The 121227-nt window shown below is 37.3% G+C and overlaps 5 protein-coding genes and 3 non-coding genes across 8 annotated transcripts; 5 read left to right on the plus strand and 3 right to left on the minus strand.

The window, feature by feature from the left end:
• Positions 1–703: 703 nt before the first annotated feature.
• LOC134755877 (uncharacterized) lies at positions 704–9245 on the plus strand. The gene is made up of 6 exons (XM_063692515.1): positions 704–891; positions 976–1145; positions 5905–5975; positions 6867–7006; positions 8612–8761; positions 9034–9245. Exons 1-6 carry the CDS (start codon positions 825–827, stop codon positions 9183–9185), a joined length of 750 nt encoding a protein of 249 aa, XP_063548585.1. The 5' UTR covers positions 704–824; the 3' UTR covers positions 9186–9245.
• Positions 9246–16445: 7200 nt separating this feature from the next.
• On the plus strand, positions 16446–20764 carry LOC134755878 (phosphatidylinositol glycan anchor biosynthesis class U protein). The gene is made up of 3 exons (XM_063692516.1): positions 16446–17399; positions 18267–18538; positions 19023–20764. Exons 1-3 carry the CDS (start codon positions 16636–16638, stop codon positions 19274–19276), a joined length of 1290 nt encoding a protein of 429 aa, XP_063548586.1. The 5' UTR covers positions 16446–16635; the 3' UTR covers positions 19277–20764.
• Positions 20765–21395: 631 nt separating this feature from the next.
• On the plus strand, positions 21396–29751 carry LOC134755879 (uncharacterized). The gene is made up of 12 exons (XM_063692517.1): positions 21396–21621; positions 22031–22208; positions 22907–23188; positions 23693–23967; positions 24344–24529; positions 24834–25124; positions 25332–25449; positions 25673–25812; positions 26045–26328; positions 27077–27292; positions 28658–28847; positions 29564–29751. Exons 1-12 carry the CDS (start codon positions 21579–21581, stop codon positions 29716–29718), a joined length of 2358 nt encoding a protein of 785 aa, XP_063548587.1. The 5' UTR covers positions 21396–21578; the 3' UTR covers positions 29719–29751.
• Trnat-agu (transfer RNA threonine (anticodon AGU)) lies at positions 28919–28992 on the minus strand. The gene has a single exon. It is a non-coding gene; the product is annotated as a tRNA-Thr (tRNA).
• Positions 29752–30678: 927 nt separating the features above from the next.
• Trnar-ccu (transfer RNA arginine (anticodon CCU)) lies at positions 30679–30751 on the minus strand. The gene has a single exon. It is a non-coding gene; the product is annotated as a tRNA-Arg (tRNA).
• Positions 30752–32802: 2051 nt separating this feature from the next.
• On the plus strand, positions 32803–32874 carry Trnaw-cca (transfer RNA tryptophan (anticodon CCA)). The gene has a single exon. It is a non-coding gene; the product is annotated as a tRNA-Trp (tRNA).
• A 26171-nt stretch (positions 32875–59045) lies between these two features.
• Positions 59046–109169, minus strand: LOC134755926 (RING-box protein 2). The gene is made up of 2 exons (XM_063692613.1): positions 108923–109169; positions 59046–59882 (listed from the first exon to the last, which is right to left on the minus strand). The coding sequence occupies exons 1-2, from the start codon at positions 109083–109085 to the stop codon at positions 59701–59703; spliced, it is 345 nt and encodes a 114-aa protein (XP_063548683.1). The 5' UTR covers positions 109086–109169; the 3' UTR covers positions 59046–59700.
• Positions 93584–104317, plus strand: LOC134755880 (facilitated trehalose transporter Tret1-like). Its single transcript, XM_063692518.1, has 4 exons — positions 93584–94129; positions 101014–101478; positions 102294–102407; positions 102683–104317. Exons 1-4 carry the CDS (start codon positions 94055–94057, stop codon positions 103940–103942), a joined length of 1914 nt encoding a protein of 637 aa, XP_063548588.1. The 5' UTR covers positions 93584–94054; the 3' UTR covers positions 103943–104317.
• Positions 109170–121227: the final 12058 nt, after the last annotated feature.

A 121227-nucleotide genomic window follows, 5' to 3' on the forward strand; every position in this document is an offset into this window, starting at 1 on the left:
ATCAGCATTGCGATACAGCGAGGAAATGCCGCCAGCATCCTTGGTAGAATGCCTCAAGGGCCTATTTTAGATCTAAGCTAGTTATTAATTTCGTTTACGTAGTACCACTGTATATATCTTGTATGTAAATAAAGAGTTAATAAAAAATATAAGTTAAAATAGAATATCTAAAGAGTAATAAAAAATATGCCGGAACATTTGGTAGACGCAATCTCGGACCATTTAGCAGTTAGCGGCGTCTCAATGCTGACTTTTGATCCAGTAAGCACGTTTTCCATTCATCACATTCAATTATAAGAAAAACGCTTTTTACAGTACATATGGTACGGTAATGGTAGGTATGGTACGTATGGTACTTTCTCGCAATTGGGCGTAAAAGAGTACTTTTCGTGCATATGTTGAAATTTTAAAGGGCCATATGTATTGTAAAACGTTGTACGATACACGTGCGAATAGGTAATTCGCAACTTGTGTCGATTTAAAACACTCCCTGCGGTCGTGTTTTAATTTATCGCCACGCGTTTCGAATCGCCTCTTTTCCGCACTTGTATCGTAAATAACTATTTTTGACTGGTTTTCGTTAATAAGAAGGTGGGGAAAATAACCGCAGTTTAGTGATGTAATGGTTAAGTATTCCGAACACCTAGTAAATGACATTGAAGGCAGGGTTTACGCAATTAAAGCGCACAAGCAGGCCGGCGCAGCACCAGAATAGGTAGCGAACTTGATCATTGTGGTTCACTGCACAACTCTCATAAGAATATTAAATAAGTAAATGTAGTAAACAAATATTAAGTTGCTCATACGGGTGGTTAATTGAAGAGATGTCTTTCAAATGTGGTTTGTTTTTGCTGACTGTGTTACGTGTTGGTTACGGTTCAGTTGATCTAGGTACGAATATTATATTTGTAGTGCAATACTGCTCTTTTTAAGTAGGTATAAGAGCTATACAATAATATTATATCTTTATAACAGGAAAATTCTTGAAGATATGCGATAGAAATGCTGTGGATGTGAACGATTGCCTAGTGGAAGCCATCCAGAAGGGTATTGTAGCGATGGCTGGAGGTCTTAAAGAGCTCGACGTGCCTCCTTTGGACCCTAATCACGAGAAAGAAATTCGAATAATGTATCAAAGGAATCAGGTAAGTGTACACTACTTTAGCGGAAAGTACTTACTCATTTCATTTCATTTCATTTATTCAGCCGTAATTTACATTGTGGGTATATGAATATAAACTATAATTAAAATTAAAAATAAAACTTAAATAATATTAGTAGTAGTAGTAGTAAACTCTTTATTGTACAAATATACATATTAAAAATTACATGGTACAAATAATAAGATGTACAAAGGCGAATTTATCCCTATGCAACAATACAACTATTTTACACGACTTAATAATATTTACAAATATGGTATGTCAGAATAATTATTAAAATGTCAGATGGCAACCAGAAAATATCAGAGAAAGTCATATACAAACGAAATATTATAGGTTCACACCCACTCCATATATTTAAATTTCGGTATTCCGCGCGTTTTCTCAATTATGTGAATTATTGTCCTAAATGACCTAGTATATAAATAGGGATGAAGCAAAGGAAAAGGAGAAGACCTAAATAATACATATGTCATATAAGATATAAGCTAGAGTCAGAATTAAATATATATAGAAGCTAGTCCGTCATACATATAATATCGATGGCTCAGAGGGCGAAGCAGAAAATTATTGCCGTTATAGTGAAGACTACAGTGATGATGTGTTTACAAATCGTAGAAAGCTGGCATTGTAAAATCATAAATTACAAGCTATGATGTAAGTTATATAACGTTATACTGCCTGTATGGGAGCACCGTTTGTAGGTAAATGATAATTTTTGGAACTATAAATTGACTCTACGTATTCACAGTACTACATTATAAAATAAATAAGTTAAATAACATATATTTATAGTTAGTTTCCGCTATACAAAGGAACTTTTACAACTAACGATTAGTGTAACGATGGACCAACTTGTGTGTATGCTTAACTATACACGGTATTTCCTGTAACAGGAGCAATAAATTAAACTGGAGACTGTACGCCTCAAACTGACCAACATTTGTTCAGCAACTTTTTAAAATGATGAAATTTTAGATTATACCTTTTTCATACTAATTAAATATTGACAACGTCACGACACAACATCGTAACAATGAGTGGATCGTAAGTAATTGTTACTATATTTATCATATATTTATTTTATTTATTAAATATTACTTTCAATGTACGCTGCCATATGTGTGTTTGACGTTGCTTGTCACCCTTTAAACATAACAAATTTTGCAATACATTGCGTCTTAGAATAAACTTTAAAGTGTAATGAAAATCAAAACACAAGTTATTTTTAAAAGTTGCTGAACAAATGTTGGTCAGTTTGAGGAGTACAGCCTCCAGTTTAATTTAATGCTCCTGTTACAGGAAACACCCGTTATATTATGTGTTTGTTTTTTACTTTAAGTAGGCACCTATTTAACATGGTGATTAAATAATTAGCACCTGTGATACGTTTCCGCAATAGCCAAGTTTTAATAACAATGTGAAATGATTGTTGAAGCTGAAACATTTACTCATCTAACTGGCAGTGTAATGACAGTAATGATATGTTTTACTTGCAGGCTGTAGTGACACTGCAGTTATCTTGCCACAAACGTCTCATCAGCTCACTGTTAAGTTTTTAATTTCATGCCTAGGTACATGTTTTTCTTTATAATAATTTCTGCTATTTTCAGGACTTACGTCCATTTTAATTACAGTTAAATGGATCATTAATTAGTAGTATATTTATTAATTAATTATAACGGTTTTAATGTCAATCATGTAAACACGTAACTAAAGATTACGGTGATTTTCCGAACTATCTATTAGACATTCGAAAAAATAAAAACAAAAATATCAAATTTATTTTAATTAGAAATTAGAAAGAAAGAAAATACATTTACCCACAAAACAGATATGGACAATGCCAATCATTTCCGCCATCAAATAGTAAAATGCACGTGCACGTGTGTCACTCATATTGCACTAACGCTTCAACCTGTGCTTGTAATAAGTGTGAACGACATTTGGATTTGACGGATTGGTGGAGGCAGGTGATTCCAACACTTCGTGGCAGCGTACCGAAAACTGCCACAAAAGGCCGCTGAATGGTGAGGAGCGCAAACAAGTTGCAGATACCTGGATGATCTGAGTTATGAGCCCAGGTTAGCTTATTGCACGCTTATTGTAAAGGTACGAAGGCATCTGGTAGTGCACAATTCCAAACATAAGCGACGCTAAATGGACCTTTCGACGCGTAGACATTTTCATAATGTGGTTTTTATTCAAGTAGGGTGTCACATGCGAGCGTGGAGGGATATCAAAACAAAAATGCGCACAGGCATTTTGGACTCTCTGTGTTAACCTAATTATGAGTACCCATGTCGAATAGTTACATTAATTGGTGTCGAATAATTATTTAAGGCGGTTCCCTGAGCCAGAAGGCGAAAAATCTCCTTATATGATCATATTTTTCTAAGAGACGTTGATATTCGTAGACGTGGAAAAAATATATGTAGTTCTTAATTATATTATCTTTAATTTATAAGCTTCCGATACACGAATTATGACACTTCGCTCGATACAATTAATTCCCAAAGTAGCATCTAACTAGGACTTTTAATCCTATTACTTTACTCGGTTATTTATTATGTGACACTATAAACAAAAAAAGAAGAAAAAACAATCTTAAATTAAAAGTAATTTGACCGCTTTCGAATTTAGATATTGTAAGGCAACGTTTTTAAAATAAATAAAAATCGACAAAATTCGATCAAAATTGACACTATGGTCTTTCCCGTTTTTTCTTTTTGCGAAATTTTACAGTGATAGCTCCAAACCCATGGAACGGCCTTAAGTAAATAATGCGGAAGTTTGTTTATTGACCGAGCAAACACGAAGGACTTTGTTTCAGTTTGGGCAAAAATGTTTTATTTTATTTCGGGCTGTTCTCCCCTAGCGGTCACATTTCTCTACCGATTCTCCTGAAACTTTGTGAGCGGGTTCGATAACTACCTACTCGTACATATAATTTTTTGGCGGGTCGTTTTTTGGAAAATATTAAATACTTGGGTATGGATAAAATTGGTACAAAGGACTTAACAACGCCTTTTCAGACCAAGGGGTTCACGAAACGAAAAAAGTTTTACAAAACTGACCTAAACCATACCTAGGTACAGAAATTAGCTAAGATCATTCTAGTCACAGGCTCACAAGTGTTTACAATTCTTATAAAAATATGCTTACGTTATTTTGTTATGATTGGATAACGATGATATAATTGACTTGCAATATTATAACAGCTTCCAAAATAGCATTCATGACATAAAGGTCAGGGCCTTCCATAAGTTGCTGTCACTTCACTATGCACCAAAACTGGAACTTCTACTTTAGGTGGATATTAGTCATTTAAAGACGTTAGTAATTATTACATAATAATATAAACATTGCAATAAGTCGCTTGTTGAATTTAACGACTTGTCTGGCCAGTCGGTAGTGACTCAAGTAAAATTTAATTTAATCTTGTGATTTCAGTAAAGCACTAATAATACTCGTAGGTATTAATTAAATATCAGTGGTTCTTTCATGCACATTAGTTATACCTGACGGCTAGGTAACTCGTATCGGTATCTAAAGGCAATGAGCATGATGTAGCAGGTTGTTCAAGTCTCGTTTGTATACCTAACCTACGTGGGTTGAATTATCAAGTAAAGCATTGACCTTCATGTACAGGTTAAAGGTACAAATTAAGATGTAACATTATGTACCCTTGATATAGAATATCCATGTGCGTCAGACGAATAATGAATTCCACCAAAAACATATCATGTAAAATGTTGCCAAGATGAAACCATAAGGCTCGCACTGTCAAAAAGTTATCAGATCTCTTGTAGAGCCAAGTTTCTAACTACAAGCCCTAACTTCACAAACTCTACACTTTAGTCAAATTATGTGGCTGGGCCGTTTCGCTACCGTCACATGGGCGTAAGGTGAAAAACTGATTCACTATTCATTATTTTTTATTATACAATAGTTCTTGTAGTAACGAAATCGGGGTTTTTTACATATGAATAAAATCTAAAGTATAAGAGCCATGTAATTGAAATTTTCTATGTTTAATAAGTCCACTATTGACATCATATCCCGAGAATTTTGATTATCGGGTATAATCGAAACCCAAGTTATGAGGGTTCAAAAAAACGACGAAGCGCTTAAGGAAAAGGTAGGTAGTGCCCTGGCGCTTGGCTTTGCTCGTCTTGGCGGGGGCACTACCGTGCCCCCAGATGCAGCAAAAGTGCCGTGTAACATCCTTGCTATCCTTGGCTCTAATAACGTTAATGCATTTATAATATCAGGCATATGATATAGTTATATATCTCTTATACCTTTAAACGAGCAATTCTTGTATATATATACATATATATATATATATATTTCGGGGATCTCGAAAACGGCTCTAACTTTCGGGGACGAATAATCGATCTAGCTAGGTTTTATCTCTGGGATAACGCGCATTTTTGAGTTTTTATATGTTTTATATGTCTCCCAGATATTTATGTAGAAATTGAGGTAAGTATAACATTATCTCGTGGCTCGGCCTAGGGCATTAGATTAGCTTATGTATACTCTAATGACTGTGCGAATTCGTATATAAAGAGTTTGCTGCCTGGTAGGACTGCACTTTTAGACGTGACAGCGGTGCCGAGACGGAGGGACTGTCGGATTAGATAATCTATTGTATAAATAATTTCAATATTTAAATTAGTTATTGCCGCTAATGTGTTATGTCAATCACGAATTAAGATTTTTCCCTTTTTTACAGATTTTCGCCAAGATGAGCATGAAGGATATTTATGTAGAAGGGATGAAAACAAGTACTGTCCACGATGCTAGGTTGGTTGGTACCAAATTCTTTATTTTATACTGTTGAATGTCACATAACGCGAATTAGACTTGCAACGGTCAAGAAATTTAATTTCAGTAATTACCATTTCGTACCGTGTCTCAGTGACAATAGTGAGGCCCTTATGGCTCCTCTACATGATGGCCCGGCGTTGGACCAGCGAGATGGCCATGCGATGGTTGAGAGCACGCACTATGGAATGGGACACGTGTAGATACGTACGCACCATCGTTGGCCCACTACCTTTTTGTGCGAACTAAAAACCGACACCGTGGCCTTCCTACCGCCATTCCGCCGCGCCATAAGCCAACCGACACCACTACCCTCTTTACACGCTGGCCCATCTTAGTGGGCCACTGTGACGGCCCATCGTGTAAAGGAGCCATTAGCGACTTTAAGGGCCGTCCACACCCATGCCCGAATCACGGCACGAAGGCGCGAACGCGAGTGTGGAGGGCCCTTTAAGGATATACTTAAAATCAATATTGATTGTCACTGTGCTAAGGTACAAAATGCTACGGAAATTTAATTCTTTGACTGTAGGTATATCAGGTATATACCGATTGCCGTCCTGTCCCATATGCCTATATGGGATAAACTACTACTAAACATGGCGGTTTTACTCGTAATATCTTCAATTCGTGTTGCATCTCTTTCCATGTTAAATATCAAACGTATTTGCGCAACTACAAAGCCAAATGTTTTGCGGGTTAAGATAAATATTTCTTCATGATTTCGTCGTGACATATATTTGACTTAAGGAAGTGATAGAGGTACCGTGGGTCAAATATACTTTCGAATTGTAATTCGTTATTACTTGATTTATGGTTGAAGAAGTATTATTAAAAATGAGTTTTAAATAGGGTTATTGCTGCTTGCAGATTACGCGCAGATGAAGATCGATTCCACCTAGAAGTAGATATGACTACGCCGCGAGTTTTCGTCCAAGGAAACTATTTTGGCGAAGGGCGATTCAACTCTCTTACATTCAACGCAACTGGAATGTTCAACACTACTATGAGTAAGTAAATTGTTAAAGACTTAAGTTGGTACAGTCGCCATCAGATATATCGGAACGGCCAAGGTGGTCACAATATCTGAACACGCACTCTAGCTCCTTGACAATAGAGGCGTGTTCAGATATTTTAGAGCGCCTCGGCCGCTCCGATATGGCGACTGTACCTTAAGAAAATAGGTATACTTACTTAAAATTGTTGAAGTAGAAATGGGTAAAATATACCTACGGTTTTCAGAAAACACGCGTTCGGTCAACTGTCAAATTTCGGGATTTTAATAATCGGGTTTGTTAAATCTTCGGAGATGAGATAGGTAACCGTAGCAATGGGCTGGTTCTATTGGCCGTAGAACGGATAACTGTTCGGGTTGAAAAGAAATCGAGTGAAGACCAGGACCCTGTTTCACCACGCTGATACTTTGATTGACACCTGATACTGAAACTGATATTTCTCGTTAGACCAAGCCCCTGTTTCATCATCATCACCCTGATAATTGTCGCCTGAGTCAGGCGGCCTGACATTGAAAATTCACCGATTGCTGGCACAACAAATAAACACTGACACACACATATGTGCCGTCGTTAGGTACTTACCGATCAAGGAATGTAGGAACACGAAATGATCAGTATCAGATGTCAATTGTCAAGTTGGTAAAATAGGCGTCTGTCAGTTAGTCAAGTCAGGTGAGTTATTATTGTCATTTGACCATCAGTTCACAATTGTCGCGGCAGACGTAAGGTGCCGTGCCTATTAGTTGTACGGTGGTTTTAGGATGAATTGAGGTGGAATTGAGTGACGGTCTAAGCAAGGTGGCCAAATAGTGCATGAAATGAACCATCAAGGATCGTAAGGTCGCGCTCACATCGCGCACAATAGCGTAAATGGGGTGGCCTATATTTAGCCAAACAGAAGTCTGAGGGCTACCGTGAACACCGGATTTCGCTAATTGCGGGCATCTTTCTCTTTTACTACAATCCAGGCGTAATTAGAGTGACTGAGAAAAATGCCCGCAATTTACGAACTTCGGTGTTCGTGGTAGGCCCTCTGGAACCAACTGACTATGGTGATAGGAACGTATTCTTACAATTAAAGTAGGTATCACCAGTAAGAGTTACCATTTTTGTTCTGGGTAGGTAGGTTTCTATCACAAAAAAAAAACATTAATAAGATTATTAGATATTTACTCATCCCAAGGTTCCTAACACACACACAGAAAAAAAATCTGAATAGCCAATTATTATACTTATTTATTGTTTATCAAACAATCAAACAATAAAACTTTATTTTAATACAAACAAATAAACTTAATACCATAGGTAAGTTGTTTGACGTGGCGAACGAACCAGAATCGACGCAGTATAATTGTGTTATAAAGGTGCGTTACCTACACCTATTTTTTTAATCAAGCAAATACGTCTGCGAGCGATACTATAAATTTTATACTTAATAAAGGAAAAATAGAAAATTTTACTCTTGAATTTGAACCCGCGACCTCTGCAATCCGTGCATCGCTGGCTACTGAGCGGGGGTGTGTTACGACTTTTTGCAATTGTGCCAACTTATTTTACTAGGTCAATACTGAATCGTAATAATCGTATACTTTATTGCAGCTGATCTGGTGTACACCTGGAAGTTGGACGGGGTCCCGGAGAAACGAGACAACGAGACCTACATCAGGATCAAGTCATTCTACATGCGGCCTGATTTAGGGAGCTTGGAGTCCTACGTGTCCAATGATATTCCCGAGAGTCAGGCTATAAGTGAGTATACTCTTGTTCTGTTTAATCTTTCTCGTATCACAATTTGCAAAATTTAATAAATTCCTATATAGGGAGCGGGCATGTAGCCCACAGCCGATGTAGCCCACAAGAGGGCAAAACCTACTATGCACAAGAAAACGTACGAGAACGGTAGATTGCAGCACTTGCTTTGGCAATGTACATGTTTATGTTTCCGATATGGGCCACAAGATGGCAGACCCTCCAACGCGCACGGTTCCTATACTTACTAACTTTTAAATTTTATCTTCCAGTCCAGCTAGCGAACAATTTCGCGAACGCGAACTGGCGGCCGCTGTACCGCGAGCTGCTGCCGTACGCGCAAGCCAACTGGAACAAGATAGGCATCAGGATCGCGAACAAACTTTTCCTCCAAGTGCCCTACGATAAGATGTTCCCGGCTTAGGTTATTTTTTATATTTTCGGGTAAGGTTATTTGTATAAATATAGTTTAATTTTATAGATATTGAATTGTTTTTTTTCCTGTAATATTAGTTTATAAAAGCACATGTCAAGATACTATGAGTTAGTACCTAACTAATACCTAACTATTACCTAATATGCCCTCCCCGCTCCGGGTCGTTCCTTTTGCAAAGGTTGTCCATCGCTGTTCAACGTGGCAACGCGGCGAGCGTGATGGGCTCCTTTGCATCTGGAGGGGTGCAGGCGCATTTTGTGAATAGTTTTTGTGTTTGTTAGGTTCTAGTTTAGCTTAAGATTTTTGTAATGTTTTATTTTGTATGACATGTATGTATCCTTGAAGTAAACAATATTAATTAATGTAACATTAATAGTTATAACTATTACCTATTAGTATTTTTGTAATAGACGGTCTTTTTGACTAGATACAATGTTAAGTTCTGTTTCAAAATGTCCAATACACAAGTAGCTTTGAAATAAAATAAGTAGGTATCTACTATAAGTATTTTAAAGTCAATAAAATGAAAAAGTATTAAAATAGACACGAGCGCGACTTGAACCTGCAAATTTAGGTTCACCGGAGCTAATACCCTTAATTAATACATGAACATCATCATCATTCATCATTAACTAATACATCATCACATCATCATCTTCCTAGAGTTGTCACGGCATTTTGCTACGACTCACTTAGGGAGCCTGGGGCAGCTGAGTAACCTAATCCCAAGAATTGGCACAGGGACTAAGTTTTTACGAAACTTCTTACGAAAAGTCTTCTCATGTTTAGTCACCTGCAATAATTTACGGGCTGAATATATAGGTCATACTGAGCCACTTTAACTATGGGACCAACCGCGAATTGCGAAAAAAAATTTACTCTTCTACAGAAAATGGCAAGAAGTTTATGAAACAGCCAATTTTTTTTCGCTATTTCGGGGTTGGTCCCATAGTCAAAGTTGATCAGTATGACGTATTCACCCCTTAAATTATTGCAGGTGACTAAATAAACACCCTGTATTTCATTGTAAGTTTCAAGAAACTTATTACAGTCATTACTAAAATAAAGTTTTTTTTTTTTTTTTTTTTTTCTTCTTGTTATGGCTTTTGTTAGGTTAGCCAATGTCAGGTTGTGGAGGAATTAAAAGTTAGGGAAACTAGGAATTAGGAAATACGGATAAGACGAAAATTTGGAAAGGAAAGGATTGGATTTAGTGTAATATATATAATTATATTCTATACTATATTTTTATATCATTCTTTTCTAAAAATACTGATATAATTTTATAAATATCATAGGAGTTACTAAATAACAAGCAAATTATGGATGTAGGAAATGGGATGCGTAATGATTCAAGGCTGGAAAGGAAATCAGACCGATCATAAAGAGGGCATGCAAAGAAAATATGGTTCAGATCCCCATAGTCTCCACAAGAACAATGAGGATCCGGCTTTTTATTTATTACGTGTAAATGCTCCGGGGAACAAACATGCCCCAGGCGCATTCTACACAAAATAGAAGTTACAGTTTTCGAAAAAGATATTTTGCTAAACCATGGTTTCCTTGGAATTGACGGCTGAATACGCCTATAATGTTCACCTTTTGAGGTTTCCTTATTCCAAATCCCATTCCAATCCTCATACAAATAAACTTTTGACAAATTTATTAAGTCAAGACAATAATTCTGGTATGGCACAATGTCTCCCACGTGAATAGCCTCATTCGCCAATTGGTCAGCTCTTTCATTCCCAGGAATGCCCACGTGGCTTGGTACCCAAGCCAGCACGACAGCACAACTCTTCTGTGAACATTTATACAAAAGATTCCTAATATTAAAGATAACTGGAGACTGTTTATGAGACTTAAATGGGAACCTCGTTATGGCTTCTAAAGCACTGCGAGAGTCTGAAAAAACTATGGTTTTGGGTATCTTCAACATAAGTATATATTCTATAGCTTTAAGTAAACCATAACATTCACCAGTGTAGACGGAAGTTTCAGGTGGCAGTTTGATAAGTTGTAATCCTTTGTATTGTGAATGGAAAATACCAACACCAACGCAACTCCTATCGCCATGTTTGGAGGCATCTGTGTATAAACAGTGCCAATTAGCCCATTCAATATTAAGAAGGTTAATAAATTCCAATTTTGGATTAATATCGTTTTTAGATAACCCTATGTTAAATTTAATATCTGGCTCTGTAATGAGACTGTTGTAGTCGTGTTGATATAAAGGAAGAATCGCACTTCTGTAAGTGGGTGCTTCTAAACTTTGATATTTTTTATAACTTTTAACAAGACAAGGGGAATCCTTATGAGCCCAATAATTACAGGATCCGACCAGTTCAGCCAATTGCTTTACTTTTGAAATCAGTGGATGAGAATCTAGTTGCAGGGTACGGAAAAAGAATTTATCACAGAGAAACTGTCTTCTAAACGCAAGGGGTGGATCACAGCATTCTACTTGTAAGCAACTTATTGGACTCGATTTCATTGCACCTGTAACCAATCTTAAAGCCTTGGACTGAATAGAATCAATTTTTTTGATCGCTTTAACATTTCCAGGGTGTAAGAGGAAAGTACCATAATCTAAAACACTTCTAATCAAAGCGTTGTATAGCAATCTCATAGTAAAAGGGTGAGCCCCCCACCAGACTCCTGTCAGACATCTTAAAATGTTCAGATTCCGTTCACATCTTAATTCAATATTTTCAAAATGAGGAAGTCCAGTAAGTTTACGGTCCAATATAACTCCCAAAAATTTTACATTATCTTTAATTACTAATGGACTACCATTATAATTTATGTTAACAGGTGGAATATTTTGCTTTCGTGAAAAAACTACAACCGAACTTTTAGACGGCGAAAGATCTAATCCATTATTATTCAACCAATTATTTAAGGCACTCAAAGATGATGATAATACATTACTAATGTTTTCTAAAGATCGCCCAGAAACATATAAGAGCAAATCATCGGCATATTGAAGAACATTTACCTGCCCTTTAACAGAAAGTTCCAAATCATAAGTATAAATGTTATATAGTAAAGGACTCAAGACAGATCCTTGTGGCAGGCCCTTCCAAACTGTTCTTTGAATGACTTCATTTCCAGACTGGTCTAGTGGATACTTTATGTACCTTTCATGCAACATATTTATTATAAAATTAATCAAAAAGTTAGGAACATCTAGTTGAATTAATTTATTTTTTAAGATTGAAATGTTGACGTTGTCGTACGCAGCATTTATATCTAGAAAAGCAGCAACTAAGAAGTCATTTCTAGAGAAACTTATTCGGATATCTGTGGTAAAAATGCTTAAACTGTCAAGAGTACATTTACCTTTCCTAAAACCAAATTGATTACAAGATAACAGTTTATTATGTTCTATAAACCATTCCAATCGGATTTTTACTAAGTGTTCGGCAATTTTAGACAGTACAGTTGATAAAGCTATCGGTCTATACGATGTGGGATCTGAATTGGGTTTATTCGGCTTCTGTATTAAAATTAATGTTTGAGTCCTCCATTCTTTAGGAACAGAGCCTGTTATCATAACATTGTTAATCAATGAAAGGAAGTAACAAAGACTGTTATCGTCAAGTTTTGACAAGAAAGAGTAAGGAATCCCGTCTTCACCGGGTGCAGAGTCTTTAGTTGACGAAAGTACTCCTTTTAGTTCAAAAAGTGAAAAGGGGGAATTTAAAACATCTTCAGCATTATTATTAGATAACATGAGTGGTCTGAGAATCATAGGATGCTCTGGGACGTAAGGTGGACCCAAACGATCCATGACTTGTTCTGCTAAAAGTGGAGGTATTTTACTCTGTGTGTCTTTAAATGCCGATCTAAACCGTCTAATGTTTTGCCAAACTATAGATGGTGAAACATTAGGACTTAATGATTTACAAAACCTATGCCACCCTTCAAACTTTTTTTTTCTAAGTAATTCTTTAGTGGATTTAGCAACTTCTAAGTAGTTATCAAAGTTATTATCAGTCATTTCTTGACAATACCTTTTCTCTGCCTCCTTTCTTTGTTTAACTGCAAGAGTGCAATCTGAATCCCACCAAGGTGGAGATGGAATGAATTCTGGACTACTACTTTTCAAAGGAAAGGTTTCATTTGCAGCGTCAAGCAAAGCTGTGGCAAATGCTTGTGAACTGTCTAATATATTCAAAAGACTTATTTCTGGCAAATTATTGATTTTTTGTTCTACAGCCTCTCTGTACTGATGCCATCTATCATCAATCAGCTTGTGTTTTATACGGGGCATTCTGACATGCCTTTGAGGTTTCTTAAACAAAGGAAAGGCAATGAGAATAGGAAAATGGTCGCTACCATAAGTGGAAACTGCAGTTGACCAAGATAGAGATGAAGCAAGATCTGGAGTACAAATGGACAGGTCTATTGCACTTGGATTTCGAGCAAGTCTAGTTGGAGATCCAGTATTTAATATGCATAAATTACGTGAGCTAATTAGTTCCAACAACTTTTCTCCATAATATAAAGTTTGAGCAGAGCCCCAGAACTCATGGTGAGCGTTAAAATCCCCTAAGCATACAAATGGTTTAGGCAGGACCTTAAAAAGTCGTTCAATTTCTTTAAAAATATTATTATTAGGTTTATTATAATATAATGATACAAAACAAATACTATTTACAACCACTGCTATAACAGATAATTCGTCACTATGTACAGGTAGAGTGATAAAATCATATGTTAATGAGTTTTTGACAAGTATGGCCACTCCACCATACCCATCAGGTCTGTCTTCTCTCAGACAGACATATCCTGGTATTTTAAACACTGAATCCCTTCTCAACCATGTCTCTTGAAGACAGATTAAAAAGGGATCATGTTTATTAATAATATGTATTAAATCTTGTTTTCTATTGATTAGACTGCGAACGTTCCACTGAACCACTAAGGCTCTCTGATCCATTATTGTTGTTATTTAGTTGGTATAAAGCATTAATAACTGCTGCAACGTTGGACGGTGATACTGCGTTAGATTGGGACATTAAATTCATAAGAGCTTTTACTATAGCATCAATACTAGGTGTTTCTTCTTGGTTACTATTAAAAACAGGTTTTTCCCTATGAATAACTGGTTGTCTTACTATTTCTGAATGAGCATTCCTATCATACCCTTTGCCTAACTTTACAGGAGCCCTAGGTTTAAGGAAAACAGTTTTTTTATAAGATTGGTTTTTCAACACTGGTATTATATCCTGATTACTTTGTGAATCATGCTGTGTTTGTGAGGAAGATGACAATGGTGTTGCAAGCAAGGCCTCCGCATATGAGACCCTAGACACAGGCGGGTGAATTTTGGAAGCTTCCATGTAAGAGATGCAACTTTTGCTCATAGTTTCTTTAATAGCTCTTTGTCGGTTAAATTCTAAACATTTTTTGCTAGTGGCTTGATGTGAACCTTTACACAAGCAACACTGATAGTCATCCTCCTCTACATCACAAGATTCACCAGAGTGACCTTGTCCACACTTGAAACACCTTGGTGTTGAGCGGCACTGATTTTTTACATGTCCATAACGGCAACATAGGAAACACTGAACCGTTGGATATATATATAGTTCTACTGGCAAGGCCATGTAGCACATGTACACCCGGGTTGGTAATACTTGCCCATCAAAAGTTAGTATAACAGTACCAGTATTCACAAATTGATTAGTGTTATTGACAACAATTTTCCTTTTAATTCTTCTTATTTTTATAATTGGCCCACAGCCAATTGGCAAGTTAATAGAAGTCTGTACTTCATCATCAGTCAAGTCAAGTGGTACACCTTTAATCACTCCCATGCGTGTGACATTGAATGTTGGGATGAAAGCATTGTATTTGTTTTTTCCTAAGCTGTCATTACTTAAAAAATTGTTAGCATCAGTGAATGTAGCAAATGCAATGCTGACTCTATTTCTGCCTATTCTCTTTAGACTGCCGTTCACAACACCTTGGATGTTATTTTGTCGCATAAAACGACCAAACGTTATGGGATGGAGAGTTGTGCCATCACTGCTGGCTTCTCTTTGAACATGTACAACAAAAGGTGCAATGTCAGACTGTTGGTAGCGGTCACGACCAACGGGCACATAAGTAGGTGGGGTCGAGATATTATGAGTAATTGTATTTTCATAATTCGAGTTTACAATGGGATTTGGTTTTTCTGTTAGCTGTGGTTGAATGGAATTCTCTTTTAATTTTGCTTCAGCAACGCAAACACAATCGGTATTTTTATTCTTGCTTAACCCAGATTTGCGTTTTCTTTTATTACAGTTGGTACACATTCGTGAAAGAATTTTTCTTTTTAAAGTTACGTCCGCAGAATTTGATACTGACGCATCAGTATCCATCGAAGATTCTATCGCAGAAATGAGAATATCCATTGATGTTTTTGACCCTGAGGGAATCGTTCCCCCAGGGTCAGGGGGCTGACCATCCCCCATAAAAATTTACATATAACTAGCACTTACCGATCAATATATACACCTAACTACTAAATAATATTAAAAACTAAAACTAAATCTACAAATATATACACTAAATACAGACTCCAACCCTTTTGAAATACAATCTCAAAAGTTTAATTACAAAAACCGCGTCCGCCGCGCCCGAAGTTTCCCGCCCTTTTTCCTAAAATAAAGTTAATCCATTGATTACAAATTGCTACCCTTTTGAGTGAGCCGCCGGAACGGATAAATCAAAGAGTAAAGTAAGTATAATTTTAGTCTTTGTATCTATCTATAGTTGGTCAAACAAAATTGGCAGTAAATAAGAACAAAAAAAACTATACTCATCCTTTTCTTTTGGGTGCTAGTACTAGTGTAAGACAAAGATAGTATGATTCTCTCTGTCTTGTTTGAAATGAGACAGTCCTTTGACAAACTATAGTTAGTATAAAATATGCGATTATTATAGTGTCTAGAACAATATCTGTCACAATGGGAACAATCTACTGTAACTGAAGTATAGTTTATTTTATTTTTTACCACATTGTATTTATTTATTTATTGTGTACCTGACCTGACCACTTTTTTTTTGTTATTCCAAATTCCGAATTTCCTTTATTCCTTTCCGCGTTATTTCCTACCCTTTTACATGACGTTGGCTACGGGCAACACCGCCCTCAAGTCCACCAAGAAGAAAAAAAAAAAACTGTAACTGACAACAGTGACAACTAAACGTCAGAATCAGAAAATAGAATATGTCAAAATAAATTGTCAAACTGACCAAACTGTAGGTGCGAATCGCACCGTGCGATTGGGTGCGATAGCTGTCTTTTTACAAAAGAGTGGTGTTTCTTGTGTAAATTAAATGATACTTAACTATTAATTCATTGACAAAAGTCCAAACTTAGTGGCGGTGCGGGGTTCTGTTTTCAAATGTAATCGCAGTACATGTACATACCGAAGAAACTATGGCTTCCTTTTTGAAATACCTTTTTGCCGGTTTGGTCCGGTATTGGCTGATGCACATAGATTACTGGCAAACAATATCGAACAGAGTGGAAATAGCTACGCCTCTGAACTCTTGGAAGAGATTAGTTGAAGGCGTATACCTGTACGATCATAATGTGAACCCTTACGAAGGAGATGCCTTCCACGAATCACCCATAATGCTCATAATCTTCTACTACATCATGAAGAAGGCTCCATTCATATTGCCGCTTCTGTTTACGTTACTTGATCTACTGACGGCGTATTTGCTGTACAGAATGTCGAAGGCTTTTGTTAGAATTTTAAAGGACTCTCAAGAGAAAATTAAGGATGAGATAGCTGAGGATTCTAAGTCTATGCTCCTGAGTAACTCGCAGCTGGAAGAAGCATCCGAGTATGTTCTGTCCGTGTATTTGTTCAATCCTTACTCCATATTGAACTGTGCCGGTATGACAACTACAGTTATTCAGAATTTGTTAGTGGCATCGGCATTATGGAGTGCATCTGGTGGCCGTAGGGTGCCAGCTTGTGGGTTTGTGGCACTTGCTACACACCAGGCTCTCTACCCAGTGCTGCTCATTGTGCCAGTGGCAATATTGCTGGCGGATGTCAATAAGGGATGCAACAAGTGCTCCTATATCAGGACTTTGCTGGTATTTGTCCTGTGCTGGGGATTCCTTATTTATGTCTCTGCATTTATTATGAATGGTTCCTACCAGTATGTGTACAACACTTATGGGTTCATGTGAGTATTATTCCTTTCAATAACATTTTTGTCAATTTTAATAACAAAACTTCTGTGAGACACAGACATATTAAATGTATTAATAACGGGACGGGGTGGGTGGGTGAAACATGTTGAGCGTTTTCGACTTAAAATATGTGAGTGACCCGTTATTAATATATTTAATAATATATTTGTCAATTTGTGGCATTGTAAAGATATAAAAGCTAGACAATATGAACTTGTCATAGATTAGCTGCTAAGAGTTTTCCTATTATTAACTTTTTATATGATTTTTCCTGTTTGTAATGGTACAATTTGCCCTGATCCATCTACTTCTCTCGTTTTATAAAATTATGCTAATTCACTTTGTGACATTTAAAGTTATAATAATGTTATGCATATTTCAATTATGCGGATTTATTATTATGCCCAATAAGTGTTATGCTTTTGTTCTCTGTTATAAGCAATTCTCTCTTCTCTCTTTAGCCTTTTTCTACCCTTTGGGTGTAGGCCACCTTCATTTTGCGCCATTCGTCGCGGTTCTGTGCGACTTGGAGCCACTGTTTCCCCACAGTCTTCTTAATGTCGTCGTCCCAACGCATCTGGGGTCTACTTTGAGGACGCTCTTCCCCCCCATGGTCGCCACTCGAGTAGTCGTTTGCTCCACGAATCGGTCTTCCGTGCTATATGACCAATTATAAGCAATTATGTTATGCCAAATCTGATGCAATCATTTTATGACAATTAATGGTAGGCGTATTAAGGGGCACCCGCAATTTTAGAAAGCTGCATATCCCATAGTAAAAATGAGCAAATTTTAACTAATCACTGATTTCAATGTGAATTAAAAGTCAAAACTAATACTGAGATGTTTTTTTTTTTCAGATTGACTGTACCAGACTTGAAACCAAACATTGGTCTGTTCTGGTATTTCTTTACAGAGATGTTTGAGCACTTCAGACTGCTGTTTGTGTGTGCATTCCAAATCAACGCCCTGGCTCTGTATGTGATCCCCCTCACATTGCGCTTCAAAACTGAGCCTATTCTGCTTGCTACAGTTCTGATTGCTATCTCAGCCATATTCAGATCTTACCCTTGTGTGGGAGATGTTGGATTTTACTTGGCTCTTTTACCTATGTGGAAACATCTATTTACCTGTAAGTATATTTAATAGTTACTAGGTTAGGCCAAGCAACAAGAAGGTATAGAGGGAATATCTCTAAATAAAACTTGTAACAAATTTAATCTACTCTCATTTTGTATAAGTGCCCATATCGCTAAGACACACAGTTTCCGAGATATAATCGAAAAACCCAAAAATGGGACCTTCAAACCCCCCCTCACCCCTAGCTCAAGGGCTACGGCCGGGGACTTTTGATATGTTCGCCCCCTAACTAGTCCAAATAAAGTTATGAAGTCTAAATTTGTATTCCAAGCATTTCCCTCTAGTTATAACTTTTTTTGAGCATTTATTGCCTGACCTATTTGACTATGTAATCATAAACTAGATGGACTAAAATGTGAATTTGTAAAGCATTTTGAACTTCCCTTTTATTATAACATCACTTTGTATGTATAGATATTAGCAGCCTTTAATAATTTCTCATTTCTCTATTAAGCTATATATTTTTTCCATTTCAGTTATGCAACAGAAGTTCATAGTTGGCTGTGCATTCATCATTACTTCAGCACTTGGACCAACAGTTTGGCATCTCTGGATATACTCTGGGTCAGCAAATGCCAATTTTTTCTTTGGTGTTACACTCTCTTTTGCAACAGCACAAATATTTTTAATAACGGACTTGCTTTTTGCATTTATCAAGAGGGAATTTACCCTTAAACATGGCTCATCACGAGAGGTAGACGGAAAACCTGCCAAGTTAGTGTTGCGATAATACCAAAGTTGTGTCATTCCAGTGATAAATATGTGATTTCCTAAGACAAAATGTACAACTTTGTTGGTTGTTAATAAGGATAATTTGTAATTGTATGCCAAGCCAGTAAAATAATGTTGACAACCAACAACGGGATACCTTTTACCAGAAAACAACATTTTACAATTAACATTTACTCACTATATTATTTTCTTATTAAGTTTGTATTACATGAATGCTCGATAATCTCGAGCAGAAGTTTAGTATATTATGGGCGATTTATTGTATTATTGCAATGACGAGTTTTTTACCTAATGCTAAATATTCTAGTTTAATGGGGTTGGCCGGTCGAAGTATTCAGCAGACGGCGCCAGCATAGGTTGCCCTGTCAATCCCTAGAATTGTGTCAATTTTTTTTAAATGGAATTTTATCGCCTGGATGCCTGCCCTTTTAACAAAATCTCATAGAAAAAGGGGCAAGCTATGATGGCGCCATCTATTCAAACCTTTGACAGTTGCCATTCAATTACTTAATATTTACATAATGATATACACTTGCACATTAAGTTATTAAAGCCATAAGGACATCTCGTCTAGTAAAGTATTAATATTTCTAAACGAACAAACTGTGTACACGTACAGTAAGCTGCAGAGTTAAGTGAAACAAATTTCTCTGCAGCTTACTGTACATCTACAATTAAAACAAGTAAAAAGTTATGAGAATATGTTCTTGAATTTTAAGTTAACATTTAATTTTAATTTAATATCATGGTCAGGTATTGGACTACTAACTTATTTATGTAGTGAATTACTACCAGGTACTCCGGTGGCTGGTGAGAGATTGATTAACTGCTGTGGTTATTTTTATCAGTGTGCGACTGCTTTGTATTAAAACTAAATACTTAAACTAGATTTAGACAAACAGATATTTTACTAGAATATTTACTACTAACTTACCAGCTGGGTTAAATGGTAGGGTTGTATTGTATATACTGCTATAAATATATGCAAAAATGACAGTAGGAAAAAACTTTATTTCTTGTAAAATTACCTGTTTCCATTTATTTTTGCGGATTAAGTATTAATATACCTACGTTCAAATTTAAAAGTGAGTGAACATCTTAAACATGTTTGGGTTGGTTGCACCAAACTGTTTGTCATCGTTAAAGAGTTCGCTAAATTTTATTGTATGGAAAGTTTCATAGTAAACCGCCGCGGCGCGCCGGGTGACGTTAATCAGTCTGTCAAGTGCGGATGGTGCAAGTGGTGCAACTGACGCTTAGTATCAAGTCTTAGTTCTATGTGTACTTATAGTATATTTATAAGTGTGACAAGATACTAAGTAATACATGCAAATAGCGAATTTACTGGCTGCAATTGAAAAGAAGGATTTTTTTGTTTTGTGATGAATGTTGAGTTAAATGGGCTGTCTTATTTATCACAACTTAGAACTTAGTTAGTATCTATGATTGTACTGAAGTCAATAAAAACCAAAATATTTTTTTAAAATGTATTTTTTTTATATAACGTTGAGGCTCCAGTGCCCGACACAGCTCCAAAAATCGACATTTTCAATGATAATGTCATAGCAATAAAGTTGACAGCAAGGTGTCGAATATTGGGTCTTAACATGTCGATTATTGGGGTGTTTACGATAGCTCATATCCCAGAGTTACAGTAGATGAATGTATGTAGTTGTTGTGTAGGCACAAGCACATAATAGCGGCTCACTGCGGCATATTGCATTAGGTACGCGCTTTAAAAAAAAAACGCCTGATCCTGCCACAGCGGCTTTCTGATCTTTATGGCACACGTATGTTTAAGCCGTTTGTGCCGCATTTTATGAGAATTGTGTTTTAAGTTTTCGCAAAATTAGTTTATTGCGATTGATATACTTTCTTTTTATAATGGGTGCCAGAAAATGAACTGATTTCACGAAACAAGAACTTCATCACCACAAAACAAAGTATGAATATTCTTTAATTCAGACCTTGTCCATATACAATTAAATTACATGTAAAATTAATATTAAATTATATAATAAATTTCATTTGTTAGTAGCAGTATTAAGCCTTACAACTAAGGTTAGTATATATACACAATAATAGTCTTTAAATTTAATAAAAGTGGTGTTTTCAACGTCACGAAATATATATTGAATGAATAATACGTAAAGCATGGCTTAATATGACGGCTATCTGCTCACCCATTCTGGGTACCTATTATCTTATCTATCAGATACACCTACACTAAGCACCGACCACGGCACTCCCGCCTATAAACATACTTAGGTTAAAACAAATGAACAAAATATACAGTGAACATGAGTCAATCGATAGTGCTTGTAGTTATTACTTTAATTTGTGGTAAGTACAAACTTTATTAAATAATTTTGATTTATATATCTATTGATGGAATTAAGATAAGTAGTTTAGGGTTCATCTAGAGTTTGTTAGATTTTTATTGGTTTTTGCTGGTAGTATACGGTGGAGTGAGACCGATCTACATCGATCTCTTTCTTACGAGAATCGCTGTTTTCAAACAGCTCATGCAGTACATGCATGGAAACAGAGACCAGTGAATTTTAAAAACAGCCAATCTCCACACACGGGTTAAGTAAATAGCGAAATTATAAGCGTGGTTCAGTGTCGTACATTACGTTTTTTAATTAGATCGTTTCTAAGGGCCGTATGTTTGTTGTGAGATTATGTGGTTGTTGTCGTATGTATTGCAGATACTAAATCCGCAAATATGTTATTTTGCTGATGTTTTCAGCCGTGAGTGAAGGCGTGGTCTTCTCCAGCTTGCCGGAGTACCTTCTACCATGTTACCGGGGCGGCGGGCCAGCCCTCGGGGCACCTCGGCGGCTGGACGTCTTTCTGTCCCTGTTGAAGAAGGTTGAGGCCAACCAGGCACTGGATATGAGACTGTTCAGTACTTCTTTGCTTAGAAGGTTAGAAATCATCAATAAATGGATTATTGAAAGGCCAGTATGAGTAGGTAGTAATCGAATAAAGCAGACCTTAGCAGTCTTTATTAGATACTAATTTCTAGGGCTCAGTCTCATGTACAGTGTAGGTACGGTACAGTTTATGTACAGCGAACTGAAAAATTGCATGCACACATTATTAATGGAATTTATTCATAAATGGCCATGCACTTTTGCAGCTGGATGTATGTACAGTGAGCTGCGAAATTGCATGGAGAAATTATGAATGAATTCATTAATAAAGTCGCCATGCACTTTTACGGCTGATGGTACCTAATTACTGTATTTTTTGTGCCATTTAAATATCAACTTTGTATGGATAATAGCACTTGTTTTTGAAAATTATAATATATAATGTTTACTCTTTTATTTAATATATGTTATCAAAGTTATGTATGTTCAGTATGTTTCATTATCAGTGTTTAAGAAATGCAACTTACGATTAGAAATAGCTTTGTCTCGTAGGTATTATCTGCTTTAGCCATTAACAATAGCACGTAACGCCTTGACCACCTAAATAATTCAGCCTGTATTTTGTTCATTGAAAGATCAGGGTGTTCATTTGTACGAATCTAGTTAGTTGTAACTTCAGTTACATTACATTTATGGACACCCTGTAAGTGCAACTACATGGCCACTTACACCAATTTTTCTACTTCCAGTTTTCGCCTAGATGGCATAGAAGAAGCTGCGAACGCTGTGGAAACCGAATTCGTCACCCCTTACCGAGCCTCCGGATTCCAATTCAACAAGTACAAACTCCTAATGGACTTGTTTCTGCCGACTCAGAACCTCTTGGACCCGGAGGTCCTGTCGGTTGAAGAGAAATGTCTACTGCACGTAATGTTGAGTGGGTCAGTGCGCCATTGGGAGAGAGGGGACGAGGACAGAGTTTGTCCTTTAGCGAGTGAGCAGATGCAGCATTTTGCGCAAAATGAGAGTAGGTTAGTAAAGAGACACATTTTTAAAGTAATTAAGGATATATCGGAGCGAAAGAAGTGTAATGGCTACCATTTCTTCACGGCTCTATTTTCAAGGCGGTCGAACCATTAATATACAGGATGGAAAAAATGTATGAGCCCTGGAGGGAAAGTGCCTTAAAACGTTAAGTTAGAGCTCATTTTACTTAAAGGAAACGTTCTTTAATTTTAAAAAGAAACAAAACTGCATTCATAGTTTTTTTTGCTTGTCTACTGAGCCTCCTTCCAGTTTAGTAAGATCATGCAAACTGAACTGGTCACCGTCAAATTTACTACGGCGGCGCCATCTAGTGAAGCAGTGAACACCAGGCCTACTAAACTGTATTTTCTAACCGCACCTTTCGCATTTATGGCAATGAGAAATCTGTGATTTGCGTATTTAGTCAGACTTCTGGCCATTGCACAGAGTTCGGCTGTGGGTCTATTATTGGCAAAAACTATTTTTACATTACCTCTAAAACTTTTCAGAGTCATCAGCAGATGCCCAATAGAAGTGGGCGTCATAAAGACTGATTGGGGCTCAATATCCGCGGGTACTCTAGTGGCAGCCGTGGCCGCAGCCCTGGAGCCCCAGCGGGTGGCGGTCGCGGACATCCTCAACGCGGACGTGTACAAGGCCGACGTGGCCGAGCCGCTCATGGTCGAGGCCAAGGAGGAGTGGTACTCGGACATAGAGACGCTTAATGTTGATGAGAAGCGGGATGTGGCTGATATTAGTAATTTGTATGTTGCTACTTTAGCAGGTATGATTACCAAACATATTTTACAGAAGCCTTAACTTAACAAATATTGGGGACAATTTTACACAGATCAAACCCCAAACAAAGCAAAACTTGTACTATGGGTGTTAGGCGACGATATACATACTTATATGGATAAATAAGTACATACTTAGATATATAGAAAACATCCATAACTCAGGAATAGATGTTCGTGATTTCGTACAAATAGATGTCCTTACCGGAATTCAAACCCGTGCCAGCTTCGTGGGCCGTTACATACGATCTGTGGCTTCTTATAGATGTTGTTCAAAATATTGCTGTACTCTGGCGGCAGAACATTGCAGAAATACTCCCTAATCGAAATTGCTCAATAAATTTTGCATAATAATGATTCCAGGGGATTTAGCAGAAGTAGTAGTGAACCAAGGCCCCCGCGTGGGCTCCGCGTCGCAGCGCCTGGTGGTCGGCAGCAACAACCGCTGGAACGACACGATGCTGCCAAGGAACTACTTCATGTATCCGCAGAACAGCTCTATCGTGGATTGGCAAATTACCGATGCTGAAATATTGGCTGGCATCGATGGTATTTATTATCTCTTTAGTCCTTATTTGACTGCTGATTCTGCTATCTTGTTGTTTATGGATTCCCATTATGCGATTCTGCTATAGACAGATCACTAGAGACTTTATAACTGTTTATTTTGCCGAATAATAACATCGACGGAGACATACTAGCAACATAACAGCAAACGCAGAAACATCTTACCAATAGCAACAAACAAAGCTACGTAGTATGTATATTATTTTAAAGTCTTGTCTTTACATTTGTCTACTATAAGCCCTAAAGGCAGATACCAGGTACCAAAATATGAAATATTGACTTTCAGGATTAATATTAGCAAGCTACGTACCCACATGGATTTCTCAAAGGAACTCCCTTCGGCTCTCCCAAGTCCTTGACATGTATTACTCCGACGCAGGCGTGTCGTTCGAGCCACGAGTGAAGGCGTGCAACCGTCAGTCGCTGTTCAAAACCATCGTGGATAGCGTCACCATAGCTACGGAAACTTCTCGATTTGCACATGTTTTGTATCTCACTCAGGGCGGAGTGTACATTCCTGTAGAAAAAATGAATAGGATCAGTGATGCTGCTGTTTCTGCTTTTACTGAATATCTTAGTAAGTTCTAAATGCTTCAAGGGAGTAGATGGATGGCTGCTTTATTTTATTTATTAAACGATAGTCGCATATTTAAAGGATTAATTGATATTATGATACAAACTTCTTTCACACAAATGACAGGGACAGAGCTGTGATGTAATGAAATAGCAACATTGAATGTTTTAATGTTCCATGCTTGTTATCACAGCTTGATGTTGGTTTCAGCTACACTTTTTAGCCAATATCACAGAGAATGTAAAGGCTCGAGCAGTGTTCCTCAGATGAATCTCGTGATTGCGACGGATGCTGCGTGGAAACAATACGATGTGGAACAATTTGTCTCGTAAGTTCATACTTGAATGATCTTTTCAATTATTTTTAAAAAGGGCAGTAAGAGTTTTCTTTCCAAATAAAGAATATTCTTCTTTTGACTTATAACGTAAAACAAGGGTGTTTTATTCCATCTTATTTGCTTATTCTTATTAAATCAGACATTTGAGCTCATAATTCTAGTCCCGTTTGCCTCTATGCTGTTCTTAGTTTTGAAGTTATTGTAATTTATGCAGATGGGTGGGAGGTGCACTGGAGTTAGATTTAGAACGGAGCACGTTGGGGTTGCTGCACGGGAACACCGGCCGATGGATCGCTCCTCCGGCCCACAACCTGACCACTGTGTTCAAACACATTAGCAACTTCACTGACGATTGTAAGTTATATCAGAATGCGAAGATGCACTCTAGCCTCCAGACTACACATACACAGCATTAGGACGCTGGACGACATCAGTAGCGCAGCCATAAGCAAAGTGGTCCGTATAATATACCATCCGTCTGCCAACTAGACCAAACGAGGCAGGGAACTGATGAATTCTTTGAACCTTCCTTCTTATTAAAAATAAAGTCTTATTTCAGTATTACATACCTATCGTTTTTCAACAGGGCCAAATCGCATGAACATTCCCAACGTGGTTTCAACTGTCATTCAGCATGCTCAAAACATGTCGATCCTTGAGCAGAACAGCAGCGCTGCCATAAGCACAGTGGTCCTCATAATCAGTCCAAGCGATCGTCCGTCTGCCAACGATGTCGAACGCGCCAGGGAACTGATGAACTCTTTGAGGACTTCCTTCTTCGATATATACTTCGCTTACGTTGCGCTGGACCTGGTCCCGTTTCAGAATATCAATAACGAGTATATGGATTATTCTGAGATATTTTTACAGGTAAACGTTTTTTACAAATTTTAGTCACATAATGTATCGCCCTATTTAATTAGAGCTAAGAACCTCAGATAATATATCTAGTATATCTACGCATGTCCAAATACTTTCATTTGTACAGATGTAATGCATAATTGTTTTCCATCGTATTTTCTCGGAAACGTTCGTATTTGTCATGCTAGTGCTACTTCAGTCAACCTCAGTACTTTTTGTACTGACTGAAATAGCAAGACACATTCGTACGTTTCCGTGAAAATACGAAGGAAAATAATTATGCATTAATTATTTTTATATGATTTTGACCCATGTTCTTTCACTGGTATGCGTTAAAATTATAAATAACAAACGAAACAGTCAACACCCTCTATACGAGAGTAGGCCAAAACTAGTGGCGCCATCTGATCGAGAATCAAATTTTCGTGATTTTCGAGGCACGTTTTTTTCTTAGACTGTATCCATCTATTACGGAGTTATATCTATCTTTGGTGCTAGTGAAAAAGGACACACATAATTAATAGCGCCATCTACAACAATAATGCATGAGGCACGCGGCGCTGTATGGAAATGATACATTGTCCGTATCTACTTTCTTGCTTCTGGTAGTAGTGACAGTAGAGTTAATCATAACAGCGCACGTACAAAATATGAAACTGTGACAGACTGGCATTATCAAGCTACGCAATTTACTCTATATTTGTATACCCTTAGGTCAAGGTACAAAATCATAAATATTACTTATACAATTTCACAGACAGAATCGCCAACCGTCATGGATGTAGTAAATGCTGTTGACCTTTACTTGAAGGAAAATGACCTTCCGACTAGAATTATCGCCGCCCAATGCCCGTTCAACGACACCGTGTTTGACTTGGTCCCGTACGAGGATTTCGTGTTGGCGCCAGGCGTAAAACGATCGTATCGCATACATCCGTTCTATTTGAGGGATCAATCGTTGATCAATGTACAGGTAATACTTTATTTTTACAAGTTCCATCTAGCAGCAAAATGATGATGAATGATAATAACTATCCTGTGCTATGTCCATACCAGGGACCGGACAACCCTTTCCGCGATAAAACCCTTTCAATGGGCGACACTTAAACACGGCTAACACATTGAAAGACTTTCCCTTTTGAACTGCAAGCCCATTCATACCCTTACCTTTGACTAACCCTTACCGAAAAGCTAACCAAAAATAAGGCTAGCTCTTAATAAGGGTTTCCCTTATCTTTAAGCGCTTTTTATAAAGGTTTCCCTTTGCGTGAAAGAGACAGGATTAGTATATATCTACGGTAGTGTATGAAAAGGAAAGAAAGACGTGCCTAGTCAAAGAACGCCGCCGTCGCCGCCGACGATCGCTCGGATTCGAAGTAATGTGTGCTTTATGAACAAGGTAGACGACTTAAATTAGCACGCTTATATGCTAAAAGGGAAGCCCTTTATAAGGCTAACCTTTATAAGCAATATGCAAGGTGTTGGTGAGCGGATGATAAGGGTTTTGTAAGGGTATTTGGGCTACCGATTACTCAAATGTGGTAGCTTTATACATATAAGGGTTTTTAAAAGCAAAACAAAGGGTTTCGTCTGGCAAAGGGTACGGTGAGTTAAGCCTTATGCAATACCCTTATAAAACCCCGATAAGGGATAGCGGGCCGGTCCCTGGTCCATACCCGAGCCTCAAACTACATATCTCCAAACATCTACATATACCAAAATTCATTTATATCAGTTCAGCGGTTTATGCATGCAGAGGTAACAGACAACAAACAGAATTAGTATCCATATATCCATAATAATTTTTGCGTCCATCCGGACGCACACTTTTTTTAGAACGCCATATGACTTTAACCCATGCTCTTTCACTAATTTTAAAAATATTAAATAACAAACGGTGCCGTCAACGCCATTTAGCCGAGTATAGGCCAAAGGTGTAGGCGCCATCTATCCGAGAATATTTTTTTCTTGATTTCCGAGGCACGTTTTGTCCTTAGACTTTATTTATCTTAGGCCGAGTTACATAGGTCTTTGATACTATATATTCTCTTTTTTAGAGGTAAACCAAAGACCTATACAACTTTAGAGGTAAACGAGTGCTCTTTTACATGTGGCGGGAACATTGGTACTACTGTAACGCCATCTAGTGAAGCTTATATGTAAACCCATACGTTTTAACTCGTGTTAAACGATGGCAGCACATAAATATTAATTACAACGCCATCTGTCTTCGTATCTAGGAACCAACAAAAAACAAACTGATAACCCGCTCTTCTAAGTATTAAAATTAAGCGATAGGTGGATATGAGTAGTGAAAATTTCATATTTATGTTTTCAGTTTCGTAATCAAGGTCACGGAGAACTTTTGGTTTGTAGTTGGCGTGGTGCAGAAGCATCACGTAGCTGCCAAACTATTCCTCAAAGAAATCTGCACACTTTCAATGTCACTACACCTTGTCCATCGATAGACTTCTGCATTCCAGCAAATTTTGAAGTAAGCGCCACGGCTACAGAAAATTTTTGCGCAAGTAAGTATGGTGAACTTAAAAAAAAAGAAAAATAAAACATATTTTTTCAGCTCCCCATATTAGGGAAACCTAGGCCCCGGGGGGATTCGAACCCCCGATCTCCTGTTTACTAGACAGGCGCTTTAACCAACTAAGCCACGGCGCCGTTGGACGGTGGGTCGAAAATAACAACTACTTGGTTATAATGTAAAATTGTTCCTAGGAGGGATGAGTTTTATTTTATTTATAAACCTTTTCACTTCTCATGCTCGTAAAATTCGACTTTAAGTCGTGCGTAGACGACATAAAGTTGCTTAGTTCTAGCTAGAGCATATAGTAAAATCATCTATTACGACCCTTATTGACTTAGCAATAAAGTCCAAAATCTGCCATACAAACTGCCAGCCGCCCTTGCCGGCGGGCCCCCGACCGGCGCGCTCCCGACCGGCGTACCACGCGCCCCCGACACAACCGAGTACAATTTTCTTTAGTCTTCTTGAATAAATACGGTAAAATAACCTACAATATTGGATATTTTCGTATATTTTACTCACAATCGAAGTGAAATTGCCTCGGATAAAAATGGATCGCTTTATGCCCTTGTTGTACAATCTACTATTTTTATTTTAGTAACTTTCTGACATGACATATGCAATTAGTCCACGCATTTGTTAGTATAATGAGTACTAATGAGATTTTTATTCTTATGAAATGAAATAATATTATATCGTCAACAGATAACGATTGCCGCTTTCCAAACCAAGTGGGTTATTATATACAGCATTCAGGCTTGCGGTGTCTGCCTCTACGTGGATCCGCGTCAACAATTTCTCTTCATCGGAAACACCAATTACTTATTTATTTTATAATTGTATGTGTTTATGGACTGTAAGGACTCTGTTAAGGCTGTGTAAATAAAATATTTTAGATCTGTTTGTTTTCATGCTTCTTTTCGTGAAAAAACAAGTGCCAGTTTTCGTCAACGTATCCATAAACATGTTCGATCTTAGAAGATATAATCAAACGGAGACGCCTTGTCTGTAATTTTATGTACAACAAAAAAACAACAAAAACAAAAAAGTGTGCCGATTTTTGCGGGGGAGGGGAACGTCAAATGTATACGTAACGTAAAAATAGCCTTGTCAGATAAACGTCAGTCCATACATTGTGTATGACCATTGGTATTTTCGACAGAGGGGAACGCTTGTTAATAGCTACTCCGTTTGGTTATAGGGAGCGTGCATAAACTATAGGGGGCAGCACAGGAGACGTCAGATTTTTGGCGCGAGGCGTAAATGTGTAGTTTATGCTTCCAAAGTAGCCCACAAGATAGCAGCACTTGCTTTGGCGTGAAGTGTCAATGTACATGTGATGTATCTACATGTTTATGGTTCCGATTATGGATGGTATAGAAAGGATGCCAATCTCTTATGGCAGAATTGTTGCAAAAGTGACCGCTTTCAGCTTTAAATAATAGTTCCTAATTTCTCCGGTGGCGCTAGTTAGGCTCTGGGACATGAGTATAACATGAACCATATAAGGCAACAAATAACCCGACCAAATTACGTAAGTTGTTTTTCGTAGTATTTCGGTGTATAGTGGCGCTGCCTAATTACTGTTTTTTGAATTTTTTGATGGACACTTTTCATACATAGAGATTTGGCTCCTTTATATAGTCTCCATGGTTTCGATTCAGGCAGATGGCAAACCCTCCAACGCGCACGGTCCCTATATCCTCTAAGTGTTCAATGGTAAATATCAATTACACTTTCTACGTCAGCTGTATAAGTGTCATGTGTTTGTTTAATCATTTGTATAGTGCATGGCTAATTAAATAAAAAAAAGAATGTTGTACCCCTGGTGGGACTCGAACCCACAATCCCCGGCTTAGGAGGCCGATGCCTTATCCATTAGGCCACAGGGGCGCTTGGTACGAGTGTTGAAATTACATGCTACGTTCTACAGACTATTTTAAGACTACTATAAAAACGAACTTTACTATCGTAGCATAATAGCACAGCGGTTCTCGAACTTTTTAAGTGACGGAACCCTTATGGAAAGCGAAATATTTGACGGAGCCCCAAATATAAAAATAAGTTCGTCACTGTGGACCAGATATACCTACAGAAGAGCTGGTTTTTTTCTTATTACTAAAAGTATTCTTGCGGAGTCCTAGGGGTCCGCGGAGCACACTTTGAAAATGGCTGACGTAGAAGAACCAAAGCGATCTTTTCATACAAAATGACATCTATTTCGGTAATTCTAATAAATAAATCATAAAAAAAGATATTTTATTGTGTAAATAAAGGTGCTAAACTACTTACATTGTTTTTTACTTATATGGTACATAACCAACAGTTAAGTAAGTGTCATCTGACCCCCGTACTAGTGTGAACTGTATCACGGTGGGTCAGGATTCACCGTCCTTACATTTTATTTTCAAACACCAACCCATTTAGAATTAGCATGTGTATTAGTTTGCTGCATTATTTATTTGTATTACAAGATAATACAAACTTACTATTTAACATGACGACAAGGTAAACAAAAGATGAATAAGTGAACAATTTCTTAGCATATGAACAGCGGCCGTTGCCGCAATTGTAGCAGGAGTTTTAAGCTGATCCTTTGAAATGTAAGTTGTTTGGCAACGGATTCCAATTTTGTTATACATATCTATAAGTCTCATCTAATTGAATGAAAAGCTTTCGGGTACTTAATATTGTCTTCGGTTACCGCGATAATTACTCATGAAATAAAACTATGAAAACGGATTATATCGCGCTTATATTGAATTTATAATACATCCCGACGTTTCGAACTCTTTACAGCGTTCGTGGTCAACGGGTAACTAAGGAAAAATTACAAAGTGCAAAAATACCCACATACTAAAAATAATTATATCTCTACATTCTGTAGGTATTAAAAAAGGGGCTAAACTGTCGCCAAGGTCAGTTATCCCATTGACGAATTAAACATTGCAAAATATTTACAGCCAAATAGATAAAAACCAGCCTAACCTATTAGTCCAGGAACATAAGAAACGAATTTTATCTAGGTTCTAACTATATTGAAACGGTGTACATTGCAACGCATATTGGGCCTTACGAGGTTAAGTAGTATAGTGCCTAAGGATGGTATTCCATCCGTCCAATATCTTGATCTCATATTATTATTTTGCTTAATGAGAGAGTGAGACGCAATGCACATTGGACAAATAAATTTGACGGAATACCACCCTTAAAGTATAGGTTCACACGGCGGCGTTAATTTTTACCGTATACCGATACCGCATACGGGATTTTATCGAATACCACAGTGACAGTAAAATTTGTATGGCAACTATCAAAATCGTTCACGATTTTATAAGTTGTTATTGTTATACAAATTTTGCCGTCACTATCAGTATTCGATAAAATCCCGTATACGGTATACGCGAAAAATTTACGCCGTGTGAACCTATTAGCCTTAGGTACCTATTATCAATGTGTGAATTATTAGATCGGCCTGCTAAAATAGGGTGAGTACAATTTGTTATCGCGATATCGCACATCAGGAGTCTGGACTCCGGAGTTATGAAATCGATACTGTCGCTAACCTACCTACCTAACGAGATTTTATGGATTGCCAAAGATAAAAAGTTGAGAATTAATACCTATTTAGGTTACCTACCTATATGACGCTAATGAAAAATTGTTCTCATCGAATAGAGAAGCTGATATTAAAATAAAATACCGGCAATGATCTATATATTCTGCATTTTGGTCATAAAACTCATAAATTTAAAATATTAAATAATTTCAAACCTAAAACTGCTATTCTGAGATAGAAAAAGTCACAGATGCCCTCTTTAATTGATGATTAATTCTTGAAAATTCTTTGTAAAAATGTAAAAATTATAATTTCTGAAATGAAAGTCACAAGTCCTTTTTAATACATTTGATTTGTGTACAGTAAATTCATCAGTTTCTCTAACGACTCCGTGGCGCAACGGTAGCGCGTCTGACTCCAGATCAGAAGGTTGCGTGTTCAAATCACGTCGGGGTCACTGGAATACTATTTTGTTGTTTTTAATTTTTATTTTACGAAAAACGAGTGACGTTTTCAGTCAGTAAACGCAAAATTTATCCATATTTAAGTACATTTTATCGTATTTTTATAAATCTTCATTTTTAGTTTTAAAGTGTGTCGATAGATGGCAGTGAATTTACTGTGGTTACAAAATTTACTGACAGTAAGTACCGCTCTATCCTATTATATCCTCTTTGAGACATTTAATCAAAGATATATGCAACCAAATGCAACTCAGTATAGGTAAGCAAAGACATAATTATGTAACTCCGTATTAGATGAATAAAATCTAAGGAAAAAACGTGCCTCGGAAATCAAGAAAAAGTCATTTTCGAATAGATGACGCCACACCTTTGGCCTATACTCGGCTAGATGGCGTTGACGACACCGTTTGATATTTAACAATTTTAAAAGAACATGAGTCAAAGGTCAGTCATATGGCGTTCTAAAAAAATAAAAAAATATTTATCCATATATACAATTTTTTTTTATATTTTTATACATTTTTAGTTTTAATCGTGTGTCGATAGATGGCAGTAAATTTACTGTGACTACAAAATTTAGTATGATATGACATGACAATAACCCTCTCTATATTATCTATTCTCTTTGGTATATGATAAGTAGTCTAAGAAAAAAACGTGCCACGGAAAATCAAGAAAAAGTTATGCTCGAATATAAAATATCATGATTATGCCTTTGAAAGGATGCCGGACAAGAGGGCAGCAAAAGTAATGACAAGGTGGACGCCGCAACAAAAAAGACCGCATGGCAGGCCTAAGAAGCGTTGGATGGATTGTGTAGAGGAAGATCTAAGGAAGATGGGACAGTTTACCAACTGGAAGAAGGTCGCCAGGCACCGCGACAACTGGAGGAAGATTGTGAAGGAGGCCAAGACCCACAAAGGGTTGTATTGTAGTAGCGCCAACGGAAGTAAGTAAAGTAAGATTATGCCTTTGGCCTATACTCGTGTAGATGGCGTCACCGTCTGATATTTAACAATTTTAACATAATTATATCAATATCAGTGAAAGAACGTGGGTCAAGTCATATGGCGTTCTAAAAATAAATATATATCAATGGCCTCATTGATATCAGATAGATATAACTCCGTAATAGATGGATACACTCTAAGGAAAAAACGTGCCTGGATAATCACGAAAATATGATTCTCGATCAGATGGCGTCACTAGTTTTGGCCTACACTCGTATAGAGGGCGTTGACTGTTTCGTTTGTTATTTATAATTTTAACGCATACCAGTGAAAGAACATGGGTCAAAATCACATAAAAATAATTAATGCAAATAAAAAAATCATTTATCCATATTTAAATACATTTTAACGTATTTTTATAAATCTTAATTTTTAGTTTTAAAGTATGTCGATAGATGGCAGTGAATTTACAGTGGTTACAAAATTTACTATGACAGTACCGCTCTATCTTATTATGGCCTCATTGATATATATGAATAAATGATTTTTTATTATATATAATAAATATAATTATATATATATATTATTCACATTTATTTTTAGTTTTAATCCTGTATCGAGATGAAATGAAAAAAAAAAAAATATCGGCCAAGTGCGAGTCGGACTCGCGCAAGAAGGGTTCCGTTCCATTACGCAAAAACGGTAAAAAAATCAACAGTATGGAAGCCCCACTTAAATATTTATTTTATTCTGTTTTTAGTATTTATTGTTATAGCGGCAACGGAAATACATCATCTGTGAAAATTTCAACTGTCTAGCTATACAGCCTGGTGACAGATGGACAGACAGACAGAGTCTTAGTATCAATAGAGTCTCGCTTTTACCCTTAAGGTACGGAACCCTAAAAAATGGCAGTAAATTTACGGTGACTACAAAATTTACTATGACTATAACCCTCTAAATATTATAAACTAGCTTTTGCCTGCGACTTCGTCTGCGTGGACTTAGTAACAGCAGCTAAAGTAGGTATAGCGCCTGGAAAAAATCTCATAGCAATCATTCAATTTGAGCTATTATGCACACAAATTAGCAGGCACTTCATTAATTATCTCAATTCCACCCCGCTTTTTATCCCGAATATCATCCCTTAAGAAAGCTTAAGGGATGATATTCGGGATAAAAACTATCCAATGTCCTTCTCAGGGACTCAACCTATCTCTAAGCCAAATTTCATCTAAATCGATTCAGCGGTTTATGCGTGAAGAGGGAACACTCAGACAGAAAGACAGACAGACAGACAGACTTTCGCATTTATAATATTACACTAGCTTTTGCCCGCGACTTCGTCTGCGTGGACTTAGTAACAGCAGCTAAAGTAGGGCCTGGAAAAATTCTCATAGCAATAATTCTATTTGAGCATATGCACACAAATTAGCAGGCAGTTCATTAATTATCTCAATTCCACTCCGCTTTTTACTTTCTTAAGGGATGATTTTCGGGATAAAAACTATCCTAAACCTATCTCTATGCCAAATTTCATCTAAATCGATTCAGCGGTTTAAGCGTGAAGAGGGAACACACAGACAGACATACTTTCGCATTGGATATGGATTAGTATTAGTATGGATTAGTAATTAGTATGGATTTATGCGAATAATTACTTGACCTATTATAAAAGTTCTTATCCCTCAAAATGGTGAACGTGAGTACTAATGGGTAGGAAAAGCCGCGGGGAGAGACTAGTTAACAATTACCTAATTATTGTTGCTGGTTGTTGTATTGTAACCAAGGATTAGCTTGTTGTGTATCTACGAAAACAACTGTATACTTTTGAAAGTTTTGACTTATATTATTACTTATATTTTGAAAGTTATATTCACGACGATGAGACGTCGAATAAACAACTTAATAATAAACTTGCAAATTATCCGTTCGTGAAATTCTCATATCCAGTAACCGGCGACATCTCCTACAAACCGCTAACACAGATCGGAATCGCTGAGAGTAAGTGCTAAATGTTCTCATTAAAGAGCCGCACGGAACCGGCCTGATCTGATCTTCTAAATATTTACTGGGGTGTCTCGTTGTCGAGTGCAATAGAGGTAGTTCAGCCGAAATTCATATCATATCCCTTGTCTGGTTACCTTGCAATACTGGAGGGACAGAGATGAACATACGATTCGCTGGAGGCCTTCCTATAAGAACATCCTCCTTAGTTTGTTTACGGGTACCTATTCTGCCCTGCTTATCGCATGTGCAGTACTTGCATGAAAAACATCGTATAAATAATAGAACTTATTCAAAAAGAACGAGATAAACAATTGCATGACATTTCTACTGCGATTACTGTATGTTGTTATCACGGTAGTATTAGGGTCTCGTTACACTGGTTTTTTCAAGAAATCTACTACCAGACTATGCGAGTCAGGATCAGGAGGTTTTAACTTTTCTAAGGGCCACTTGCACCATTCCACTAACCCGGGGTTAACCGGTTAAACCTGGAGTTACCATGGTTACCAGTACAATTTGACACTGGGTTAACGGTTTAACCGCTCAACCCCGGGTTAGTGGGATGGTGCAAGTGGCTCTAAGAGATTTGATACTCGTAAGTGTCTATTCAAATACTAGAGCACGTGGAATCGTTTTGCACCAGTTCACTGTTAGCGTTATGATGAGTCATTACTAAGTACCTTACTTAGGACTTATTCATGTAAATTATAGCACTGAGTACAACTGTGTATGAGCATAAAATATGTAGAAAAATATTTTTATTTTTTTTTCAAAAAAGCGCTGAAATACGCCGGGTATACCTAGACAGATTGACAATGAGGTGATGATAATGCCCCCTTTTTTAAAATCTACAAGTCTACACACGACATAGGTAAGTTTTATTTCAGGAACTATTTTGTATTGTCAAAAATAGATATAACTCCGTAATAGATGGATACAGTGTAAAGAAAAAACGTGCCTCGAAAATCAAGAAAATTTGATTCTCGTTCAGAGGCCGCTACTAGTTTTGGCCTACAGTCGTATAGATGGCGTTGACGGTTTCGTTTGTTATTTAACAATTTTAACGCATATCAGTGAAAGAACATGGGTCAAAATCATCAAAATAATTAATGCAAATAAAAAAAATCATTTATCTATATTTAAATACATTTTATCGTAATTTTACAAATCTTCACTTTTAGTTTTAAAGTGTGTCGACAGATGGCAATGAATTTACTGGGGTTACAAAATTTACTATGACAGTATAAGTTACTCTATGGTATTGTCGATGTAAACGCGTCTAAACTAAGTTGTTATTTTTTACTTTAGCCTAGTAGTTGTATGCATACTTAATTTTAATCTTACCTACACGACTTGCTATACACAATACTTAATTAATAATGTACCTACCCAGTTACGAAATTAATTGAGACTGTAAGTAGGCGCGATCTTATGAATCATCAGTTGAAGTCATAATTTTTCACCGAGATGCAAAGTACAGCTTAATAAGATCTCATAATAAAAATAATAAAAAATAAAGTCATCCTGATTAAACCAAGGTTAAGGTAATCAATACCTATTTATCAACAGCCATCTGGTTAGTTGTCTTTAATTTTGCAACGCTAATTTCTAAAAGAGAAATCAATAGATATAACTACTACGATTAGATACGTTTACATAGCCTATGTCACACCTTTTACTAACAGAAATCGAGCGATACTTTCCTCAAACAGATAATTATATACCTATCCGTCAATTTATTTGGTGTGTATAGCGTGCCATCCAATGTCCGTTATTATTTTTTTAATTTTCAGACAAATTTCCGGATCTTTAATCTGAAATACAAATCAAAAAACAAATCTGCAACAATTTTGGGATAGTCACAACCAGAGGGTAATTATTGTTACAACCGTCTAAATACAATAAGATAACGGGATAGGTGCTCATTCCTTGTTAGTTCTTGTAAGGGTCACGCTTTTTCCGATTATTTTAATACTTATCGTCTGTGTGTTTAAAATGGTTGGTCTACCAATATCAGATGACGTTTCAGTCATGGGGTTGCGCTTGTGTTGTGGACAAGACGATTAGTCAGGTGACTCGTTTACGTCTGCGTCTCCACTGGCGCCTTTCAAATGAATCGCATTCTTGCCTGCACACACACATCGGTATATATCCTTGTGTGACCGTGTGTTTACTTACTGTTACGTGCACGTGCATAAACACGCCTTCCAGATGGGTGTGAATGTGTGCGAGTTTGTGAATGTGTTGAAATCGGAGGTCATAGTGACTGGATGCTTGAAAAATATTTTGAAGAATGTTCATACTAAACTCTAGGTATCGCTTACATGATAACAATGCTAACTTGCCAATTGCAGACTTAATTTGTTTTACATGGCTATATCCAGCAATGCCGTCATTGGCAAAGTCTCGGTCGATAATTCCATACCGCCAATAATTCCGAAAAAAATAGAGGAGCACTCGTATATTGGTGGATTTGGTGGTAAGCAAGCGTACGGTCGGCTGATGGCCACAAGGGTGTCATTTGCGTGATTGTTTGTCTTCAAACCTAGTAAATTTCTTATAGAATTCGAAGGATTTTTTAGGCAAAACAGCCGGAAAGTTGGATGAAAGTCACAAAAACCGTACCGAGCGTTGACCATGCTTGGCATTCTAAGTATCAAAATAAATATAAATGTAAGTATTTCTAGGGTTCTCATTATTAAGAGCAGGAATACATAGCATCCCCTATGTATCTTGTTAGGGAAGGGAAATGTGCAGTGTATAGTGTATGTATGCAATTACTTTCTTTATAAAAATGCAGCCGTTCCAGTTCGCCCAGAAAGATCGTCAGGACCTCCAAGAACTGAAGGTAGCAGGTTAGGTAGACAGCAGATGACCAACGGCCGCAGCTCTACGAGATAGCCGGTTCGAATTCGATCACCTCACCTCTCATCATCAAGCTAAAGACGAAACAACTGGAGAAAAATTATCAGAGAGAAGGTGATTCCACGTCTTCTACGAGCAAGTCGCGAGGTCGCGATGAAAAGCTGGAGCCAAAGATCAGATGCTATTAATTCCCCATTTAATATATGTACATTTACAATGATGTTTTTATGTAACTATTTAACGACCGGTTTTTATGACATTTTTATCGAGTTTCGTGACTTTGACCAGAGTAGGTACATTTTCCAACCTTGGAGTTTAATAGGTACTATAGGTATTGAAGCGTGTAGACGCTACCAGTTCGGAATATAAATTAGTGTTGACGCAAATCATCCAACGTCTGCCTATGAGTCTTGATTGCTGTCCATTAAGTTTTTTGCGCGCAATTGACCCCAATTTTCTGATGCGCACGAGCATTGTCACAGGCTATTCAACGAACAATAACAGTTTTTTACTGTTCAATCGTGCAATTATTCAACGGCATACATACCCCCAATTTAAATAATGGTAGGTACCTAAACACGAACCATTTTATAACTGAACAATGCCTTATAAATCCGTGAACCGGTTTTTTTTCTCAGAATTTCGTACTTTGGAGATTTACCTTATATGGCGCCTCGAAACGAAGAAAAAATACAAGTCTCACGCAGCTTAGGTGTAAAAGGGCATAAGTTTAGTGTTATGTGGAACTTATGTCCTTTTACAAATGCGCTGCCCGAACTACTGCCTTTAGTTTCTTGGTGCTACCTTTATCTACGCGTCTTTGTACGTAGCTAAGAATTCTTTGTTATTTTTACTTAATTTGATTTCTCTGGTTTTATTCTAAATATTCTGATCGTAAATAAGGTGCCTAAACGCTTCGGTAGGAAGTATGTAGTTTAGGTACTTTCTTTGCAATCTGAAACTCATTATCTACGGTTGCACGTTCAACAGCAATATAAAATGATATTTTTTTTTTACATCTTTATAATTTATTCATGTAATAACAATTAGAAATACATATAAAACTTAAAAAACTAAAACTAAAAATAAATAAAACTAATCTTAAAATAAATACCTAAAAACTAATCCCCTGTGGCAAAATGATAATTATGATATGAGTTAGTTACGACGACGATTAAACTCTGGCCCTGGCCAAAGTGCAACTACTGGACAGCTGACCTATTGAACTTTTTGTCAAGGTAAACATTTATATTCAGTTAATTACGAGTATAAATAATTTATTAGTAGCCACAGAATATAATTAGGTATAAACTAAAGCAGTTGCCAGAAGTAGTCAGAACAAAAAAAAAAACATTTTTTCTAATTTGAAGCTATAAAAAAATCTGATAACTAAAGCATACCTAAGCAACCTAATAGGCAGACAAATAATAGGAATTAAATTGCGTTGATTGTAAAATCATCAATTTACTAATTATCAGATTGGCACAGTTCCAAACACTTGACTTTTGTTTTCTGCAATTATCATAACAATCAAATGGTTCTGGCGATAAAGATAAATAGTACCGGTATACAATACAAGTCATTATAGCCATCAAGTCACGTGATGGCCGACTGATGACGTCAACGGGGGCTTGGTGGAGCAGACCAATCACAACGCACCACCGACTGAACGCGTTGCGTCAGACACGGAAAAACACCGGAAAAACGACGATAATTAAACAAACTCTCAATGAGCTGATATTATATGTAATGCTGATAATGAATGTAGGTTTACACTTTGAACAGAAAAATATATTGCAAACAATTGCCCATCTTCTGGTAATGTACGAAGCATCAAGCATGACTCATATAATAAAAAAACACGTCATCACAAACTAGGCAGGTACACAAATTTCGCTTCCTTGATAAATCTGTAATTATGATGATTTGGTGAAATTGGCGAATATATTGTGCAATTAAAGGATGACTCACGTTAGACCGGGCCGTGACCGGGCTGGAGCTTCCGGCGCTTCGTTTTCTATGGATAAACATCACGTGATCAGCTGTCATGTCATAGAAAAGTAAGCGCCGGAAGCTCCAGCCCGGTCACGGCCCGGTCTAACGAGAGTCATCCTTAAACCGTAGTCGTACCGTCGTACCGATATCTACGCGTGGGTTTTTTTTCAGGCACGTGATTCTCTTCCAACTTCGTCGATTGATAGGTATTTTTGCCACTAAACATTCTTAGGTTTTTACGCGGTGTCTACTGTTTGGCCTAGCCTCATTGTTTGATTCTTTTATTTAGAATTTTATTACCATAATATTAAATGCTACTATGCAACATCTCTGTTTTTTGGTATATTGTTACGATTGCTGATGCAATAGTACGTGCGGTTGCCATGTGCTGTGACGCGGTAGGCGCGCGCGCCACACCTCCACAGCGTACAGATACAGAGTACAGACAGACAGAGTATTCTGATTTATTTAGCGACGGTAGGCGAGGCGTAGAGGCGTACCAGTGTAAAGCTCACACTACTGCCGTGTACCGTGTAGGGCTGATGCCCTGTAGTAGTAGTAAGTAGGTGAGTAAAGGGACCTGGTAGTGTAAAGTATCAACTTCAGGATGCACAGTCGGTGCACTTCTCTATTCAAATATAGTATGGCGACGTGATATTAAAGTTTTTTTTTATTGGGCCTTTTACATCCACATTTGCGAACGGGCCGGACATCTAGCCATTCGGGCCCGAGCAAGAGTATTTTTCCGTTCACCAAATATCAGCACATCGTTAACAATACTTGAAATGTAAAAAAATGGTTCATATGCAAAAATATCAAACATTGAACATTTTTGGCAGACAAAGTATTTTTTACATGTCAAATATTGTTAAAGATGTGCGGAAATGGAAAACGACTCTTGCTCGTGTGTGGATCTAATTGGCTTAAGCAGTAACTGTTACACTGATGCATGCATACTATTATTTAATACTTAATATCTAAAAGCTTTTTTTTACGTGGAGTAATGCATTTAGCCATTCCGCCTAGCCGGGGAACTAGACGAATATGTCGGACTCGTGGCCAAGGGGCCAAATACCGACTAAACCCTCCACGGTATGCCCGTCTCGCAGCAATGGTGGCGGTGAACACGTGATCGCAGAGCATTCCACCGCGAACACCGCCTGCTGCCGACAGCCGAAGCTGACCCCTCCTTGGACCCGAAGGCCCTGGAGCCGAAGCTCCCCCTTTCGAAGGTAGTGTGCAGGGCGACACCACACACTGGTCCCTCATGACTACCTCCACGCCGGGAGATGGAAAAACCCCGGGTTCCACCCCCTCAGGTTGCCTTAGCGATTTTTTATAGAGGTGGTCATCCTCGTGGCCACCACGCCGGCGCCGGCCAGCACCCCCCCGGGCGTCATCATAGGCCCTCTGTCTAGACAGTTACGGGGACCGCAGTTTTATACAGGGCAGCGGCATTCCTGTGCCCTCACGCGCCCGAAGGCCCCATCCGCGACCGCAGTCGCCCGGCCCAGAGGCCCCCCTCCAGCACGCACTCAGCGTTATAACTCTATAACTCTTATAGTTATAGAGCGCACTTTATATTGGTTCTCTTGAGCATTCTACTCGTTCGAGCTCGGCAAGCGACGACGACAATCCAGTAAACTGTGGGAGACTTGGACATGTGTATAAGCACGCACACACCCAAGCTTTCTAAGCTGACGTCACTGACCTAGTCATACTGTTTTTGAAAAACAAGAATAATTAATATGTTTATGTGTGTCGAAGGTTCTTCGGAACCTAATTGCCTTAACTTTGAGTTTTCTTAACGGTTCACATTTGTCTGACGTGTCGTGTTGTGTTGTGTCGTGACGCATATCGGTTTCATACATTTAATGATGGCGTGCAGATTTGTCTGACGCAGCGTGCATCAGACAAATGTGAACGCAACACGACAGACAAATGTAAACCGGGCTTTGTTGCCTTGCGAGCCCTATTTTTTTAGGAGATGTAACAAAAAAAGTCCCATCTTTGTGATATGCTAATTTTTTTTGCATTTACTGGTATTGTAATGACGCGTTAGTACCTCTCACTGCACCTACCTACTCTAATTGTCACTATTCTATCTTGGATACTGTAACATGTATTTTACAAAGGTGAAGGAAAACAAATATAAGTACCCGATAGATAGCAGAAAATTAGGGGTTTTTCAAGCGCTGGTTGTCCACCACGTGCCCTGAAATATTTACATGATAGATTGTTATTGAAATTACATACCTACTGGTAACTATCCTCGGCCACTGAAAACCTACTTTTTCTTCCGAAGGTAACCGTTACGTTACGTGCCTATGATATCTAATTATTCTAGTTCGGGCGATTTTCCGCAATATTGAAGAATTATTTCAGTTTACTGGGTAAATGAAATTTTTGGTAGCATGTGGCAAAGGTATGTAAAAAATATTGTAATAATATTTTACATAAAATGGGTTATTTAATTCTGATATATTAAAAATATGTTACAGAAGCAGGGTAAATCAACGTAATGGCACATTACATTAAACATTTGAATATGAATAAATCAAAAATACACAATCTAGTAAGTAACAACATTTTTTTGAGGTAGCGGTCCAGATTCCTATAAAAAAGATATCGAATTTCGGTGTTTCTTTGGTTTCTTAACCTTCTACTGATACCCTTTATGATGCCAAAAAAATCTCACACCCATAATACAATGCTATGACAATGTAATCATTCGTCGAAGTCTTGCGTCAGAACCATGTGAACCTAAAAAAAGGCCTCTGGGCTCTCCCATCTTTGACGAAAAAATTCTGGGCGGCAGGAGGCTATGTCAATTGAGCATGATGCCAAAAATGGTAGAGGTATTTTACGTAATAATTGATTCCGATATCGAATTAATGTCGGAATCGGATACGATCTCAAAGAACTAAAATGTAGAATAGTGCCTTTTCATGTAACGTTCATCAGAACTCTCCGTTAGTTTGAGATTTTATCTATTTCTAGTACCTATTACATATGACTGGCCTATTGCCGAGAACTGAAGTAAGTACCTATACCTAATTATGAGAAAGATATACGAATGATGAGGTATTTATTAAGAGCTGGATTATTTATATTAGGTAAGCTATGTAATTTAAACCAAAATCTATGGACGCCTTGCCATTGTAAGCATTTCAAGCTGATTAAATTACCTCGTATCAACTCGTATTAAAATACAAAATTTCATACCAATTACCAAAAAAAAGTTTTACAGCCCCATTCCAGTAGTTGACACCCTATTTGTGACCTCTATTACTTGGAATTAAGAAGAAGAGTCGCAACTATTAGGACCGTGTCCAGCCATAGGGCATTTACGTAAGCTGTCGCAGAAAACTAAAGGAGAATTGTCTGCGAATTGTATACAGACAGGCACATGTGTGACATGTATGCGAGTACGTGTGACTCGTGGTTACGCTGGGTCCGCCCGGCGCCGGCGCCGACTGGCTAAATTGATTTAATTGCTGGCCAACGATCGAGAGCGGAATTTTCCGATTGTTGCAGATTGACATAAACTACTGCGAGACGTTTTCATTTAACGAAAATTGTTACATTAACGCGTATGTTACATTCATAGTAGGTATGCATTCCTTATGTAATATGCAAAGGAACTCTACCTAAGGAATCCGGTCGAGGCTCTACTTTTACCTACCCGACCGCTGATTTCATTTCTTTCTCCCCACTGGTCGGACAAGTATAATAATTTGATTTTTGACTCTATACATTTAAATTTATTTTAACAGTTTTAGTCCCCAGCAACCTCGGTTCTCCATACAAAGGTAGTTACGCTGTCATTTTAAAACGACTGGCTAGATTGCTCTGAAACTTTTTACTTACAATAGGATAAGGTATATCTAGGTCTGTAATTAGTTTATGTAGCGTAATAGTAAAAAAAATACAGCGAATTTAAATTTTTCATACAAAACTTATTTTTGCTCTATTTCGTTTGTTTTTGTTTATATGCTAGAGCTATATAAACTAATGACAGACATAGCTATAACTCATGTCATTGTATGTGAAAAGTTTCATTACAATCCAACACGTAGTTTTAAAATGAGAACGAAACTCTGTCGAAACATTAAAACAAACCTTCACTATGCCACCTATCCTATTACATCACCTAAGTTAGGCCTAACACCTTTCTCAATTTCTAAGATTTGTTTCAAATATTGCTAACAAACAATCGGAATTAATTGTACGATTAGATAAGTAATAGGACGAAGTTAATGAGATATTTTTTTTGGCTCGGGGCCTAATTTGTTAAACAAAAGGTATTCTTTCCTTTATGTACTAAATTTCTGCTACTGCTAAAAATGCCGTCATAAGTAAATGGGAACAAGCCGTTTAAAAACCAATTTTACCATACTATTTATACCTATAGGCAGCAGAACTTGCTAATGATAAGCGGGTGGGGTGTTTAAAGTGATCTGCATTCGCTTTTAGTTGCTTAACAATAAAGTTTTGCTCAGCTCATTTTGACCACCTCGCCTGCTTAGCTACTTCTGCTGCTGACTGTATGTACTTACATATTTACAATATAATTTTAGGGTTGGTCATGGATCTATTAAATATTCTATATTGCATAATAGGATTCAACCAGTAAATATTAGATGGGTACATAATACATACATAACATCCGCGACACTCAATCGTACAAGTGGTTTACCAAATATTTTGACAAAGACCCGATGCACGAGTATGATGAGATCTATATGTTTACTTGTTCTTGGTGACAAGTGTTTTATATGTATAGCGTCGAGACGACAGCTTTCTAACTGCGTAGCTGATTGGTATTATTTTTAGGTGTTACCTAATAAAAGGGTAAATATGGGTATTAGTATAGAGTAACTTATACTAGAGCGGTACTGTCATAGTAAATTTTGTAACCCCAGTAAATTCACTGCCATCTGTCGACACACTTTAAAACTAAAAATAAGTATTTATAAAAATACGATAAAATGTATTTAAATATGGATAAATGATTTTTTTTATTTGCATTAATTATTTTTATGATTTTGACCCATGTTCTTTCACTGATATGCGTTAAAATTGTTAAATAACAAACGAAACCGTCAACGCCATCTATACGACAGTAGGCCAAAGCTAGTAGCGCCCTCTGAACGAGAATCAAATTTTCTTGATTTTCGAGGCACGTTTTTTCCTTAGACTGTATCCATCTATTACGGAGTTATTTATATCTATCTTTGGTATTAGTCTATACTCGTATGTATAGGTAGATACAAGACAGGATTATTCTTGTCACTGTATTAGTTTAACAATCTTGAGCATCCTGATCCCTTGTTTTATCCTGACTAACGTTGCCGTGGACGTTGCAGAAATGACCGTTCATCAAATGACAGGATTTTTAGGGTGATGTGATGTTAGGATATTTTTTTTCTTATGGTAACCATGTTGGGGAAACGGAAAACTGATGAGACGACATCCACCAAAACCGTTGAAACACCACATATTATAGGTACCTACTAACTACCACGCACTCTTCATTTATTAGGTGCAAAATAATTGCAGACTAATTGTGAACTCTATGAGAAACTGGTGACGGGCGTAGGTACGTATATAAATGTGTTATTGTAAAACCATTATTTATTATTATTAGCTTTGGCTTTCCAATCAGCGTGATCTGGTTAAGTACTAACCTTTATTTTTATTTTCTTACACTTGTGATATTTATATATATTATAATATATATGTAGTATTGTATGTATGTATGCTAGTATGTATTTTAATCTTTAGTGTTATTTCTTTTTTTAAATATTAATTTGTACATCCTGTAAGTTTGTCTATCTGACCTGGCTATAGTTTTCCACTCATCTACTCGAAGGTTAGCTGGAAGAGATCCCTTATAGGGATAAGTTCGCCTTTGTACTTCCATTACTATAATTTATTTTTGTAAACCTGTGTTGTGTATAATAAAGTGATTACTACTACTACTACTACCATTATTTCAAGACATAAGGACATTATAACAACACCTATACCTGCTTTTCGTGTTTTTCAGTCAGTCGTCAGAAATCCGTATTCAAGCGAGTTGATGCTTGAAAAAATGGTTGCGTATCTTTTGAAAAAAGTAGGTAGATACTTAGGTATCAATTAAATGTTCATATTTAATATAATATCTCTTCTGCAAGCCTTAGTCCTAATTCAAGTTATCCAAAATAAGTGATTTATATTTTACTAAGTTTAATTTAATGCTGTTGGGCCAGGATTACACTTGTAAGTTTTACTTACGTAAGTAGGGACAAAGCTATTTGCTAGAATGAGATAACGATATTAATATCTCATTCTGTAGTATAGCTGCAGTGTCCCTACTTACGTAAGTAAAACTTACAAGTGTAATCCTGGCCTTAAATATACATACCTACTTTTTTTTTATTAACGTGTAAGGCACGTTTCTGACTCACCAGGGATGCTGGGAAGTTGATTTAGTCGCAGCAGCCGGATTAAGACATGTTGGTTGCGTTCACATTTCTCTGATGAAAAAGGCATCAGACAAATGTGAACGCAACCATATTAAATGTATGAAACCGATACCCGTCACAACACAACACGAAGTACAAATGTGAACCCGGCTTAAGAGTTTTTAAGTAGAATTAAAGAGCTGAGTATGGCGATTGCGAAAGACAACCCTGCAAAGCAGATTTGCGAGGAATAAACTCTGCCATGGTTACCTATTGTGTACACGCAAACCTATTCTGCCATTTATTGCCTGGAAAAGGGTCAAATTAACGACATGCTATAGATTCTGCGCCGTAACAGTTAACAGTAAGATATACACGTACTTAGTAACAAATCAAACAAAGCAAGTTTCTCTACTTTCTATCTACAAGTGTTTACTTGAGGATTCCGAGGATACTTGGTTGAAGTGTGAAATTTATATAGGTAGTTCTGAAGCCCTGTTGTGACTTAGGTATTTCAATGACCACTTCGAATCTTAGAATGACAGAGATGTTTATAAGATAAGCAAATATTAAAAGGACAAAACAAACTAAGTAAACGACAACAGATACAGAGACTTCAGAAAAAAGTACCTTGAGTCATCTTAAAGAAGATTGAGCAAGGACAAAGAAGTAGAAGACGACTTTTCCAACAACATGTCCATTCTCTGAAATGTTATTATAGGGAAGACAAGATTCGGAATAGGACAGGAAATTGGGCTATGCCTACTCGAATCTATGCTTCCTTGCTTCCAATTACCTACCTATACCTGTAACCTTCATTTGATGGTTAATGACTATAAGTAAGTATTGTTATTGCCTTTCGCACCACAAGAAGAACATTCGACGAATGTCGAATGTGACTCCATCGAATTTTCTGGTGCAGGTTCGTATTGCCAATATACGTGTGAACCGCATTGGTATACAGTAGCGTTTTGTTTCATGAGCGTCGCTTAATTCATCGGCGATGGAAAATTACTGAGTCGCGACTGCTGGTGTCCAATGTTTACATAACATCTTGAATTGTCTCACCTTCGAATACTTAGGTAAAAAGATCTTGCTCGATCAAAGTAGTATGTTACAGAATAGGGTGTTTGGATTTAAAACATGTAGGTACTAAATACATTACGCATTATCATAATCAGAAATATAATCTCGAACTGCAATCAATGAGATAACTGAAAAAAAAACCCATAATCCACTAATATTCCAGTTCTATCTAATCATTAACAAGTGCAAAGTCTAAATTGTATTAGTTGTGCAAAAAGAATACCTTTTTTACCTTTACCACGTTGCAAATTTAGAAGAATAGGTTTCGTAGTTTCATTCACATCGTGTAACGGCGATAAAAATGAGCAATTTTGCCACATCACAATTGGCTGACGAAATTATCAAATACTCATCGTCCTAAGTCCACCTGACGCAACGTTATTCACCAAGGTTGAAATCCAACACATAATCGAAAGTAGCGATTACTGCTCGTGCTAGACGGCAGCCTGTGATTGGCGCGATATGGAGGCCTGGCCGGGTGTGGCGAAACGTGTTGTTATCCGTTCAAAATGCCACTCGATACAAGGCGAACTGAACAAGCAAAAACTAGCCACCAGGAACTTGTACTTAGTCATCTCAAATATCATTAAGACTAAGCGAATATTTAATTTGCTATTTAGTCGGGCACGACACAAAAGTGGCTAGACAGACAGCCCTGATGTTTTTGCAGGACGTCGAAAATATAAACAGACAAATTAACAATTCGAGGTCAGCTCAAAAATAATCAGGAAGTTTTTCTTTCAGTCGCCACTCGCCAGTTACCTACCTAATTACTAAAGTTTTATTACAATCGTAGCACTTTAACAACTTGTGTATAACACACATGTTTTAATCTAAATTAAAGTTAGATGAGAACTCAACATATTAGCAATAGACGTGTAGCAATGTTAGTAATTAGCTCTATTTGGGTTGAATTAGCGAAGAAGCCCCTTAGGTATTAGTAGGTTGTTAGTTAAACTTACTTAGGCAATTTTATATTTTGCTAGTACGCCAAAACAAACCACCATCATATATCTCTGTTGTGTTTAAGACAGTGTATAAGGACTTGACGTAAACGTTCATGTTAGCTAACCTAATTTCTATCGGAGCAAACCGTAAATCTACAAAACCTCCTGCGTATTGTTCACCAATCGTATTAAAATTACGTAATTATAAATATTATAATATCTAAAAGGTCAAAATATGAATCGTCGTAATTCGTAATATAATATGTCTAGCTCTAGTTGCATAGGTAGATTTATTAAGGTCATGTCTAGTTAGTGATATTTTTGTTGCATTTTAGGAAATCGTGAGCTGAAGTAGGTGTGTGCTGGTACTCCGGCTCTGGCGCCTGCGGCTCGTCAGCGCTATGTCCCGATCCTTGATGAACACTGGTACTCACTATTAGCGATCTTTACGATCACATTCAGCTGAAACTGAGAGTCGTCAGACTTTCACTCGTATTAACCGAAAACTCTTTTAAGACGCTATGTATCCCACTCAAGTATTACTCGATTTCGTAAGGTTAAGGGGGGATACTTAATATATAGTATAACAGATACATAAAAGCATTTTTGAGATAGGTACGGACGTGTCATCTGCCACGAGGAGGCTACCCCTCGACTTTACCGACCGAAACTATTTTTTTAATACAGTTGCTCAAAAAGTACTTTCTTTTTCATTTTCATCACTTCTTCTTTTTCTTCACTCGTCTCGAGTCTTGCCACTCGCCTACGGCACGTTGCAAGATGTCTCGGCACTCGTGGAGTAATGATATACTTTCCGCACTAGCATCGAAATGTACGTACTATTTCGAGGTTGTTTGAATCTAGTCTTGTTGCAGGATTGCTGGATAAACAAAATACACGTGTCAAAAAGAACTCGCCTCTCTTTCGTAAGGCGAAATGAGAAGATGGCTATAACCTTCGCACCTCCATTTGTAAATGTAAGGAGAGATATTCGGTGCATATATAATATTATACACCAGCATAAAAATAATTACCGCCTGGCCTGCTCCAGTTTATTTTACGACTTTGTCTCAAACATAACCATGTATGTCGGGTGTTCAAGTTTCTTTAGAAGTGGCTGATTTGACATTGTTTTGCTCTTACATATGTAGGTATGTAGAAGTTGTATTATAAGAGTTCAATTTGTTTTGTTTGACCATCAGTGGCGTGACTTACTTGACTTATTGTCTTATGTCCCCTAGGTGGGGCAGAGGGCGTCCACAGTGCGCCACCATCTGGATCGGTCTTGAGCTTCGTGCTTGACTTCGCTCCAAGTCTTCCCAATAGCCTTCGCCTCTGCAATGATAGTCCGGCGCCGGGTCAGCTTTGGACGGCAACGTTTCCTCTTTCCTTGGGGGTTCCAGTCTAGGGCTTGCCTCGGTATGTGTTCAGGATCCCTTCGGAGTGTATGCCCAATCCAACTCCATTTCCGGCGCTTGATCTGCTGGTCGATCGGAGTCTCATTGCAGCATCTCCACAGGTTGATATTGGAAATTTTCTCGGGCCAGTATATACCGAGAATGCGGCGGAGGCAGCGGTTAATACAGACTTGTAGCTGGCGCGAGATGTCTTTTGTGATCTTCCACGTCTCGCACCCATACAGCAATACGGTTTTTACGTCTGACCGGAATATTCTGAGCTTGACTCTCCGTGTCAGTTTACTTGATCGCCATACGGGGCGAAGCTGTGCGAAGGTTGCTCTTGCTTTGGCTATTCTCGAAGCGATGTCCTCTTCGGTCCCTTCTGTTTCCGACACGACGCTCCCGAGGTAAGTAAATTTGTGGACTTGCTCCACAGCCTCTGTGCCAATAAGGAGCGGCACGGTACTTGTCGCCCTGCACCTCATCTCCTGGGTCTTCCGGGTGTTGACTTTGAGTCCCGTCTTCATTGCCTCACTTCGAAGGTCGTCCATCTTGGCTTGCATATCAGCGCGTGTGTGGTTCAGCAGGCATAGGTCACCGGCATAGTCCAGATCTTCTAAGATGTTGGAGAGTCCCCACTCTATGCCGCGGCGCTTATTGTCAATGCTATGATGCATGATGCCATCGAGAACAACAAGGAAGAGGAGAGGAGAGAGAAGACACCCTTGTCGCACCCCTGCATTCACTAGAATATCCTTCGAGACGAGGCCATTGTGCGTCACTCTACAAGAGTAATTCTTGTAGATAGCCTTTATGAGGTTGATGATTTTCTCGGGGACACCAATTTCACGCAGCCGGTTCCAGATATAAGCCCACCTTAGCGTATCAAAGGCTTTTTCGAAGTCTACAAATGTTAGGTACATTTCCCTCTGCCATTTAGTTCTGAGTATAATATGTTTTGAAAAGATGTGTCCCGCCGAGTTTGTTGCCGCCGTATATATATATATCTTTACTTGAAAATAATTGTAGTGTATAACTAGCCTTATGAACCGATTTTGCATGTACAACCAGCCTTAAAGTTTATATAGTCTATGATTGTTCATTATTTTAGTATGTGGGTATTTTTGCACTTTGTAATTTTTCCTCAGTCACCCGTTGACCACGAACGCTGTAAAGGGTTCGAAACGTCGGGATGTATTATAAAATCAATATACGCGATATAATCCGTTTTCATAGTTTTATTTAATGTTTTCCGACTTAGGAAACTTTTCCAGGCAGTTTTAAAACAAAATTAACTTTTTATTCGCTAAAAAAATTCCATTGTCAGGGTTCCTTTAGCGAGCTTTGACCCACTTAGCGGAAGCCGCTCGACCCCAATTTCAAAGGAATACCGCAAATCGATGTATAGGTTAGCCGTTTGGCACACACATACAAGAGGCCAAAACAAAATTTTTGACCCGCAGTTCCTAAAAAAATTTCGCTGCGGGGGGTGGTAAAACATTATTTTTTTTGTATGGAAAAAAATATTTTTTTTTTCCAAAACCTATCGAGTGTGGTATCATACGAAAGGGCTTTTTGAGGCGTTTCTAAAAATATATCACTACATTACATTTCGGGCATTTTTTTAAAAATTAAAACAAAAAGAATTTTCGAAACATACCAAGTTTGGGCTCCTCCAGACACGATATGGCAGATTTTTTTTGTCCTCATGTCTAACCCCAAGAAAGCAATTTTGAAAATTATTCATTAGCAATTTTTTTTTTAATTTTTCAATTTTACAGAGACACAGTTCTACTTCAATACCTATTTCACGAGACTTATGGAACTATACTGCAGATACGGTACATATTAATCATAAAATGATACGTAATATGCATATATCCAACGGGAAATACCTCTTTAACCCTTTAACTGCGCCTTTTCATCAGTTGGTATAGTTTGTTTAGTTATTGACACAAAATATCAAGGTTGTATCCTCCAGCTACGATATACCTTACTGATTTTTTTTGTACAATATTTATACCACAAATGATACGTAATATCTTGATATCGAACCCCAAGAAAGCAATTTTGAACTAGTGCGATAAGGACAACGCCAGGTTAGGCGAAAAATCCTGCGTAAAAATCTCAAAAAACGAGGTTTCGTACTGGACTGTTTCCTCTAATCCTCCTCCGTTTTGAGATCTAAATGGTAATGAAATTATCTGTGTCAGTTTTGAATACCATGCTCTCTTTGCGGCCTAGTAAATTAGACCGTATTTGCGAATATTTGAAGTGCTCTAGCGCCATAAAAAACAAAAAAAAGTAAAACAGTCCGACACAGATATTAATAATAATAATCTGTGTTGAAAAAAATATTGCTCTAGCTTCAAAAACCACGGAGGAAACAGGCGAGTACGTTTGTATGGAGAAATGACCACTCTTGTTACCTCTTAAAGTACATTTTGTCCCCACGATAATACAATGAGTGACAATGATCTAAAGATTTGACATTGTGGCTATCGATCATATCGATGACTTACGACGCAATATGGTAAAACACATCCAAAGGATGCGAGATGGAAGCCGTTCGGAGTACATTGTCAAGCGCAATAAAGGTTAATTTTGTTGCTTGTGTTGTTCAAGGTGCTTGTGTTAATGACAGCAGAAGTATTAGTCGAAAGCCGCGCCCGCATACCTATAGTTAGAAGGTGTTGTTTGCGAGCCAACCAATATTTATTGCCCAGTAAATATGGGTGAATCAACTATTTCTTGTCACTCGTTAGTGTCTTCTGGGTCACTTAAAACCCTGGTTTTATGGTAGTTAAAAAAACTCATCATACATTTTTATGGCAGTTAATAAACCCTTTCCATAATGGGTTACCTTAGCACATTAGTAGGAACGTAGTATAGTTTGAATCTTCTCAAATGATTTTTACGCCAAAGACCCTAATCTGTTAAACAAAAGCCATTTTTTCTTTTATGCGAGCGCGTGGCCATTATTCTGAGCGTGTGGCCATTGTGTCTGAGCTTGTGCCACGCGCTGAGACACAATGGCTACGTGCTCAGAACAATAGCCACGCGCTCGCATAAAAGAAACAATGGCTTTTGTTTGACAGATTAGGGTCTTTGGTGTAAAACGATGAGAAGATTCAAACTATATGTATAATATTTCTTTTAACAAACTATGCCACTACTATCGCCTGGCTGACAGGACAGAATAACAAAAAAATCGGCCAAGTGCGAGTCGGACTCGCGCACCGAGGGTTTCGTACATTACATAATTTTAACAATGTATTTTGAAATTATTGAAAGGTAAATTGCGGTTTACGATTTATGACGTAAAAAACTACTTACTAGATCTCGTTCAAACCAATTTTCGGTGGAAGTTTGCATGGTACATCATATATTTTTTTCCCCTCACTAGCTCGGAAAGCCGTCTTTTATATTTAAAACAAGCGGGGAAAAACGCATTTTATCCACTATAGCGGGGAAAGTAATTTGACCTTGGATGGAGCGTGTTTAAGTAGCTTGACAGATAACAAAACGTAAAACGCTCATAATAATGGTTCGTTCGATATTAATTATCATTGAATAAATGGTTTGAGAATGTAATAAAAAAGACCATCATCATCTTCCTCGCGTTGTCCCGGCATGTTTGCCACGGTTATAGATATATTGGGATTAATCCGGTTTCCTCACGATGTTTTCCTTCCCGAAAAGCGACTGGTAAATATCAAATGATATTTCGTACATAAGTTACGAAAAACTCATTGGTACGAGCCGGGGTTTGAACCCGCGACCTCCGGATTGCAAGTCGCACGCTCTTACCGCTAGGCCACCAGCGCTTCTTAATGTAAGTGTAATAAAAAAGACCAAATTTAGCTTTATTTAATAATTTTAAGTCATAAACCTTAAATTTCCATAAGAAACGTTAGATTTTTTATTTATATAAATATAATTCTGAACGCACAACTTGAGTCGATGAAATTTCAAAACGCATCGTTGACATTTCATACGTCAGAACAGAAAAGTCAACATTGTCAACAAATTTTTTACTTAAAAACATTTCTCACCGACTCGCGGGTAAAATACAACTTTGCACCCTTGTATAACAAATAACTATTTCAGTTTTATCATTCTCTTATTTTAGAAGTTACAGGGGGTGGGACACACATTTTACCACTTTGGAAGTGTCTCTCGGACAAACCTCAATATCATTTTTGAAGACCTATCCATAGATATAGTATGGGGAACCCCCAAAATTTATTGTTTTTTTTTCTATTTTTGTATGAAAATCTTAATGCCACAAATGCATACTACGCCTATGCTCTTGGTTACAATATGGAATTATACTGTGGGGTAATAATCCAAGTGTGAACAATCTTTTTTTATTACAAAAACACTGCGTTAGGATCCTTGTGAACATTCATCAACTGGAAAGCTGCAAACCTCACTTCATAAAGTTAAGAATCCTGACCTTAATCTCCATGTACATACTGGAAGTGTGTCTATGCGTAAAGAATAATGAAAACCTCTTTCCCCAATACTCGCGATCGGCCCACCTACTATATACAATATATAATAAAATCCCAAACGATATAAAATAAATAAATAATTATAGTAACTTTAAAAATGCATTAAAAACTTACCTAGTAAAAAAAGCATACTACACATTAAATGATTTTCTTAACGATAATATGGACTAATAACGTTACCGGCACTGATAAAAGTTTGAAAAAAAAAGGTTACAAGAGTGACCATTATAAATTATACACTAGTCTTTAGGAATTGGCTTATGCCTATGATGCATGTTATCTCATAAGTTAGTGTTAAGTATATTGCTATACCCTTACAGGGTTCATGTGGAACTGTATTAAATAGTTTTAAGAACTGTATACTAATATGAGTGCAATAAACAATTCTAATTCTAATGCGGTTCACAGAATACATCTACTTACCAAGTTTCAACAGTATAGTTCTTATAGTTTCAGAGAAAAGTGGCTGTGACATACGGACGGACAGACAGACAGATAGACATGACGATTGACGAGTCTATAAGGGTTCCGTTTTTTGCCATTTGGCTTCGGAACCCTAAAAGATAGATCCACTCATATATAAATATGCTCTACAACTGCCTAGAAAAATTAAAATATTTATTTACATACAAGATATATACAGTGGTACTACGTAAACGAAATTAATAACTAGCTTAAGTCTAAAATAGGCCCTTGAGGCATTGTACCAAGGATGCTGGCGGCATTTCCTCGCTGAATCGCAATGCTGATACGTTGTGCGACGAAGTCGCCAGCTCTTCGGTCACCAGTTACGTCAACCAGACGCTTCGCGATTTATGTCATTAAGCGACGCATGCATGTCTTAAAAAACGGCCGGCACTTTGTTGACAAGATAATCCATGGGGTCCCAGTCGGACCACGTCAATGCCAGAAGAGCATATGTGTGGCGTACACAGTACTCTTAATTGTTTTGTAATACAAATCCATGTAAACTTTTACGAATTTGGATAGTTAAAATAGGTATGCAGTTTGAATTTTCACAAATATGAGAAAAAAACTAGTAAAACCGATATATGATTCGACGTCAGTGTCACCCTGTATATGACTGTTGCAATTCACTGTTAGATGCTTGGTCTTTGCCAATTAAAAAGTTAATTGCATTAGTTACTATGTTACCTCGGCATGGGTGTTCCGTGATACTTGGAAGGTTCTTTATTCATGAGTTTAACTAAACCGTTTAACATTACCGATGCGTTAAGTAAATAATTATATTGAACACCAAACAGTCAAGGTTGTTGTGCATTTGGCGTCGAGCCGGCAATGCCTGCATACAGGCGATATGTACAAGTACAAACGCGGAAATATGATGATTATCCTGTTTTCTTCCTCGTAATATTTTATTTGAAACCAAGGTCTGTGTTTTTTATAGGTACATTATGTTTCTTTGACAAGGAAAAAAATACAAGTTGAACGACTGACCTAATGACACCCGTTTCCGTGGTTTTATAAAAGGTCACTTGGATAACGAAATAAAGACTGTCAATGTCCATACAAACTCAAGATGGCAGGGTTTTTCATCTCCGCTTGATGAAGTAACGCCATCTACCCTGGGGACTAAAATCTGAGAGTTATACGGTATTCAACAAAGATCAAAGCGTCTTAGATAAAAATGCACCGAGACCGCTAATATGATGCAATCTACAACATTGATAGGGAGTAAAACTTAATATATGTAGCCTACCAGTTTTTATTTTTACCTGTCTTTGCTTCGATTTCATGGTATGCGGAGACAATCAATAAAGTGACGAATACCTAATGATGGGCGCTGTGAGGTCGGCCAACAGTCGAGGACCCTTCGTTGTAAAATGACTCAATATAACAAGCAAAGTTATGTATTGTATCTACCTGCCATAAGTTTACTTGAATTGAATGTCGTATGTTATAAATGTTTTAATAGTAGATTGTTAACCAAGGGATGAAAGGCACTCATTTCTGCCGAGGTATTTTGGTGCTCGAACGCAGTGAGAGCGCCAATAGTCCGAGGCAGAAATGATGCCTTTCACCCGAGTTAAACACTCTACTTTTCATTTCGAATACGAGGAAAGTAAAATGCATGTGTTTTTTTTAAAACATGACAAGTATACATTTTTATAGTATTTTTTTGAGGGTACTTTCAATTAACAATTCAGGCAAAAGTATCGTTATTTATGGAATGGAGAGTCAAATATTAGAATGGAAATTGTATAACAAATCCATTTAAACTCAAATTTCAATTGCGTATCGTAAAAAAATTAAAAAAATCGTACTTCGAACGTAAAATGCTCTAGTGCAGACAACGTATCATTTTCTGCACACCTTTTAGAACAACAATGACCCTCTTTCAGAGCATGAGAAATGAAATAGTATTTTACAGTACATATGGTGCTACTTTCTCGCACAAGTGCGTAAAATAGCACTTTTCGTGCATATGTCGAAAGTTTATTCGCAACTCCTGTCGATTTAAAACGGGGAGTGCGGTCGTTTTTTAATTTATCGCCACTCGTTTCGAATTTCCTCTTTTCCGCACTTGTATCGTAAATAACTATTGTGCAACAGGTACATAATAATGGTTATTAAAATTCAAGAGCCGAAGTCACAAAACGAAACGAAGTTGAGTATGTACCGTTGCACACAATATTTTTTTTGTCAGCAGCAAACACCTAAAATTATAAATAAAATTTAAGTAAATAATTGTTTGTAGATCTTTGCCTAGAAGTCCGAATTTAAAAAGAAAAACAACAGTTGCATAATATTGTATATATAAATATTCCTAAGAACACTGCTGTTAGGTAGGATCCTAAGAACACTGCGCCGTGGCCCGCCGCGCCGCGTTTCTTATATTATGAAGTTGATTTCGATCTCACTGGCAGTCATTTAATCTACGAATAAGAGGGCTGGAGTAGAAAAAAAGAACTATTTTTAAGAATATATGTGCTATACCCTGTCAGGGTCCATGTGAAACTTAAATCATCTGTAACAACATAATATATGTACCATCATCATCATCATCATAACTCTTAAGAGCCTGGCTCTTGTCGGTGGAGTAACCGCCACTCCGTTCTGCTTTCTGCTATTGTTTTGAGCTCCTGATACGTACCATGGTTTGCAAATAAACATTTATGATTATGATTATGAACAAAAAAACTATTTTCCAAATCGGTTCACAAATGACGGAGTTCTGAGGTAACATACTCGTACATACAAAAAATAATAATACGGTCGAATTGATAACCTCCTTTTTGGAAGTCGGTTAATAAAATAACACTCTTTAACCTTAGATTTTAAGATAATGACGACACGACGAACAAAGCAAAAGAGAAATATCAAAAAAAAAACCCCGGACAACTGCGAGTCGGACTCGCCCACCGAGGGTTCCGTACTTTTTAGTATTTGTTGTTGTAGCGGCAACAGAAATACATTATTTGTGGAAATTTTAACTGTCTAGCTATCACGGTTCATGAGATACAGCCTGGTGACAGACAGACGGACAGCGGAGTCTTAGTAATAGGGTCCCGTTTTTACCCTTTGGGTACGGAACCCTAACAAAGGTTGTTTGATGGGACGCTTTTATGTTGAATTAAAAACGTTTACGGTGTTTGCAAGATGGAATTTACATTTTTTCCAAAATATATAAATTAAATTCGTCGTTAATTAGAAAGTTAGGAAACGTTAAGACCATTTTGCGCCTCAAAAAGGAATCTTTTAGCTGATCTCGCCATTTAAAATATTCAACCTGTTGGTACCTATGTATTTTTATTTATTTATTTATTATTTTAAAAATAGTTGTACAGCATAACAGTATGTATTTAACACTTAGGTACAGTGAGGGAATATGATTTATGTACAATTCCGTACCTAGTCTTTACTTATTATCTTCATCAAATGAAACGGATAGGATATGACAAGCAAAATAAAGAAGAAAAATCTAGCTGGAATTGACAACCTTAAGGTATAAGGTTTGGCATTTTAATTGCACACAATATTAATTTAAAACAAATGTTGAAAGAGATTCTCTGTATTCATAATTTACAAACAAAATACCGATTAATATACATATGCGACTATACATGAATACACCTGTAGGTACCCTCCTACACAGAGACGGTTGTTGAGAATTCCATTTTTGAACCCCTTAGATGCCTCGGTCGTAAAACGTACGCTCAGAACGTGCACACTCGATGCTGAGGGCCATCCGCGAAATAATATACATATGCGACTATACATGAATACACCTGTAGGTACCCTCCTACACAGAGACGGTTGTTAAGAGAATTCCATTTTTGAACCCCTTAGACGCCTCGGTCGTAAAACGTACGCTCAGAACGTGCACACTCGATGCTGAGGGCCATCCGCGAAATACGAAATTCGAATTCTCCCTATCGCTCGAATATGCAAGAGTGATAGAGGCAGATAACGAAATTTCGAACTTCGTGTTTCGCGGTATATAGGCCTTCTGATGCCGATCGTCATATAATATATTTGATAAAACAAATGTAAGGGGGTTGATCAGCGATGACGATGAGCGTGCGCGCTCGGAGGGTGCGTTCCGTGGCCATCGAGAGAGAGAGGGCCACAAGCTTCACTTGCCCATCCGCTGTATGGACCACTCTTGCTGGCACAGCGGGCAGCGGTTGTTCTGTTTGACCCACAGCGACATGCAGCAGAAGTGGAAGCTGTGGTTGCACTCGCCCCACACCACCACGCAATCCTGTTTGCCGTATGAGTCCTTCTTGCTTTCGCCTTGGCAACGGAGGCAGGCATCTGAAATAAAGTTGAGATATTAGACTGGTAAAATTCAGTGATGCTGATTTCGCCTACTACTAAACGAAAGAGCTCAAAATATGCTGACAGTGTGTCAAAAACGCGACAGATTAAACCTCACCACGTACCTACATTAAAATGTTATCAGTTACATTTACTTAATTGCACATTTCGACTTTAAATGACCATGAGGCTTAATCTGGTTATGAATTTGATTTGTTATGGATATGATCTGTCAGTGACGTTTTTGGTTGAGTACCTAAATATCGCATTAAACATTGACATATAATATAAGTAAAAAAAGACCCGTATTATAATAACCTGTTATCACAATCAGAATAAGCCTCCGTGACTCAACTTGCCCGAAGCACGCTGTTGATTCAGAAGGTAGTCTACAAGTTCTACATTCTACAACACAACGCATTGTATTTTTTATGAAAATACAATGCGTTGGAAAATATATGGAAAATATAGAAAAACTAAAGTATCATAACATGTTTATTTGCATTGTATTTTTTATGAAAATACAATGCGTTGGAAAATATAGAAAAACTAAAGTATCATAACATGTTTATTTATATATAGAGAAAAACAATAAGTTTTGTACATCTAAGGATGATTTAAGTGTAGTAACAGCTGTTAGATAAAAGAACTCAACTAAATTATAAGTACCTATTTTATTAAAAGTTGAATACACACCAAGGTTCCTATTAGTTTTGTTTGAGTTGGTTTTCTTTAATTTACAAACATGTTCTGCCTTTGCCAAAGAAGATGTTCGGGGTCATTTTGGACCACACCACACTTGACCACAATTGGGAGCTTTTGGACTATAGATGGGTGGTTTTACGGTACCGCAAAATGGTCCTACTTTGCTCCTTGGTGTGTACTACGCTCCAATTAAAAAAAATGCCTTAACGTCTAATATATTCTAACAATATTTCTATATTATTATTTATATACTCAGATAAACGTAATTGTATATTTTGAATTGCTACGTTAGTCATTAAATTAATCTACTTATCTTTTTTGGCGGGGCCTATTAATTTGGCGCACAATGGGGTAACTTTGCACCCCTAAGTAAACTCTTGTGTTCCTTATTCATAACTTCGTTTTTTACAAAACAACATTTCATAAAGTTGCTTTACCGATGAAATATGTTACATAAGACGGAATCGGAATATTTAATAATGAACTGTAAAAAATATTCAAAATTTCCTTAAAGTGGAGTAAATATTGGAGCAAAGTAGGACCAATTTACGGTAGCTTATTATTTTATATATGTATATGTATATAGGTTGTCTTTCTCGTACACAGCAATGATCTTCGAGACATTTGAGGTGTGCGCAGAGGCAAAAACAACAGGTAGAAGCACAGAATAAGTAATAGTATTATCATAGTAGAGGCCCTTTCAACAATTTAATGAAAAGACCTTACATTTGCATTAATCGGAAATTATTTCATGTTAAACCAATCTTATTATCATTGCATCCTGTGGCTTGCGGAGTGAAAGGAAGCGCGTGCAACATTCCATTCCAATCAAGCATGCAACCACCATGTGGCGAAAAGGAGACCATTATACGATATGGACAAAGAAATGGACATCTTGAGTAAATCGTTATTTTATTTATATAATTTGCGGGTGCATGTATAAGGTTTCACATCATCGCGTCGATAGCTAATGGCTCCTCTACACGATGGCCCAGCGTAGGTAGGCCAGTCCAAAGGACGCATATTTATGCGTTAGAGGTAGCAACTGATATTGCTATCTCATTCCCGTCCCTTGGACTGGCCTACGCTGAGCCATCGTGTAGAGGAGCCATAAAAGATAGCGTTCGTCTATTACGGTGTCGCAATGTCAGAAAGGGCATATACACCAACAGCCAAATAGTTTTTCCCCCGACGCAAAAAGACGAGTGTTATATGTTTAACGCCAATGTCTGTCTGTCTGTGGCATCGTAGCTCTCAAACGGATGGACCGATTGCGATTCAGTTTTTATTACGTGAAAGTGAGTTTCCTTGCGGTGGTTCTTAGCTATGTTTGGTAAAAATAGATCTATCTTTTCCAAAATGATGTGAGGCATTTTTGGCATAAAATGGATTTTTTTGGCATAATGCGTAGGGGGTTTTACATTTTTTTTAAATAATTTATAATTGAACGAAAATGCTTAATCTACGTGTAATATAAGTTAGAAGTCGACGTGCTAAATATTAAAGCATTGTGAAACAGATTCTTAATCTCGAAAATATCTGCCGAAGTCACGTAGAAAGTGTCCTATGACTTGATTAAGTGATTGAATTCCACGAGCTTCTACATCCGCCTCGTTACGTGAAAATACACAATTATTCATAACGCCTACTTATGGAAACTGCGTCACAAAATAACTTAAATTGTTGGGTAGGTAAATAGATTGGTCGCTTTTTCGCAGTTGTGCAATCAAGTCTTTTAATGTTAATATTTCAAGAGCCCAAACGACTTCCGTATTTCCTCTTTCTATGACGTTTTTTTTTCTGGCTACATCAAATTATATAAAAATATTATCTATAATATCAATATCCAGAGACATAAATGGGGACTACATTTGTATGTCGTAGTTTGTTGTCGTCAACTTTCCACTTAAGCTAAGAGGATAGTGGACGACCCATTCTCCATAATCATAATTAATCAATCATACAAATGTAACAAAACCATCATACCAAAGATAGATATGTTTTAGGGTTCCGTATCCAAACAGTAAAAACGGGACCCTAAGACACCGCTGTCCGTCTGTCTGTCACCAGGCTGTATCTCATGAATCGTGATAGCTAGACAGTTGAAATTTTCACAGATGATATATTTTTGTTGCCGCTACAGCAACAAATACTAAAAAGTACGGAACCCTCGGTGGGCGAGTCCGACTCGCACTTGTCCGGTTTTTTACTATTTTAATTAATAGTACTGAATAAGTAGGTGGAAAGTTGGAAACCTAATTCTCTCACACACGGACACTGACAAATCGAGCAAAAAAAAGAGTTCGGAACCAACAGCGAACGACTTTAAACAATTATAATGTAAATTTAATTGATACCCGCTTTTCTATGTAATTGATATGAGGGCATATTAAAATTAAACAACAATTTTATCTTCAATGTTATTGCAATTAAGTTGGAGGAAAGAACAATCGGGTATTTCTAGGTGACACATTAAAATTTATTAATAGCGAGTTTTAACACATATATCTTAGAACTTATCATTAATAAGTAAGGAAAGCCATGTATGGAGTGAGCACTAAGTTTACTTATTTCTCTATGCCAAATACTCAAAAGGCAGAGTACGTATGTTATACTTTGCAAAATAAGTTTTTTGTCAAGGCTTTCATGTTTTGTTTCATAAAAGATTTAAAAAAGGAGAGACAGTAATATTAAATCGTATAGTTATAAACTGATGTAAACATAAATAATATAGTAATTTCCTTGACACTTTATGCCACATAATTATTTTTTTCAATGTGTAAACATTTTTATTGAAGGTGAACTACCTAGTACAGTCATGCTCATGCTCATCACACGACAATGTTATCTTCGCCAAGGTGCTAACTTTTAAAACAAGGCGTTAAATTACTTAAAATGCACCTTGTGCGCACGAAACCAAAGGTTTGTTTATTAGGGTTCCTTACCCAAAGGGTAAAAACGGGACCCTATTACTAAGACTCCGCTGTCCGTCTGTCACCAGGCTGTATCTCATGAACCGTGATAGCTAGACAGTTGAAATTATCACAGATGATGTATTTCGGTTGCCGCTATAATAACAAATACTAAAAACAGAATAATATAAATATTTAAATGGGGCTCCCATACAACAAACGTGATTTTTTTGCTGTTTTTTTCCGTGATGGTACGGAACCCTTCGTGCGCGAGTCTGACTCGCACTTGGCCGGTTTTTAACAAGACCTACGGAATACATGCAGGGCCGCTCAAACAATATACATACATACATACATCCAGAGTTGAGTTTGAGTTTAAGTCTCACCCAAGGCAGTAATTTTTCGACTTTTAAATTTATTCTAAGCTTAATATACATACATATTTAGATTATATCCGTGAAACGTAATTGTTATATTATCTAACTAGTATTAATTAAGTGCTTGCAACGTAAGTACGTATATATTATTATACTTTAACTATGGTCGAGGGCATATAAAATAATAAATGGTACTTTACCGAAACTTTATTTCCTGCTATCAAGTAAGAAAGCAGTCCAGTCACCTGTTATTCCAATACAGTTAGGATTATAAAATGACCAAAATTTATTTTTCACCACACCAGCTGGTAAAAGCTCTCTTGATTGTTCAAAAACTGATAAGAAAGTTGCATTTTATCCACATGTGAGCCAAAGTAATCAGTTGTTGTTTTGTGTTATTAGCTGCTAGAATTGACTTCATTTGGCTTTGATTTTCTTTGATATCTTACAGTTAATATTTTCTTCAGGTTGGTGTGGTGAAAAATTTTGTGTTTCACTCGGGGGCAAATTTTGTTTGACCCTCGTGCTATGAAACCCTCGCAACGATGGTTTCGTTTGTTATTTAACAATTTTAACGCATATTTGTGAAAGAACATGGGCAAAATTATATAAAAATATTAAATGCAATCATTTATCCATTTATAAATACATTTTATGGTATTTTTAACCATCTTCATTTTTAGTTTTAATCGTGTGTCGATAGATGGCAGTGAATTTACTGTGGCTACCAAATTTACTATGACAGTACTCCTCTATCCCATGTACTTATCCTCTTTGCTTCAGATTAAGTTAGGTAACAGATTTCAGGACGAATTTTCATTGCATCGTTTCCTTCTTAGAAACTCCTAGTACATTTATTTAAGTAGATTCGAAGTGGAAAGGAATATACCCAATGATTCATAATCCCAAAAAGAAATCTTGAATGAAAACGTATGCTTCATCGCATCAAGTTTTATGGTCTGCCAATATACTTGTCATAAACTCCGTACGCAATGTAATGTGAATTCCGTCTTCGAAATCAATTATTTATTGCTTTAGTTAAATGGAATGGAATCCACCATTACGGATAAGGCCATCAGAATCGGGGACGATCGTATGACAATATTACTTATAACAGTTGTTAATGTTTGTCACCGAAATTAAGATCAATTAACTTTCGTCACTTTCTAAGTTTGTGTCTAGTTTTGCGGAATGACTCTCACTTTTAAGTAATCTGAATAACAAATAATTATGAATATTAATGCGGCTGTCCTCGGCTAGACCTACCTGCATGTACACGCCTAAGGCTATGACTATTTCAATCGATTCAATAGCCGATATGCAAACTCACACAAAGGTATATTTTTACAAGCTTTTATTTAACTTGCAATTTGCAATGTATCTATAAATATGTATGTGGTTTTGTAACTATGTTTGTACGGGTCAAAATTTGCAAGTTAAATTTTACCCACTTTCCGGTTTCCGATGAAGCTGAAAATCTGCACACATATGTAAGTCGGGTGGCAATACAATATTATGGTACCATCGAGCTGATCTGATGATGGAGACAGGAGGTGGCCATAAGAACATTTGTGATAAAACAACGCAACCCAATTGTGTCTGGGGTTTTTAGAATTGTCTCAATGAGTATTAGTTGCCTGGGGAAAGAAAAGTACAGTCAGCGATAAAAACTTGTACCAAAAAATAAAAAAATTGCCAAAAACTTATTGCATAATCGAGATCGAGGCATTAATGGAAAACGAAATTCACAGTTTATGTAGTATGGGTTGTTTTATTTGAAGTCGCGATAGGAACAGTTATTCACTAGACTTATATTGACCGGGATATAGACCGTGATTACCTTTTGTATTATTACCCGTACAACTCTAGGAACAGTTATTACCCGTTGATTTTACTTAATCAATTTATTTCAGGCCTTTTGTAATTAGTACATACCTACCATAAAAATGCTTTTAAGCTATTTGCAAGACCGAAGTGATCCCATAAGAGCTTGTCAACAAAGTTTGTACGGAGCTCTAAAAACTAACTATGCATTGATAAATTTAAGTGATACACGTAAATTATTAATACGTATCGGATAGTGATGCGTCACATTTATTTAAAAAAACTGCTTTTAAATATCAAAAAAACGAGTACTTTAATATAAAAAAATATGGCTTTTTAGTATGGCCGGCTACCCGTAAGACTGGTCTACTACGGAAAAATAACTCGGTGAAATTTATTATTCCTGTTATCAATACCCATTATATACCATCGTGCAAACTAGCTACCTATAGGTATGTTGAGCAACACAAACGCTTCCTTGTGATATAAATTTTCTATCATTTCCTATTTATAACTCACAAGACTTAACATCCGCGTAGCAAGTATTGCCGGGCAAATATACAAATTTGACACACCTATTTCTACGGTCATCAGAAACCATCAGAAGCTTGCATCCGAATCAAGCGATAATAATACTTGTATCAATGAATTCAAGGTGTTGACGTATGGATTTTATCAGTAGGTTCGTCACACGGGTGTTGCTGACATAAATTGCAACGTTTGTGGGCACAACCCGCCCCCAATCAAGATCAATGAAAGTGCCTATGCCTACACACGGCGTAACTTTATATCTTTAATTTGCTATATTGACCTAATTACGAGATGCAGAAAAAGCAACGTACATTTGTACATTTGTTTGCGATTCTAGACGACTTAGACAATGAAGTCCTTTGTTTATGTTCAATGACGTAAAGAGTTACGTATTTTATTATTATTACCGACCTCTCGTTAAGCAAAGGTATTGCTTAACGCTGTGGCCTAAGGCTAATGCGGTCTAAAGACAGGTCAATAGAGCTTAGGACATGCATGTAACTCAATAAGTGATTAGAAAAAACGGGAAGAGTCAATGGGAGCCTGATAACTACTAACAATCTTTTATTATAACATTTATAACAATGACGCCATTATGGTAGAATCACCACTGTTAATTTAATTTATACCTTGTCCAGTATATTCAGACAAACAAGGCTTGTATGGACATTGGCGGTGCCGTAATGTTTGTACGAGATAATTCTAAGAATATATGATTAAAGAAAAAAAACCTAAAACTATAGGTAGATTTTAGCGATATTCGGGATTACGTAAACGTAGAGTCTGTGCGGAAGAGAAGAGTCGTGAAATGTATTAGTTCCCATACCTATATTCCACGACTCTTCTCTTTCCGCACAGACTCTAACTAAACAGATGTTTACGGGCGTGTGTTTAGAATCCCTATACGTATACGCGTTGCGATGTGGCAAAGATCTATGAAGTGTATAAGATAAATAAAGTCTAGACAAGACAAGACAAAAACGTACCTCAGAAAATCAAGAAAAAAATATGTTTGAAAAGATGGCGTTATACCTTTGGCCTATACTCGTGTAGATGGCGTCACCGTTTGATATTTAACAATTTTATTACATCAGTGAAAGAACATGGGTTAAAGTCATATGGCGTTCTAAAAATATATATATATATTTTGAAATTTTTAATCATTTCCATTTTTAGTTTTAATCCTGTGTCAAAAGATGGCAGTAAATTTACTGTGACTACAAAATTGACTATGACAATAAGCCTCTATACACTAAATTCTCTGTGGATGTGGTTTAAATCTTATAGTTAAAAGTTATCACAAAAAAAATAAAGGAACTTATTTTTGTGATTCTATGCAGCCAAAGCAGTTTGCGGGAAATTCCGTACATGAGCGTATTTTTTCAACCGTAGGAAATAGAGCCCATCTACTTTTGTCTGCTGAAACTAAATGCAATCGTATAGGCGCTATTGTACTATGGTTCAACGAAATAATAAAAAACCAAATCATACCGGAACAATGGAATATCTCCAACATCACTATGTTACATAAAAAAGGAAATAAAGAAGATCTAGACAACTACAGACCTATAAGTATCATATCCTGCGTCTATAAACTATTCATGACAGTAATGACCAAAATAATACAAAATACACTAAAAGAACACCAGCCAGTGGAACAAGCTGGATTGCGTTTATAGATTTTACAAAGGCCTTTTACTGGATAGAATTTTTATTCAAAACACTAGAAGATCAACGCCTAGAGGTAAAATGTGTTAACATACTAAACTAAAACAGATAATACGACCATATACGATAATATACCAACATAGCAAGGCGAGAATAAAAACTTATAAATTCAGTGAACCATTCTGGTTGCAAAAAGGCGTAAAGCAAGGAGACCCTATCTCTCTGACACTGTTCAACGCATGCCTGGACGCCATAAGTACTGGAATGGGAAAACAAGGGTATAAGTTTAATATCAATGGGAAGTACATAAATAACCTAAGGTTTGCGGATGACGTTATAATTGTTGCCGAAAAAACAAAAATACTAGAGGAAATGATTTTAGAATTCGACACAGCATGCAAGGAAGCAGGTTTAGCAATGAACATGAAAAAATGCAAAATCATTACAAATAGAGATAAAATACCAATAAAGGATGGAAGAAACAATATGGAACATGTTGAAGACTTCACATACCTTATCTCCATTATCTCCATGCCAAATTACATCTACTTAGGCGGGCTCTATCCAGCAGCACTCACCATTCGCTGTAATACCTACCGAAGATAGCTAATCCAATGGTAATAATGACATCATCTTCGCAAACAATTTAAGCTGCGACCGGTCTACATATATTTGCTCTGCAGTTGCTTATTGTTTGTGCTGGGCGCGGTAAGTAAGCATCAGTCTGAATTTGCCTCCCAATTGTGTATAGAGAGCGATAATCAGTGTCCACAGTATACCTACGTATATGAGTCAATTATTTAATTAGTTACCTACTTAGATATACATTTTACTAAAACAAAATCAAGCGCGAACTACATAATTTATTTATACCTACATATAAACTTTATTGCACAAAATACAATAAAATTACAAATGACGGACTTAATGCCTGATTTATGTCGTGCCATCTTTACTTCAAACTTAACACCTTTAACCCTTACAACCCCCTTCCTAGTAGTCACAATCTTCCTGCAAGAGCAAGAAACAACTATTAGCTGGAAAGAGAAAATAATAAGTGGGTGTTATTATCTCACTCTAGCATATAGATAGCTGTATTCCGCTTTTGCAGAACTGCTTAACAGACTAACGTGAATATTTGCTAGTGCTAGGTTTAGAATATAACTCACAAAACAGTTTTTGTCAGAATTTTTGTGACGTAAATGTATACTTGTATAGGAAGTGTGAACAAATTTGACAAAGCATGAACTCATCCGATCCGGTTAAATATATGTAAGTGGCATAGCATTAGCACGTGACTGTTATATTGTTATATCAAGTGTGCTAAAATCCTATGCGTTATGGATTTCCTGACTCAAACCATAGTAGTGTTTAACTCGGGTGAAAGGCACTATTTCCGTCTCGGACTATCTATCTATCTCGGACTATAACTACCTCGACTCACCCTTGGTTAACAATCTACTATCATACCTTTCACCCGAGTTAAACACTACTTTTCATATCGAATGCGAAGAAACCAAATAAGGCAATTTTGCAAAATCAGTAATTAAAGTACCTAAATAGACCTACGGCCATGATTATTTTCCTAAGGACTTACTTGCAATCGAAGACTTTTTATGTGTGAAGATAAACCCTAGAGAAAACCATTTAAATGGCAATATTTACGAAAATACATATATTTTAACATACTGCAGTAATTTTAAAATGATTTGTTCATCATAGTATCAAAATCAGCGCGATTGCCTCCTACTTTTTATTTTTTTACTTTTTCGTTTCTAAAACTCCCAATAGTCAATGGCATCCCACTCAACATAATAAAAGTATTTTAAAAAATATATATTAAATAACAATTTAATGAATAAAATAAGCAATTTTTATCTTATATTTTAATTAATAAAAATTCCCACAAGTTACCACCAAAGTGGGTTGGTGGTAACTACTAAGACTTTTTTCTAAGTTCTTACCACGGATTTGTTCCTAAAATTGAATAAAATAACTATAAAAGTTAACCGTAGTTTCAGGCATTGACGTCAGAGATCCGCGGGGTGATTGATCCGTTAGCCGACAGAGACGTCAGTAGAAAATGGGGCGACATTTATAAATACAAACTATACCTACATACGTGGACGCGATCGCGAGTGCATCCGTAATTCCGTATGATGGACTACGTGACAGGCCCGGCGTGCGTGTTTTTGGCAATGAATTTGAGTCAAGATGTAGGAGACATATTAGTTCCACGCATTGTTTTGATTGGGCTCTAAAGCAATCTCTGATGAGATCCATACATTTATAACTGACCTACTTGTAAGCATCGATAACACGGGCCAAAACGCAATCGAAGTCGGCTCTTACGAAGTTCAATTTTTTTATGGTTATGTTTTGCTTTGTAATTGTGGTTGCGTCGTTTTAGTTTGCTATTTGAAGGAAAGAGATACAAAACAAATGTTTGGACAAATCCCGATTAGGAACCACGAAGGGAAGAGCCTAACCTAACCTACGTTCAAAGCGACTTGTCAAATTCCTTCCTCCCTCCTCTCGAAACAAAAGCAGATTATGAAAGAGCTAACTGTTGCTAACAATTTTTTTTTAAAGAAAAATGAAATAGTTATCATGATATTTGACGTCTGTTTGTACAGATCCTTGTCCTAAAAATCACGTATAAGTCACGTGCTGTTACGTTTTATTATGAAAAATTATCAGACAGGGTTTCTGAACCTTTTGCCTTAAAATGCAACCTTTAATTATTTGTTATGAATGATTTTCTAGGTTTTCGAAAACGCAAAACGTAGTTCGCACATAATTTAACTGCACTCTCTGTGTAATTGGGAACTTTGTTATTTATTACCAATAAGTTTTACGATATAATACACTTTTTAAGACACTTTTGTTAGCACAGACTGTTAAGGTCTTACGCCTAAGGCTGCTCAGAAAATTATAGTCGCTTCAATGAGGTGCAAGGCCTTTTGAACACTTTTACCTGTTCGTCAGGTGAGATAGTAGTAACGTCACAATTATTTAAATATTTTAAATAAAGTTAAATTGGCAAGTTCAATCACAATACATTACGTTTCATAAGTGAACACAAGCAAATAAAAATGCGATGTTTTGTTACTCTATTTTTGGAAAGCCGCTAACATAGATTTACAATTTTACTTTGCAAATCTTCAGTTGATCATAACAAATAATTTTGTATCTAATCTAAAAGTATATTGAATATTATTCAGACGTTTACGTTTCGCTCTCTCGATAACACGCTCAGAATACATCCTGATCGCTTACTTTCAATTCGATGAGAATGGATATATCAAGCAAGATGCAGTAAAACAACATTGTTTCTTGGGATTACGGTTAAAAATACATTTTTAACGGTCAGCGCGCGAGATTGCCGTGTGTCGCCATATGTATTCTCCTTATCTGTGCGACTCGAGTTATCGGGATCCAATCCACTGTAAACCGAAGAACCATTACAACTTCACGTAATCAGAAAGCACTTTTAGACTGGTTCGACGGATCAATCCCCTAGCACGCGCTAAGTAAACGATCGAAAGGACACTCGGGATGTAATTTTCTTCGCTTACCGAACACTTGCTTATTGTAATCCAGTGCAGTTGTAATTGTAACCTTTAATTCGCAACAACTACGCTTAATCGAAGATCCAACTTATACTGATTCTTTTAGGGCGAATGCTTAGTAAGTGACGGGACAAACATTGCTGCGCCAACGCGTCGCCAGGTACACGCGTTCACTTTAATCTTCAGGATCTCATTAAAATGAACGCTTCTTATTGCATTTTGTGGGTCAGTCCTAAAGGTAAAAGGCTAACATGTGTTTCTCATGATCATCATTCGACGACCGGTCTGGCCTAGTGGGTAGTGACCCTGCCTGTGAAGCCGATGGTCCTGGGTTCGAATCCCGGTAAGGGCATTTATTTGTGTGATGAGCACGGATATTTGTTCCTGAGTCATAGGTGTTTTCTATGTATTTAAGTATTTTATATATTATATATATCGTTGTCTGAGTACCCATAACACAAGCCTCCTTGGGCTTACCGTGGGACTTAGTCAATCTGTGTAAGAATGTCCTATAATATTTATTATTTATTTTATAATATTTATCATGAGCTTTAAATTCGGTACAACTAGCAGAAAAGTCATAATCTCCTATAACGCTTACATACGAATGTGAAATTTTACTGATAAAATACCTTTAGTAATTTTCACTTAAGAAAAACTGTAAATTGTTTAATGGTTTCTATGAAACTGGCACTTTTATATTTAAGTGAGGTTTAAGTAATGCTTGTTACGCGTGTGTGGCCCCGCACACATGCGTGTTTTCAAGTTAGTGGGTGTTAAATAAGTTTTGTGCTGCCTCAGTTTACATTTTAACACATAAGTAAAGTACGTACACTTTGAAAACGTGTGTGTGTCGTGTCAATATTACAAAAACTGTGAATGTGTTACCGCCTTTACGTCAGTGTTCGCTTGCTAATTCAGATTCGTCAGCGGTTAGAAACCTGTCTGAATTTATTTCAAGAGGAATTTGTCAATACAAGATTGTACACAAGACTGTGTTTATTGTCTAGTATATGTCCCTTTTGTTATTAGTTTTTGGAATAAATATGAAATGCGAACCATGTCAAATCCAAGAAACAAAGTCATTTTAAAACAAGTGTGTTGCGAACAATGCCATAAGCTGAAGCGGCTGTGCTGTATGGTAAATCAAATTTCTTAAATATAAAAATGTTTTCAATCCCTGCCATGCGGGCGAACCGTTGGTTTGCACACTTTTCTTCCAGTACTTTTCCATCAAAACCTTGAGTGCTTATTTACGATTCGAAGCCGCTAACTAAACTAGCATTTGTCTCTTTCGCACGCATGGAAAAGCCTAGCGCATTAAGTCACGCAAGAGAAATGTTTATAAGTTAGGAGATAAGTAAGAAGTGCATGCGCTTTAAGTTAGAAAATACAGTGCCCATTGATGCAGCAACATGGATTATTTTTGTTCAAATAGTACCCAAAAAGTTTTCTTATATTTATTTGCATTCATCACGTAATACCCACCTTCCACGTAAAATACCTACAGCACGATATTTAATCGTTAATCAAAACATGTTTTTCAAATAAAACATCTGAAAACTAACACGGAGAACTATTATCCGCTTATTAATAAGTCAAAATAATCATAATCATAATCTTTATTGTCTGTGAGAAATGGGTAATACATTGCACAGTAATTACTAATGTAACAACTTTATGTGGACTCACCAAGACTCTACCTTTACAGGTGTACAAACAAAACATTAATAATAATCGCGTGGATAGAAAATGTTACGGTAGGTAAAGGTACGAGTAAGGTACCATCGTACACACTGGTAGCTATTAGGGTTGCCAGACTTTTTTTGAGTAATATAGGTGTAAACTACATATAACGTCACTCGATATAACGATTCACTCCCTATAACGTCGACATGTGTTGCCTATATAGTTGCTTTACTTTAATATTTATCTCTAAAATGTATCTCTATATAAAAACTCTATAAACTCTATAACGAAAACTCTATAGCGTCAAAAAACGTCCGGTCCCTTGAGTATAGTTTACATTTACACTGTATTTGGCCGAATAAAGGATCAAAAAATTAAGTACACACAGAAACAAAAAAAAATCTTGATTACATACATATTTTTTGCTTATTTTAGTTAAAATAAAGTATTTTAGCATACTTTATGTTCATATTTCATAAAGTACACAAAGGCCAAATATAGTACAATACTATATTATAGTATGTCTGGCAACCCTACTGGTAGCTGACATTTCGTAAACATAAACATAACTGCAAATGCAAAAACATAAGATCACCGACGATCATTTTCCAGTGTTGCTGTTAGTACTGACTACTGATCTATTGATGTTTGTATGAATGATCTAATGACTAATAGACAATCCGCGTTACGTAGAGTATTACTTACTTCACTTTCATACATTTTCATGACAAAATTGACGCTTTTAATAGTAATGCTAGCTGCTAAGAGGAAGTATCTTAATGATGGCAAAGTAAATGTCACCTAACATAAAGTGCACGTACGAGTAAAAGTTGCACTTAGCAGGCTCGAACGATGTGCGTGCGCAAGAAAATCTTGATTAATAAGCATTAATTCCTGCACCTGGCGCCACGATCGGACCACGTCTCGCGCGTCTAGTCAACCAACCACGATCGACAACTCGGACACTAATTCAGAATTTAAAAATATGATAACAACACGCAAATCATCTCGGTGCGTCTTGCTCGCACTAATACAGGCACAAGACGTCCTAAGATGGACATCAAATCGGTTTAATATTTTGTAAAATCCGAATTTACCTCCCGATCGCTTTCCGCACCACGATCAATGACGTAAAACAGTCGTAGATTAATTATATTCAACTCTGCTTCCTATTAAGGAATTGCTAATAAGGCAAGGCATTCCTTAGACGGAGATTATTGTTGCAAGCTGTGACGTTCTTACTGACTAGTGACTGGGTACATATAGGTAGAAATCGAACGTCACAATCACAATAGATGAAACAAGATTAATCTATATACCTATATATAAACGTAAAAGTCCTGACTGACTCACTTAAATCAACGCCCAGCCCAAACCGTTCGACCTAGAGAGCTGAATTTTTCACAATAGGTAGTTTTTATAACGTTAGTATCCAATAAGAAGGGGTTTTTCAAAATTCATCCCCTAAGCTAAGGGGATGAAATGAGGGTTCAAAGTTTGTATGGGGTTCAAGTTCTATTTTAAGCTAGCAATTTGAACTTTCGTTAAAAGATATATTATTAGAATACAAGGAAATTAATTTCAGCGTTTTTGAAAATTCATCTCCTAAGGTGGTGAAAAAGGTTGAAAATTTGTATGGAGACCAAAAATTTTATTAAGCGTGGGACTTGAAACTTTATATATGGACATATTATTAGAATACAGGAAAAGTAATTTCAGCGTTTTCAAAAATTCATCCCCTAACAGGGTTAAAAAGGGGTTGAAAGTTTGAATCCATTACAAATGCTTTGAAACTTCAGAAAGCCATAATACAAAGAAATGTAATTTCGACGTTTTTGAAAATTCAACTCCCAAGGGGGTTAAGAAGGGATTGAAAGTTGGTAGGGGTCCTAATTTTATTTTAAGCTGGGTACTTTTTGAAACTTCGTGGAAAGATATTTAATGAAAAGAGAAAAAAACTAATTTCCGCATTTTTGAAAATTCATCCTCCAAGGTAGTAAATAAGGGGTTGAAAGTTTGTATCTTATACAATGCAGGAGACACCTCCTGTCTCCATGTCATGTCACATCAGCTCGATGGTACCATAAAATTGCATTGTCACCCGACTTACATATGTATACACATTTTCAGCTCAATCGAAAACAGAGAAGTGGATCAAATTTAGCTTTCAAAATTTGACCCACACTAACTAACAAACTAACTCAGGGCAAGTTAAATAAAAGCTTGTAAAATCTCAATTTAGGCCAAACAAATGAGATTCTATCGAAGAATTAATTCCCAGCAAGCTGGAAATCGTTTAATTTCCTTCATTTGGTCTTAAAAAATGCGTGTAATTCGAGTTCGTGCAAGCCCAGTAGGTGTGCATGTCAAAAATTTTGTTTGTTTTCAGTTTTTTGCTTGTAAATCAAATCCTGTTTTGTTCTAATTTGTTCTATCATGGTGAAAATTGAAATAGATATCTGAGGATCCGAAAGGCGTTGTAAAAAATGGCCGCTATTTCGAATTTCTTTATTTTTGGTATGATCACGTTAAAGTCCAAAAACGATCCACCAAACCTTATGCCCACCTCCTGGGATTGCGCAAACGGATTACACGTATTCAGGACCAAATGAAGGTCCACATTAAAACGTTTTCCAGCTCGATATGTACATTTTAAAGAATGTAAGCAAACCTTGGTTTGAAGATCTCTGCTACTACTACTACTGTATGTTGTATATTCATAGTGTTAACCTTAATTACGCGTTTGTGATCCCATTTTAGAAAAACGTCACTTCTATGGACAATACAATAAAAGTTAACGACTCTGGTACGTATAAGACATTATAGGTATAAATATATCCCGTATTTCTTATTTGAGTCTCAAAAAGTACTGAAAAATTGCATCCCGCCTGTAAGAGTGCAGCATAAATATAACCTTTACATTGTCTTAACTTAGCGATGTCTACAGGAAAGACGCGAACCAGTGAAGCGTACTATAAAATAAAAGGTGGATGACCCGTTTACTCTCGCCTCAAGCAAAATCATTATTTTGTTGTTGTTGCACACTGTTTAAATTAAATGTATGCACGGTACGCTCTTGACAATCGTATTGTGTCTACTTGATATCAGTATGATAAAGTTCCCGTGACTGAATACATACAGACACATACGAATGCAAAGAAATACATAATATAGACGAAGCTCTTAGCTCATTTTTGACTTCAAAAAACGGTTCACATGACTGATACTCATCTGACAGTGTATCACTGACCTATCCCCTTCTCCATAAGTAAATATATACCCCGCCCGCGGCTTTGAAAATTACCCAATATACAACTTCCCGCTATTAAACAAAGTTGTGATTTTTCCCTAAAAGTTTTGATTGTCTAAAATAAAATTATACAAATGTATATGTCAAACATATTGCAAGGCATTACAATATTTGAGTCGCTCTCGGCACATACACGTGGGGTCATTTTAAAGCTCAACTCAGACTTCTATAGTTATACCAGTTCGTTGGCTTAAACATAAACATGTTTCTACTTATAGAAAGACCTAAGACCAGAATACACTGGAGTTTATTTTGGTATAGACATGTTACGGAACAGCATCGTTGCATCGATTATGTCGGAGATCCTTTTATAGCGGGTTACTCAGTGCGCAAGCATCCAAGATCAAGTATAGAAGCGAGGTTTTTCTTGGCGTTCTGATAGGCGCGTCGCACGCTATAAATAAATACGCAGAATGCAGTACGATCGCCCCTTGCCGGATCGGTTATGGGACATGGGCTGTGAATATAATCGCTTACCAAGCAAATGGCTTCATATAAACCAGAATGAGTGTGGTTTTCGATCCAAAAACTCGCCCCGAATGAAATGAATAAATCAAAAGCACACATTTGTTAAAAACAAAGAATGTCAATTTATAAATAAAGTTACCTAAAGTAAATGTCGAAATATTTTAGTAGCAGAGTTGCATTCAAATCATTTTAAAATCCAGAGATTCGCTGGTTTCGTTTGAATCTTTCGGGTGTCCAGCGTAGGTAAATTCTTGAAAATGGAAATCGTGGTATTAGTATTATTGAAGTACCTAAAACCCATCAAGTACATTCTTTGACACGAAAGCAGAGGGCCTACCACCAACATCGAAAAATCGAAAAGCGTTATCTGCCTTTCTGTCGCTCGAATATGCAAGAGCGATAAAGAGGCAGTTAATGTTTTTGATTTTTATATATTTCGATGTTGGCGTTAAGCCTTCAGAAAACAATAACCAGCAGAGTTAAGGATTTGGGCAAAATAACTACGGAGTAGGATTTGACAGACCCCGCTGGCGATATAGGGAAGAATTTCTTTTTGGATTGGCCAAACACAGTAGTGGAGGAATTGGGGGGAAGCCTGTGCCCGGTCACTACTGGCTTCAAATAATAATATAATAAGTTAATAAGAATCTTGATGCCCAAGTTCATTGGTTCCCCTGAAGTTATATGCGCTCGGTAAGCAGTATAAACACTAAGAAGGTGCCTGGCGCCAACGGCAGACCTAATCTATCTGCATGTGCTAGTGTGATGGTGTGCCTGACATGTCTGAGCAAACTAGACAACTCCAAGTCGCTTAGGCGATTAAGAAAGTTTAATGACAGAGTCAAAGCAGTGTCGACTAAATCGGAGCAAGCTTAAAAACACGTTAAGTACAGTCGCCATCAGATATATCGGAGCGGCCAAAGTGTTCACAATATCTGAACACGAACTCTAACGCCCTGAGAATAAAGGCGTGTTCAGATATTTGTGAGCACCTTAGCCGCTCCGATATATCTGATGGCGACTGTACCTAAGTCTATTGCTTGATTTACTAGTTAAGTGGTAAAAGGCTAATGTATTTCGAGCCCCTTATACGTTCTGACGTATATAGGAAGTAAACGACCAATAAAAGTCTAGCCTGCGTTGTAAAACCTTGTCTTATATTGGATTTACATTAGTGTTTAGGAGATCACTCGTAAAAAAACGGTTTTAGTTTAATGGCATGTGTCTGCAAAAGTCAACGGTAAGGCATTGGTTACAATACAACTTTTTTTACGAGGTATCACAATATATAAAAAATTGGTACTTATAAATTAAATTAAGGAATGTTGTAAACATAAATACAATATGGTACAAGTAGACTCTTGAAGAGGTTTTTTTACCTTCGGAGGTAAAAGGTTAGTTAAGTACTGAAAGATACCAAGAACTGTGATGAATGTATTTTATAATACGTAGACCGCAGGACGCTAGGGATAAAAATTAAATAATCATATGCAAACGCGACCTTGAGGCAGCTCGTGGTATTGTTAATAATGCAACCAATCAATACGCAGTCGCAGTGTTGGTTTTACATATTTGTTCATGGTGACAGCTAAATGATAGCAATTATACCGTCGTTAAACCATGATTATCAGTATTTTATACTATAAATGAAATGATGACTACCACGAGTAATTAGAATACAAATAGCAGCAGAAGTAACCACGTGAACATTAAATACCTATGCACTATGCTCAACACGAATGACACGACTATAAATTATGTGAGAATGATTGCTAACCAAATTCAAATCGTTATAGATCCTAGTTATATATTCATTCAAACTGAAAATTGATCAAATAAACCCAAAGATGTTTTTAGATCCTATTAGCGGATCTTCACTGCTTTTCCCTGAGTCGCAAGTAGAGTGTTGTGGCACCACAGCGAGCCGTCGCGACCTCGCGACACACGCGACAATTTGGAAATTTATTACAGGCGAGGTAGATTGTAAATTGTAAGTCTTTCTGAATTATATCTACTTAGGTACAACTAAACTAAAATGAAAGAAATAAAAGTATGAAATGGGGGATTGAAAAATTCAGTGAAGTATAAAAAATCCAAAAATAGTGTAGGCTACACCACCACATCTTTGTCTACTTTTCCTCCTAATTTCATGTTTTTCCTTTTCACAGAGGCACACCTATACATCTATTTTGGTTTTTACAAACACGCCGTTAGGATGGTAATCTGGAGCTGTGTTTAAATTGAGTCACGATCATGAAAACATAATGCTATTTCTAATTAATCATCTGACTACGGATCGTGATCAATGTGATGCTTTACGCATCAGAACGACACTATTAACTTCCTTTGGCATTTCAGACACGTTTGTTTTGTGCATGATATAATGTTAAGGAGACATGTGAGCTGGGGTTCCGTTTATACATTTTTTTACAAAAAACCTACATTATTTTTTGTAGAACGGTTAAGTAAACAATGGGACGCTTATGAATACGAAAGTTTTACCATGTGCAAAAATTAAGAGTAGCATAACTTTTCATTTACTTATTTATTAACAAACAGTATAATACAGTAACTTTATACATTTGCGTTTGCGTCAAATCCGGTAGTTCTGATATTTTGCAGACTTGTTTATGATGTGTTGGCTCAATTAATAAATACAAGTTTGTGACTTCAAGCGTCGTTTACTACTACTAGTCGTTTAGGGTTATAATCGCCTAAATCTAAAAAACCGAAATTTTCGCACTCGCGCGGTCACAAACTTGGATTAGTCATTGAACCAAAATCATAAATATCAGAATCAGAACTACCGTATTTGACGCAAACGAACCTCCCTTTCAAAAGGCGACAAAGTTACTGGATCTGGATTAGTACAGAGACCCTCACTATTGCATACTGGAATAATTATGCAGTTGTGAGGATCATGTTATTTGAATGTACATATTTGTGGAAGGGCTGCCTTGACCTTCATTACGCAACGAAGCGGCAGGCGCGGTTGTACCATCACTAAGCGCATTGCCTTAGGACCAGAATAAGTATGATCTCTGGTTACATATTGTTTTAAAGGATCGCGCAGTTCCAACTACAAGTGGTCGGGTGAGGAGATGCGCTCGTGGTGATAACAGTCAGTTGGCTTGGAGGACGGTCGTTGGCATTCGTCGGCCTTGCGATGGACTGAAACTTGCAATTTGAATGATAGAATGCAGAAGGTAAATTCAAATTTCAATGAGTTTATATGAGCGCATGTGACATGGCTAAATTAAGCTAACTTGTGAAAAGTTCGTACGACGATAATCTGTCAAAACGTTGCAAGTTGCAACTTGCAACAACAAAATACGGATTTGTTGGGTTTGGTTGTTGCCTGTATATAAAATAAATTATTTCACACCAAGCACGAAATAAAGCACGATCAAATTAAGTATTAGAAAAACGTCGAGTCGTAGACAATAATTATTTTTGACTCAATTTCTATTTAATAAATCGAATAGAATTTTAAAAAAACCGGCCAAGTGCGAGTCGGACTCGCGTTCCAAAGGTTCCGTACATTACACAATTTAAACAATATATTTTCAATGTGAAACGTGAGAGAAATGTCTTTAAAATACCCGTGGGAGTCGGATCAAAAACTAAGTAATTAAGTCCGACTCACGCTGGACTGCACATTTCTAATAGGTTTTCCTGTGATCTATAGGTAAAGATCTATTTTGTGTATCTTTTTCAAAATTTTAGACCCAGTAGTTTCGGAGATAAAGGGGGGGGGGGTGGTGGTCATTTTTTGCCTATTTTCTTGAATAACGTCTAAACTGGATATCTTAAAATTATAAAAAAAATATATTTGAGATTCTCACAATGAGCTCTTTCATTTGATATGTAACACGATATAGTTTGAAAAACTATTTTTTTAAATTTTCTCATTTACCCCCCCTCCCCCCAAATGGCCCCAATGTTTTAAATTAATTTGTTTACGTTACATGTCCGTCCTTGGGTCACAAACTTACATATGTGTACCAAGTTTCAACTTAATTGGTCCAGTAGTTTCGAAGAAAATAGGCTGTGACAGACGGACAGACAGACAGACGCACGAGTGATCCTATAAGGGTTCCGTTTTTTTCCTTTTGAGGTACGGAACCCTAAAAGTAGGTGACTTGACCGTGACGTGACGTCACTTGTGTTGTTCTGCTGTTTTCATAAAAATTCCGTAGCGGTTAATCGTTTTTCGTCGTCGAAACAAGAAACTGATTTGACTATCAGGAAACTACCCTATCGCATTTACAGTCAGCAGAAGAAGTTGCTAAGCGGGCGAGGTGTTCATAATTACCTTGACATGGTCTTATTCTCTTAACAATAAAGTCGCGTCAAGGTAATTTCGAACACATGGCCCGCTTAGCAACTTCTGCCGCTGATTGTACATTAGGTAAATCTACATATCTCGGAACGCTTCCTAAGTAAATAATTCCACATGATTGTTTTCAAAATTTGCGTACGGCACAAGTTGAAAAATATATGTAGGATTTCGTCCCAGTTGTCGTCGCCAAATTAACATGTTGCCGAAATTAGGTCTAAGATTATTCTTCTCACACCATATGTTGCATGAGTTACTAGTAAATTAGTAAATCCTGTCACGCTATCTGTGTCATGTGTAAGTAAATATAACACAGATCGTATTCACGTGATGTGATTATGAGCATGTGATTGTTTGGTTTGGCTTACAGAGTCATGTTCTATGCTGTTTTCTTCCGTTAATGAGCCGACGTACAGTCTGACGCAGAGATATTTGACCCCCCTGTAGTCAATTATCTCTGCAGCCGACTGTTTATAGCCTGCAGCTTCAACTACGTATTTGGACTTTGGAGACCTTATACATATAGCCCATTTTATGCATACATTTGGTTACATTAGGTAGCATCTAATTGCAATACGTCAAAATATGGCGTTATGAGATTAAAGTGCGGATGCAAGCTGTTCACAAGGATCATACGCCTTGTATGACAACCATTAGATATTGCGTGGTTTAACGAATTTAAGCGGGGCAGGACATCCATTTTTGATGAAGACCGTCGGCCATCCTATTGAGGTTACAGGTTATATTAAGTAAAAAAAAAATGAAAATATCGTATTGGTCGATCGCCGAACAAAGATTAAAGAAATCGTAGACATTGTTAACGTTTCAATCGAGCGGGTACAGTACATTTATTTTTAAAAATCAAATTAGGGATGAAGAAGGTATCCGCGAGATGGGTCTCACAAAGGAACAAACGCTGACTCGAAAGATCACTTCGGAGCAATGTCTAGCCAAGTATAAAAGTAATCCAAATGTTTTTTTTGGCGTTTTGTGACTGTACCTATAGATGAAACGTGGATTCACAAGTATACCCCAGAAAACAAAGAACAGTCTCAGCTATGCTCAGCTCCAAAAAAAGCAAAGACCGTCCCATCTGCCGGAAAGGTTATGGCGACCATTTTTTGGGATTCGCAAGGAATTATAGATATTGATTACTCGAAAAGGAAAAACCATAACCGGGCAATACTACACAAATTTGTTAGAAGAATTTGATGCTGTTTTAAGGAAAAAAAATACCTCATTTAGCAAAGAAAAAAGTTGTTTCACCAGGACAACGCGCCAGCTCACTCGTCGCGTGTCGCAGCGGCAAATAATAATGAATCACGTTATGAATTGCTGCCTCATCCACCCTATTCGCCAGATTTGTCTCTGTGCGATTTTATTCTATTCCCAAACTTGAAAAAGTGGCTCGACGGAAAGAGATTTGCGTCCAGTGAAGGTCATTGCCGACACAGAAGCCTATTTTGACGAGTTTCCAAAATCATATTTTTTGGAAGGTTAATTAAAGTTAGAATACCGCTGGAACAAGTGTATAGAGCTAAAAGCAGACTATGTAGAAAAATAAATATACATCTATAAAAATCTATGTTGTTTTTAGGGTTCCGTACCCAAAGGGTAAAAACGGTTTTTTTATACTAAGACTCCGCTGTCCGTCCGTCTGTCTGTCTGTCACCAGGCTGTATCTCATGATCCGTGATAGCTAGACAGTTGAAATTTTCACAGATGATGTATTTTTGTTGCCGCTATAACAACAAATACTAAAAAGTACGGAACCCTCGGTGCGCGAGTCCGACTCGCACTTGGCCGGTTTTTTCTAAACACGGGTGCCTACTTATTAAACCGCCCTCGTATACAACAGTTTTATGTAACACATGCCATAGGATGTAATCATTCGTGTAATGTGATAATTACTATTAGTAGTTCGGTGTCTTACCACAGTTTAATAGGCAATTAGCAATTTCTAGGGAGCCAATTAGAATGCGTTGTGCAAAATGGTTAAAAGCTCGCATACTAATTAATTTCGAAGTAATCTCTTGGAACTTAATGTGGGTAACATTGGCTGTTTCGTTGCTAGGAACCTGCCTAGGTGAGGTTATATTCTTTTTGGCTTGGGAGCTTAGCCCTTAAAGTGTTAAAACTAGTTCTTAATTTTGCTTTAAAGGGTAGGTACTTTGAATAGAAATTCTATTAAATAAAACCGCTAGGACTGGCGGATATTTACCAAGAAGCCGACCGGTCGGTCACAACAAATAAAGGATCGATCAATGTTAAAATAAAATATAGTAACGACGACGACGGGTTTCAGTACAATTTATTTTTTAAACGAACCTGACTCCAATGAGCAAATTAATTTAAATTTTTGATTACATCACGCAAGGACAAACAGAAAACAGGCGTTCCGCCTACATTAGTAAAGTAGGAGAGAGGTGAGAGAGAGACCGAGGTAAGTTGTGACAGAGGAGTTGTGACATTGTCGATTTTTTGGAACCTTATTTGCGCGTTTGTTAGCTAGTAACTTGAACTTAAGCCTAGTTCGGACTACGTTAGTAATTTAGTGGAGTGGCGAGTATTTGTGACTTTGCATGCCTAAAGGGTTCTTATGCTCCATGTGCATTATATACCCTTTAGGCATGCAAAGTCACAAATACTCGCCACTCGACTAAATTACTAACGTAGTCTGAACTAGACTTAACAAACTCACGCTATTGCGACCTCGTTATTAGTTAATACTGCTAATAGATTCCAAAAACTCGACGATGTCACAACTCTCCTGTCTCCCCTAAATAAGTTGATTGCTATAGATACTGTAACACACAAGTGCACAATGACCTGAAAACTAAGTAACCAATGTGAACGTAGTTTATAATTTAAATACCTATCGGTCAGCAGCCTCTAAATATTACAAAAAAAAGGATAGGTTAAAAATTATTGTAATAATACTTTTCAATACAGGTTCATTAAGATGTTTTAAGAATTTTTGGCTCTATAGTTGACGTCAAAGATATGTTTACACTTTTGAACCTTCTCTTGTTGTAAAGAGGCGAAAAATGTATACATCTGCCTATCTTTAATGTCAACGTCGTATGTCGACTTTGGGACGTGACGTATGTATGTTTACACATATGTGCCATTCTCATCGGTTGTCAATAAGGCGCTATTTCCATATAGCATTAATTTGAAATCAACCTTATCGACAAGCGACGATGTGGTACCTTTTGGTTGAAAACGTCACATATGATGACGTGTATAGAGGATTAAAGTTGACTTGTACCCCATTTCGTATGCGGTGTATTAAAAGTACTTACGTGCAGTATGTCAACAGATAAATATGTTTTATAACTTTCTCTAACTCATTCTAGGCTGCATTAGTTTAAAAATTGAACCTGTATAACATACTAAAAAGAGTTTACGAACTGTATCATAACAGCATAACCGTATTGCGCTGATATTAATGTATAGGTACCGCTGTTGCACTAAAATCAAAACAATGTAAACCGGCTTTTACAGTTGTGATAGTTTGCGAGTGAAGAAAAAGAAGAATGCACAAGCGATCGCTCTAGGCTAGGCTAGGTGATCTGGTGATATGACACCATCAAGAATGATCATTGTGAAACCACGGCTTTCAATTTTAACCCTTAGGAAAAAATCTAAACTACTGCTCTTGATACAGTAGGTAAAGAAGTAATAGGCTACAACGACCACCGATTATTAACTAATAATATGATCCTCAGAAATGAGGGATCGACTGCAGAGAGTGCAGAGGAAGAAGCGTCAATCCAAGACACGCTCTTTTCGGTGTCGAAAATGTAATGCGCAACGGTTTAACGTAATTTTAGTACATTTCCGAGACGGAGCGATAAACGATAACAAAATGCAGCCATAATGTATCACGCGTGTGTCGAGAGTGTCTTATCTTATCAGCTGTAAATTGTGATAAATTACTGATTCAAAATTTCCCATACACGGCCGGGTGATAACTTACCACACATTTGTGCATTAAACACCTGATGAGATACACGTCGCACTCATTGCAAACATATGTATATATATACATATGTATATATAACTACTGTATGATAAATAAATAAGGCTGTCATAATATGTACTATATTTAGGTACCTATATGTGAAAGTGAGAGAATGGATAACTTTATGTATGAATCAATCTATGTTACTGTTTCACGCAAATATTACTGAATGGACCGGTATACAGATACATCGTGTGGCCATACTTTAAGTGAATTGCAAAAAATTTGTATACATAGTTAAGGACCTGTACTTAATTAGTGAAAACTTCAAAATTTAATTGATTCCATTGTATTACGACAATTAAACCATTTATATTTATGTTATATGCATGAAAGTGTGTTAGCGTATGTGTGTATAAATTAAGTACAATAAATACAATACATTACAATTTACATGGTTAATTTTCGTAACACAAATGAATCAATTAACTTAAGGCTAATCACTGCTTCTTAACTACGCTTAATTATGTAAAAAAAATTGCTCCACTCCTTTATAACCCGGAAATCATCAGTAGAAAAAATCGCGGGTATTACATCTGGCGCGTCGAATGATGATCTCTATGACAGTTACTCTAGGTCGCTTTTAGATGGGCTTAATTTTTAAAAAATATTGGAGAAATATAGTTTTACCGTATTTTTATCACTTAAATGTTGAATTCTAAATAAATTAATGTGCTTATTTCCAAAATATGTCTACAAAGTTTGTAGACATACTACAAACGTTAAAAAAAACGTGACAGCGGCTGCGCGACGTGCTGCTGGGCCTGCTGGTATAAAAATGAACCGTCATAAGGATTATCATTCGGTACACCCGGTATATTTTACTTTTCACCACACCAGCTGGTAGGCTCAAATTACTTACATATTTATCATTTTGAATGATAAATATGTAAGTAATTTGATTTGGTTTGATTTTGTTTAATATTTTACGGTTAGTATTTTCCTCGCGTTGGTGCATGTGGTAAAAATGTTGTGGTTCCCTCGGTGGCAAAATTTGTTTAACCCTCGTGCCATGAAACATTACACGAGCGGTTAAACAACAACTTTGACCCCTTGTAAAACAAATAACTATTATTTATATGCGAGTGCGATTAACGAGCTTTATGCGGATGAAGTCGCAGATAAAAGCTAGTCTTAGACAAATAAAATATGTAAGCATATCGTACGAAAGGGAATAATCATTTGTATATAGAGTAATTTTGACGGAACACTGCACGCCGCCAAGCATTTCATCTATCCAAGTTTTCAAATTTGATTTATTGTATGAGCGTATCAAGTTAATATAAATTGTGACGTTTTCAATCAAAGGTACCACCCACATTGTCGCTTATCATAAGGACGAATATTGGTTGTATTTTTATACGAAAAACCTGACAGAGCGTCCTTATGGCAAGCGACAATGTGGTACCTTTTGCTTGCTAAACGACACAATTATCTTAGGTAAATGCACTTATTTCCAATATTAGTTCCTTAAAAATACCCAAAATTAGTACACTCAGCATCCAATTTTTTTTGGATGAAACAACGCGCCAAAAGTATCTGCACCACCCTTAAATACTTTTCCAATAAGGGCCACTTGCACTATCCCACTAACCCGTGGTTAACCCGTTAAACCGTTATCCCAGTGTCAAATTGTACTGGTAATTGGTAACCATGGGAACTCCAGGTTTAACCGGTTAACCCCGGGGTAGTGGAATGGTACAAGTGGCCCTAATGCTGGGGCCGCACTAACGGGAAACGCGTTAATTATCGCGTTAATTCGACGTTTTTCATACGGCCACACTGGGATTATCGCGATAATCAACAGCGTTTCCCGCCGTTTCCCGTTAGTGTGGCCCCGGCATAAGAGACATAGGTATATATCTCTATAGGTACAGTTCGCGATAAAAAGTATCTGTAACAGTCTTATAATTGTTCTACGTTTAGAGATCTATCTATGGTTTTAGGTTAGTAGAGTATGGTAGATACTCTTGACGTGTAGTCTGACCCGCTACTTTTGATGCAGACTGTATCTAGTTGAATCTTATTCATTCATCGTGCGGTCACGACAGTAAAGCGTTATAATACTTATGATTCTAAACGCTCGGACAATTACTGAAAACATTTTCATTGTCGCTAAGCTGCGCACGAACGGGATTATACGGATTGTAATCACATTTATAATAAATGATAACCTGATAACACACATTTATAATTGCCATAAATAAGGTAATCCCATATCAATATCAATATTAATTCATCAGTCAAAGTAACAACCTAATAACACATATTTACCTACCCAGACTCCAGACATGGCCATGTGCGAGTCGGACTCGCGCACGAAGGGTTCCGTACCATTATGGAAAAAAAACAGCAAAAAAATCACGTTTGTTAAATGGGAGCCCCATTTAAATATTTATATTATTCTGTTTTTAGTATTTGTTGTTATAGCGGCAACAGAAATACATCATCTGTGAAAATTTCAACTGTCTAGCTGTCACGGTTCATGAGATACAGCCTGGTGACAGACAGACAGACGGACAGACGGACGGACAGACGGACAGCGGAGTCTTAGTAATAGGGTCCCGTTTTTACCCTTTGTGTACGGAACCCTAAATAGTAGTTTTCGTCATAAATATGTTAAAGCTCTTCTGTTCCGATTATAAATATTAGTGCTAGCGGTTCGCCAAAAAACGCTGCAAATGGTGTTAAAGCTATGAAAATCGGCACGATTGATCTTTAGTCCATATAAATCAATTTTACCCGAAGCACAAAAAAAAGGAGAGGAGTTATGACGTCATCTTTTTTTGTATGGAAAAACATTTTTTTGTTCAGAAACCTATCGTGAAAGGGCATTCTGAGCCCGTTCTAAAAATATATCACATCATTTCAGTCACGTGTTTTAAATTAAAATAAAAATAATTTTCAAAACATATCAAGTTTGGGCTCCTTCAGATAAGATACCGTTGAATTATTTTTTGAAAAATATACTTTAAATAATACATAATATCCTCATGTCTAACCCCAAGAAAGCAAGTTAGAAAATATATTGATTAGATTTTTTTTTATATTACAAATTGTGATCTATCAATTAAATATTTAAAAAGCAAACAAAAAAAATAATTATAACGGTTTTTTCAGAAAGTCGCTTATATCTTGGAATCTATAAGTCGTAGTAAAAAAATCCTATGTAAGAATTAACTGAAACAACTCACCTTTAACCATCAGAACTTTTTTACTAAAAGCTTAGATATTACCCAAGGAACATGTAAACCAAGTTTAAATACTCTTATTTTACCCGAATGACATTATACTCGTATTGAGTAATTCCGTAATGCGACACCGGTATTATCACACTATGTAAACATAAAAAAAAATACTAAATAAATATTTTCTAAATTGCTTTCTTGGGGCCAGACATGAGGATATTAGGTATTATTTGAGGTCTATTTTACAAAAAAAAACTTTTGAACGGTATTGTACCTGGAAGAGCCCAAACTTGGTATGTTTTAAAAAAATATTTTTAATCTAATTTAAAAAAGTGACTGAAATGTAACAAAATGATATATAGCCCGTTCATTTGATACTACACACAATAGGTTTCTGAACAAAACATTTTCTTCCCATACAAAAAAAGATGACGTCATAACTCTTCTCTTCATTATTTATTTTATTATATTATACCTTTAACACCATTTGCAGCATTTTAGTGAATTTAGGGGTGTACCGCCAGCACTACATGTTTTCTTTTCTAGGTCTCGTATACCGATCAATAAAATATTAAATACGTTTTCTTTTGTCTATCAAACAAAAGTCTCTGCTGAGGTTCATCAACAAAATATTAGGGGAGGGAGGCCTATAGCGGATAGCTAATTAACAGAGAAGGGCTAAAAGTTTTAGTTTTTCTTTGAGTTCACAAACGAATTTCAATCCATTAGACAGAAGAGTTATCAAAATTTATTATAAGATGAAAATATTGTGTTATTCTGAACCTAATTATTGTTATTTAAGACTCAAAACGATGCACATCCAATAATAAAACTAATTTTGAGACTAGTTTTGTATCTATCATACAAATAATAATCTTAGAATTTATCCGTTTTAAGCAAATTAATTCTTAATTTGCTGGAAATTAACATTAACGTCTCAATCAAGACTGTTTTTTCGTTGTTTTTCTTACATTCATTCATTTATTTATTCGAGAAGATTGCATGAAAAAATAAGTATAGAATTGTATCAAAGCAAAACAAGTAATTGGTACCCGAGTACCCCATACCAGAGATTGAGTACCCCAGCATATCATAACTCTGGTGCCCGATCGGGATTTACTTAAACAAATTTAGGAGTGTTCACAAAATCATTACATATGCATAATTGCATACTTTTAGCCATTCACACTTAATTTCACAATAAAACAGCGCATATTAGCTTTAGCCGGGGTACTCGCTTTAGTTTAGGCCTCTCTCCTCTATAAGAACATAAATAAAAAAATATATAAAGTTGACATGATGGACACAGCCATAAACCGATATAGGCGCAGACGCATAACTGAGAAGAATGTTCTCGAGTACGGGCCGACTAATATTGCAGTATGACCCGACTAGTCTAGCGTGTAGTAATTTTCCACTATGCCATTTTGGCTCCTTTGCACATGTGTACACGTACGCACACATGAGCAAAGCAAACGCACATCAACAAGACTCTGTAACGGTTTGACGTATTATTTGAACCACTGTTCTATCGTGGTTGTATCTTTGGTTGGTTCTCAAGAGGATAAAAATAGCATATTACAACGTGCAAAAATAACATACTGCACTAACGCACTGCCAGTTAGCACTGTACCTAATGGTATGGTTGGCATTAATTAAATAATGATAATGACTGACTCTACATTTTGTATAAGTCTGTTGACGGTTTGCACCTTTCTACCCGACTGGCGAAGAAAGAAGGGTTACGTGTTTTTTTAGTGGCTGGTCAAAAAAATAGGATTTTGACGTGTAAGAGACAGGTAGTTAGATTTGCTTTAGCTTCAGGAGTAATACAAGCTAAATTATACTTATTTTAAATACACGATTTTTAATTTAGCATCTGTAATACACATATGGTATTATAAAGCACACACACTTGTGGCACTCGCAATTCTGGAGAATGATGTAATCACGCGCAAGCGGCGCAAGGCATCAATGACTCGCTGCGTGATGGCATACGTGACGGAGCGGAGGCGCGGCGCGGCCGGCCTGAGCGAGAGCTTTCGGGAATTACGCGCCCGTTCTTCCTCATAAAACCACAATGCCTTAAGTTTAAAAAATAACATTTGTAATTTCACTCTTAACACAGGGCCGTAGGGTATATAATTAATGGCTCAAAGCTTATGTTTAGAATAGCGCACGTGATTTGGTGCGCGCGCTTAAATTTTATACCGTGGGTGCAGTCTAGAAATTTCTACCCGATACTTTGGGCACCTCATAAAAAACGAGGCCATCATCAATGGACAAACTTCACAAACTGCATGAGCAGCGTCTATTAACTTGGTTTATTGTGATGCGATCGCGTATTGTGTAGCACAATCTAGTTTGTTTTGGCATGTAGAGCATTATATTTAGTAAACGATGCTGATTTTGACGTCAATGGGAATTATAGGTAGGTTAGTTTTAAATTTGAAATGCTGTACATTTGTGTATATATTTTTTTCATGGCATTTCCTTTCAGTCGATCCGCGCATCCCGCGCAAGGTACTCCTGTCGGCTCTATATTTTTCAGTGCCGATGCCGATTGTAAAGCTTTAAAAGTTTAAAATACAGGAACAACTTTGAATGTTCAGTTTTTGTGCAACAGTATTGCCTATTTATCGTTTTACCCCTGGTAGATCAGGTTATATGAATTTGTGTTCTACAATTTACCTAAACACTTTTAAGATACAAAGGAACAGCTATTAAAATAAACACTAAATTAGCTTTTTCCAGAAATAATTTTGCAGCATTTAATATCTACCAAATCGTTATATTGAATCTTCAAACAAAACAGTTGTTGCGCCAAAATGTCATTAATTGCGGGTGGCCAATTTCATATAAGTGTGCTTGTTAGACACGATTGGTCTAAAATGCCTTGATGGCGCATTTCAATCAAATCAGTTAAGCGTGGATGAGCTCAATGCAGATTGCTTGCGCCGGCGCCGGCGCCGTGACGCAGGCGACCCGCCCCCTCGGTTACTACCAGGAAACTATACTTGGACAACCACACCTTTCTTACGCTTACGTAGGTTATGACACACCCTTTTTATGAATAGCTATACATATACATAATAATATATGGCGAAGAAAGGTAATCGAATGTTTTATTTGATACAAGACTTAATTTGAATATGAAAATATTAAACATGTAAAATGCATATTTTTATTTAAGTTACTTCTAATTCGGTTAAATTTTAATTTAGAGAAGTGGCACAAATAATGAAATTTCAGTATACATTCGAATGTTTTTTTTTGATACGAGTCTTAATTTGAATATGAAAATATTAAACATGTTAATACATAGTTTTATTTAAGTTACTTCTAATTCAGTAAATTTTTAATTTAGAGAAGTGGCACAAATAATAAAGTTTCAGTATACATATATAATAGGTACCTAATAACTCATAAAATATTGTTCAGTCAGTTGGGATTTTTTTAATGTATTGTATTATACCAATTAAGGATATAAAGTTCAGGAAGGAAAAACGATTATTAAATTATTATTGTTAGGTAGGTAGGTACTTCTTACAGTTTAATTTCCTATAGTCAAACACATCGTTCTATAATAATGGATAATAACTGGACAACGATGTCAACGTAGTATTTTTTAAAGTATTGCCGACCTACAACAGTTAAATATTAAAAAAAAGTCGGCCTAGTGCGTTTCGGACCACACATAATAAAGGGTTCCGTACCACGGTGGCAAATAACCGTGCGGCTTGCCTGATATTAAAACAATATTTTTGACTTTCGGACCGTTTACTTCCAAAAGTATTCACTGAACCAAAAAACCGGCCAAGTGCGAGTCGGGCTCGTGCACGTAGGGTTCCGTACCATTACGCAAAAAAACGGCAAGAAAATCACGTTTGTTGTACGGGAGCCCCACTTAAATATTTATTTATTCTGTTTTTAGTATTTGTTGTTATAGCGGCAACAGAAATACATCATCTGTGAAAATTTCAACTGTCTAGCTATCACGTTTCTAAAGATACAGCCTGGTGACAGACGGACAGACAGACAGAAAGATAGACAACGGAGCGGAGTTTTAGTAATAGGGTCCCTTTTTTACCCCTTGGGTACGGAACCCTAAAACGGTCTTAGCATAGATGTTATTAAAGATGCTGTGCCACACGTGGATTTTACTTGATTTCTTCCCCGACCTCTTACGTCGGATTTCGTATGTCAGATAAATCCGAAAATCAGCCAAAATTCCATCATAATTAATGGAACAGGAACGGGAACTACCCGAATACACCTTATCCCTTCAACTTCACGTTATCCCTTTACCGCATACGGAACGGAGCCATATATGGCGGATATGATTTTCAACTCTATTGACAGCTATTAAAGTTCAAAACAAATATTTTTTATTACATGCAGCAAGCGGTTAAGTAAACGCCATCTGCCATAATTAATTCAATGCTAAAAATAAATAGGTAAGCAATATTAACGCAAGCACTTAAAATTATGATTCATTATTTTTAGTCTAAAAACTCTAAACTATCTTTTTTCTCTGTAATATAACATGACGTCGTGGATTCATGGCACTATTTAATTTCCATTAGTAAATTTCCACTACAAGGACCTTTTCAAATGTTTTGAAACTCGTATTCGTGAATCATGATGATCGATGTGAGTAGGCGGGATAAAATTAGGAATCATCTACCTAACTAGGTAGGTATTCTAATTTAAGAATTCGTATGCTTGGCGTATCTTATCAAATTCCGGCTGGCCGCCATAAAATTTATCACAAAAATTAGTTCCCCGCAACTTCGCAAATGTTAAAGTTTCATTCATATAGGTATTAATTTATAATTATTCCAATATTATACTGAAGTAACGCAGCATAAACTAGTTAGTCCACAATTAAAATTTGAACAGTATATGCTAATGCTAACATTTGAACCATAATTCAGGTGCAAACTGTTGATAAAATTATGGTGTGTGTGCACACACACGCGGACACGAAACTCAAACATAGACACGTGTGGCTTACATGCGGAGGCGTCGAGGGCGGGCGCGGGAGGGGGCAGCGACCAACTTTCTATAAAACACTGCGCTGCCATCTGCAAGTTTCAATAGATAACTTGAGCTCTGTACGAAAAGGTACGCGCTACCAACATTTTCGCTTGTTGAACTTTATAGTTGAATGTTGTGCACCCTTGCAGGAACGTGGCGCCGGATCTAAACTTTTCAATAAAAACGTGATAGTTCCGTGGACTTTTGTAAATAAAAAATACCTATAACGACGTCTGTGATAAAACTGTGTTGAAACAGCTTTAAATTTGGGCTATTAAACTGTAATAGGGACCAAGTTTCTTCACACTCCATGATGTGTGTGGTTTACCCGTGATTTTTGCGATCCTGGATCTGAAGAAAGAACTGAAGAAGAAGATAAGATATAGGAAAATTCGAAGTGTATATTTTTATAGACATTATCATTTCGACGTCCCCTGACACCGTGTTCAGTGCCTTTAAGAACTTTTAATCAGACTGTTCCAAGTGCTTTGAACGTGAAGAAGACAGGAAGAAATCAAGATGAGTTTTAATAAGAATAATCCGAACCCCATGGGGAAGATCATGGGCTACCTCAAACAGCTGTCTACTGAAATGGTGAGTTTCTGTTATAAATGAAATATTTTAAAAAAAAACAGCTTTACGTACTTACAGTTATTTTCCGCTGACACAAATTCTTGTATGGACTAGGTATTTGTGCATACTTAATAAGTAATTAACATAGCCGTTGTCAAATGTCACCGTTTGATTTCAATCGCGGTTCGATACGTAGGTACACTCTAGCAAAGGAATGTTACGTGGAATGTTAGTAAACTGAGTTTAGCGCGCTTCGCGAAGTTTCTATGGGGAACGCCGCTAAGCCGGTCCAGAAAACTCTCTCGGCTATGCGCATCGAATAACATAGCCGATCGATGGTTGCTAAGCAACGCACACCATTACCCTGACCCATACAACATTTTAATTTGACGTACTTTAATAAAAATTTAAAGGCTCAATTCGTCATTTTTTTTATCAGCATGTGGCATAGAATATAGAATTATGCAGATTTATGCCGGGGCGCTGGCGCTACTGCAACTTTCTATGACGATTTACGAATAGCAAAATTTGACAATTCGCCGGTGACATTGCCGTTTGAATTTCGGAGCTCTGATGATAACAGACGAATTCGCAGGCAGTTTTTTAGATACATACCACTAAGTATTAAGTTAGCAATTAGCATGACAAATCTAATGCACGCGCGACTAGCGGCAAGTCGGCAACCTAACTCAACCAGGCAGATGGCCTTGCAAGGTCGGAGCCTCGCGCCTCGCCCGCGGCTATCGCTTCGCTCAGCTTTACTTGGCTTTACTTTCCATTGTTTCTACCTCCAACTATCATCACCAATAATCAAAGAATAGGCAGAGACATGCAAATACAAAAAGATGTTCTTCAACCAGCTATAGTAAAATTTTACAAAAATCGGATAAGGATGAATAAAAATAAAATTAACAAGATTCTGACCCTAAATAGTTTAATCAGTTAGTTGGGGTTTTATATTTAATTGTTCCATAGTCCATATCCCCCATAACTGTTCCGCGGTCACACCAGACAAGAAAAATAAACAGAGATATACGATATACCTATTGTCTTTTAATTTTGTAGAAAGATAAAATAATACAGTCTTTCGATTTCTGACTTCTATTGCCACTATTTCCATAAACTAACCATATCGCTTTGATTTAACAGATTTCATCATCAAGAAATCAAGATAGTTTTTAAAGATAAAATGGAAAAGAAATGTTTAAGTTTATGGCAGTAGCAGTATTTGATCAGCTATTTCCATATGACTCAAAAGTGTTTCCTTTTTTGCGATATTTATGTTATTTAGAATTATAAACGCTTCAGCTTCAATAATTAAAAAAACTGTCCTGAATATACATAAATTCTAGCTGAAGTTTTTCAAATCCAAATTTTCATGTGTAATCTTTTCACAAGTAGCGACACCTATGGAGATTGTTTGCAATATCTCTGCAGTTAAGTTAGGGTAGAGGTAGTTGTTTTTGTCAAATGTCTGTGTAGTTCTTGCACTTTCTCATAGATGGCGACACTGTTTACATGTTTTGATATTGAAATAAATGAAAACATAAACTTTGGACGTACAAATACACCGCAAAAAATGTCGCTAATACACAACTGAGATTCCATCATTATGCCAATTTCTCGTATTGACGCGTGACACACACATTGACAGTTATCTCTACTCGGCTCAGACCAGACTAATCTGCCGTCAGTCGGTCCAAGACGTCAGTGCAGTGAATTTGTAAAAAAGAAAAAAACTCGAATATGGCATGCGTTGCTAAATGCTGCAATAATGGCCAAAAGAAAAAAATAGACAGAATAACATTTCATTTGTAAGTTAATAAATTATCACATTTTAACCGACTTCTTTCTGTGTAAATTCAGTATATCAATATTGTTTACAAAACTACATTAAACTGCGTAATAGAAGTGTGACCAGAAAGTTAAATAGGGTAATTTGCCGGAAGTAGGGTAGTTGATGCCCTTCTTATTAATCATTTGTATATATGAGATAATTTCGGCAAATGGCTAAATTATTGATTGTGTAAGTATATACCTATTTCAAACTTATTATGTCATACTGCTTGGGTAGGGTAATTTCCCGAGAACTGGGAGATTGAAGAAGCTTTTAAAACTATTTTTTGATAATTATTGTTTTGCTGTGTCATTAGAGAAATGAGACTCATACTATTTTTTAACCGATATCGAATAGAGACGAAGGTTGTGTATAAGGATGTACCTATACCTATGTTTACTGATAATTGTTTATCACTTTTTCCGATCTGAGTCATTATTTTTAGGGTTCCGTACCCAAACCAAGGGTAAAAACGGGACCTTAGTACTAAGACTCCACTGTCCGTCTGTCTATCACCAGGCTGTATCTCATGAAGCGTGATAGCTAGACAGTTGAAATTTTCACAGATGATGATATATATGTGATATATCTGTTGCCGCTATAACAACAAATACTAGAAACATAATAAAATGAATATTTAAGTGGGGCTCCCATACAACAAACGTGATTTTGCGATTTGCGTAATGGTGCGGAACCCTTCGTGTGCGAGTCCGACTCGCACTTGGCCGGTTTTTTGTTCAAGACCTCTAATATAACATTAAAACTTTCGCGTTTTGAACACATTTACAATCGGGTTTATCGCGAATTTATTTACCGACGTTTCGACACAGGTTAAGGGTTGGTAGGCAAACCTCTAATGTCTTTAATTAATAATAAAAACACTAGTGAACTGTTTTTGCCGATGCTAATATTATTTCACAATGTCCCACCTAAAGATTGGCCTAAAGTTAACATAGGCTTGGGTAATAATATTGGCTGTGTAAAGGCTAAACAGGCTATGGACTACGAGTCTAGTTCATGCTAGTACTAGTCTTACGTGACCTACCGGTCCCAAGACCGATATGGTATCAGGTAGAGCTATTATACTGGGTTCCCTTTCGCTCGGCCTTTGTCAAACCATTGAATGAACCCATAGCGTCCGGAATGGAAACGATCGAAGCGTACACAATGCAATGTTCATAAACTCGCCCTAAAGAGTTCGATGTGACCTTGACAAAGTGACAAGTTCAGGGTTCAATCGATTCTACCAATACATGTACTTCCTCACTAAGATACGACTTTTACAGAAATTGAGTGTATTAAAAGAACAACTACAAGCACTTTGCACCAGGTTAATAAATTGATACGTTTAAATCTGACTATTTGCTCGTTTAGTGTTTTTTACTTTTTCCATCGATATCTAGAAATGTTCCTACGCTGCTGTGTTACATACCAGTGTAGAGAATTCGCTAAAGTCAAATAACACTTGAAAAATTTGTATAATAGACCTGAACAAGAAACGTTGCAATGCCTTTAGCAATGGTTCTGATCTTAGGCGCCATTCATTTATTACGTAAGACGATTTTTGCCAGTTTTTCACCCCCTCCCACCCCTATGTAAGAAAAAATAATAATAGGCCGAACCCCTCCCCCTGTTTAATATTTATTACGTAAGAATCTAACGTTAAGTTTTATATTTTCGTAATAATCCATTTAGAGTTTTGAATGATTCACGGTTAGTTTCACTAGACTTATATTAACGAGGGATCCTCTCCCGCATAGGGCTACACAGCCACGAACGCAAGTGTCGTTACCGGGATGCTGCTTAAAACATCTGGCACAGATGAAAAGGCCTATTATATATATTAAATAATACAAAAGGTAATCGCGGTCTATATCCCGGTCAATATAAGTCTAATAATCCATTTTAAAGTTTTTCTTTATCATTCATCTTTACATACGATTTTGTTCCGTCCAGGGGAGGAAAACCCACTCAAAAAGTGGATGTGCCACTGAAACATCTCTGGAACAATGGGTTTTCAAAGTATAATCTTAACTTCGCGTTCGGAAGCGCTGGTGGCCTAGCGGTAAGAGCGTGCGACTTGCAATCCGGAGATCGCGGGTTCAAACCCCGGCTCGTACCAATGAATTTTTCGGAACTTATGTACGAAATATCATTAGATATTTACCAGTCGCTTTTCGGTGAAGGAAACCATCGTGAGGAAACCGGACTAATCCCAACAAGGCCTAGTTTCCCCTCTGGGTTGGAAGGTCAGATGGCAGTCGCTTTCGTAAAAACTAGTGCCTACACCAATTCTTGGGATTAGTTGCCAAGCGGACCCCAGGCTCCCATCAGCCGTGGCAAAATGCCGGGACAACGCGAGGAAGATGATGATGATAAATCTTAACTTCGCGCATTTTTGTGATCTTACGTAAGGACTATCAAAACCCCCTCCCACCCCCTTGTAAGAAAAAATTAGTCATGGTCGAACCCCCTCCCTCCCCCCTAAAACGTCTTACGTAATAAATGAATGGCACCTTAACAGTATAATAATTACCTATGTCTGTTTGTGGTAAGTGTTCCAACGTGGTGTCAAAACTATCCAGGATGTTGATCGATTCGTTTTTTAACCGACTTTCAAAGATTCTATACGTATAAAAGACGTTTACAGTACATATAGTACTACTTTCTCGCACTAGTGCGTAAAAGAGCACTTTTCGTGCTTATGTCGGAAGTTTAAAGGGCCATATGTACTGTAAAACGTTGTACGATACAAGTGCGAATAGGTAATTCGCAACTCGTGTCGATTTAAAATACTCCCTGCGGTCGTGTTTTAATGTATCGCAACTCGTTTCGAATTTCCTCTTTTCCGCACTTGTATCGTAAATAACTATTCCGGGTCAAAGTTTTAAATTGTAATACTTAATACTTTTGTATTTTGTCTAACGGAACGTTAATTTAATGTTATGTAACTGAGTTCAACTTGTAATTAACCTAAATACTAGTACTTATACAGTTATCCGAACAAGTAAAACATTTATTTACATACCCTATATAAACATAAGATAAATACGAGCATATATGTAATTAAGATATCGACGGTTCGGACATGTTCGAGCGTCTTCCCGGAATCTCAAGATATAGAAACAAAGGTAATAAATAATAGCTATTTACTTTGTGGTTATTAATAGGAAATATAAGCATATCAAAGCTAAAAATTAGATATAGGTCAAGCAAATCTTTTCAGTAAATAGGAACAAAAAAACTATACTCATCCTTTTCTTTTGGGTGCTAGTACTAGTGTAAGACAATGTATAATTCTCTGTCTGTTTGAAATGAGACCAATAACTTAAACATTGTCTATATCAGCCATTCAAGTGTGCTCCGCGGACGACTAGGGCTCCGCAAAGCCTCTGTGGGGGCACCGCGAGAAAACGCGAAAACAAATCAATAACCAGCTCTTATATTTTTCTGGTCCACAGTTAAATAGTGACGAACGATTTTTTTTATTTGGGGCTCCGTCAAATATTTAGCTTTCCAAAAGGGTTCCGTCGCCAAAAAAGTTTGAGAACCGCTCGTCTATATACTAACCACTAACACTTTATAAAACAACGTCCCCCGCCGCGTCTGTCTGTTTGTGTGTATGTATGTTCGCGATAAACTCAAAAACTACTGAACGGATTATCATGCGGTTTTCACCTATCAATATAGTGATTCTTGAGGAAGGTTTAGGTATATATTGTTAAGGTTTTGTGTACCCGTGCGAAGCCGGGGTGGGTGGCTAGTATAATACGTGTTAACCTTTGTTTTTTTTCTAAAATATTTTTCTTACTGCACCAGGTTCAGTAAATTTCAATTGCCCTATGATTGACTGGTAGAAAATGCCTTAAGGCATTAAGTCCACCATTTGTACTTATTTTCATTCATTATTCTTAAAACTTTATCAGCCTCAATAGTATATTTATGTTGTATCCTTTTCTTACAAACACATAAGTCAAAGGACAGATTAAGACAAACGATTAACTGCTGATTGAGGCTTGTAGCGCGTTTTTAAATAACGCCATAAATAAATAAATGTATACTTTGTGAAACAAGCAGAGCTGACAAAATAAAGCTGTTTATTTTAATATACAATCATTATAACATATGAGTCTGCCACGTGATATTCATCTCATCTTGACCGATATTGATGGTTCAATGACGACCGTCATAGTGTCAGTATCAAAGCCAATATAAATACTTAATAAATTAATGAAAGTTTATCCTTTACTTTTCCGTCAAGTAATTAAGATAAAATTAAATCTTCAAATAGTTTGGGAAGTAGTTAGCTATGTAGATCATAAAACAAACTTTTCTCAGAGTTGTTGTGGCATCACCTACGGTCTGTCATTATGACATGTCCGTGCTATAAATGTAACGAAATGAAATTGAACAAAATTAGTTTGGAGTGGCCTAAAAATTACAATACTTTTCTTTTTGAACTAGAGGTAATTGCCGATTAGGTGATAAAATCGAGTAGGTATTCAATTAATTAGGATGGACATGGAATTGATGAAGACTACAATAGCGATGTTTTACGCTACAGGTAGGAATAACATAGACATCGTTAGAGGCACAGTAAGATGATTATCGGATAACGTCAATAACGTGAAATAATGAGCGCTGTGTGGGGTGGTCTTTACAGCTCCCGCCTTCCTCACAAGGCTTCAGTATGTGTTGATTCTGTGTGCGGGGCTGTCTTAAACAGGACTCTAGGGGTCAAGACGGGTTACCTTTATCACTACCCGATCATGCCCTGGCCATATGACAAGTTCAATGAGCATCGTGTTTTCCCGATTTGACCCCCGACTCCCTTAGTTCACAATGTGTTCTTATCGTCTTGGACTTACGCAAATTAGATAGCGGATGTTAATAAATGGGGTACGTTTATGGACAACAACTTCAGTCTAGAATCTCGCGCTGACCGCTTGACTAGTTAAATTACTGTACGTATCGAACAGCAGATATCGGCAACTTAAAACTCTTTGTTATCAGCCCGTATGTTATTGTGAGCAAGGCTAATTTTATTAACGAATATGTTTTATTATAGGGTGGAAGCGAACAGGCCCGTCGCGGGCAAAGTGACGAGGAGCGATTGTACAGGCAACGGGGACCCAAATACGCCAGGGTTCCTTCTAGAGCGACCCTCTCCGCCTCGACCACATGCACCTCCCTAGCCACTTCGTGCGGATCACAAGGGACACTCGCACCTAACTACGCGGCCATCCCTGAGCAGGTTTCTACAGAAAGCAGCAGCGAAGACGAACAGGACTCCTTCAACAAGACCCGCAGGCACTTCCAGCAGCTGCGCCAGATCAGCCTCGGCAACGAGTTCAAATACAAGATGGAGATGGAAATAAAGAGTGAAGGAAGGAAGGATGAGAACCTCCGCAATTCGGTGCCGTTTGTGAAACAGCTGAGCCTTGACAGTAATAAGGCGAAACCTGAATTCAGCATCAATGGAGACACCCCTCCGTATGCGCCGACCACTCAGCGCATATATCTGTGGACTCAGGTACGTAAATCGCAGTTTTGTACCACTGATAAGCATATTTACGAATGTTTTAAAACTTTCCTTTTTGGCAATAAAATTCGAGCCATAAAGTTTCTTGATAAGGTTTTTCAGTCAGTATCTAAAAGTTATGTGGATTGCTCGAAAATCAAAACGTCAAGTAGTTTTTACTGCAAAATATGTTTAGCTGCTTAAATACAGTTTGGCAGTTCAAGCAAGTTGTAAGTTTTTGTGTTAAAATAATATGTAGTTTTTTAAACAATTCTTATAAGGTATTTAGGAAGTAATATTTTAAAATGCTAAAAGAAAAATGTTTTAAAGCTGACAGATGCGACGTTTTCAGGTAAAAATAGTTTGTACATATATGTACATTGTTAGTTGTTGATTAGGGAGACTTCTAATTTTATCTATATGTCAGGAGGTAACGCTTTATGGACAATCGACAATAACTTACCTTTTGCTCGAAAACGACACATAATTTTTAACTTCTCGTAAAACCGAGTTAGTTCGTATACAAACAAACATAAAAGCGGCCTGCGTAGGTTCCCGTGTACTCAAGTGCGAGCATAAGAAGTCCGACTCGCTCCTTGAACTTCAGAGAGTAAAGCGAAATGGCAGAGCAAAAACGTGTAGCGGTACCGTTTTAGTTTTATACATCTTTATCGACAATTGAAATAAGTTTATGTAAGTTAATAGACACCACAAAGAAAGTGTTTTTAAAATGTCTCAAGTAAATCCATTCCAGGTGCGAGTTAAATGAAGTTTTGTTCGAAAACGTGAACTTAATGTGTCTATATTAGTTTTTCCGTTTGTTACAGCTGGTTGCTGCGTTTGCTGTGTCAATGGGCTCTCTGATTGTCGGTTTTTCATCAGGCTACACTTCACCCGCTTTTGACTCCATGAATAAGACATTGTCAATTGACGAGACCCAGGTTAGCATGACATAATATATAAATGTTGAATTTTAGAAATATAAAATATTATAATACTCACAATCACTTAAAAAAGAAACAAGTTCAAACGTTTGGAAACTACCGTTCGACGGACATAAAGACGTACCTACGCGATAAATAATTTATCATACCTAGCTAGCACCCGTGCTGTACGAAACTAGATATACATATTTACAAATTGGCCTTACATTCACGTCTATCAATAAGTTAATAGGTTATCGATCAGGTATAATAAAAACATATTTTTTTTACAGAAAAGCTGGATAGGTGGTCTCATGCCCTTAGCTGCTCTGGTTGGCGGCATCGCCGGTGGTCCTATGATCGAAATGCTAGGCAGAAGATTAACCATAATGGCAACTGCCATTCCCTTCTTCCTTGGCTGGATGCTCATCGCGAACGCAATTAACGTGCCTATGGTGTTCGCCGGCCGGGTACTATGTGGCGTGTGCGTTGGAGTCTCCTCCCTTGCCTTTCCCGTCTACCTAGGAGAAACCATACAACCGGAAGTGAGAGGTGCCCTCGGATTACTCCCGACTGCCTTCGGTAACACGGGAATTCTCCTCGCGTACCTCGCTGGAGCGTACCTGACTTGGGACATGCTGGCATTCCTCGGAGCTGCGCTTCCAGTACCATTCTTTTTACTAATGATTTTGATACCGGAAACACCTCGCTGGTACGTTATCAAAGGACGACCAGAGGATGCTCACAAAGCCCTTCAGTGGTTAAGAGGAAAGAATATTAACATTGACAAGGAAATGAGAGACCTGACCCGGACGCAAGTGGAATCAGACCGGGCCGGCGGCAGCGGCTTGAGCTTGCTATTCACCAAGAAATATTTGCCTGCAGTTTGCATCTCGTTAGGATTGATGCTGTTCCAACAATTCAGTGGAATAAACGCCGTGGTGTTCTATGCCTCAGATATCTTCAAGAAATCCGGCAGTACCATAGACAAAAACTTGGCGTCTATTATAATTGGCATTGTAAATTTCATATCCACTTTCATAGCCACAGCTATTATTGATAGACTGGGCAGGAAAATACTACTGTATATCTCATCAGTGTCTATGATTATCACGTTGGTGGCCTTGGGAGGTTATTTCTACGTGTTGGAATCCGGAGCCGACGTGTCCTCGATTGGATGGCTGCCTCTCACGAGTCTCGTTATATACGTGCTCGGATTTTCAGTAGGTTTCGGACCCATTCCATGGCTTATGCTAGGCGAGATCTTGCCATCAAAGATCCGAGGAATGGCTGCTTCTACAGCGACATCATTCAACTGGACCTGCACATTTATTGTCACCACGTCATTTAAAAGTATTGACGCAGCCATCAACATGTCTGGCACGGTGTGGTTATTCGCCGTCATTTGTATCGCTGGCTTATTCTTTGTAATATTCTTCGTACCCGAAACACAAGGCAAGAGCTTAGAGGAGATTGAGAAGAAATTGACAGGTGGTTCGCGCATAAAAATACGTAGCGCTAATGCCACCAGACACATTAAGAATGATTGTTAACAAGAGATTACTTTGTGTGGTTGATATGTGAATACTTTCCATAGTGCGTGAGGCACGAAGGCTGTGTGGCAAGTCCACGAGAGTTGCAATAGGATGCACCGCGCTACCTACGTTCGGTGTATTTATTGAAGAGACTGATTTGGATTGTAGCCATTTAAATCTCATTTACTTAATTTAAGTAAATTGATGTGTAAATTGTCCATAAAAGTTCCTTTAGGGTAAGGATTGTATTATGATCTGTGAACTTTAAGACCATATATTGATCATGACAAAACATATTTTTTTAGATACCAAATGTTTATTTGTAAGTAAATCTTTAAATTAATTAGAGTCGGGCCAAGCTCACTCTGCATGGCATTTGCAATGACAAAGTGTGGAATTGTCACACCACCTTAATTTGTTCTGTTCAAGTTAGTGCAAAGTTAGCTTAGACGGACTATAGTATAGTATAGTATACGTATACGTACGTAGTACGTATAGTTATAACTATATTTAAAATATTTGGAATTCGACACTTTTAGATTATTATACTGAAATGCCTTCGTATATTATGGAGACATTGTTTTATTTATATCGTTATTTTTTTACTTAATAAAATGCATTTTAAGAGTTTAATAAACTGTTTCATTTCAACCTCTATTCTACATCAGTTACATCACCAATTGTAATACATGGAATACAACAGTAAAACCGGCGTGCAGTGCAGGTGATAACTAATATTATAGGCATTTAATAATTACCAGAGTAGAATAAAATAAAAACTTTTTTGCAATTCACTCATATACCTATTGAGTTGACACGTCTCACCATCATGAGTATAATGACGTTGTAGGCTGCCATGTAAGTTATCCGTATAGATTTTAAAAAAATGTGCCCCGTACAATATTATACTAGTATTTTTCAAATAACTTGGGTACGGTTATAGCTGTCATCTCCATATAACTAAGGCGTCATCCATTAATTACGTCACACAAAATTTCGAGTTAATTTGCGGTCCATATATTATGACGTTATCATTTCCACCGACGTTCGGCAATTTTGAGTTGCAACTCTGATACTGATACTACCTACTTTGTAAAACTTCTCGTTGTTGTATTTAGTCCAATAAATAAATTTAATTAATAAATTTCAAGTACTAGAAAAATAGATGTCGCGAGATTTTACGGTAAAACATGTAAGTATTATTTATTTTATATTCAAATTACTATGTATGATATCATGAAAGTTTGTTCCTGAAACGGAACACTATGCGTTACAAGCTAGAATGATTGGACTAATATGGAACATAATGCATTAAGTAGTGTTTTTTTATCAGTTTGATAAATATGGAACGTTATGCACTCAGGCAAACTACTTCTTTATTTTATTTTTATTAAGATAGGTACGTTAGCCGCATTGTTCATACTTCCCCACGGCAGAAATATTCTACCGAAATTGTTATATTTCGTACGTATATAAAATAATTTTTAAGAAAAAAAACCGATTTCAATGGGGGATGCCGCTGAAAGTTCACTTATTGTTGATGGTGCACTCTTAGATTCCGGACAATGAAATGAAAAAGACAGCATCTTTGGCCTAATAATGTAGAAAAGGAGGTAAAACCACCCACTTTTCTAGTAGCATTTCGTTTCTGTAAGGGTCGCAGTTCTAAGCTAACCTAACCTAATTTTCTGATAGCATTTCGTTTCTGTAAGGGTCACAGCTCTAACCTAACCTACTTTTCTGATAGCAGTTCTGTTCTATGAGAATCGTAGTTCAAAACCCAACCACCCACCTAAGCCACTTTTCTAGTAGCATTTCCGGGTCCGGATCAGAGTCCGGGTCCGTGTCCGGCTGTCCGGGTCCAAGTTTGGGTCAGAGTTCGGTCCGGGTCCGGGTCCGGGTCCAAGTTGGGGTCCATGTTCAGACCCGGGTCCGGGTCCGAGTCCGGGTCCAAGTTTAGGTGTGGCTCCATAAGGAAGAGAACAAATCGCCAAACGTGAACTATGCGTCATTGAAGAGTTCCGTTCTGATCATCATCAGCAGTTCCACTTCATCAAATGTCACTTTTTAAAATGGAAGTGCTGGATTTGTTTATAAAAATACAAAAATCACTATATGTATGCCTTTCACATTTGAGGAGTTCCCTCGATTCCTCATGGATCCCATCATCAGAAGTATCAGAACTCGAGCTTGACAAAAATGTTTCTTGAAAACCTAACTTGCTTAACACACATAACGAAGAGGACAAATCGCCAAACGTGAACTATGCGTCATTGAAGAGTTCCGTTCTGATCATCATCAGCAGTTCCACTTCATCAAATGTCACTTTTTTAAATGTAAGTGCTTGATTTGTTGATGAAAATACTAAAATACTATTACTATACTATACTATTTGAGGAGTTCCCTCGATTCCTTATGGATCCCATCATCAGAACTGCTTTTTGACAAAAACGGGACCAATCTGTATGTATATACTTATAATCAAAAAAATAATTTTCGAAATCGGTCCAGAAATGACGGTTATGATGGTTATGGTAACATTAAAAAAAAAAAAAAACAACTGAATTGAGAACCTCCTCCTTTGAAATCTTGAAGTTGGTTAAAAAAGGAAAAGGAAAATTTAGTGCCTACTATTTATTAACATAATAAAATTAAGGTCAAGTTTCCTAATTACTATTTACATTTAAACTACTGATTATCATTCATCCGTAGATAACCGGTGACAGCTAGTAACTACCAAAAGTGGATAACTAATAACGATCAAGTTATTTTACTACATCAATGGCGAAAGTTTATACGTTCCGTCTGGTGGTAGCCTAAATCTTATCAAAATATAAAAATAATTAATTTTTTTTGAAAATGCAAGTGATTTTTTTAAACCTACATTTCCATACATATTATTGCATACAGTTCCAAATTTGACCAGTTAAATAATCGGACTCCACGTAGCCACTAATACATAAAGTTGGAACAAATTGTTATTTGCTATTATTTTCAATTGGGTCAAATATTTTTTTTTTCATAATTTTTATTATATTACTTTTATAGTATTACATTACATACATTTAATTTGGAGAGAATAAAAAATCCATGCGGTAAAGGGTTAATGTTTGACATTATAGTTACCACAAACCATCTCGGCAGCCGTCTACAATCAGTAACTATATGTATATTTTATAGTATTATATTACATACATTTAATTTGGAGAGAATAAAAAAATCCATGCGGTAAAGGGTTAATGTTTGACATTATAGTTACCACAAACCATCTCGGCAGCCGTCTACAATCAGTAACTATATGGTAACACTACTAGTAAGGACAACGCTTGTAATTGTATCATAATTGAAAACTCCATTTATTCCTTTATTAAATCCATTAGTTTAATTTATAAATGAGCAAAACTATAAAGTTTATTGTTTTGTTAATTCCAACTTATATGAGGCATTTTCTATGAAAAGGGACCTTATTGTCGATGGCGCTTACGCTGCACGTACGTAAATACGTCATATGAACAACTTGAACTTACTGTTTCCAAAAAGGTTTACGTGATGATGTGTGTCATAGCAAAAATTATGTCCTGGCAAATAACAATATACTATAAGGCACTTGTTTTGTAAACAAATAAAAAATTCTGGCCTAGTGGGTAGTGACCCTGCCTGTGAAGCCAATGGTCCTGGATTTGAATCCCGGTAAGGGCATTTATATGTGTGATGAGCACAGATTTTTGTTCCTGAGTCATGGGTGTTTTATATATATTTAAGTATTTATATATTATATATATCGTTGTCTGAGTACCCATAACACAAGCCTCCTTGGGCTTACCGTGGGACTTAGTCAATCTGTGTAAGAATGTCCTATAAAAACAAAAAAAAAACAAACAAAAAAAATATATGACAGATCAAGTAAGTTAGTTGTGGGTTGTGGGTTAGTACCAGTATGGTAAATTCATAATAAATAGTTCAATAGAAGTATAATTTGTTTTAATACTTCATTCAAATCCATAAAATTATGAAACCCTTTAAACATAGCCACTCTGGCTCAGTGCCCAATCCATCTTCCACTTTGTTCTTTTAAGAGAAATACAGATAGTTGTATATTAGCTTCTTATGCCTGATATAAGCAGTTGAAATCTTTACCATTACTGCAAATAATGTCCTACAATAAAGCAGAATTGCTTTCAAATATTCCTGTTATCCATAAATTTATTTAATAAATAAAAACCTAACTGAATCCAACCATGATGTAAGGAAAGTATGTGGATGGTGATGCGGATAGTGACAATATTCAAGAATGACATTGGTATACGAAAAACTATTCCATGACAATCATAAAGTCTTAATTCATTGATACTTCCTAAAAATGCATATTATAGCGGCACCAATCACGAAACATTTAAGAGAAAATTAGTTATAGTTGTATGTTTTCATGTGTTTTAGAAAAATACTCCATTCTAATTGTAACTTTTCTCCAGTGATGGACAGTATGGCGTCATTTCTTTTAAAACACACCGAAACTAGTATTTAAAACTGATGTTAAGAGTCTCCTGCAAGCGCGGCCGAAATTCACCTTCCCGTACTAACGGAGTTCCGTTCTCATTTTAAAACTATGTATTGGATGGTAATAAAACTTTGCACATACAATGATATGAGGTATATCAAGGTCTGAAATTAGTTTATATAGCTCTAGTATATAAAACAATCGAAATAGAGCAAAAACAAGTTTTGTATGAAAAACTTTGCTGTATTTTTTTACTATGGTATTTGAAGGTACATTTACTGATTTCAGACCTAGATATACCTTATCCTATTGTAAGTACTTAGTTTCAGAGCAATCTAGCTAGTCGTTTTAAAATGAGGGCGTAACTACGTTTGTATGGAGAACGGAGCGTGCCGGGGACTCATAAATCCTTATTTTATAGGATTAGTGGTTTACGTTTAATTATTGGTGCCACGTCCTATACGTAAGCTTTATTTAGAATTACAAAATACAGTACTAACCCATAACTTGGACGCGGCAAATCGCGCAGGTATCACACTCGACGTCCCAACTCCACATAGCCACCGCGTTCCATTTCTTCAACGTGAACATTTTATCCGACTTCTGGCCATCATTATCGCCTCGGTCCAGACCGTCACAATCTTCTCCAGACATATTCGACATTCTTAGAATTTGCAAAATCAAAGTAAAGATTACAAAACTTTACAGAAACCTTTGAAAGATGTATTGTTGTTCGCGACAGCTAACATACAGCATGTTTACGAAGTTAGCTATTTTCAAAGCGTTATGATTCACCGACCACTATTCTTTATTATGATTTTCTAGCAAAACAAAAATTTTGCTACTACTTCTATTATTTAGACAATTTCATATTGCATTTGTTTAGCTTTAGCTACTATTATTAAAGTTGATCAAAACAATTTTCATTAAATTATATGTATTAAATAGTAAACTTTGTAAACACATGTCTTCGTAGTGCCAATGTGTGCCTATAGATGGCTCAAATATCAAATTAACTTTAATGTGTTTAAAACGACCGAGATGGCACTCGTGTGCTATAAATAAAAACATCAAGAAGAGAATAAAAGTAGCGAAACAGTTTTGCAACTATATACACCGTGACCGTTAATAACCCGAAAGATTTAAACCACATATTTTTGAAGACTGTACGAGTAAATAATGTTAACATGGGTCTAATTATGTGTCTTAATTAAATTACTATTTCAGTACGAATTAAATCTTATTAATTGCCCGCTTCTTTGTGAACAAGCCTTTAGGTGGGAATCTCAAGTTGAAGAACAGAGAGCGAGCATGACACTTCACGAATCGCTCCGAAATTATGCGACGAAAGGCGAATGGCGTGACTTGTATTCCATGAATGACAAGAAGTGTCAAGTTATGTAGATAGCACGATGTTTGTGTTGAAATTAAGTTGACTGTACCTTGTTCCAAGCCTTCAAATTGAGATGGCAACATTCGTTTCTTACTGGCAACACCACAGTTCCGATGACGTCAGGCGCAATACCGGCTTTTATGGCGGGTTTTTTCCATGTTTTTTACGAATCCAGCTGGCAGGCTGCGCGCCAATGCTCAGACCATTGGCGATTTGTTTCTGGCAGAGGAAACACCTATAAATTAGCTTAGAAAATTTCGAAGTATTTTCTAAATAAATTCAGTTCTAATATGAATAGTTCAAATCCTGATAGTGTTCAACATGATCCGGGCGCATCGGCTTTAACTGAGCACGAGCGCATGGCCAGGTTAGAGGATGTAGTGTCCAAATTAGCCCACGAGGTAAGGTCTTTACGTGACAATTTTTCTACTCGCCCGCGGGAATACTCCAGTGATTCAGACGTGCTATCAATTGTCTCGCCTGAGGATCTGGAAATTCCAGAGGCTCCTCCGGCGCCTGTCCCGGGGCCTGCAAAGGATATTAGTTTTAAACTTGAGACTACCCTCAAGTCGTCGGGCGCGATAACCTCAAAGGAGCATGCTGATATTTTGGACAAGTTGCAGCATTTCAATTCAAACGACTGGTCACAGGTACGGTACATAGATGCTCAAAATACGTACGTGTCATCTCCTGGCTTTACTGATTTGGAGAGTAATGACATGATAAAGTCTTTTGATCGTAACCGTGCCCTCGCCGTTACGGAAAAGACTCTAGCCGCTGTGTCTCATGCTCTCATCATACAAAATGAGAAATTGAAAGCTGGCTTTGAAACCTTCGTGTCTTGGATAAGTTCGCAGGGTGATTGCACGGTTGAGGCGGTAGCAGACAAAATCAACGAGGTGTTCTCGGAGGGTGACTATTCTCGCATTCACCTGGACCTCTTGCAGATGGTCTGTGGCCGTCGAGCAGACATTATCCAGCAACGGAGAGATGGAGTATTGAACTTCGTCAAGGATCGCTACATGAAGGAATCTCTTCGAAAGATCCCTCCAACACAGGAGCACCTCTTCGATGATAAGCGGTTTTCTGACTGTATAACGAAGAATGGCGGAATTGACAAGGTATTTTTCTGTCCACGCACTCCTGCGCAAGGAGTTGCTAGCAAACGAGCTCCTGCGCAAGGAGTCTCTCAGCCGGAACAGAGCAAGAAGGCTGCGGACTATTCTAGTTTCCGCGTGTATTCTGGGCCCTCTGCTGCTCCCGCCCGGGCTCCTCAGGACAGAAAGCGAAAAGCCGAGCCATTTCGATCCAATCAGCGAAGCGACAAATATTACAGGAACAGGCAAGGTAAGCGATCTCGCAGGCGCTACGACTGACTATCACAGCTTCCAAGCGGGTCAACTGGAGCTATTTATAAATCAATGGAAAGCCATGGGGGCTCCAGACTACATAATCAAAATTTTGTCTGGGTACCAGATACCCTTTGTCAAAAAACCGCCTCTAGTTCACCCCTCCAGACTTTCGTCAAAATTATCCACGAAGGAAAGTCCGGAAATGATCGTTCAAATGAAAGGCATGATAGAACAGGGTGTGCTAGAGCCGGCTTCGTTGACCCCAAGTTTTGTATCGAACATGTTTCTGGTTCCGAAGAAAGGTGGGAGCGTACGCCCAGTCTTCAACCTAAGACAACTAAACAAGTACGTATATGTGGCCAAATTTCACCTCATCAATATGTACAAGGTCCCAGACTTTCTTCAACCAAGAGATTGGCTCGTAAAGCTCGATCTCCACAACGCATACTTTCATATTCCGGTCAAGCCCTCACACCGGAGATTCCTGAGAGTAATGTTTCAGCACCGGCTTTGGCAGGTGACCTCCTTGCCGTTCGGCCTCGCATCTTCTCCGCGGACATTTGCTCTAGTCACAAATTGGATTGCGGAAGTGCTGAGATCTCGCGGTATCAGGGTCATCGTATATTTGGACGACTTTCTTCTTGCATCCCAGAGCCGTTCATTGCTTCAGAATCAAGTAAGACTCACCCTTCAGATCCTCGAGGGTCTAGGCTGGACTGTAAATTACGGAAAGTCCGTGTTAAATCCCCAGAAGTCCATGGAGTTCCTGGGTATTCGTTGGGACCCTTGGAGCAACCTGAAGTGTCTTCCAGAGGCCAAGATTCAAAATGTTGTGCAGAAATGCCGGATGATGGTAAATCGCAGGTGCGCTTCATTAAAGCAGGTCCAATCTTTACTGGGTCTAGTGAACTTCGCAAGCTTCGTTGTTCCGCGGGGTCGACTCAACAGCAGGCTGTTGATGACGTTTTGCAACCAGCTGCTGCACATGTCTCCAAGAGCGAAGGTAAAGCTTCCAGTAGCCCTATACACCGAGCTGGATTGGTGGATCAACCACGTAGCTGCCACATCTCCTCTTCATCCTCCAGCGCCCCAATTCTTTTTGACTACGGATGCGTCAGGCCAGGGCTGGGGCGCTCTGCTCAACAACAAGCAGTTAGCTGGCCAATGGTCGCAGTGGGAGGCGCGTCAACATTCAAATCTCCTAGAGATGATGGCAGTGCAGAAGGTAATAACATCACAGAGCCGCTTACTAACGCAATCGTCTCTAATGATTATGTCGGACAATCGAACGGTTGTGTCATATCTGCGCAACGAAGGCGGTACGAGGTCACAGCAGATGATGGAGATGACTTACCGGGTGCTGGATGCATTGGACCGCTATCACATTCACATGACAATCCAGTTCATTCCCGGCAGATACAACACGGAAGCAGACAGACTTTCAAGGTTTCGCGGTCAGTCGGAGTGGCACCTGCTGTCTCCAGCGACGCACCAGATATTCCAGGTTTGGGGTACTCCTCAAATAGACCTTTTCGCATCGAGGAGAGCTCATGTGGTACCGACATATGCGACTCTAGACCAGACGGATCCAGATGCGTCCTTCGTCGATGCGTTCAGTCGGAGATGGGAGTATCAACTGGCGTGGATATTTCCTCCCCCGTGTCTAATCCCGAGAGTTCTCGGTCACCTGAACGACGCAGAGGGTATGTACCTATTGATCGTGCCGAATTGGGAGAAGGTGTTCTGGCGCAGCGACCTGAAGAGCCGATCCCTGGCCCCTCCAAGAGAAATTCGGGACCTGGAGAACCGGTTAGTAGACACACAGACTCTGAGACCTCCAATCGACGTCAAGCGGATAGCTTTAGAAGTCTGGCTGATACAGGGTGGGCCGCATTGATAGGTACGTGGAACGATAAGCAAAAGGATTTACTTGCAAGCGGTTGGCGAAAATCCTCGTTAGCTTCTTACAAGCCAGCGTGGCTAAGATGGTGCAGATGGTGTACTGCCCATCATGTCGCCAGAGACAATCCAGAACCACAAGATTTGGCAAGATTTATTACAGACTTGCACCTGGTAGAAAAGTTATCGCATAGTACAATTTGCTTACACAAATCGGTTGTCTCAACTTTTTGTCCCGTACGTTCAGGCCCACCGCTTAGCTCGCATATAGTTGTTCGCCAGGCTTTGAAAGCTATAGCTTTGAGTAAACCAATGTCTCGTAAGGAGAGTATATGGGATGTTAGAGATTTATGTACTTATTTAGAGAATAACGAACCTCTACAAACCAGTTTATTTGAGGTGTCTAAGAGATGTGCGATTTTGTTATTGCTTTGTTCAGGGCGACGCGTACATGATCTGACGTTATTGAGTATAAATGATTCCAGTTGTAAGATTGATTCTGACTGTATTATATTTTGGCCCGAGTTCGGTTCCAAGACAGACACTGCATCGCGCAGACAATCTGGTTGGAAATTGTTAACATGTGATTACAATAAAAATATAGATCCCGTTTATTGGATAAAATTATTAATTTCCTTGTCTCAGAACCGAAGAGGGAATATAAATAATCTATTTATTTCTATATGTGGTCCTGTGAAGCCAGCTTCACGAACCATCATTGGTGGATGGATAAAGGCAGTCCTTAAAGACGCTAATATAAACGCAGTTGCTTCGTCTGGCTGGCTTGATAATCATAATATTAATGATATCTTGGAAAGAGGCAATTGGCAAAGTGCTAATACATTTCACAAGTTTTATAGAAAAACAATTAGCACTCATAATTCACATTCTAATCCTTTAGATAGATGTTTTAATACGATATGATTCACGCATTCTAATCAATGTTAATATAAGGTCATATGTCATATACCAATTATGTGTAAAAGTTGATTTTTATTTTAATGCAATACAGATTTCCTTATGTCTATCTATTATTTTATTCACATTGGCGATCTATTGAATATTACCAATCCTCACTCATCCAGCAGTCGATAACAAACACTTCTCAATTTGAAGGCTTGGAACAAGGTACAGTCAACTTAATAGACAAATTTTACCTAAAAATAAAATTTATATTAAGTTACTTACCTTGTTCCAAGCCTGATTCCATTGCTGCCTGCTGGCAATTTGTAAAATTTTAGGTTTTTTATACTTACACGATTAATTTCATTCACATACACATTTTATCATATTCATAATACTTATATTTCAGCAAAAGTAAGTATTGTTTATTAAAGCTTTTATTTCAGCAGTAGGGTTTAGTTTTAAGCTTGTCTTTTCAGCTATGTCAATGAAATACCGTGCTACCTCAGTAAACAAAACAAGTACCTACAGCTGCGCTGAATACTGTGTTTGTTTACATAATAAAACGTCGCCACCTGTCTACCCACAGTGGCTATTTTGCCACCTGTCTATCTACAGTGGCTACCTACCGTCCACCATCATATTGGACGGTAGGTCAAGGTAATCAAATTGAGAGTCCAATGGTCTGAGCATTGGCGCGCAGCCTGCCAGCTGGATTCGTAAAAAACATGGAAAAAACCCGCCATAAAAGCCGGTATTGCGCCTGACGTCATCGGAACTGTGGTGTTGCCAGTAAGAAACGAATGTTGCCATCTCAATTTGAAGGCTTGGAACAAGGTAAGTAACTTAATATAAATTTTATTTTTAGGTAAAATTTGTCTATTATTTTTATTTATTGGCACCACAAAATACCACAAATACTTATGTATCATTAGGTGCTACGACATTAAAGTGCTCTTACATTATTATTGAAACTTTGTGTCTTAGGTATCTTTTTTTTGACTAACAATCACAACCATAAATTGTTAGGCATGATAATATTCGAAGGAAAATCATACTACTTATTTTTTACATCATACTTACCTCTTACCTCACACAGGAATAGTTATTTGTTATACAAGGGTGCAAAGTTGTATTTTACCAGCGAGTGTGGAATTGAAACACGAGAAGTAAAATACATTTGCACCCGTGTGTAACACAAAACTTTTCACCTCACTATAACGAGGAAAGTGCAACATCCACAGGCGTTAGAACATCTTCATCACTGGAATCACTAATTTTTTTACGATATTATAACAATAAACTCTGGAAATTCTGTATTTTTACGTGAGAAGTTTTAAAGTAAAAATTTTGTTGACAATGTTGACATTTCTGACGTATGAAATGTCAATGATGCGTTTTGAAATTGCGTCGACTCAACTTGTGCGTTCAGAATTTGCGCGTTATTTAACATCATTATTAGAAAACAAACGTTTCTTATGGAATTTTAAGGTTTATGACTTAAAATCAGTAAATAAAGCTAAATTTGGTATTTTTTATTAAATTCTCAAACCATTTATTTAATGATAATTAATATCGAACGAACCATTATTATGAGCGTTTTACGTTTTGTTATCTGTCAAGCTACTTAAACACGCTCCATCCAAGGTCAAATTACTTTCCCCACTAGTGGATAAAATGCGTTTTTCCCCGCTGGTTTTAAAGGATAAAAGACGGCTTTCCGAGCTAGTGAGGGGAAAAGGGACTTTGTTGTAACAGCGATCATGCTAACCTGTACCTACAGTAAAATAAACAACAACATGAAACAGTTACGCATTTTTATTACGAGTAATTTAATGAATTAGATTTTCAAAATGTGTACCGCCGTTTTCAGCACAAATATTCAATCTTGAACGGATTTCATGATTCAAGTTAACATAAGTGTTCTTGATTTCTGCTGAAACCGTTTCAATTCTTATTAACAACTCTTCTCTGGAGTTCACAGGTGTTGAGTAAACCTTATCTTTCAGAGTTCCCCATAGAAAGAAATCTAGCGGAGTTAAATCCGGTGACCGGGCAGGCCATGCTAAAACTTCGCTCCCACGGCCGATCCATCTCACGGGGTATTGTTGGTTTAGCCAATTACGAACATCCAAGCCGAAGTGGGCCGGGCATCCGTCGTGCTGGAACCACATAGTTCGTCGGGTTTCCAAATCGACATCTTCTAGCAGGTCGTTTAATTCATTATTTAGAAATAATAAATAGTTGTGAGAATTCAGTCTATTTGGAAATATGACGGGACCTATTATTTTATTCCCAATAATGCCAGCCCACAAGTTTACGGAAAATTTGTGCTGGTATGAATTTTCCCTTTTCGCATGGGGATTTTCTTCTAACCACATATGCTGATTATGGGAATTAAAAACTCCCTCTCTCGTGAACAACGATTCATCTGTCCATAATATCTTATTTAGAAATCCAGGATCTTCCACTAATTTCTGATTCATCCTTTGGCAAAAGGCAACTCTAGCTAGCCCGTCATTGTTAATGATTCCGTGTACTTTTCTGTAGTGAAAAGGATGCAGGCCACTACCTTTTCCATAGCCTTAATACGAGCTGATAGTTAACATTGACCATTCTTGCTACAGCTCTTGATGACAAAGTTGGGTCTTCTGTTATGATGTTCATTATTCAGTTCTCTGCTTGTTCATCTAGATTTATAGCCCTTTCTCTGTGAACTTTTCGAAGCCCTTTTTCGCGAAACTATCGATGGACATCCGCAAAAGTCGAATGGTGAGGTATACGACGGTTTGGGTGTCGTCTTCGGTATTCGGCGACTGCCTGGAGCGAGTTCCCATCACAAAATCCGTACACAAAGTGGATATCTGCTAAATGAGCCGAAGGATAATGCGGCATAGCGAATATTATTTATTACAGTCAATAAAATGTTCAATGTTATTTTATCTTGCGTGACAATTAGTTATCATTTGTAATGTGTCATTTTAGTGACAATCAATTTCAAACTAGCCAGTTATAAGAAGAACCACTCTCGCGACTTAGAACAGAACAAACCTAATTATCTCTATACTCAGTGATAACAAAAAAGCTACTTGAGATTAAAGTGTGTAAGATAAGATATTATAATTATTCGGCTTAATACACTACACTGTATTTTAGTTGCATGTTATATCCTTTTATCTCGTGATGAAAATATTTTCGGTAGTAAAAACTTTTTGTAGATAGATACCAAACTTCTTTATGAAACTGGCTAACAAACATACAGTTAGTGCATCTACGTGTAAAAGAAGTAGGTGGCTACGTCATGCTCACGCCCTTAAGGTGTGTTACACTGGAGATTTTTTAACTTTTGATTTGTTGTAAATAATTAATATCTCCTTAATTATGAGTTTTTGGACTATATGTTACATAACTTTATATACTCTAATTAGGCTCTAGTATCGTTAGCTTAAATCTTTCGGGTTATTAACGGTCACGGTGTATAAGGTAAGGAGGTAACTGTTTTATTCTAATGTATAAATAAAGAAATAATACAATACAATGAAATAAATCAACCTCCTATGATCATAAATCTTTCTCCGCATGCCTACATTATCTTATTCGTAATCAGTAATCAGTAATTGGGGCATTTTCTATGAAAAGGGACCTTATTGTCGATGGCGCTTACGCCGCACAGCGTCGCGCGGCATTATTTATATCGGAGCATCGTTTATAATGGCATAAGCGCCATCGACAATAAGGTCCCTTTTTATAGAAAATACCACAATTTATTGCTTTCATAGGTACAAATGGTACAATAAGGCCTTACATTGAAATGGTGATCAAGCTATGAACCCTGTAAGGGCACTGCAAATTAAGCACGTACCTAACTCACAATTTATTTAACTAATAATATTACATAACATAAACTTAATCTCAACATACATATGGAAATTTAACACCATGAGAGGGAGGAGGGGGCTTTGTCCAGCATTGGGACACAATAGGCTCACAATAGTAATAATAACATTCATGAGATCTTTACATTTCTATTAATATATTAAATCATATACGTAACATAAATTTAACTTTCAAAAAACTTGCATATTATAAAAACTATTTTCTAATAAATATTTCGTAAGTTTTTAGGGTTCCGTACCCAAAGGGTAAAAACGGGACCCTATTACTAAGACTCCGCTGTCCGTCTGTCCGTCTGTCACCAGGCTGTATCTTATGAACCGTGATAGAGCTAGACAGTTGAAATTTTCACAGATGGTGTATTTGTGTTGCCGCTATGAATGAATGAATGAATGAATGAATAGTATTTATTTCAGGACAGGTCCCATATTGTGACATACAATTACAACAACAACAAATACTAAAAACAGAATAAAATGAATATTTAAGGGGGGCTCCCATACAACAAACGTGATTTTTTTGCCGTTTTTGCGTAATGGTACGGAACCCTTCGTGCGCGAGTACGACTCGCACTTGGCCGGTTTTTTGTGTTAAATATGTTGTCAATTTTTTCGAACTCCGCTGTCCGTCTGTCCGTCTGTCTGTCACTAGGCTGTATCTCATGAACCGTGATAGCTAGACTTTTGAAATTTTCACAGATGATGTATTTCTGTTGCCGCTATAACAACAAATACTAAAAAGTACGGAACCCTCGCTGCGCGAGTCCGACTCGCACTTGGCCGGTTTTATAATTATTTATATCTATATTGGAAGTTTGTTATAAATCTTAATGCACATTATATATGGACTAGAGCTATGGATACTTAAATTTGAAAATGGAACCGGAATTGTATTTCTAGGGCAATATATATCAGTGATAGAACATGGGTCAAAATCATAATCATATCGCGTTCTAAAAATAACAAATAATAAAAAATAATAAATATATTATCCATATATGGGGCATTTTCATGAAAAGGGACCTTATTATCGATGGCGCTTACGCCGCACAGCGTCGCGCGGCATTGTATTTATATAAGAGCATCGTTTATAATGGCGTAAGCGCCATCGACAATAAGGTCCCTTTTTATAGAAAATACCACATTATATATGTAGGATGTAGCTCCATTTAGAGTGATGCTTTATATTGTTTCGGCTATTTTACTAGTCATGTAGATTTAGATCTCCCACCTGCTGAAAGTGAGAGTGAGCTCTACTCACCTGCGTTTGTACCTACTGCGAATTATAACGCCATGAGCCCTGTAGAAGTTGGAAGCAGAGCAATGTACCTACAGTGTGTCACATACCTTCTGTCTGTAAGCAATATGCCCAGTTGGTCCGAATTCTCGGGGAAATTCTATCCCTGTAGCTGGCCACTGTAATGGGTAATAGAAACGCGTTCCGCATGTGTTTCGCTTTCCAATGACCAGGGTGCCTAGCCAAGATGCCAATTGTTGACGCCCCGTAGCGAACGGAACGCAACTGTCTATTTCGCACTCATATCATATGGAAGAGTGGTAGAGAGAGATTACCGTGTCGTTCGCTACGGAGCGAACGACTGGCATCTTGGCTAAGCTATGATATAATACTATTACTTATTCTGTGGCTAGGCATCCAGGTTTAGGTATATCTTGTGCATTACAAAATGTACAAAAAATATTGAAGAAAGTAAGAAAACTTCACACTTTTTGCTAGTGTTGAATTTCGCCATTCCGTTCTTTTCTAGGTAGTGTTTAAACTGAACTACATCAAATTCATGTCGATAGTTTTTTTATTTTTTTTTTATTTAAGAAACAAACAGTCGTTTACAAACAAGTTTACAAATATTTCTTAAATTAAGACCTGGAGTTTCATTATTGTATATAAATTGCAGTCTATAAAACAACAAAAACATAAAGTAGGTAGGTACTAGGTAGTAATAGTTTGAAGGTAGGTATAGGTAAAACTCACGAGAGCCGGCGGAAGATTTGTACTGAAACTGTAAATTATATCTAAAAGAAAATCCTCGCCGATTCTCGTGAATCGACCCATGAGTAGGTACAGGTAATAAAGTTAATAAGTAATGTAGGAATTAATAAGTAATGACATGATTTCCGGAAAGTGACATAAGTATACATAAGAAAAATTTACATAATTAATTAACTACCGAAAAACACATTTTAATGAATTTTTCGACTTAAACTACGTGTGACCCGTTATTAATATATTTAATAGGTACATAAAATTGATTCTTAATTATCTATTTTACTTAAGTAATTCATATTTTAACAAAAATACAACAGCTGTGACAACAGTAAATACTCAGTACCGAGAAGTACCGAAGTACCGGGAAATCCCGGTTCTTTCCCAGTACCGGAAATATTAATCCCGGTTCTGGGGACAGTACCGGTACCGCATTCCGTCTTATTATACACAGTTGTGTTTAATGTTTAACAGTCTACTATTTAGTTGTCTCTGTATCTATGAAGCCGTGACGTCAGGGAAAGAACGGGGGCTGGGCCTGAACACGTGCCCCTAATGGTTGTGCAAAAGCACGTGTGGTATGTTTACCGAGTGGGACACAAACATTTGCAAACAACACGTGCATCGCGAATTGACGATCGAGATCAAATCTTGATATTTTTAGGGTTCCGTACCCAAAGGGTAAATCGGGACCCTATTACTAAGACTCCGCTGTCCGTCTGTCCGTTTGTCCATCTGTCCGTCTGTCTGTCTGTCACCAGGCTGTTTCTCATGAACCGTGATAGCTAGACAGTTGACATTTTCACAGATGATGTATTTCTGTTGCCGCTATAACAACAAATACTAAAAAGTACGGAACCCTCGGTGCGCGAGTCCGACTCGCACTTGGCCGGTTTCTTAAATTAAACGTCGCATTAACTACTTTCACGGAGCTTAAAACTGTTTTTTTTTTGTAAATTACGTTTTTTGTAAAATACTAATACAAAAAAAAATCTAAAATACAAAATTCTTTCATTTCATTTATTTATTGCATTCCATATGTTATTACAGATGTTATCTTATTTCAATAACACGTAAAAATTAATAAATTATAAATTAAAAAAAATTTGGCCTAAGTCGTAGTCGCTCGGTACGGGTGCCCAGAAGGCTAGCCGCATTGCCCCGCTGGATGGCAATGCTGATCCGCTGGGCAAAATATTGGCCAGCCCTCTGGTAACTCCTCAGAAGCCTCTGTGAGGCGTTTTGACAGCTCCTCATAGAGGCGACGCGCGCTAGGTACGACGGCCCCAGGGTTTCCACCCCAAACGCCGCAAAAATCTAGCTACTACATACTCGTAGTGTGGCATATTTGCGACGTTTGAGG

This window comes from Cydia strobilella, chromosome 3 (assembly GCF_947568885.1).
Source record: "Cydia strobilella chromosome 3, ilCydStro3.1, whole genome shotgun sequence".
Classification (NCBI taxonomy): Eukaryota; Metazoa; Arthropoda; class Insecta; order Lepidoptera; family Tortricidae; genus Cydia; species Cydia strobilella.

What these genes read in the sequence shown, in the direction of transcription:
- LOC134755877 (XM_063692515.1), top strand. Translation starts at nt 825, where the DNA reads ATGTCTTTCAAATGTGGTTTGTTTTTGCTGACTGTGTTACGTGTTGGT. An exon ending in TAATGTATCAAAGGAATCAG is followed by an intron (nt 1,146 to 5,904) that starts GTAAGTGTACAC and finishes CCTTTTTTACAG; the next exon opens with ATTTTCGCCAAGATGAGCAT. An exon ending in AGTACTGTCCACGATGCTAG is followed by an intron (nt 5,976 to 6,866) that starts GTTGGTTGGTAC and finishes TGCTGCTTGCAG; the next exon opens with ATTACGCGCAGATGAAGATC.
- LOC134755878 (XM_063692516.1), top strand. Translation starts at nt 16,636, where the DNA reads ATGGCTTCCTTTTTGAAATACCTTTTTGCCGGTTTGGTCCGGTATTGG. An exon ending in TACAACACTTATGGGTTCAT is followed by an intron (nt 17,400 to 18,266) that starts GTGAGTATTATT and finishes TTTTTTTTTCAG; the next exon opens with ATTGACTGTACCAGACTTGA. An exon ending in GTGGAAACATCTATTTACCT is followed by an intron (nt 18,539 to 19,022) that starts GTAAGTATATTT and finishes TTTCCATTTCAG; the next exon opens with TTATGCAACAGAAGTTCATA.
- LOC134755879 (XM_063692517.1), top strand. Translation starts at nt 21,579, where the DNA reads ATGAGTCAATCGATAGTGCTTGTAGTTATTACTTTAATTTGTG. An exon ending in AATATTGGCTGGCATCGATG is followed by an intron (nt 24,530 to 24,833) that starts GTATTTATTATC and finishes ATTGACTTTCAG; the next exon opens with GATTAATATTAGCAAGCTAC. An exon ending in ATTCTGAGATATTTTTACAG is followed by an intron (nt 26,329 to 27,076) that starts GTAAACGTTTTT and finishes ACAATTTCACAG; the next exon opens with ACAGAATCGCCAACCGTCAT.
- LOC134755880 (XM_063692518.1), top strand. Translation starts at nt 94,055, where the DNA reads ATGAGTTTTAATAAGAATAATCCGAACCCCATGGGGAAGATCATGGGC. An exon ending in AACAGCTGTCTACTGAAATG is followed by an intron (nt 94,130 to 101,013) that starts GTGAGTTTCTGT and finishes GTTTTATTATAG; the next exon opens with GGTGGAAGCGAACAGGCCCG. An exon ending in GCATATATCTGTGGACTCAG is followed by an intron (nt 101,479 to 102,293) that starts GTACGTAAATCG and finishes CGTTTGTTACAG; the next exon opens with CTGGTTGCTGCGTTTGCTGT.
- LOC134755926 (XM_063692613.1), bottom strand. Translation starts at nt 109,085, where the DNA reads ATGTCGAATATGTCTGGAGAAGATTGTGACGGTCTGGACCGAGGCGAT. An exon ending in TTGCCGCGTCCAAGTTATGG is followed by an intron (nt 59,883 to 108,922) that starts GTTAGTACTGTA and finishes ACTTTATTTCAG; the next exon opens with ATGCCTGCCTCCGTTGCCAA.